The sequence below is a fragment of the Blennius ocellaris genome, assembly GCF_963422515.1.
Source record: "Blennius ocellaris genome assembly, chromosome: 15".
NCBI classification, from domain to species: domain Eukaryota; kingdom Metazoa; phylum Chordata; class Actinopteri; order Blenniiformes; family Blenniidae; genus Blennius; species Blennius ocellaris.
The window spans coordinates 9,211,052-9,355,230 of record NC_137664.1 but is presented as its reverse complement, the minus strand read 5'-3'; the positions used below and the strand labels follow the sequence as shown (position 1 = coordinate 9,355,230).

The 144,179-nt window shown below is 40.4% G+C and overlaps 2 protein-coding genes across 4 annotated transcripts; both read left to right on the top strand.

Annotated features, from left to right (window-relative positions):
- Positions 1-1,529: 1,529 nt before the first annotated feature.
- On the top strand, positions 1,530-44,452 carry LOC308140547 (putative E3 ubiquitin-protein ligase HERC1). Of its 3 annotated transcripts, none has more exons than XM_080510369.1 (80): positions 1,530-1,599; positions 5,739-6,762; positions 8,087-8,182; positions 8,277-8,459; positions 8,692-8,904; positions 9,198-9,296; positions 9,549-9,645; positions 9,760-9,903; positions 10,045-10,172; positions 10,494-10,638; positions 10,717-10,888; positions 11,088-11,222; positions 11,329-11,494; positions 12,016-12,141; positions 12,536-12,760; positions 13,364-13,516; positions 13,770-13,902; positions 14,813-15,016; positions 15,107-15,328; positions 15,882-16,055; positions 16,213-16,327; positions 16,482-16,599; positions 17,123-17,318; positions 17,435-17,735; positions 17,826-17,868; positions 17,973-18,009; positions 18,533-18,798; positions 19,546-19,734; positions 19,820-19,940; positions 20,046-20,286; positions 20,399-20,565; positions 20,694-20,846; positions 20,939-21,036; positions 21,186-21,281; positions 21,801-21,968; positions 22,075-22,314; positions 22,410-22,493; positions 22,810-23,035; positions 23,807-24,092; positions 24,422-25,167; positions 25,672-25,885; positions 26,521-26,690; positions 27,779-27,862; positions 28,755-28,941; positions 29,019-29,146; positions 29,261-29,469; positions 29,560-29,819; positions 29,935-29,987; positions 30,071-30,256; positions 30,895-31,060; positions 31,145-31,394; positions 31,582-31,813; positions 31,898-32,175; positions 32,299-32,426; positions 32,642-32,769; positions 33,610-33,837; positions 34,550-34,677; positions 34,819-35,018; positions 35,459-35,573; positions 35,709-35,840; positions 35,955-36,053; positions 36,408-36,581; positions 36,690-36,974; positions 37,526-37,591; positions 37,676-37,801; positions 37,892-38,030; positions 38,232-38,413; positions 38,639-38,794; positions 39,419-39,541; positions 39,764-39,866; positions 40,174-40,343; positions 40,450-40,588; positions 40,677-40,846; positions 41,001-41,170; positions 41,429-41,594; positions 41,703-41,779; positions 41,866-42,118; positions 42,224-42,376; positions 43,530-43,835; positions 43,943-44,452. In XM_080510369.1, exons 2-80 carry the CDS (start codon positions 5,770-5,772, stop codon positions 44,126-44,128), a joined length of 14,418 nt encoding a protein of 4,805 aa, XP_080366495.1. In that variant the 5' UTR covers positions 1,530-1,599; positions 5,739-5,769; the 3' UTR covers positions 44,129-44,452. The 3 variants fall into 3 exon arrangements, with proteins under 3 accessions (XP_080366495.1, XP_080366496.1, XP_080366494.1); XM_080510370.1 differs by having other exon boundaries at positions 16,482-16,623; positions 24,446-25,167; XM_080510368.1 differs by having other exon boundaries at positions 16,482-16,623.
- Positions 44,453-72,059: 27,607 nt separating this feature from the next.
- hcn1 (hyperpolarization activated cyclic nucleotide-gated potassium channel 1) lies at positions 72,060-140,354 on the top strand (the record flags this gene model as incomplete). The annotated part of the gene is made up of 8 exons (XM_080510125.1): positions 72,060-72,415; positions 77,936-78,359; positions 102,047-102,208; positions 113,838-114,056; positions 120,373-120,519; positions 123,929-124,169; positions 130,544-130,708; positions 139,228-140,354. 8 exons carry the CDS (start codon positions 72,060-72,062, stop codon positions 140,352-140,354), a joined length of 2,841 nt encoding a protein of 946 aa, XP_080366251.1.
- Positions 140,355-144,179: the final 3,825 nt, after the last annotated feature.

Here is a 144,179-nt window from a genome sequence, read left to right as displayed (position 1 = left end):
ATGCTCTGAGCTTGTCTCAACATAAATGCATATGCAGCTTGTTCAATAGTGTGACGGCCTGAATTAACATAACGTAGTGTTGGGTCACCGACATGATTCAGTTGAGTTTGGAATCAGGAATCAGGACATACAGTTTATCATTTATTTAAGATTTTTAGTTCACAAAAGAACAAAAAAACCAAAAACAAAACACAATAAACTGTTCATTACAACTCTATTAATTTGTATTCACTGTCCAAAAAGACTGAATGATGAATTAAAAATGTTATCTAGTTGAACCCCCCTATACACCCCTTTTTATAAGCTTTAGAAATGTTATGTGTGTGCTTTTTGAATATATCCTATTTGCATTATACTGAATACACAACTATATGTTGGATGTAATCATGAACGGTGGTGTTTGTCAGGTGAAAAAACAAGATAGAAGCAGTGAATGAGTTCAGAGAGATGACATAATAATGGGCTGCACGGTGGAGCAGTGGTCAGCGCTCCCACCTCACAGTGATTAGGTCTGGGTTCAAATATTTGCCAGGCCTTTCTGTGTGGGCTTGGGATGAGAGTTTCCTCTGGGTACACCGGTTTCCTCCCACAGTCCAAAAACACACATGTGAGGTTAAATGGTCACCCTGAATTGCCCCTCGGTGTGAATGTGAGTGTGTGTGGTTATCTGTCTCTGTGTTTGTCCTGTGATGGACTTGTGACCTCACCCAAACTTAGCGTGGATTGGCTCCACCACCCTGCATCAACACAGTAGAGTGAACAGAAAGTTATATCAAATATAAATGATGATGATTGACTTGGTCTTTTTTCAGAGGCAGTCTTCTGGATCATCAGTGCAAGCAGAACATTCCAGATCATCCTCCAGAAGCATCGAGTGACACATGCCTGAGCATGGAGCAGTATTGTAAGTCATCGTAGATGCTTCCACCCACTGTCTCAGACTAGATGGGTATGTGATTGTACAGATGTGAAATGCCATATGCCTGAAATTAATTAATTAATGTTCTTCTGCACATCTGCTTCTGCTTCATATGTGGGTGTGGGTGTGTGTGTGTGTGTGTGTGGGTGTGTGTGTGTGTGTGTGTGTGCGTGTGTGTGTGTGTGTGTGCGTGTGTTGTGTTTTATAAATTACCCATCATAGATCACAAATCTGAACATTCCATTATTGTTTATTCCACTGTGAACATCAAAATACTACAAACGATGTGTCCAGTATCAGGATTACATGTATGATGTTTGAAGGAAAGAAAACCAGGTGAAAATTAGTTCAGTATCCAGCGAGTTATGATTGATTAAAGTCTCTTGACACTTCATTGCTGTCAAGTAGATCAGACATGAGCGGAGCGGATGACCGGAGCAAGATGGCAGCGCCATCGCTCGCCAGCGAGAGAAGCTGTGGATGCGGCGTCTCCTCTTTATTATGTCTATGGTGGCAGCCGTGTTGATGATGAGGCTTGCACCGGCCGCACGGTGGCGCTGCCGCGGCGACCCTCCGCTGCTCAGCATCAGCGGTTTAAACCTCGGTCGAAGAAGAAACGGAGCAAGGAGAAGGTTGACATGATATTCTCGTCCGAGGGAGACCTCACCGGGACGGGACAGGTAACGCAAACCATTTATCAGCGGTTGTTTCGTCTACTGTCACGGTATCTCACCATGCCCGACTGTCTCTTTGCGATGTCGCCACACCCGAGTGGAAACGCTCCGGCCCACCGGGGTGTTTTGTGGAGAGCTGTCAGCCCAGCAGCGGAGGGGCTGGGGCGTTTTTGACAGCCATGGAGCAGACTAGCAACTGCACTGCAGCCAGCGTTAGCTCAGCTGTCACCGCAGAGGCAGAATAATCATGTTACCTCCCGGTGCGTGTCTGTGCCTGTGTCTGTGTGATAATCACATTTCATTGTTTATGTTGGGGCAACGGACAGCGACAACGCAAAAGGAGCTAATTGTGCTGTGAGATGCAAACCAATGGCGACTAAACGCTATAAAGTAAAATAAAAGGCACACATGTCGGTTGTGTGCGAACAAATCCATCTCATCTATCTGGCTGCTCGTCTACGTGCATGTTAACTTAATATCAAACATCCGGCTTCAGATCAATATATGCAGATGGGCGCACGTTTTCTTTTCTTTTTTTTTCTTTTCTTTGGTTATTTAAACTATCTCGAGATATTTAAATCGCCCGCATGTATTCTGGTATTTTTATGACTGCACAGATGTACTCCTGTGTTGGTGTTTTATCAACACTCACCCACACAGCCACTGTTCATTGTGGTCATTGTTGTCTTGGCAACAACAGTCCAAACCTCCCTTAATTGCAACTTCCTGTCACAGCCCTGTCAGCCAAGAAAGTGTCCATCCTGTCTCAGGTTCAGCTGTGGGGGTGTTTTCTCACCATGGCTATCTAGAAGCCAAGACCACCTCCTCTAATACCAATCTGAGCATGCATATGACTTTTTAATAAGCACAACGAGTCAACCTTGTAATAAGTACATGGTGTTACTAGTTTCTGATCACAGATTAGAGTGTAGATTAATGACTGTAAATAATCAACTTTGTAAATTGAATATATGTGGAATGTCTCCAGTCTGTTTTTGGACTCTTGTCTAAAGGCATCTTGTCTTGTGTTTGGCTGCTGTTACTGGGTTTTTCTCCCTGGGACAGCTTTCTCCAACAATTACAACACATGTGGTTAATTGGTGACTCCTCTTTGTCCGTAGGTGTGGAAGTGAATTGGTGCAGTTGTGCCTGTGTGACCTGTCCGGCGTTTTATACTGCCTTCACCCACTGTTAGCTTGGATAGGCTTCAGTGTCCTTCCACCCTAAGATGCTTAAATGTCACTTCAGTGGCTCACCCTAAAATATCATTGGATTTCAATGTACCCTCTGGTCATCATACACCAAACTCCAAATGCAATCCAATCAGTTACTAGTCTTGTTGACTGACTTGTTGACCATCCCGGTAATGAATGTTGTCCTCATATGCAGGTGATGTAACAGTATTTTGCAATAGTGACGGGGCTATGGAGTTGTATTGCAATAAAGGCAGCAATGCTTTATGAAACGAAAAAACTCAAACGTGTTTTATATTTTATGCTTTGCTGACAGCGCTGCTTTTGTTTACTACATAATTCCATATGTGTTCATACATAGTTGTGATGCCTTCAGTGAGAATATACAATGTAGATGGTCAACAAAATGAAGAAAAAAAAACATTGAATGAGCAGGTGTGTCCAAACCTTTGGCTGGTAGTGTATGTTCTCTTTGCAAAAATCTCACGGTGTCTCTCTTTGCCAAATACAACAAATCTCCTTTGATGCAATGCATGTTTCTTCTGCAGGGTTCGCGCCGTGCTTTTGCACTCGATGACACAGTGATGTTGAGCAGTGTGTCTGTTAGCCTTCAGATGATCCATGACCACCTTGTTCATGGACTTTAGCTACTTAGACCTGAGTGGCACTCCAGAGGGGTTGAGTGGTGATCGAAGAACATACCTCTGGTATAACTGTCCCTCTTACTCTCGTGGGAGGGAAGACATCCTTAAGCTTGGTTCAACTGAACAGCGGCCTGGATGTTTCGGGCTCTTGCCAGTGTCTTTGTTTGAAATATGACTCTGTTGGTCTGAGACTAAGCTATTTGAAATATTCTGCTGAAAACACTAGCCTACACCTTCAAACTGTATTCATAAATGGGAAGTTTATATATTCATAAATGTAAGGCTTATTAACGTGTTTTTTTACAACTGCGTATTGGTTACTTAATATATCCTTGCAATTGTTATACCATAAAATGTACAGGTGAAGAAAAAAAAAGATGTATATATACAGTATATATATTTAACCAGTACCCAGTCAACAGGAGTCCAGTCATCAACTAATAATGTGCCACATGCTGCCACTACCTGCAGCTGATGTGTCACAGTGAGTGTGCCAGCTGCTGACAAGGTGCAGCAGACTGCCAGACACACTGAGGTTTATGTCCGCTTTCAAAAACCATGCACTACTGCAACAGATTTGAACGTATCAAGGGTCCTTTACATTTTCCGTCATCCTACCAGCTAATCATTGATGTCACTTTTTGATGTACGAATACGTCTCTTTTTTCATAATGAACCATATTTTACTGTGGAGCTTTTGTGTTTCTAGGAATAGCTCATTGGCTCTGATGTAGGGACACTTTGCTCAGTTTTCATCCCTATTTAAGTCAAAGAAGAAGCCGTGTTTTCCACAGGACTTTGTGAGAATGTTCTGGAAGGCTGGATGGTTTCTTTTTGACAAATCACTATTTCAACTTGTCTGATTGTGATGGGTGGTTCACTGTCAGACTTCATGCAGAGCTTTGTGATGACATTCATTAGACTGAGGTATGTTAGAGCAGGGACTCTTTAGGATTAGGATTTAGCACATTTGCTTTAAGGGGATCTGGGATGAAAGTTTTGCATATTTCAAAGTTGAATGTTTGAATCTGGTGCATTTGCTCTTGGTTAAGGATGCTTTTCTGAAGGGAGAGGGAGAAACACAACACTGCTTATGCTTTACTGAAATGCAAAAAGATCATTTAGTTTTGTTAGAAAATACTGAAATATAGTAATTGCGTTGTCATTATTTGCTTTATTATGCTCTGAAGACGACACTGAAAAATGTTGGTGTCTATTGGTAACAGTTTCAATTGTGGTGGTTGTGTCTTACTTTGCCGGTGGTTTCATGTTGGTGACTGTCTGACCGTAGAGCACATTGCTATATCAATGCTAGCTGTTATTTTTGGCTGGGGAGGAAACCATATAGCCTCACAGGCCTCTGGCACGGCCAGAGAGCCTCAGCTCTATGACTGTGCACTACGGTTAAAGTGGCATGCCTGCATATCTGGCAGTCTGTAACTTGTCATGTATCTTTTCAAGCTTTCTGTTATGCACAACCGTGAATCATTCCGTGGATGTTTACAAATGTCGACGCTCCCTTACCATCCTGACATGCAACTTTCATATTTAGAACTTTGAAATCACTGAAAACATCATGTTTATTTGTTAGAGGGATGGCGAGGGATACATTTTCAAAGACACAATTATGTTATACATATGTACCGTAATGAGAATAATGGCCTACATGTTTTGTCTATAAGCGGTACTGACAACTTTGCTAACCATCATTGTGAAGGAAATTCAAGATTTAAAAGATTGTTTGAACAACTCAATAGGACGAATCAATATTTCAAAGCCGCCCCTGCCACGATTTAACTTGATATGGTGAGAAAGTAGGTCTGTGCACATGATGGTATGACACAGCATCACATGATCTACTTTGAGATGGTCGCATAGACTTAATACCGAAACTCATTTGATTATAATCAACATGAGACAACCTTTTCATTCACTCACACTGTATATAACATGATCATCTGCGAGACAAAGTCTCTTCAGTAGTCTAGGTGAGCTGGGTGTTTTGGCCTATTTCAATGATACCCACCGGGCCTGTCGCAACATCCTGGATGAACTGTATGCTGGAGGAGTGCCAGCACACAAGGAGAAACTTGACACCTTCACACTATATTCTCTTGGCAGGAAAACACATTAGAACATTGGATTTCAGCAGCAAATGTTGCATGTAAATTGATGACACAGAAAGAAGTGCCATTTCATTATGTTAATCAAGTGTGAAGTAATGACGTGTGTGAAATTTAGAAGCCTGCCAATCGTCAGCACATGCCTCCTCGTTTCTAACACAATCATCCTTCTCTTTGTTTTGCAGATGTACTGCAGAACATAGATAATGCTCAGATATGGTGCCTTGTCAGACCCATGTGTTGCCGCTGTGGCAGGAGCACTTCAATAGCTCGTGGGCAGCAGAAGACAGCATCCAGACGGCCCGGAGAGATGGTGCTGCTGTGCTCTACGATAAGCTCCTTCACAACAAGGAGGTGGTCACTCTGGCTCAACCCATCCAAGAACTTGTGAGCCCACGCCTCCCAGACTTTGAGTGCGAGTCCAATGCATTAGCAGAGAAGGAAGAGTACCTGTCATCCCTGCTTCAAAGCCAGCGATGGCTGGCTCACCGCATGCTCACGCAGACCTCCTACACCCTGGGCCTCCAACACAGGCTCGTGGTACTGCAGAGGATCTACTACGCACTTCACAGCAAATATCATGATAAATTTCGAGTGCAGCTCCCCTCCCAGTCTACAGACAGCGGGGCTGAATCCGGGCAAATTGAGCCAGCCTCAGAACCTCGCTTGCTGGGCGGGGCATCCAAAATTAAATCAGGTACGGATGTTCTGATAGAAATGGGCGTGAGGACTGGCTTGAGCCTGCTCTTCTCCTTACTGCAGCAGAACTGGAGGTACGCGGCCTCCGTGCATCCGGAGTCTGTTCTTTGCAATGATGTGCTCGCCACGGCGTCCTCCGTGCTGTCTTCACTTCCACCGCTGTCTCTGGCTAACGAGAATAAGATCCCATCGGTGGGGCTGGACTGCCTGGCACAGGTGGCCGAATTCCTGAAGAAGACATCGGTGATCAGTGGGAGTGGCGGAGCTGACCCGACAGGTCGGAGGCTGGCGCTCGAGCTGCTGCTGGGACTGGCCATGCAGAGGGGCTCTCTGAAGTTTCTGCTGGAGTGGGTGGAGGTTGCATTGGCTGCTTCTATGTCCTCCTCCACCTCTATATTGTCTTCCTCCTCCTCCTCCTCCTGCAACACCTCTGCAATGAGTTCTCAGCAGTCCACTGGTGTCGGCTTCGACGTAATCCATCAAACTCTTCTTCAAATGAGGCAATATTCGGTATGCCATTTGGTGTTCATATATGCACTTCTTTCCACTTGGTCAGGAATCAAACAACACTTATAATACAGCTATTTAATACAATATAATTTATATCTTATATATATATATATATATATATATATATATATATATTTTTTTTTTTTTTTTTTAATACAAGACAAGGAGATGCTTTGTTATCCTGCATAGGTTGGTGTGATCCATGTAATCGAAAAAGACAATTGAACTTCAGTTTTTCTTACCGTTATTATGATTTTTGATGAGTTTCGTCCAATTACTGCACCATTATAATGAAAGTTGTCACAAAACTGTCAATTTATTTATTGCATGATAGAAATATCATATAACAAGATCATAAATATATGTAAAAATACCACACCCGTGATTCCAGATCATCATGACCTCTGCATTGATTTAAAGTTTCTCCGAAAGAATAGACTCCATTTTTGGAAGTGCAGTGATTGTCATGTTCCTGACAGTGTGCCAATTGCCTCTGCCTTTATTGTATTTTACATTAATGCATTATTTTGTGCAAGTAGAATTTCCAAATGCAGCAGTGGCTTTTTCATGCACTTGTTTGCATTAGCATTTTTACGTGGTAGCTTGTGCAACCTCTTAATGAACATATTGAGGGAAAATGGCACATCTGCAAAGTAGGGGATTTTTTTCTGCCTCATCAATCCCCGCTCCAGACTGCCCTTTTTACATATGAACAGCTCCATTTGAAGCCTGGAGTGCTGCTTTCTTGTGCAGATAAGGATTAAGATTGAGCCAGTCTTCCTGCCCTCTCCAGATATGCATATTGAGTCATCCGGTAGCAGCCTAATCAGCTTTGCAATATTTTTGTTCAAATGGCAACTGGAGATAGGTATTGCAATCACTCTCAATTTATCCTTGCAGATGGCCACAGCACCATACTCAAAATAATGTAAAATACACATTTCCCCCTGTTAACTACAACCAACATGTAAGCTAAACAAAATGTCTTGGAGGATCACACAACTTGAAATGAAATATAGATTTGTTTCTGGTGATAAGGGAAAGTGGAGCACAGCCTGCTGCTTTCTTGAATAATGAGATTATCTACAAAGGGCAACATTGTTTCCTATTTTTCTGTTTTTGGTTACATTCGCATCTGGATCATGCAGTGACATGACTTCGTTATTGAAATGAATGCTTCCTTCTCTATTACATACCCCTGTTTTAGAAAACAAGGTTATCTAAAATCAACTATTAATGCAGTATAGTGGAGTTATTTGTTAAGTCTAATTCTCTTGGAAAAGTACATTGTGCAGAAGGATAAATATTCTCACTTTCTTTTCAGGGTTTTCGTGGGGATGCTGTAAATACTCAGGTGCTAAAGAAGGATGCAGATGGACTGTGTCGGCTCTCCCAGGCAGCTCTATGCCTATTTGAAGAGGTAAAAAGTGGCTCGGTGATATGATTGCCGACATGATTAAGGACCTCCTGCAGTGACTAATTAAAGGGACCCCGCTCTCTTCTACCTTCAACAGATTTGCAACCTAGCATCCTATTGCCTGTGCTCCTGTAGCACAGACAGAGCTGCTCCCGGTACAGAGAGTGACACGGTCATGGTGTATGTGTGGGGCAGCAACAGCAGCCATCAGCTGGCAGAAGGGACTCTGGAGAAAATCTTGCTGCCAAAACTGACGCAGGGCTTCAGCGATGCCCAGATGGTACGGCCACCCACAAGGGACCGACAAACACTATTCATGGGTGTCATCATTTTTATTTGTACTGTATGTAAATGCACATCATCGTTTATATGTTTGCACTTGATGGTTTTCAGTGTATTTGTCTTATGATTCGGGTACAATTGATCATGAAACGACACCTTTGGCTTCTGAAAGGGAAGTTAATATTTAAACTTCCATTTCACGCCTCATCCCTTCGTCTCGTTTGTTGTAGATCGAAGCAGGCCAGTACTGTACCTTCTCTGTGTCTGCGGATGGTTCAGTGAAAGCCTGTGGAAAAGGCAGCTATGGGCGCCTGGGTCTGGGAGACTCCAACAATCAGTCTATGCCCAAGAAACTTGTGCTGGAGCCACACAGAAACATGAAGAAAGTGTCTTCTTCCAAGGGCTCTGATGGTCACACGTTGGCTATCACCGTAGAGGGAGAGGTGAGAAAATGAATTTACGGCTGCTGCAGATTTATAAAGTTTTTATGCAGTAAATTAGAAATTTGACCTTTTTCTTCCCCACATTATTTTTGCCATGTAATTAACTTCAGCAATTATGCTCCAGGTAGTGTTTTAGGAGCTTTCCCTTAATGCATGTGCTGATTTTTTTTTTTTTTTTTTTTTTTTTTACTAATTGTGACTTCAGAAATCAGTGTGTTAATCAATTTGTATAATCTGATACATTTTTAGAACTTTATTAATCAGAATCTAAATTATTAAAACATTAATTTCAGGTGTTCAGCTGGGGTGATGGAGAATATGGGAAACTTGGCCATGGTAACAGTGCAACGCAGAAATATCCCAAAATCATACAAGGACCTCTGCTGGGCAAAGTGAGTCTGCAAGAAATAGAAACATGGATGAGAAATGTAGCAAAAGTCCTTATTTGCTGTTGATTTTGCATGTGTTTGTCTTACCATTACATTTTGCTCAATTTCATTACTGTCTATTTTCTCATGTGTGTGTTCAATTATTTTTCACCGGAGTTGAATTTTAAATTCCGGATTGTGCTTTGTGAGTGAACAGTTGATTAAATGTTAAATCATACAATGAAATATTTCTTTACTTGTTTTTTATCTCTGCAGGTTATTGTTTGTGTGTCTGCTGGCTACAGACACAGTGCTGCTGTGACCAATGATGGAGAGCTTTATACGTGGGGAGAAGGAGACTTTGGCAGGCTTGGTATGCATCTTATTACTCCAAACGCTTAATCTTGTTTTGACAATTTCAGAGTTTTATTGTGCCTATCACATATTAGCAGCAGACTCCATTGAGTAGCTTTTCTCCCTGCTGCAGGTCACAGTGACAGCCAGAGCCGGAACGTGCCCACACTGGTGAAGGATATCAGCGGTGTGGGGCAGGTGGCCTGTGGCAGCTCCCACACCATCGCTGTAGCTCAGGATGGACGTACCGTGTGGTCCTTTGGAGGAGGGGACAACGGTGGGCTTTAAACATAGCACCTTTATGGAGTTCATAGAAATCGCTGTCTTCACCTAAACGTGAAAGCGCCACAGATTTCTCGCAGCTAAAAATGTGGACAGCGAGTGCGAACTGATACTGTGTTATGACTCATCCTTGCAGGTAAACTAGGTCATGGAGATACCAATCGCGTGTATCGCCCCAAGGTCATAGAGGCTCTGCACGGATTCATCATCAGGAAAGTGTGTGCTGGCAGTCAGTCATCTCTGGCCCTTACATCTTCAGGACAGGTGAGATGTGCAACTTTTAACCTGGACACGTTAAAACAAAAGAATTGCTTGTGATCACATTCAGACAAAATGATTTGCTTATATTTGACCGATCTTCTGATAAGAATACAACAAACAAAAATAACCCCTTTCCAAATATACAACTTTTAACTTGTTCCAATTTACTTTTGGCGAATAGCATAGTAGAGTCACACTGGTTTCATTCTCAAGTCAATGCTGGTTTTATCTGCATAAGTTATTACTAAATGTATATATGAGGCAATAAAAAAAAGACTATTTTTAACACTCTAAAACATTTGTTTTCTTTTGTGATTTCTGAAGGTGTTTGCATGGGGCTGCGGCTCATGTTTAGGATGTGGCTCCTCTGAAACAACCTCTCTGAGGCCAAGGTTCATAGAGGACCTGAGCATCACCAAGATCATCGACATCTCATGTGGAGACAGCCACTGTTTGGCTCTCTCTCATGGTGAGATTACTTTACATTCTCCATTCTTTTACTTGCTGAGTTTTATTCCATAAATGTCTGTCGTTTGTCTATAATCAGAGAATGAAGTGTACGCTTGGGGGAATAACACCATGGGCCAGTGTGGGCAAGGCCACACTTCTACACCTATCACCAAACCCAAGAAGGTTCTGGGCTTAGAGGGAGTCTCTATTCAGCAAATTACTGCTGGCACTTCTCACAGCTTGGCTTGGACTGCAGTTCCAACTGACAGGTAAATCCATCCAATCCATCACAACTGAAACAAAAATAAATGCATTTTATTCCATGGCATTTTATAGTCAAGTCATTAAGCACATCAGTGTAGTGTCTATGTCTTTTTTTTAAATGTTTGAATGACTCGGTATTGTAGAAGTTATATTGCTTTTGTTTTTTAAGTGATCATAATGAAGACACGGTTATTGTTTTTCCAGGCAACTGGTGGCGTGGCACAGGCCTTTTTGTGTCGACTTGGAAGAGAGCACCTTCACCTATCTACGCAACTTCCTTGAAACTTACTGTGACGGCATCAGTAACGACACCCCACCTGCTCCATTCTTATCGAAAAGGCATGAAATTACTTTACTTTAAAGAAAACAAACATCATAATAGTTGGTTAGTAAACTCGTTCCTACTGTCCTCCTCACTCATATGCTCTGTGTGTCTGTTCCCCAGGGACCACCACCACTTTCTTTTGCTGTGCATGAAGCTGCTGTCAATCCACTTGTCCTTGGCCCATGCTGGGGGAACTGGGGCTATGGTGCTGGGCGCTCAGGGCCGGCCCCTGAGAAACCTGCTCTTCAGGCTAATAGACACAAACATGCCAGACTCCATACAACAAGTAAACTACTTTCACGCCTACTGATCTCTTAAGGTCTGGTTAGTTTATTACATGAAGCCTGTACTTTTATTCAGTGTGTTTCACCTGCTGGATGAAAGAGTTTTTCAGTTCTCCTAATTACTGATAGGTATGAACTTTCTGTAGATGGAGGCATAACAAACCGTTGACGGGTTGCTGGGGAATGTAAAACAACTAGTTTGATCTGAACATTTTGTGGGGTTTGAAGGTTGACAGACTAATTGCTTCATTCCAGATAGACAAGGGCAAGATGTCTTGCATTGTGCACGCCTCAGCAGGTCCAAGCTGTTCTGGTGCCACACAATTATAAACATACCAACAAGGAGCTATCAGGATGTTTGGGTTTATCGGATGAAATTGTATATTGTATCTAAATTAAACTGTGAAATCGGTAATTAGAGTTGGTGCAAGTTTGATGTAATTTATTATTCATAGTTGATCCCAGATGTGTTTTGTTTTTTTTCCTTCTTCTATTTTTCTTTTGACATTTCTGTCATATTCAGGCAGTTTTGAACACGCTGTCTATCGGGGCGTCGCTGCTGCTGCCTCCACTCAGGGAAAGAACAGAGCTGCTCCTCTGCCTCCTTCCTCAGGGCCGTCAGAGTTCAAATGTTCTTTCCAAAGGACAGGTAGGTTTTCAGTTCAGCTGCTCTGCTCTTTTGGACTCTTTTCCTCTTTTTGTGCATTTGTCATATAACTGGTTATAAAATGAAGGTTTAGGCAGCTTCTGTATAAAACTTATTTGGCTTTAGCTGCTTGTTTCTTCTTGTTCTATGTGTGTGCTCCAGAGAGCCGGCTTGAAAATGGATGGATAGCCCATTCTAGAAAACGCTGTTTGTTGAAATCACACTGCCAACTTGGGCTGTTGCTAGGCAATATGTACTGAAGACTGCTTGAATGTTGTGAAAACATGTAACTGTGAAAACATTCGTACTTGTCTGCAGAGATGGTTTTGGTTGTCCCAGATTTAAAGGATTTCAACTCAAGTCAGTTGTCTCTTCTTCCTTCTTGTGTCTTCCACAGCGCCTGCAGCTTGATATGGTTCTCAGCAGCCTTCAGGACCAGAGCCATGTAGCTTCCCTTCTAGGTTACAGCAACTTTGGGGACGTGGCGACCCTTGGGCCTCCTCTGACGCCTGCTCCTTCAGTCCGGCCACCCTCTTCATCCAGCTCTGTTGAAACCTATGATCCTCTTCATTTAGCTGAAGTGCTGCTGAGAACTTTGCTGCTCAGCATAGACTTTTACACGGTATGCAACACAAGACTTCTTGTGTGGATGTGTATGTGCAAGACAGTTTTAACTGTAGTATAAGTGTGCTTCGTTTCCATTTATACATTTTTGAAATGCTTGTGGCTTGTAAAGAACAGTTTGCATTGAAAACAATCAATAAACAAGCTCATTATAAAACAATGCATGTCAGAGAGAGCACACTACAATACAAGGAATGCTACACCCTGGACAGGTCATTCCACCACAGGGAAAACCCAAAAAGTCACCTGGGTGCAAACCAGCACATCACCATAGAGCTGCCAACACAATCCATTTTTTGGAAAGTATCATTTGAATTAAAAATATTTAAATTTCTATATTATCCTTTGCAAATGCTGATGTTCTGCTCTGTTTTGAATATCTCTATTGAATCTAAACAGTTTTTACTGTAAAGAACTTTGTCATTTGTTAACAAGTTGATTTGTTCACAATTCCCAACTCCTATACAAGGTGTAAAAATCAGTCTTTATTCGACTTTTTCTATACAATCTTGGACTGTTTTTGTGCAGATACTGACTGTTCATTTAGAATAATGCACTGAACTACTGCTTTGTCTTTCTGTTTTGATGTGTTTTCACACAGGAGCAACAATTTGGGGAATTGGAGAAAAACAGTGACAAGCAGCTGTGTGGCAATAGCCAGGGGCAAAGTGATCCCCCATCCCACGTCCACCAGCTGCTGTCTGGACTTCAGAAACACCTGCTCGCCCATTGCTACATACATTCCAGCCCAGAGGTAATAAAGAGAAAGGGGTAAACAAGAACTTACAAAACATTACGGAATATGGAAATGTTATCTACAACCATGCAGTTAATGTTTTTGTGTGCTTATCCAACAAGACATTTAATACAATGGTTAATAAACATTGAAACACATACTGTATGAATATACATAGATAGAACAAAAGATAATAAAAACAGAGCACAATACTGATTATATTTCCTTTAAGTCGTGTGCTGTTTAAGCTCATTTTGTTCATGTTTTGTAGGATGACAGCAGTGTGACACTTCTTCGTGAGCATCTCGACCTGCTGCTCCCCTGTGCTGCTGAAACACTAAGGAGATCAACTGAACTGTTAAAGGAGAGCTCCCCAGACAAGCAAATCATCAAAAAACTGCACAGTAGGAATCATACCTGTTAATACTTTTGATATATTTGCTCCATATTTGATTCATTTTTTGCCACAGGTGTTGCCTTAACAGAATTATTACTGTGATTATGCTTCTCTCTTCAGTAATATCTATTACCAAATGAAAGGAAAGTGTGTTTTTACTGACATTATCTTTATTGTGGACATCAAAAACAACCGTAAAGAGTCGTCATAACCAGTGTTGTGATGTTTGCCAAGATCAGAATCTTTGGAATCGCTCTTTAACAGTGAGCAATGATTGCCAGCACATTTTTTTCTCCTTTACCATTTCCCAGAATAGGATGAAAACAGGTACAATTGGAAAGCACAGCTTTCGAAATGCTGATGTGTTGTACTGTTTATTTTTTTTATTATTGTTCACGGTAAGAAAGCCTTGTTTGATCCGAAGCGGCTCAGACTCGAAGTCCATTTTAGGGTTGATACTATCAGTATGAGTAGGCTGCATGCACTCTTTTCTTTAATTTATACGTATTTTATTTAAAACATTTTTTAAATACTTAAAGTTTATTTGAAAAAGTATTGTTATTTTGAGTTTTTCCTCTATTCTTAAAAGTATTCTCCTGTGGAAAGTACATGCACACATTTTATAGAAATGGTACATCCAAAAAGGTTCTCTTGGTGTCAAAACAGAGGGTTTTGTTTAATGTTTACAATGAACTCTGATCATCCAGTCCAGTCAATACAATTCATATTTAGTTTACTTATTTGAAAGTCATTGGAGCGGTGCATTTTTATCAATATTTTTTTTTTGCACTGAATATTTTAAATAAAAAAATACATATATGCATGCTCTACTTCTCCTTCTACATCATGTGCTTATATGTGGTCTTATATTGATCCGCCACCCCTCATCCCCACTCTCGTCTCGCCCTTTGTCCCAGTGGTGTTGTACAACTCGGTGGCTGGCAGCTTGCTGTGCCAGGTAATGTACTCCCTGCTGCTGCTGCCCCTGGGTACCGTCCAGCCTCTCCTGAGCCATTTGCTGAACTTGTTGGAGCATCTCAACGATTTCAACAGGTTGCTGCCAGAGACAGTCCTGTTGGAAGAACAGGAACTTGGAATGGAAGCTCAGAAAACATCTTCAGGTCAGTGACACTTATAGTTAACCATGATCCTATTAGCGATAAGTGAGTTATTGCAGCAAAAACAGATGACACATTGGCTTTTCCTCATAGATAAAAGTGATGAAAACACAAGCTTCGGACAGCAGCAGCAGGAGGAAGAGGACAGATGGGTTTGGCTGTTGGACCTGGAACGGTCCGTAGCGTTGGCAGTCGGCCGTTGCCTCAGCGGTATGCTTCAAGGCCCGCCGCCCTCACTCCAGGAAAAAGCATCAGAGATCTGGCTATCAAATATCCTCCTCAGGAATGGTCTTGAAATGGACTCTGAACAGCTGGGTAGGAAAACATACTTCTGGCTCTGCAACTGTCTCATAAATACATACCTACTGAATGCTGTTTATATCCCAAGATTTAATTTAAAAATGATGGAAGTATTAGAGCCTATTTATTTTCAATGAGGTACATCTAAGATTACGATGCCATCATTCTTCTGTACCATTTTATCCCTGTTAAGTGCTTGAGCCCATTCCAGCTACTATGGGTGAAGGCAGAGACCCTGTAGAGGTCGCTAGTCCACCACAGGGCAAACACTGGGGGAGTTGCGCGCAAGCGCATTCCTAGCTCTGGGCAGTTTAGCCCAGAATTGCCAAAATGCCTGTTTTGGGAGGTTTGGAAAGAAACTACAGAGGGTGGAGAAGAAAAGGCCTTGTGTACGTATTGGAAGAACATGCAAACTCTGCACAGAAAGCCAAAGTGTGGCTGTTGATGAAGAAGAAAAAATGCCTTCAGTGACATAAGAAGAAAAGCACAATCTATATACAACTGATAGTCAGTCATGTTCTGTTAATGTACTTCTCAGTTTTAATGTGTTTTTTTTTGCCCCCTGTAGAATCCAGCCTCGCATGGCTGACTGAGTTAGTGCTGCTGGGCAGTACTAATACCAGACTAACAGAGCTGAGTCTGAGTGAAGAAACCAGAATGCTACTGGAGCTGGCACTGGGATCCTCCAGAGGAGTGGCGGGGAGCCTGTGGTGGAAGATGGAGGAGTACGCTCACAGCAGAGGTACTCTGACTCCATGAAGATCTTTTTACATTTGTGAATGTGTGAATGCTTTTCAATTTCTATGTTGTGACTCATTTGTACATCATATATTTATCATAACATCCAACTTTTTTCTTATTTGACTTTGATGTGACTCCATATTGTTTTTTGTTTACAGAATGGGAAAACGGAGACCCTCCGGGTGATATTTTGCTGCAGATTGTATGTCGCTGCAGCCTGGCTGCTCTCCTGAAACACACTGGACTGCAGAATGAGGCCTGCTGGCAGGACAAGTTAGTACTATTGCATGTATTTTGCAAGAGATCCCTCAAAAAAACAACAATATTTGACATTAATTTGAGTATTTGAATCTTTTATAAATGAGTAATTGTTTGTGGTGTTGTACAATGACCACAGTTTTGTTTTTTTTATCTTTTTTTGTGACAGATACGAGCCCTGTGAGATGCTGATCGATGTTTACGAAACAGTTTATAAAATCAGAAGCACTTTATTGGCCCTGAAAAACTCCCCAAGGACGTCACAAGTGCAAGCAGCCACCAAACAGGTGACATTGCTAAAATATTCCATGGTACATTCATTTTCTGCATTTATTTTTTGAAAAGTTGAACAATTATTGTTTAATTTATAAAGGTTAGAAAATAACTGGGATATATTTGTATCTCAAATGAATCTTAGAAGAAAAAGTGACCACCTTTTCCTTTTGGAAAGTTTTTACAGAAATTGGGTTTTTATTGGGTCTAAAAAAAAAACTTTGCTCATGTGCATTTATACATTTTATATTGGTTGCTCAAGCAAACAACTATATGAATTTTTAGTTTATGGTTTTCTTGTTTTTTTTATTTTTTTTCATATGATTTGATGTGTATATTGTGTGATGATAAAAAAGGCATAGAAATGATGTTTGAATGTCTTTGGTTTTCCCTCCTAATGGGAACCCATAACCTTGAAACTTTTATGAGTTCTTAGGTTCCATATAACTCTTTATTAAAGATACATTCCTTTTATAGTGTCAGAATTGTTGAAAAATACAAATTGCATGGTCTGTTTTAAAAAATATTTTATTGCAGCTTTCTGAGTCTCCCCAAAGTCCTGATGTAGAGAGGCAAGAGCCAGGTACCTCTGTGGAGTCGGTTGGAAAGAATCATGAGCAGCAATCTGTAGGTCACTGTAGCCGTGAAGTGCAGGTGCCCCCACCTTCAAATCATAACCAGGAGGAGATCCAAGATGAGGAGAGATTTGGAAACAATCGTATGTACCTGTCAGGTTGGTGGAAATGACGATTTGTTTTGTCCTATTACTCACAGGCAGACGTTTCTAAACAAAAACCCCCAAAAAAGCACAACACTTCTAATTCTCCAGTTTCTGTTCTCTCCATACAGAAGTCCTAGAGTCGTTCATGGCCACCCGTGAAGCCATGCAGGTGCAGCAGAATGTGACTGTATATGAGTCGTTTGGTACCTCCACCCTCCCCAGCAGCATGGAGAGCCCGGTCAGCCCAGAGAGAGAGCCGGATCGCAAGCAACAGAGCGAGAGTGATAGGGAGTCTGAGGAAAGCTTGTCTTTCCCCACTGCCTGTCATGTGGTGGTGTCCCGATGTCTCTTCCTCGTGCTCGGGGTCAGGCCTGCATGGATGGAGCCTAGCGAGCCGGAGAGTGCCCAGTGTGTTAACAATACTGGAAGGTAAGAGTTTGAGTTATCCACTTTGTGTTGATTTGGCTTGTTTCACTTCAGAAAGGTTAACTCCAAATACCTTTGCCATTATGCTTTTAGGAAGACAGAATCCTTCACGATGGCCGTTAATGGTCGAAAAGCAGTGAGTTCTGCACCATGCAAAGCAAAAAATGAAAACAATTTGGTGACACAGTTTTCTGTTGACAATAACATACTATTGTTTTTTTTTTTTTTTTGTGCAATCAGCCCAAGAATTCCTTGGTATCCCCCAAGAACAAAATGGGTACGTGGAAATACGTCTTTCATTATAGACTGCAGCATTCATTGACTTTGCCATGATGAAATGTTGGAATAGATTATATGTAGGAAATTTACTACAAAGAATCTGTTTGAATGTTTGGTTGGACCAAAAAATGTGGTCCAAAAGTATTCTACATATACAGGTGCACATCAGGAAATTTGATGATGTAATTATTATTATTATTATTGATCAATACTCTTAACTTGTAAAAAAGATTCATGAGGTTTTACAATTTTATTGTGATACTTATTGACTCCCAGTCAAAAAACTGTCAAATAATTGGAAGGTTTACACTCTGAAATTGTTTTGGTGGAAATTAACCTTCACGTTGTGTTCCTATTGTCTGAGGTGCACCTGTATGTGGTAAATTTAGTTGGATCACATATTGGCTTGCTGTTTTGAGACCATTTTCTTGTGACGTTTTAGTTAATCCGTTTCATCTTCATGCAAAGATTAAGACAGATTTAAAACACAATACTGACATTTTTCCTTGTGTCTCTTTCAGGCTTACCTTTGTGTTCTTTGGGAATCATGAAAGATGCTTGGGACCGCCTGCGTCAGTGTATCAGCCCAACTGCCACCATGCCTCACTGTGGCAGCAACACTTTGCCCATTATCAACCAGGGGTTTCAGTTTGTCTGTGGAAACCTGATTCACTCGCCCTCTTCCTCCTCCTCCTCCTCATCAACACTCCCAGCTGGACAGAGCTGTGGTCAGGCAGATCCAAAGGCTATTACCTTTGCCATAAAGCAGCAGCAACAGCGGGCTGAGGTAACTGTTACTGTTCTTGTTTTTGCAAGATTACCAGTAAGAAGTGAATCATTACTGCTTGGTTTTCTAATTCGCTGTGAATTAGAACTGTGATCAGCATCACTCCCTCAAGGGATTAAACATCACATTTTCTCCTCTAACCATTTGATTTGTTAATCAATTTCATTTTAAACTATTAAGTATACAGAAACTAAAATGTTCATAAAACAGAAACTGCTACCTGAAATGAGACACGGGTCTAAATATATTTTGCTGGCTGTACAGTATGTAACGCAGTTAGAGTAAGTATGCCATTTAGGGGCATTGAGGAGTCACCATTTAATGTCAAACGCATTTTTTTGGATTGTGGCAAAAAAACAGGAGCCGACTGAGAAAACCCATGCATGCACAGGTACAACATGCAAACTCGAGTCCAATACAGTAAACTGTATTTCTAAAAATATTAATAATCAAAAACACCATAAAAGAGTCCTAACATTTATGGCAGTTAAAATGAGAATGGTTCATTTTATGAGTAAGCACAACCTATAGATTGCATTAAGTTCAAGCTTTTGCACATTATGCCTTTGCGCCTACATGCACCAAAATAGCAGGTTGTGCTTGAAGACACCCACACTGTCTGTGTCCTCAAGATGTACAAGCTTGCACTTGATATGACTCTTGAGCCCTTGAAATGGCGCCTGTGTTGTTATGTGTGCAAATCTCTTTGCCTGAACTCACAACTCAAGCCGTCTGTGTTGCGGTCAGATGCGTCTGGAGGCCCTGTGTGAGATGTCGGCCTTCCTGTCGACGATGGAGGAAAAGAGCGGCGGATCTGCAGTGTCCCCTGCTCTGCTGCAGTCTGTGCAGCTTCAGTTTCTCTCTGGATGCTTTGCTTTGGGAACACAAATCATCAGTGCCCCCTCTGGAGCTGATTATGAAACTCAGCATTACATGGTACATCTCGCTTGATGGTTTGGTGAAAGATAAAAAAGAGAATAGAAAGACATCATATGTTTTTCTCTTTATTTTCTGAATTCAGTGCGGAACACATTCAGCTTCTATTGGCACACAAAAAGAGCTGCAATCTGCAGCTCACACCTTCTACCAGCAGGTGGTGCGTGTCCTCAAACAGAGGGTCCAATTAGAAAAGAAGCATCCAGGTATGTTGACAATCTCTTATATTTGAACAGACTGCTCAGTTTTTCTTTGCTGCCATTTTGATTTTACTTGGCCTGTATTCAAATCATTGCCTCTCTTGTGCTCAGGTTCCTGCCAGCACCTTCTTCTTGCTACAATGTTTGCACTGAATTTCTGTTACCAACCTGTGGATCTGGTGCTGATCATCAAATGTGGCATCCTGGAAATCCTTTCCATGTTGACCAACAACAGCTGTGCGGTGTTGAACCAGGGTTGGTTTACAGCCTCAGTGTCTGGCTGCATGCCACTCGGTGGGGCTGTCAGACTCGCTTGTGCCCGCCTGCTTCAGATATTGACTGTAGCTGCGAGGTGAGAATGAAGACGGCTCAAACAGCTATCAACAAAGTGTGCCGGACCTTGCCGGCTGTAGTTCTTTTGTACTATTACTGCATTTGTATTATTAATTATCCTGTGCTCTCAGCTCCTGTGAGGATTTGCTACCAATGGACGTATCCCATGCTTTAATGGAAGTGATGTGTGAACAGCTCCAGAATATCCTCTACAACTTTCAGCAACAACAACTTGCAGAGAGAGGGACGCCTGACAGAGCGGATATGGACTGCAGCAACAAGAGCACCAATCACAGTGGTATGGCAGACAGACATCTTTTTTTTTCTTTTTTAAATCGAGACATTCTAGTGCAACGTAATCATCCTAAAGCTTCCATGCAGCCATTTGATTACGTTTCCTTGATCTTCTGCTTTTTTTGTTTTTAGGAGCTGAAAGCAGCAAAGTGATTGAATCCCAGCTTGCAGACTTCTTAGTATTTCTGAGGCGTATATTGTCATTAAGAGTCATGAAAAGACTTTCTACTTTTGTAAAATGGATTGATCCCCTCATGGCCATTATTTCACACAAGTGCTCTTTAGGTAAGACATATTAGAACCGGTTCTAAATATCCATATGTGTGCAACTGTTTCAATTCATGCCAACTTGCTACTATTTTTTTCTTGTTTTTCAGGATCTCCACACTTCCAGAACCTTCGCACGAAGCTTTTGGCCTTCCATGTTTTAGAAAGACTGTTACCTGCTTGTTCAGAACCTGTTCAGATTGAACAGGTATTATGTTTTAAAGGTTTACAAAAACCAACCCCCCCCCATCATTTAATACATTTATTCACATTCATGTCTCTTATTATTTGATTTATATTACTTTTTTTTTTTTTATTCCACTGATCTTTTAATTCTTTCTTTTTGTTTTTCTGCAGATTGTTAAGCAGCTATTTCAGCTCTTGTCTACTTATATGTGGGAAGAACCATTAGCAGAGAAGAACTATGAAGAAATGGCTGAAAAAGACACAGGGGTAATCCACTATTCATAGCTTTCTCATGTTGGTTACAGCAAGATTATTATTCTGTATGCCAAATGGTAATGCACATCATACCGTTCATTACAAATGTATATGTTTACTTGAAAAATATCTTTTGTCATTGTTTGTTATTGTGGTTTGAATATAGCAAAGGAAAGCAGTAATCACACAGAAAATGTGTTCATGGACAAATCAAATGTACTCCTGGCAGCAGCACAACTGAAAACAGCAGGGCTACTTTAAGGAACAGATGGGCCTGTTGTCCTTGAGAGTTTGGTGGCGGAATGATAGAAATTTAATTGATGGCAAACCTATCACATCAATAATCAAACTAAATATTATATTGTAATTTCAAATATAAACCTCTTTCAATTAAATAACTGGTAAACCTTTTCATGTTTTTAACAACACTAACACTGGTTTGCTTATTTAGGTTTTTTTTTTTCATTTTTCATTTCGAAGTTTTTAATTGTGTGCATTAACTAATTGTCTTTCCATCACATCATTTTGTAGAAGCGTGGCAGCTACGATGAATGTATTCCGATTGGAGATTTCTCCTTCGACCCACACAAACTGGTCTGTTGTTCGCTAGAAAATGGGAACATCCTCTCTCATGGCTCAGGAGGGAAAGGTTATGGGTTGGCAACCACTGCTATAACTTCTGGCTGTTTCATATGGAAGGTAACTACTAGTATCTGTTTCACATATTGGGGGGGGTTACTATTCAGCTCTTTTTGCTGAGTGAAATATTTTCAGTATTTTAACAAGTCTCCAATTCTCTTCGCAGTTCTACATTACCAAAGAAAACAGAGGCAATGAGGGAACGTGCATTGGTGTTTCACGTTGGCCGGTCAGAGATCACAACCACCACACCACCACTGACATGTGGCTGTACCGGGCTTACAGCGGAAACCTGTACCACGGAGGAGAACTGGTCCGCACACTTCCCTCCTTCACACAGGGTGACACCATCACCTGCATCCTGGACATGGAGGCTCATACTGTATCATTTGCCAAGAATGACAAGGTCTGACCAAACACTTTTTAATAATATATGTTTTTAACTTAAATGGAAATTTTTTTCTTTAACCACAAATACATTTTTTTCTTTTTTTTTCCAAGGACCCAAAGCTGGCATTTGAGGGTGTGGTCGCCTCTGAACTGTACCCCTGTGTCTTGTTTTATAGCAGCAATCCTGGAGAGAAGGTATCACTGTTTATACTGTGTATTCATAGGTCACGTAGAGATATTCTTTCCAAAAAGGCTATCTTGACTTATCACAGGTCAATAGAAAGTCGTTAGTGTCAGTCCTACATTCACTGGTTCAAATTACAAAAGAAGTTCAAGTGTATAAGAATCATGGCATATTCCTATTGCTGACTCAAATACTTGAATACTCTGGCTCAACACACCCAGCATAGAGAGATTATTCATCTAGTAGTCTGTTACATAGACGTTTCCTTTGAAGTGAAAGAAAAGTGGAGTTGAATAAACGCTCTCTCTCTTTATCGATTCCACCAAGGTGGCATTGCGCGATCTTCAGATGAGAGGCATGCCCAGTAGCCTTCTTCCAGGGGAGCCACTCTGCAGCCCTCGGACCACCGTGCTGCTGGAGTCAACAGTGCAGCTCCTGCGAAGGCTTCATCAGTGTGACCAGTGGTCCCCACACATCAACCAGCACATTCACACCCACCTGGATCTCATCGGCCCCCTGCTGAGAGAGGACGACTCGGGAAACTTCAGTCCAGGTCTGGCACAAACTTCAGAAGTGGCCACAGCAGCATGTTGAGCCTTGTCATACATGCAAGGGTAGTAAGCATTGGGTTTACCATTTTAAATTAGAATATTAATTTTCAAAGCTTTTAGAGCAGTTGTCAGCTATGCGTGTGTTACAGAGTGGTTTATCTGCTTCTCTGTCTTATTAAAACTGCGCAGTTGAGGGTTTAATTGACACGTTCCCCTGAATTGTGCTGACATCAGCATTTGATGTCTGTAACGTACCAGGATATTTTTCTGAAAATGCAGCCACAGTTCACTTTAAAACTAGTACTTTGGCACTGTGAGAAACACACAAATGACAAGATAAAACATAGTGGTCAGTTCCTTTAAAACATTGTATTTCTTCCTTTTCATGTCTTGTAAATTGTTTTTACAGAGCTTTTTTCATAATTTCTTTTTTTTTTTTCAGCGATTCTGAAATTGTGTAAATATGGTGTTTCCATTTTGTCATGCTCAGTAATCACTGCATCATGTAAAGATTAACATTGTGTCCTGAACTCTCGTCCACATTAACAGGTTAGAAACTAGCCTTAAGACACTGCTGTGCCAAAAAAGGTTTATAAGTTCTAAATGCTCGTGGTAAAGCCACATCTTACCAGCAATTGTGATACTGACAGTGTAAAACAACATCCACAGTTTCTGACTGGCTTCTTTGTGGTGGTTTATCAGTCTTTTTAATTGTCGTCACCCGGACAAGACTTGCTCGTCATAAAAAATTCACAACAGACTCTTTCCTACAGGCCTTCATGCTGAAAGAGAAGAGAGTGAAAGTGACAAAGACCTGTCTGTTGATGATACAAGAGAACTGCTGGCTCACCGGCGTTCTGTATCAGAAGCCAAACTAGCCGCTCTCTGCACTCAAGTGTGGCCGGTGTTGGCTGTGATTGGAGGAGTCGACAGCGGGATCCGTGCTGGAGGTCTGTGTCGACATAAGCCCAGTGGACGCAGGGCCATTGTGCTCGGGGTCTTGAAAGAAGGAAGTTCTCTGGCCAAGCTTCAATGGGAGGAGGCCGACGTCTCCGTCAGGTATTACAAAAATGTGTTATCATATTTGTACCTTTATTTTTTTTAAAGTGATGATACTCATTAACTACCATTAAACAATTCTTATATTTTTCCTGTCCTGGACATCTCAGCATGTATTTTACTCTAGTTTCTTTCTGTTAGTTTTTATTTCTCTTCCTCTCTTGTAATTTGTCTACAATTTTGCTTTATTTTCATCATTTGCCCCGCTGATTTTTCTTTCTTCTTGCTCTTCCCTCTTCATTCTTAAATCGATTAATCCCTGTTGAATCCGTCCTGGTGTCACTCCATGATGTATCTGTGGGTTCATCCCATCCTTTCCAATAACTAAGCTCCATGAATTCTTGGTCACCCAGCGATACGCCGATCATCTCATTGGAGCCCTGTGACATATCCTGCTGTGATGTCACCCGCCTTGGAGGCCTCAAACCAACGGTGTTATTAGATCTTATTTATTTGATGGGCCTGCTGGAAGAGCAGGGGTGGCTACCAGCCCATCCAACCCCAAGAAGGAATTACTCTGAGGAAAACACAAAAGAGAGTGAAACGCAGTGCTGTTTGGATGAAGGCATATCAGAGGATGGAAGGTGGCTCACAGAAGATGAGAGGAAAAACTCAAAGGAGCGGAAGGTCGAAACGGATCCGTTCCCGTCGCCATCCCCAACCAAGGATGCCACAAAGGCTGCCGATTCTCCTCACGCCTCCAAAGTTGATGCCTTTGCGCTTGAACTGAGAGCTGTTAGAGTCTCATACCTTCTCATCGGAGGTTTGAAATCCCTAACCGTCATCTTTAGTTGCGAGAAGCTGTCGGATTTGCTCCTTGTGCATAGAAATGACCCACCCAATTCAACGAGTCCGGTTTGTAGCCCGAACTCTGACCAGTCGAAACCAAGCAGTAAACAGTGGGATGAAAGTGCCGAGCTGAGATCAGTGCTGCAGTATGTGGTGCAGAGCATGGTGAAGTGGGCAGTCAGACCCTGCCCTATCAAACAAACCGTCTCTCTTGCCGACTTGGAAAGGGCTCAAGTCATGATATACAAAGGAGCCATTAACAAACTGCAGGACAAAGAGCGTAAAGGTAAACGCATGTTTTTACTGGAGTAAAACACTGTCCATCTATCAATTTTTCTGTACAGCTTTATGCATCTTAGGTGAGTGAGGGGTACACCTTCGACAGGTCACCAGCCCACAACATACACACGAATACACAAACAAGCTGTGTCCTGTAACATTTGACTTCTAATAGTAATCTTATTATAATTATAGTTATATTAATGATAGGTAATAGCAGAAGCACATTAAAGGCATAAACGGGTAAAAACATGAACACATGATTACATGTTCAAAGCAATTCTGAACAGGTGGATCTTGAGGAGGGATTTAATATGGTGAAGTTATTATAGTCTCTAATGAGTTTTGTTAGAGGTCCCATAATGTGATTTTTGATTATATTTAATTAAGAAGTCTCATTAGATGGATTCCATCCGGATGGGGGGTGCAAGATGCGTCTGTTCATGGTTACTTGCTATTTGCTTATGGATCAAACATAAAACTTGTCTTAATTGCTACTATTTTCTTACAGAATCAGGCCACCCCTCGTCCTCTCAGCCTATTTCCAAGTCCTCCAGTTCTGTTTCCTTGTACAGTGCGGGGTCAGAAGGCATGGCCATTTTTGGTCAGTCAAACAGAGCCTCTGCCTCATCTTCCAACACCGACTTGGCATCTTCTCTGCCAATAAACCTGCAGGCAGATGCACTGGATAATTTCAATCCTTTCCTTCCCATCAGCCTCCTCCAGTAAGTATGGAATTCGTTCATCGTATATTCTGGGTGGAGTAAATCGCATGGAAACGATAGTCCAGTTGATTTCCAGAATAAAAGTAAACAAAAATGCAAACTATAATTACGTATCATCAGTTTTGATGTCAACACCGATCGCTACAGATTTGTATCTTTTGGCAGCAGCAGTGATTCTGAAGTCCAGGGAATGGGTGAGTTAGGATGTATAAAAAAAATAAGAGTGAGTTATTTTGCCTGCACTGTTTTTAACTGAGGCTCCAGATCTGCCTGCTTGTCCTTCACATTTACCCAGCAAGCTGAAACGATGGCAGCGTTATTTCTGCTCTCTAAAAGCAAACGGCTTCAGCACTCTGCAATAAAACATATTATTGTATTGCATAGCTATCCAGAGAGGACGTGTTGTTGCTTTGACAACCAAATGAATATGACAAATGTTAGACAAACATTATGAGATGATCTTAAATCTCATATCTATGAATACATGATCGATTTACTGCAGTTTTTTGGCAGGTTCGAATAATCAGCTTATTCGAAGAGTACCTTTTATGCTCTGCGATGTTTAATTAGTTTGGCAGTATGGCACTGCTTTAATTGTGTTACTACTGTATATACTGTATCTTCACCTCCTTCAGGCACATGGTGCTAACTCGATTCCCGACACTCACGGGTCTGGTTAGCACGACCCCGGTGCTGCACCCCTGCTTCAGCCTGGCCAGCTCTGCTTCCTGTGACGCCTTCACAGAACAGCAGACTAGCTTCATGGAACCTGGTCCTTGCAGCACACAGGCCAGAAGCAGTCTGGGTAAGAAAAAGTGCAAAGATGTTAATGAAGGAAAATGTGGAGCAGTGGTTTTCAAAGTGTGGGCCCAGCCAGAGAGCAGTAAGAGAGAACACAGCAACATGGATAATTCAGCAGTCGGCCTGTTACTTACATTCGTTTTTTTTTTTTTTTTAATGATTGAAAATTAATTATTTTAAACAAAGTTTAACGGCAACACCAATTGCACCCTATATATACAGTTAAAACAGCTAACTGGCATGAGAAAAGCTTTTGCATTTTGTGTCTACACAACATCAACAATAATGGCTTGTACCATGAGAGTTGGGGTCCTGGATGGTACAATGTGGTTCTCTTTGAGGAAGGATATACTTTTCCACACTTTGAAAACCCTTGATTTAGAGGACTTTGAATCTTTGCTAAGTATATTTGAAGAAAAGAATTTAGTGGTCGTTTTAAACAAACACTTTTGAGGCAGGTGCACATCATTTAACATCTTTCTCCCCGCGTACTGGCTTCTTGCTAAAAGTTGCCATTCACATAAAATCAAAAATGAAGTTAATTACTCAGTTGGAATACAGCATGAAATCAAAAGCATTAAAGTCGATGGAGTGGTAACTCAGTGGGAACTGTCTGTCTTCTGCATGATCTTAAATGTTCAACTGTGGTTCACAGCAGATCTGCTGCTCAAAACCGCATGCTTTTTACTCTGCTACCGGACAATTAAACCTGTTAAAAATGCATGCATACCCTCACATGCTTGAATGGCGCCTTTTTTGTAATTGTCACTTATGTTGTTGTTATTTTTAAAAATGTCAGAAACTTTATGAAAACAAAGGGTTTTTCCTCTGTTGTCATATCTTAAGATACCACTCAGTTAAGAGGCTAGTAAATTTTTTTGCTGTCTATCACAATGTATTTATTGTTGATTGACCAACTTCACCTTATCTTACCTTGTCCACAATGGAGAGGAGCATAAACGGAATAAGCTAAATGAAATGTGACCGTTGGATTAACTGTTCCACCACAGTATGCATTTCAGAGTGGATTTGTGGAACTTGTTTTTGTTTTCTGTTTTTTGTGCACTTTTTCCTTTTCTCCTCAACCACCAGAACGGACACAAATGTTTGTCACCAGTCGATTGCTAGAAATGGGATTCACTATGAGACATATCTTCTGGGCCATGGAGGCAGCAGGTACTGCTTTGTGTAGTGCGTGTGATCCAATTATTATTTTGTTTTGCTTCTCCTGCTTTATATTTTGAACATCTGTCCTTCACTGTGTGTTGCCGGCTTCCCATAGTGTAAGTGGGATTAAAGCAATATGATATTTGCAAATGCATTTTCTGTGAGATAAAAAAAAAGACTACTCTATAGTTTTGAGATCAACATAATGCGCTTAATGATTTAGGTGGATGTAAACTGAGATGTTTCATCTGCACATGTTTTACTGTCTTTAAGCCCTCTGTACTGCAGTGCCTCCTTGGTTTGTATTTGTTTTCAGATGGTTTTCCACACGAATGGGAAAGCTTTTACACAAATTTCCACTGCAGCACATTTTGAAATTGTTTTTTTGCACTTCAGTTCACAAGGCACAATTTCACTGCATGATAAAAGCAATTCTGTCCTGGATATTTTGTACATCTATAGCAAAAATAGCATGTTAAAACTATTTTTATCATGCAAAAATTAGAGCTGTTGAAGCATTTTACATTTTCATTATAAAACAAGAAGATATGATACAAGATGGGGGGGAAGAGACTCAAATATCTTACAGAGGGAAAATTGTGAGATGGGTTTAAATTTCTGCAGTCTATTACATTCCAGTGGAGGATATAGAGGAAAAGAGTAAAACGGGATCCCGCCGTAATCATGTCTTAAGCACCACTTTTTAGGCCACATTTTAAGCCTCTCCTCACGTACCTCATCACAGGTCTGTCGGAGCAGATGTGCCAGCCTGACCTCAGTCCACACACACTATCATGGTCACTCTGTGGTGATGTCTGACATGAACGAGCAATGCAGCGCTCCATGAGCCATCTTTTCTTTTTGAACTCTGACAGTTCAACTTCCCTGTGGTCCCTCCCAGATGTATCAGGTGACTTGGACTCTCAGACCATCGAGGTGTTGGCCAGCTGGATGTTGGAGCACCCCCTGGCTGAGGAGCAGCAGGCAGCTGAGACGCCAAGGCCAGAGGGCGCCGCGGACACCACGTCCCCTGATGGGCCCGAGACCGTGCAGTGCCCCGAGCGCCCCAGCAGCCAAACCAATGACAGGTAAAGGATATCGAGGAAGAAATGGTGATCGTGTCCTTTTAAACCTTCATAAATGTACTCACAAACCGTCTTGACAGCCTGTTGCCTGGGCTTGACTGGATAGAGAGGGAGAACTTCTTGGACGTCCATCTCACCAGAAACAGGCCTCCTCCAGCTCGGCGGCGTCGCTCAGGCCCCACTCAGAGGACGTCTTTTCGAAGAGCCGGTGTGTTGAGTGTCGAAACTAAAATTCGTCATGCAAATCACAACTATGTACAAGTCATTAGGAAAACTGAACAGTAGTACTGTGCATTTTGAAAGTAATATTATTTTTTTCTAGACTTGCCGTCACCAAACCCCCTTCCGCAGCTGTACCATCAGCACACCACTGTTGCTGACTGGCCAGAGCAGGTGGAATTTCACCCTTACTCCACTGAGGAAGAGTCTGAGTTGGGCTACATGGATGACCCGTATCATGAAGAAACGTATGAGGACCTGCTCACCCCATCATTCTTCAGCCTGGAGAGAGACACACTCCAGATAGTGGAGGTAAACATATATTGCACTTATCAAACATAAACCTATTACACTCTCAATGTGTGGTTTTCTCTACTTCTCTATGTATTTCCCTTCTTTCAGGTTGGTGAGGAACACAGTCAGATGGTGAAATGTGAACTATGCGACACCCTCACATTGCAGTTCAACAATCACATAAAGCGGCGACACCCGGGGTGCGGGCAGAGCGCTGCCCGTAAGGGATACGACAGCACTGGGGCCTACGTGGATGTGTGGTTCAAAGGAGAGTGTGGCTCCAACTTCCCCTTCTACCTTCTTTGCCACTCCTGCAGAGAAAAATATCTGGCTGCAAATATGAATGACCCAAATTCCAAATATGAAAGGTATAACATATGTAAGAACTGATGTCACAATGTGAGATATTGCACATGCATCATGTAGGAGAAAAGACTTTCTCTCAATTCTATATAGAATATAAATAATATTATTTCTGTTTAGAATTAAAGGTCTTACGTCCGATTTGATTGGCCAGATGGACAGCACTTCTGATGGTGAGGAAAACGCAATTTCACATTGAAGTAGGATGCAGTTTCGGATTTCGTCTATAATATGAAAGCTACTTGTGTTTGTTCAGATGACTGGGAAATGAGCCATCAAGATGAGTTTGATACAGACAAATTGACTGGCCTAGAGGACTTTGGGCTCCTGTTGAGGCCGCTGGGACTAACGGAAAAGAAGCTGGTCCCAGACCCCATTGCTTTCATTGAGCCAGATCCTCTCGGAGCGCTGGTTTACGCTTCTGCAAAAGCAGCACCGAAAGGTAATCATTTTTAAACTTGGGCAAATCTGATTCACTGTACCAACATGTGTAGAACTGAAATACGAAAATGGTGAAATGCATTTTCATGCATTTACTTTTTGAATACTTTTTGCTCAAGAATGTTTATTTTCTTCCTAAATAAAGTGTTGTATACATTTTAATTAATGTGGGTGTAAAGCTGATTTACCATGTTGCATCGAACGATCCACTCGGATGTTAAGATTTTGTCTCGGCACACCTGCCAATAACAAATTCCTGGCCATATGTAGAGATTTACGTCAGAATTACTCAGAAGCTGAGTGTCCTCTAGTTAATATTGCATTGAATGATTATGTAACTTATTCCTCTGATGATAGTTTAGCACGCTCGTAGCAGACACCCACAGTCCCTCTGTGCTTGTTGGCATCAGTAGTGTCCAACCCTAATTAAACTTGCTGCAACATCATGACTCATCACTCATTTGGCCACTTGAAGCGCTCACACAACCACACGGCATCCCGACTGGTTATGTTCAAATCAGTATTTTGACTTTTGCATGTTTGCACTTGAATAATGAGCCAAGGTTTTTAATTTACCACTTAATGACCATTTGTTGTGTAATTAATGGATTGAATTTTAATATTTATTTTTCTGATCAGGAAATGCCCTTGTTGAGCAGAGGACCACTCTCAGCCTTGGACAGCAAGCGGTCTCACTGAGAGATTCTCATGATAGGTTAAAAGCTTTAAGAAGAGTTACATCCACTGCTCAGATTCTGCTAGCGTACAGCATGGTGATGAGGGCCCTGTCTCAGACTGCCTCAAGGTGAATGTGATGAGAATTTTTGTTAATTTTGTGTTCTATGGTCCTCAAATGGTTTCCAAAGTTTATTTCTCTCTTCTTTTCCAGTGCATCTTTAGGCAGCCAGTCTAACGGGCTGGAGTCCCTCGGTCTGGCAGATATACGTATCCTGGTGCGATTGATGACGTTAGCAGCAGCGGGCAGAGCTCACACCTACATGGACAGTCAGGCAGGTGTGCAGGGACTGGCAGCAGAGCGCCACAACTCCAGCTGCCTCAGTTTCCTTACCTCAGCAATTGGCAATGTGGTGTCCCACAGCCCAACTGCTTACAGACAGCTGGTGGAGATATGCACTCAGGTCAGCTTTCTACAAAGGATTCCTGTCAAACCATTTTTTATTCATGAGAATATCCCTCCATGATCTCATTGCAATAATATATTTTTGTATATAACTTGTTTTTGTATAAAAGAGTTCACTTGTATCGCTCTTCACAGATAATGACACAATCTAACATTTTGCATCTTTTTGATGTCACTGGCTTTAGGACCTAATGGCAGCAGCAACAGGGGTGAACATCGGGGCCATCAGCGATCCTCAGCAGAGAGGGTGTCTCAGCACTGCGCTGACCGTCGCAACACAGGGAGCCCAGCATCTGCAGAGGGACTACATCGACCAGACGCCCCCCGCGTTCCTCGTCACACAGAGTCTAGTGTCCCTGCTCACTGAAAAGAGCGTCCAGTCTCACAGCACAGATAGAGCTGAACATGATGCTCATGGTGAGGGGAGATGAGCTGGATTACACACTCATTTCAAAGCAGCATTATTCACACTTGCTCTAAATATGTGTCTGTATGACCCAGATGTAGGAAGCCAAGGGGTGTCTTCTTCGTCCTTGCCTCCTTCACCTTTACCACATCTGAGTGCGAGAGTGAGCCCCCTGGAGCTCGCGAATGCCTTGGCAGCATGCGTCCTGTCTGCCAGGCTGACCAGTAAACTCCGCCAGTGGGCAGCGCAGCAGCTGGTCCAGGCGCTGGCAGTCTCAGGACGGGACAGTCCTAATCGGACTCAAACGTACAGTGACTTGGCTGGTGACCTGCGCAAATGTCCCCTCAAGAGGCTGGAAGGACATTACAACAAGGTCGGCTTTGGCGGTTGCTTCTTTTTCCTTTCACATTCAGACAGCAAAGTGTTTTTCTTTTCCTCACAATCAGCCATGAGGAGTGTTATAATATAGGTTTTGCAATATTTCTGTTGTGCTCAGGTGGCCAGCTGTCACTGGAGCAGTGATCAGAGTTTGCTGGCGACGTGCTCCCAGGACAAGGTGGTGCAGCTGTGGAGCATCAGCCAGAACACTGTGGAGTTACAGGCCACCTTCTCCTGCATTACCAGGTAATATCTGCTTGGTTTAGTAGCCATTTTATATACTTAGATGAATTTACTTTTTCATGCAAGCTTTGAAAGAATATCCCTTAATAACAGTGTTAATGGAAACATATTAACAACAGTGAATGACAGATTTTTGTGAGCACTGGCTGTGGATTAAACAGCAGTGTCTATATTTTGTTGGTGTGAGGTTTATGTGTTCTTGTGTTGAAACCTTGCAGTAAGACAGACCGATCAAGCAGTGAGAGGACTGGCAGATGTCATCACATGTCTCCTGTGTACTGGAGTACAGGGGGAAACTTTTTAGCTGCTCCTGAGAACAAACACATCAACATCATGAACATCAGAGGTAAACTGATGGACCCATTTTCGTAACTTGTCTTTGTCTTGTGTCAACTATTCATTTATGGACATCTTATTTGAAAATTACTGTTTAAATAGAATATGATTTAAAGAAACTACAATATTTTAGCTCAGAAAATTCACAATTTTCTGAGAAAATTCACAATTAGAGAAACTATAGTGAATGTAGAGTAATTTGTATTGTGATCAAATTACAGTAAACATATTCATGACTGGAAAAACAAGTTCATCTGCTAATAAAAATGACTCCTAAGAATTGTGCAAAACAAGTCGTTGATATTTCTCATTAAAGGAGATAATTAAGTAAAAAAATCGAATGTACATGCAGCAGATTTTTGGGGAAAATTATGATGTAATGACAATAAATCTGGCAGTGACTGGTTCATTAGATTTCACTACCAGTGCAATAGAAAGTATGATCAATTCTTACTTTTTTTTTTATTTCAAAGTGTAGATACTATACAAAAGTGCTCCATGTGAGACTGACACTAAGCAATGAACACAGCTTATGCTGGACTTACATTAACCGTGAAATGCAAGAAAATGTCTATGGGAAGGAAATGACTGTAAATACAGCGTGCTTTACATTGCACTTTTTAATGATTGTGAAGTGATCACACAACACAACATGATGACAACCCCCATTCAACCCCCCCCCCATTATTTTTTTACAAAGTTGTACTAATGAAAGTTTATCACATTAAAGGTTCAGCCCAACATGAAGGTTTACATGATGGAGCATTTGTAAACACTGATAGTTGATAGTACAGTACCTCAAAGTTAAAACAGTCCTCACTCGAATGTGACCTTTTGTCCTTCTCCTCAGGGTCTCTCTGCCACGTGGAGGGCCAGAGTTCCCGGGTCACTGCTCTTTGCTGGGCTCAAACCTTCAGCTTGTGGGTGCTGGATCAGCTTGCTGCCTCAAAGAACAGGCCCACTGAGAGCCTGTTGGTGGGACGTCTGGACGGCTCCCTCTGCTGGCTGCAGATCACCATGCAGGAATTAGATTTGCTTGTAAAGAGCACTGAACTCACCCACTGTCACAGGAAAGAAGGTAAGGAGGATCGCTGTGTACATATTGTTAGAGAGTCAAACTGTTTATTTCTTTAAATGCCTTTGGTGTCCTCAGAGAAGAAGCCATCAAGATACATAAAAGCAATATATTATTAAAAATGTGACTCATTTGGCTTCAGCTTGATTAACCTTTCTCAGTTCTCTTATTTAGATTTATAACAAATCGTCAAAAGATTGAAGCTAATCTGGTCAAGATTACTCATTGGGTTTACAATCCAAAGATTAGAGAATTCTGCTTCACAATGATGGGAAGAGCCATCATTTAAGGATTAAAATGCAACATTTGTCACCAGCCAGTTTTCCCTTTTTCAACATTAATGATACCTTCTGCCTAAATCTTAACGGTCAGAAGATCTACAAAGTCTGAATATGTGTTTAAACAATCATGTCTATTTGACATGTTCCAGATGTTTTTTGGAACAAATTCATTTGAGTTTTTCTATTAATACAAAAACCTTTATATTGTTAAAATACAATTGAATCAACAAGGGATTCATTTACTTAAACTATCCTGCAAGAGTTCATCTACAATATATCTGCAGCTATATACGCAGCTATAACCACACACACACAAATGCAGGCATCCTGAATAAATCCAAGTCATAACAAAGTTAAATTAAGTCAATAATATCTGTTAAAAAAGCTATTGTGGACCTATTGTTTAAGAGAGTCTTCTTCTCCTGTCTTGCCAGCCCCTCAGTGCGTCGCGTGGCACAGTGAAGACAAGCCTTTTGCGGTGGGCTACCCCAGTGGGAAGATCCTTCTAGCCACAACTGAGACTTATGAGAATGAGCAGCCTGTCATGCTTCAGCTTTTCCAGGTTTGCCATCTGCACACTTGGTGACTGCTTTGTATTCACAAGTTTGTTTGTTAAAAGTTCGTATTGTGTTTTGTAAGAAGTGCGAGCTTGGAATAATTCACCTGTTAACACGATTCCCTTTCGTGCTATTTCGCTTTACAGGACAGCGTGACTTCCCTAAAATGGGACCCCACAGGACACTTGCTGCTCTGTTTAGGGAGGTCAGATGTTGTGAAGATACTGGGATGCTCTGGGGGCACCTGGGTGACCCTCCACTCCCTTCTCCATAGCAGCACTGTCAACATCGCTGAATGGTGCCCGCTTGCAGGACGAGCACCTGACCCCCGACTCATGCTGGCTATGTGAGTTAATGAACTTGTTTTTCAACACTTTTACTTCCTTTTTCTGAATATGCAACTTTGGCAAAAACCTGCATGTAGCCTCTTGATGTTCATATCTGGACAATACGCTCATGATAACAGTTTTTGTTGGAGCGTTGCATCCCAAATATAGGGTTATCGTGGAAAGGTCGATTGGTTTGTTGATTATTTCTTCACTCAACAGATAAAATTAAATGTTTCAAGTATTTTTAAGAATTTAGTTGTGATATTTATGTGGCCTCCTATTAAAGAATTAGGAGAAACATCAGCTTGTTGTTTTATTTTATTTTTTTTTACATGTTTTTAAACCAAAACCTACAGAATAAAATAAAAAGATTTGACGTTTTTCATTAAATGTTTAAAAATGACCTTTTCCCTTTGTATTCAGACAGATTCTTAATTTATTCTCCACGTTTCTGCAGGGGCTGTCAGAATGGCTCTGTGCATGTCTGGACATTGCCACAGGGGGGTACCATTGTCTCTTTGCCCAACATTTCCAACAGCTCCCGTGGTCAGGATAAAAGCTCAGAGGTCAAGGTCGGTTTGGATTTATGAGCAGCCTTTGTGCTACTAACATCCTGAAACTTAAATTACACTCATCTCAGACTTTTGTATGCCTCAATTGTCTTACACAAAACTGACTTCAGCCTCTGTTTCTTCATCATTTCACAGCAGGATAGCGCAAAGTGTGTATTTGTACTTCACGGCCACAATACAGCAGTCAAATCCCTTTCATTTTGCTCCAGTGGGCTGGCATTAGTGTCCGGAGGAATAGGGGGACTGCTCAACATCTGGTCCCTGCAGGTCAGTAAATACGATTCAATGCTGCTTTTTCTTGACCTAAATTCTGTGCAGGGAGCATTTGAAGCAGTCTCATTTCCCAACTTTAATCCGCCTGATTTTCTTTGCTTCTTCCAGGACGGTTCAGTGTTACAGACTGTTACAGGTCTAGGCTCTGTGGTGAGCACAACCTGGATCCCAACACTTGGTGTAGCTGCCTGCTTTGGGAGGTCAAAGGTAATTTGAATCATTGATGGCTATAATTTCCATTAAATGCTGAGAAAGGCAGACCAGCAGTACTTTTAAGATAATTAAATCTTCCTTGTATTTCTGCTAGTATTATGTTTGGTGATACTTGACTACAATGTATGTTTTTTTTTGTTACCTGGCTGACATGTTTCGGCTGTGACTGCAGCCTTCCCCAGAGCGTCATGTGTGATGTGTGATGACGTGTCGGTCTTTATCAGGTGACCGGCCTGATAGATCTGTCAGATTCTGTCAGGCCGGCCACGCCCCCCCCCCACTGTACGGTGGTCTCAGATTCCATCCTCCAGAGACCACTATTGACTACAATGTTCATTCTTCTTCCAGGATGTTTTGTTGATCTGCTGCACTCCTGACTGGATCAGTCAAAATCACGTGCTGGCTTCCTGCCGAATGGTCCTCAGGAGCCAGAACGTCTTGGGTCTAAATCGAGCACCTTGTTTGGCTGTCTTCCTGGAGAGGCTGCCCTTGCTGCTGCAGGAGCAGTTCAGCTATGAGCGGGTCATTCATTAATCAACTCTTTAAAAGTTGCATTCAGACAGTTGAGTTTAGCTTTTATAAAACATTTTTTTACTTTTACATAATTTTGAATGTCTCTTCTTCTTGCAGACTCACGTGGCAGCAGGTGACCAGCTTGTCCACAGTGCCTTCCTGCAGAGCCTGGCCTCTTTAACGGTGGGCTTGTCCTTAGAGAAACACCTCTGCTTGTATCCTCGGCCCCTGCATCACGCCTGTCCTGACGCTCACGCTTGCCCGCCGGAGTGGAGCTGGCTTGTTACATACTCCACCACTGTGCGCAGCGCTGAGGCCATAGCCAGTGGTACTGCCTTCCCAGAATCCTTCACTGCATCAGAGTTTCAAGAGGTGGAAGCCATTGAAATCACGAGGGCACTGGTGAGTGATGACAATCCCATTTGTTGACACTGTTTTTAACAGAAGGTCTTCCAGATATACTGGAGTATTTCTAGCCACTCTTATATTTTCATATAATTATGTGTGCCTGCATCTTTAAGAGATGGTGGTTTTTTTTTTGTTTGGTTTTTTTTTTCTTCCACCAGATATTTGTCACATAACTAGTTACGTATGCACATAAGTGTGTAATATGACTTTTGTTAATGATTCAGCAAACAAAAAAAGAAGAAGCAAAAAACAGAAACATTTGCAAATCAGCGTGGATGGGATTTCTGTGAAAAAACACAAAATGGAGAGGGATACGAGCAGGCTGTGAGCAGCAGGCACACACAGAACTTTCTAGTTTTACCTTATAATTCATGAAAGCTAAATTCTCCACATTTGCTTAAAATGTTTTAGTTAATGACATAACATACAACTTTCTTCATGATATCCTGATTTAGTTGCTCTGTATCTGCGCTATATCACAGGAAGATTCATTCATTCATTCATTGAGTCCCAGCTAACTTAAATTGTTGTGCCTTTTTTAATAGGACAACACTAAGTGGAGCTTCAGAATGGACGAGCAGCTCATGTCGTGGGCCACCAGCAGACCAGAGGTATTCAATGGTTTTTCAAGCTGCTTGACTGACTGAGCCTGTTTTGATGACGCTAAATCAACTGCATTTGTTTGTGGTGCTTAGGACTGGCAACAGGGAGGAAAGAGTGAGGTGTACATGTGGGGGAATGGACGTTACGGCCAGCTAGCAGGAATGGGAACAAACCTGATGATGCCCACCGTGGCACCCTCTCTGTTACAGACACAACAGGTAGAAGGGGCTTTACGCACGAGCCAGACTCTGGTCTTCCACATGTTTTCAAATGGCCTCCTTTTCTGTGGGTGTCCTCGTTTCACTCAGGTTGTGTGTGGTCAGAACTGCACCTTTCTACTCCAGTCCAATGGGACCGTCCTCGCTGTCGGAGAAGGACAGTACGGCAGACTGGGCCAGGGGAATTCTGATGATCTTTATGTCCCCACCATAATCTCGGCTTTTCAAGGTACAACATTCATCAAGGGACAAGAGTCCAGGTCTGAGTCGGTCTCCTTTTGTCGGTTAAAACTAAGTTTTCCCTTCGGTGCCCCACAATGTTTCTGTCTACAGCTGAAAGAAAGTTTCACTGCATTAACCTTGGCTAAGGCTTTTGTTTGGTCCTTTCTTTTTATAGTGGTCGTTCTAAGTGACTCTGCTCTGTCTTTAGGATACGTGGTGACGCAGCTGGTCACATCTTGTGGGTCAGATGGACATTCGATGGCCCTCACTGAGACTGGGGAGGTATTCAGCTGGGGAGATGGCGATTTTGGAAAACTGGGCCACGGGAACAGTGAAAGGCAGAGGAGACCAAAACAGATAGAGGCCTTACAAGGAGAGGAAGTCATTCAGGTGGAATGGAACTCTTTTTCAACATAAATTAAAGTACATTTGTGGAATTTTTATAAGCCTTACAAGTTTGGATTGGATGAGATTGCATTCAAATTTTGCGGGTTTTTAGTCATGCATGCATTTGATATTAAAAAAAAAAAAAAATCACTGTACATTCATATACATTTTAATATGTAGATATTAAAGTATCAAGTGTTCTTATAATGTTTTTCTTTGTTTTTCCAGCTTGCTTGTGGCTTCCGGCATTCAGCTGTGGTTACTGCAGATGGGAAATTATTCACCTTTGGCAGTGGTGAATCGGGGCGACTGGGTCAAAGGTCAACGTCCAACAAGATGTTGCCTGAAAGGGTCGCCGCACTTGAGGGATATCATGTTCGACAAGTAAGAAATATGGACAACGATGGATTCAAACCAGAAGTCTCAAACACATGGCCTGCAGGCCTACTCTGGCCCCCAAGACAGTTTAATCTCGCCTGTGGGACGGCCTTGCTGAGTGTAAAAGCCACAAAAAAGACAACAGTATTTCAATCAACCTCACTGCTGCTCATAATGTGGTCTCTGGGGGGGGCACACTTTTTAGAGTAGTATAGAGTAGTAGTGCAAAAGCAGTTGTCATAAAGCCCAACTTAATTATATTTAGCAAAGTAGCATTAGAGCAATGGAGATGAGTTTATATTAATGCACAATTTGAGGCTCTGAAAAGTCACAAACTTTTTCCAATATCGGTCTGAAGGGAAACTGTGTGACAGATTGATTTTTAGACTGCATCTGTTCTTTAAAAATGTCCTTTTGTTCAATGTGCATTTCTTTCCTAATTACAATAAAGGTGAACGTTTTAATAGTGTAGTAGTACTTCTTGGCATTTCAACTGAGGAAAATGTCAGTGTAATTGTTATTTAAAGGAAATTCTTCTCTTTTTCCTGGTGTTGCTGAACTGTTATCAGATTGAATGTATGCATCTTTAACATGGTGGTTTTGACATCGCTGCTGGGTTGCATTTCTCAGGTGTCCTGCGGTCTGAACCACACTTTGGTACTGTCTCTTGACGGCATGGTCGTGTGGGCATTCGGAGATGGAGATTATGGCAAATTGGGAATTGGTTCTTCCACTGCAAAATATTACCCTCAGGTAAGTTGACTTTAACAATAACTCACATTTAGAAATACTGCAAAGACCAAACGGTTTGTTTGTGTAAATTGGCGTCTAATTGCTTCCCTGGAGATACATCTACTATTGCCTCATTGATACCAAGTAGTTTACTTTATTACTTTTACTGAGTCAACGTTTTTGGAGCCGCTACTTTATTATACTGGAGATGAAATATTGTCTTTGGTTTGTTCCTATATTTAGAAAGTGGAGCAACTGTGCAACAAGGGGATAAAGAAGGTCTGTTGTGGAACTCAGTTCTCTGTGGCCTTGGCCGCGGACGGCCATGTTTACACATTTGGACAAGGTACATTTTCATATTGAAAGTTAATTGTGTTTCAAAGTGACATGATATCTGAAATGCACTGCAGTTCTTAAAAACAATTAGAGAAGAAAACCAACAGTTTTCACTTTTTACTTAATTGGAGAATATCAAAACATCCTGAAGAATGGATCAGCAAGATTATAATTCACCACCTCTACCCATTTCTTTCATTCCCACCTTCATGTACAACATAAACACACCTACCACAACCTCAGTTACAAGGAAAGAATCTTAAAATAAAACTAAATCATAAAATAGTCATTTAACGATTCCTGCACTCGTCCCTCAGAGCGTCTGATTGGCCTGCCGGACTCCATGCTGAAGAACAGATCCTGCCCTCAGATGGTGCCGTCCCTGGACGGCCTGTTCATAGAGGACATCGCTGTGGGCTGTGAACATGTGCTCGCCTTGTCAATCACTGGAGATGTCTATGTCTGGGGCTGCAACAGTGAAGGACAGGTAACTCACCAGCGTGCTTTGTGAGGAAGTAGAACCTTGAGTGGTTGTAAGTTTGTTTGAACATCAGAGCTCATTTTAAGAATACTCTGTTTAACATTGTGTGAAGCTTGGCCTCGGACACACCAACCCCGTGAAGGAGCCCATGCTCATCACCTCCCTTCAGGGTAAAAACATCAGACAGATCTCTGCTGGCCGTTGTCACAGTTCAGCATGGACCACCCCTTCTACCTCCATGAAAAACTCAGGTATGGGCATAGAACTGCAGTTCTTTCACAAACTGAAGTCCTCCTTGATCCATGAATAGGTTCACATCTGCTGTACCTTCATCCACAGGTGGCTCTGGAAACTTCCAGATAGGCCTTCCCCAGTCAGTCCCCCCCCAGTACAACACTCTGAAAGACTGCAGCCCCGACGACCTCAGCATGCGCCTCAGGGTACTCTACCACTTCTCTGATCTCATGTATAAATCCTGGAGGCTGCTCAATCTGGATGCCAGGAATTTGGTATGTTCCGTCTCATTTTTTCACCCTTTTATTATCTTAAATATACAATTTTTAATCTAAAATATCTGATTTACTTTCAAGTTTTGTCTGCTCTGTTCCTCAATCCTCTTTTTAAATCATGACTCTGATTTATTCCTTGTATTTCATTTACCAGGTGTCTACCTCACGCTACAGTTCAGGGACCACAGCCATCATTCGGGGCGAGCTCAGAGGCGTTCTGTCACCCAAGGTCAACACTCTGCCTCTTGCACGCACTATCGTCAGAACGATGACCCAAGGCAAAACATATGGGCCACAGATCACTGTGAAGCGGATTTCTACCCGGTAAGGATGCCCATGATATTTGGTCCGTTGGAACGATGTGAATGCCCGCAGGGGGTTGGCCTGCGGGAAAACAGACGTCGCCAAAACAACTTGCTGTGTTTACAAGTAGCCAGACGGGCTGATTGGCAAAATGTCAGAAGTTTTCTTTAGCAGCTCGTTTGTATGGCTTGTGACTAATGCAACTTTTCCTTTGTTTTTTGTTTTCACTAGAGTGTGGTTTTTTTACAACATTGCCCTCCCCTTCATGTACTCCCACAGAGGACGTTCGAGCAAGCCTATCTTCGTGCAAATCGCAAAGCAGGTGGTCGGCCTGAATCCCCTGGAGCTGCGGCTGCCGTCCCGAGCCTGGAAGGTCAAGCTGGTCGGAGAGGGAGCAGACGACGCTGGAGGAGTGTTTGATGATACCATCACTGAGATGTGCCAGGTAGGATGAAAACCACACGGGTCGAAAGAGCATGTGAGATAGGCAGCGATGCAGGCTGGAACAAGCCCTGCCTTGTGTACTCTGACAGGTTATTTGTGTTTGTGTCAGGAGCTGCAGTCTGGTGTGGTGGAGCTTCTGATTCACACTCCCAACAGCTTTGCAGACGTGGGCTGCAACACTGACAGGTGCATACATTTATTTACTCTTGTAGTTAGTCTAACAAAATAATGGTTTCATAATAAATAACCTTTACTTTTGGCATTGTTTCCAGATTCCTGCTGAATCCAGCAGCACGCACAGAGGATCACATGGTCCAGTTGCGGTTCTTGGGTATTCTCATGGCAGTGGCCATTCGCACCAAGAAACCACTGGACTTGCATTTGGCCCCTTGGGTGTGGAAGCAGCTTTGCCTAATGCCTCTGGGGGGGTCTGACCTGGAGGAAGTAGACCTGCTCACGTATCGTACACTACAAGGCATCCTTCACCTGGAAAACAGTGAAATCACAGAGGAGAACTTCCATGTGGTAAGATGCTATTGCAACTGGCTCGCTGCGTAGATAGTCTTTATGAAGTTTACTTTTTTAATTCCTCGACCCATAACCTCATCTTCCTCATATCTGCCCCTGCAGATGATCCCACTGGATTCATTCACAGCCCACAGTGCAGATGGGAGGCTGGTACCTGTGATTCCCGGAGGTCAAAATATCTCCTTAACTTTCACCAACCGGACTGAATACGTGGAGCGAGCTCTGGACTACCGGCTGCATGAGATGGATTCTCAGGTTTGAAGGATTATCTGCTGAAGAATATTTCACAATATTCCATTGTTGCCTTTCTTTATCGCAATCAAGATTTTAAGAATTGGAAGAAAAACAATTCACTTTTTGTTCATTATATTTAGATATGGGGTAATACTGGTGATATCAACATACATACTGAGACTAGAAAAAGACTGGCTCCCTCTGAGTCTGCAACTCACTGCGAACCCATTGCACTCACGGAGTCCTTAATAGCTCATTACACAGGAGTCATTATTTTTCCCCTCATTCCCGAAGCTGCCTTGCCTCTGCATTATGCCAAATGTTGTTTTGTACTGTCAAGGTCAGAAGCAGCACTCACAAAAAGTGACCAGAACACTTCTGAATTACGATGCTGGTTTAAGATTTGACTGTACTATGTGTTATTAAGTGTGGTCTTGAAAACTACAATACTGTGTATTTAAAGCAGCTTAGATTTGTGTTTTTTTTCTTACTTTTAATTTATGAACACTGAAATATAGAGTAATTTTCAGACTATAAGCCACTACTTTTTTCACATGCTTAGAACCCTGTGGCTTAAGCAATGACATTACTAATTTATGAATGTGTATAGTTTAAAGAGCTTCATGCCACCAATATATTAGTGATGCGTTTAGGTGCATCACATAACTCTGACCATTCTTTCTTTTTTTTTTTTTTTTAATCATTCCTAACATACTAAAACAGTCGGATTATCTTCATGAGTCATGTGCACAGTGTAGTAGAGTGACCTCTGCATTAAACCCACCCTGAAGGAGCAGTGAGCCTCCAGGGACCATCCAGCAGTGTACTGACTTTGACCAGAGGCCCGAAGTTGAGGTGATTAGGGTAGAGCATGCCGTGGCCTTCACTTTTTCTACTGAAACACCTTCAGGTCTTTTTTTTTAATTTATATTCAACCAAATCAAACTAGCGAACTCTTTGAAGGCTTTTGAAAATTGTAAACATTAATCAAACAGGTATTATCACAAGTGTGCTAACAGGCTAACTTGAATGTTCCTTTTACGGCACAGCCTTGTGAATCTCAGCCTCCATCCCAGCACCCAGCAGCCTCCACTACCACTCAATCCATTTAGTAGTTTTCACCGTTGTCGCGCCCTCAGAAGTATCAAAGCTGAGGCTGTTCTGTTATGTGCAGGTGGCAGCAGTCAGAGAGGGCATGTCCACCATCATCCCCGTGCCCCTCCTCTCCCTGCTGACGGCGCAGCAGCTGGAGCAGCTGGTGTGCGGCCTGCCGGAGGTCTCGGTTGAGATGCTGAAGAAGCTGGTGCGCTACCGAGACTTCACAGAGAGCCACCAGTTCATTGGCTGGTTCTGGCAGAGTTTGGAGGAGTTCACCAATGAGGAGCGCGTGCTGTTCCTGCGCTTCGTCTCCGGCAGGTCCAGGCTGCCTTCCAACCCAGCTGACATCACACAGAAGTTCCAGATCATCAAAGTGGACAGGGTAAGGTCGTCACAACGACGCAATCCCCCCCCCCCCCCCCCCTTTGTTCACTGCAACACATGCTAACAGTGGAATCATTAACTCTTTCACTCTCCGGTCACTTCTAGCCCATCAATGGTCTCCCCACTGCTCAGACCTGCTTCTTCCTGCTTCGTCTGCCCCCGTACACGAGCCAAGCCATCCTCGCTGAGCGTCTGCGGTACTCCATCCACAACTGCCCCTCCATCGACATGGACAACTACATGCTGACCCACAACACCGATCCAGCAGACAGCTCGGACACGGAGGACTGAGGCAGAGAGCCGCAGACAACAGGGTGATGAATGTATCTTCTCCGATGCCATGCACATTATGCACTGAACACAGATTTTTATCTGCCAAAACCTGTATGGTGGCGTCCTGTTTGTATGTCGGTTCATTTAAAGATGAGTGTTTTGATTTTCCAATCGTGCAAGGTCTTGTAATTATTGCAGTGCTTACTCTGAATCAAGACTACTACAGGGAAGAGAAAAAGATTTTTCAAAACATAGGTGACTAAGCCACACAAAGGAGTTAATGTGCCTGTGCATTTGAAAATATGTAATAATTTATGAGCTATCCCACATACTGTAGGCAGTATTGTTGTAAAATAAAGAGTGTTTAAATAAGGAATTTCAGGTATTGTTTGTGAATTATTTGCATCTTAATGCTGATATTGTATTATGATACTAAACTGCTCAAACACACCAAGTCAATTTATAAGAAGTCAGAAAAAGTTGTATAGCATCGAATGCAACATTGCATATATGGGTTGCTTTATATGGAAAATGCAATAAAAAAACAAATAATAAGAAAAAAAAAGCTGTTGAAAATAACCAGACAAAAGACAATATCCAGAAAAAAAACAAAATAAAAATGAATTAAAAAAAATGGACACACAGGATACACTGAATGCAATATGTTACGAGGCAACAGACTAAAAGCCGTGCAAAAAACAAATTAAATTTAGTTCTATGTGTTTTTTTTTAATTTCAATTAAAATGCTTTGATGAACACAACACTTCAGAACAGTTACAGAGCAGAACAATGGTCACCAGCCTTCACAAGAATTGATGAGTTTATACCTATATTTAGAAAAGAAATGTACTTGTGAAAGATCTTTTCTGACTTTGTAAATTTGTTTAGAAAGCAAATGCAAAAACAATCAGCTTTGAAGGGGCAACAAGTAATAATTTCATGCATGACGTAAAATCATCAGCAGAATGGAATAAAACAACTGTCATGATTTCGTGTCAAAGATTTTGATGTGCCTCCGGGGGACCTACCAAAGTCGGGAACTTGCCCCCAACAATTTAGTCTTGCAATACAAATTTGTACCACAAGATGGTGCATTGAGTCACCGATTGAGCCTACAGTAGGAATAGTTCACACAATAACGGCTGACACTCTAGAATGCTTACCCACTCCACTCAAAGGCTCATCAACTCAAACACACAAGCAGTGTTACTTATCGCCAAAACATCATTGGTGCAGCAGCAATAGCTGGCGACCTTATTGCTAGCATAGTAGTATTAGCATCAAAGCCATATATGAGGAGGAGTTTGTAAAAACCTCTATGCTGAAGATTACATGGGTCATGCACACTGGCAGGTTCCAGAAAATGTCAGTTTCCTTGTAACATATTTTGTTAAAAAGTACCGTAAATGTGAACAACTTTAGGTTGTTTTTTTTTCATTAAAGCAAAATGAAAACTTAGGAGTTGTTAGTATTTACATACCATGATTTCATTTTACTGTTGAAGCACCTTTTGATGTCCCTCAACTAAAATGAGTTTGACAAATAAGAAACGATGCAAAAAGCAACAACTTTACCGATTTCACAAAAAGAGATCTTAATTCAATTCCCCGTAGTCGGATGTTGTCCTGAGTCAGCACAGCTGGTGCGTCTGCAATTTGTCTGTGCTAGTGAGAGGTACGTCTGCTGTGACCTTATTACCCATCTGTTTCCCCGTGTGCTGTGTGGCCAATGAGGCACAATTCAGCCTGCAGTCAGCAGCCCTGCAGCTGACAGTGTAGCGGGGTTGGGGGGGTTGCTTCATGAGAAGCCTCACTGGGTATATTTATAACATCCATCCATTAAACAAACAGGTACGCAAAGTTGGAAAGGCCAAGGCAGAGGGAAAAAAAAAAAAATGTATGTGAAAAAAAATTGTTTATAGCGTTGTTGTTATTGCTTTGCTTCCAGTCGACTGGGTGTCTTTTGCTCTGAAGCAGGTGTGAATTCAGGAATATTTAGTTAAATCCTGTTTGCAGATGCATGGAGACATGGGGGTCACTCGGGGAGAGATGGTAACATTATCACGGGTTAAGCTGAAATGTCAGTCCACCCACACAAATACAACCAAAGATAATATAATAAAAAAAAAAAAGATCCTGGCTGGATTTACAGGCTCAGACTAAAGTTGTCAAAATGTGATTTAGATGTCTCTCCCATAAAGAGATTATCTGAACCTGAGAGGTACTTTGAACGGGCACAAAAAGAACCATGTCATAATTCACTCACTTGTTACAACTGGAGTTTTCAAAGTGTGCGGCGAGAGCCTGGAGGGGGTGGAGGGTGTCACGGCCTTGATTTTCTCTTAATTCTTAACAAGAAACCGTAATCAGAAGAAATGAGAGTAGGGTGAAACTATTAATTATCTGATTAAATGAACATATTTAAAAACCTCATTATGTTAAGTGAATTTAAGAGAAATTGAAATAATAAAATGTGGAAGTTTCTGACTCTCCACACTCAAGAAAAATAAACAATGCCATTCAAAACCTTTCTCAACCTTCCTTGTGATCTGTATGGCCTTTCTATTAAAAAAGAAAAAAAAACATCTGATCTCAATTTTATTTTCAGTGTTTGTGATGTATGAGCTAAAATTATGAAAGAAACTTAGATTTATGGGAAAAATCACTTGATAAGATGATCTTAAATGAAAACCATCTCATTTACAAGAGAAGCATGATTATTTTTACTACTCATAGAATCCAGCCATTCATCCAGATGACCTAAACAATCACATTCACGGCTACAAGCAAGTCATTATCAAGAAACCAGTTTGGAATGATTCAAGCTTTGGTAATCTGGTGCAATATTCTGCTGCGAGGAGCCATCAGGAGATAAATACACTGTGATCAGTGACAAACCCTCCAGGAGGCTGTGGCGTTTGTATGATCCTCAGCTGCTATTAAATAATGCCCTTTATTCTACCAGCAACAGCCTGAACTGTTGGTACAAGACGGGATGCATCTTTCATGTTGTTTGTGTCACATCCCGACCATCTGAGTATCGCCGCATGAATCAAAACTCATTAGACCTGACAGTTTTTTTTTTTGTTTGTTTTTTTTTCTCATCTTCTGTCGTCCACTTTTGGTCAGCTAATTAAAAATGCGCATTAATGAGCCGCTGAGCAGGTGCAACAGTAACACTGGGGCTGACTAATGTTCACCACATCAACAGGAATGATTTTATTTACAGGAACTTACCGTGCGGATTTGTAGAGAGAGACTCATTTGTTGTATGTTTCATCACTAAACCTGATGTTAATTAAAAAAAAAAACCCCAAGAATATTCAGTTATAGCATGATTTATTCTTATTGATATTGAGCAGGAATCGGGCATCGACTTGATGAATTTGAGGGAATCAATGTTGATCTTCAGGGGGAGCATTCTAGCTCTTTTCATTAGGAGTTCCAGGTTTTGAGATACATTATTGTGACATTTTCAAAGCTTTGCCCTGTTGACACCATGAAGAATGCAGCACTTCCTAATCCCACAGGAGGGCAGTGTGATTGTTGCACTCACCACTGTCCAGAGATCATCATCAGCACACACACACAAACAAAGACCCACCACAGCTGATGATGCATATCACTGCCCACCACTCTTGTTTCGCTCTGTCAGCTTGCTGTATCAGTTCAAACGGATGACAACACACTGGGCGATAAATAGCACGTTCAAATTACCTAAATAGTGCGTCGTTATTAAACATGTCGGTGGACTGAGGTGCTCTATTTATGAGCCTAAATTAAATGGCTTTTCCTCCAGCCACAAGTGCAGCTGGCCTCGGTTTGCATCACAATATTATTTAAAGAGAAAGAAGTGCTTGCGTGTCAACACTCTAACTAGGCCACCTACGCTCGTTTCAGCCCAGGTGCATTTACCAAAAGAAAAAAAAAAAAGAAAAACCCACTGTCTGTGCTCAGTTTCAAAGGAAACTGTGGAGATCTCCTAATCAGTCTGTGTTTTCACATCCATCAGAAGTGACAGAAATGTGGATTTTAGAGGCGAGGAGTGCAGGACATGACCTGCATCAAAGGGAGTTTTCCTTTGAGAGAGGTGCAGAGGGTGAACGCGTTACTCCGAGACATGAGAGGAACTGTTTGCTGTGTTAGAAATGAAACATTGGAGTCAGTGGCAGTCATCATGACCTGGAAATATTTTCTATCAAGTTATCACACTCATCTCTAGTTCATGAATGAATGTATTTTCCAAAAGAAGTAACATTTGGTAACTTTATGTTCTCATCATGTTCTGAAAAAGTGTGAAAAATTGTGCTTGAATATCTGCCCACTAAACACAAAATTGATCCAAGACATATCTGTTTCTGAAAAAAAAACAAAAAAACACCAAGTAAGTACTTCATCTTTAAATAACACATTGTATAGCAGAACAGTTGTACTCAATAATGTACAGGCATCTTTAAGGTGGATTAAATCCCATCGCAAGAAATAGTGGATTTGTGTGACTTCAGTAAGCTTTTTGGGCCATTATGTAAGAGAGATTTGATTGTATCATTTGCATGTGTCTTTAAACTGGCTTGGAAGTTATGAAGTAGAAAACTATTTTTACACAACAACAAAAAGTTCCTGTTTTCAATGTATACATTTTTAGTGTGTGTCCTGTAAATGGGTCAAGTTATAAGAGAAGCTCTGGTTTATCTTCTTCTTTGCCTCTCTATGTCTCTAAATTTGAAGAACTTGGTATTAAGTGTATCAGTAACTTCTATCAAACCTAAAGTGATAAGCGTCAAACACAAACAAGCATCAAATTAAAAATCTATGTTCATATCCTGGCTGTTACCTGATCTAAAGTCCTCTGAGGATACACTTATTTTCTTTAATCCGACATTGTGAATTATCAACTTTCTAGTCAGATTATTCAGTTTTTCATTATTTTCTGTTAAAAAAAAAGAAAATTGTATTGAGGAACTAAAGCATGTGTTGATATTAGAAACACATTCCTGTTCTTCTTCTACTTCCCTACTGCTTTATTAACATATCACACCATGGTTATAACATCCCATACATCATCGCTAGTAAACAATGGAAATAGAAAATATACGTACCTTCCACAAAATTCCTCAGTAAAGGTCACACAGGAATGAAGCAAAATGATGTCCAGTGTGACGAACTGAACTAAAAGCTGTATAGTTGTAGCGTCAGTGTTACTGCGGCTGTGTTTTGCACTTGACTTGTTATTCTGTTTATAGTGATAAATAATTGTCCTGGCCCTGCAGACTGAGGTCTCTCCATCCTGAATCCTGACAGTGTGACCTACATATTCTCACTGAGGTAAAACCTGACTGACTGGTCACCTGATCCCCTACCTGCACACACCCTTCCCCTCCTCCTCCCTACCTGCACCCCCCCCCCCCACCACCACCACCACCACCACCACCCCCACTCCACTCCAGCAAAATCAGGGAAATTCATTTGATGTAAACAGTGACTGGATGAGAGCTGCTGTGAAAACAAGGGCACTTGGGTGTGGGTCAGTGGGTGTCTGAGGTAACGCGGTGATGTGATGTGTGCCTGGGCTGCTGAGGGCTTCTTTAAGTATGCCGCCTGGCACCTTGTCTTCTCCTGTTACAGGACAGGACAGCCACTGTGTGACCCATGTACCTCGCAGACACTTAAGACTCTGGTACAGTTTCAGGCAGTGATGTGATACGGACGTGTTCACCTGCTTGCCAACTGACCGACAGGCTGACGTGATACTGTCCGTGCCAAATAGGTGAGTGAAGAACATGGTGAAAGGTGTTTCCTCTGATTCATGCTTTCTTAAGTGCAGAATTGTATGAATTATCACAATTTACAGTGAGACTGCTCAGTAGTTCCACTTTATTTTTGCCAAATGTATCTGATATATGGTCCTTTTCTGGCAGGTTTAGTTGTTACTACGCCATTCGCTCTTTAAGTTAAGCTGCTTGGCTACAGGTGCAGTGAGCAGCACTGCCAACCCATTTGGCTCTCACACGACACATGCATTACTTTACTCCAGCAATAGTTTTTATCTCGGTGTTACATTTCCTAAATAAACCATATTGTTTTGGATTGTTGCTGGGAAACCCAATGCAACAGAAACTTCACAACTTGTGAATGCTTTCAAAGCATGATCATTTATTGCCTATTGTCCTACAGCCGCGGTGTGTTCATGCAGCTTCAAATATGGGTTTGAGACCGTCTATACAACAACAATGAACAGCCAGCAAGGTAACGATGATAATTACCAATACAATGGTAATGATTCCATTGTATTGGTGTACTATCTATGTTGGAGTAATGTTTTTAATATAAGGATCTTTTATACTTTTGTACTCAGAATTTAATGATGTAACAATGTTAAGAAAGGTACTGTTATCATTCTAATAATAATAATAATAATAATAATAATAATAATAATAATAATAATAATAATAATAATAATAATAATAATAATAATAATAATAGTAGTTGTGGTAACTTTGTGGTAATTTTTACTTGGTTCAGTAAATAATGCATTAATTGTTAACATTAACAAGACGTTTCTTGTAATGGGTCAAATTTAGCTTGTATCTGTTGAAGTTGAGTTTTTACGTCTAAATTAAGGAAAGTGGTGTTTTAAGACATTCTTGACAATGCTAAACTTCACAAGTCATAAACATACATATTTACGATGCTGGTGGAGATCATTTGGGACGTAGAGAGAATTTAAGCAGCAGACGGTGGAAACCTGAAAGACTGATTAATATTGTAACAGCGTCTGCAGGAGCAACACAATCTCTTCATACTAGAGGATCTTCGTTCACTGGATCAAAGAAGCTTCTAAATCACATGTATCAGATATGCCTGTTTAATTCACAGAGTTAGATAAGTAGACTGGTTTCTAATTATATACTTGGTTCAGTGTCTTACCACCTTACTACTTACTAAAAATGATTATTTGACTATGGATGTTGTATAATAAAACTGTTATCAACTGTAATTCAAATCCATAAAACTGGACTAATCTAACAGGAAATATGAAATAGCATTGCTGTTACCAGGTCATTATAATTGTTATTTCATACAGACTGTGTATTAAACTAGATGCATGGGTGATTATATATGTTACTTTGGCAGTCTGTGGCCCTCCCTGTGTGTTGCATCTATTGCATAGTTGCACATAAACATGATCATCATTTCGTTACCATGCATCACAAGAATCACAGTTTTTTGCCTCTATTTTTTATCCAACTACACTTAAAAGCATCAGCTCCCTCACAGCAGCATTTGCAGCGTTGCTCAATACCATTACTTCTGCAACAATCTAATTTCCCCATATGGGTCACCAGACAAATAATCTCATCTGAAGAGTGATGTTCCTGTATCCCACCACTTTGGCTCTGGTAGCACTGAGGCAGCGCAACAACACCAGATGTCAATTCAGACGGATTTAGAATTAACTTTGAGCCATTAAAACTAACTTGATTTCTGAATTACAGTTTTACCCAGAATTGTTTGTTTCGAAGTCAAAGTGGACAAAAAAAAATATGAGCCACTGTAGAAACAGCAGGCAATGGTGATATACGCATAGTACATAAAATAAGGGGGATGTATTTTGGGATTTCATCGTTGTAAGTGAGGCATTCTGGGAATATTTGTATTCGTCACACTGCACTAACCAGTTTTCACCACACACCTTGAAAAACACACCCTCATATCAGTATGAGTGAGCAGTCCTTCCACATCCTCGTCTCCATCACAACAGGGAGAGCTGCCAATCAGCAACGTTTGCTGTCTCGCCATTTTCTAAAAAGAGTGAATGAAATCCCACATGTAACTGACACCGAATACCCTCCGAGGCTCAGTGTATCCTCTTTCATTTAAATCCATGTTATGATACGTCATCTCTTTTGAACGTCTATGGAGCCGGAACTGGTTGTCTAATATCTCTGGCTTACAAACGACTGCACAGCAGCATGTCCGTCCATCCTTTTGGCTTGCAGACAGCTCATCGTGGAAGGCTGGGGCTTTGCCTCCTGTGGCTAGCAGTGGGCAGCCGCTCAGCGTCCTACAACTAAAGCTGGCTGGCCGCTTCCAGAGGTTGGAAGCCAAAAACTAAACAACAGAGCTTTCATTTTCAATGAGTTCTTACGCAACAACATCTGGGAAAGAGACTTTGGTGGTGGTGGTGGTGGTGGGGGGGGGGCAGGAATGTCTTTCACACCCCTCCCCTCGCTTTCTATTTGCTAATGATGTTAAAATCGGGAATCATTTTGTATTCTCAGTAATCAGGAACATCTGGCGGGTGCCATCTGGCCGTGTTGTCTGATGGGCTTGACCAGGATTATTAGTCAACAAAGAGACATATAAATGAACAAGCTTTTAAATTATGCTATTTTTCCCAGGTACATGTAAAAATGTCAAAATACAGTAGATGAAACTATAGTGGAACACTTTTTGTACTTTAGTTGCAAATATAATTCCCTTTATTGCCAAATTTGTGTCAAAAAACAAGTTTTTAATTAACTGATGTCCAACTATTATATTGCTCAGAAATCCTCAAACGTATATTTTCTAGGGCAACACAGCCTCGTGAATCTCCTCCACAATCACATACAAGTATCCGCACAGTGCAGGGCCGGGACGGAGAGATGATGACGCACGGAAAAAGGAACCTAGTTACAGTCCCAGCGGGCCTAAAGATACCAAACAAAGTAGGGCTGTGTGATACAACATGGACCTGGCACCTGGATTAATGCGCACACAGCACAGACCTGCAAACAGCATGTTACACACTAACAGGCAGGCATTAACACATGATACACTCTGTAAATCAGCCCTCTCCAGCCACCAGACTGTGTCTGCAGGGTCATAATCACACAGGGCCGAAATAGCCTTGTGTCAAAATATGTAGCCATTTATATTCCTTTATAATCTACACCACCACATTTCCTTCCCTCTTATCTCTGGATACGCTGCAAGAGACTCCTGCAGCTCTAAACACATTTATTATCAGCAGTCTCTTCAACATGCTACAACAAATACTTCAGCAAAGAGGGGGAAAGAAAGTCAGGGAAAAAAAGATGAAGAGAAAATTGCAATTTATTTTTTCTAAACATAGAAATTATTAAATAAAAATGTAAATGCTATAAACATAATGTCAGGAAAGGTTCCATACAGAGGGTGAGAAAAGATTAACAACCCCTTCTCCCCCAGACTCTGACGTACTTCAAATTACAACCTTAAAACATGTTAGATGCGCCAATAATTCCTGGCACAAATTTACTGCTGCAGCTACTTAAAGTCGAAACAGTATACCTGGAACACTTTGAATTCCATAACAAGATGTATTCTCCCGGCTACTAAAAGAAATCCTTTGTCTTGTCTCCAAATCCTCTGTCTGCGAAATGTATTGAGCTTTATAGTTCAATATGAATCTGAAAGAAAATCTCATGTGCATGATAATACTACCTCAGGCAAATAAAAGGGCCTTGATGAAGTGAGCGTTGCTGGGTGGATTAAAGAACGGGAAATCAGAAGAACAGAAAGGTGTAATAATGGCCAAGAGATGTACAGCAATTCAACAAACTGATGTTTTCCCACATATCAAGTCCAACGAGTGTTTGCAGAGGGTGCAGAGTGCTGCAATGCTGATTACCAGTCAGACACAACCTTGGCTGATGTATTGTATTACATTGGGTTGGTTTTTTTTGTTGCTGTTTTTTTAGAATATCCAGGTGGGGATCAAATGCTGATTACATGTTCAGGTCAGAGCTAAATAATTCCACTTTATTACTCCGGATAGTCTCGACATTGCTGAAATCCTTAACTGTATATCTGTGACAATACAATTTATCAACCTGACCTACATAAAAGTCTTTGTATACAGTTGTGCTGACATCAAAGCTGTGAAGATTATATTTTGAGCAGAGCCTGTGATTCATCTTCACCTACTTGGTTAACTGCAATATTAATCACCCAGTGAACTGTGCCTGGTGTATAATCTGAAAGGTAGCCCATTCACTCTGTGCCTGTGACGCTCATGTTTATATTCTGCAAGATCGGAAAAAACACGTATGAGATTCTCAGTTGTATATTTCAGTTTGCAGCGTATGTTACTGGAAGTGGGCAGGCTGCAGTTACATGATCTGGACTATTTGCTCCCGTGAGGCCATGTGGCAGGTAGACTTCTGAAATTGGATTTACAAACATTTAGATGATAATAATCAACACATTCAAAGCATTTCTTTGTTACAGATAATAAATCCAATGATTTATTTTTTCTCGGCTCAGACGAAATGCCCTTTCTTTGCACTTGAGGCGTCGGTGATCAAGTCTTATCCTGCAGGGTGAGTGTTTTGGGCACTGTTCTAGTGTTACATGCTAAGTGTCAGATGTGCGGGGTGCACTTGTAAAGAAATCCCGGCTCACACAGAGAAGTGGCACAGCGATACTGGAGAGAATCTGCTCACCTTTCACCTCCCAAAGAGAAAAAAAAAAAAAAAAAATCACAGACGATTCAACCTCAGAGGTACACAACACTCTGAGAGACATATAAGGGGAAGTGAGAGAGATGTTGAAAGACAACAGATTCTCCAATTCACAAAGACGTCCCACATCATGAAGACCCTGGAGAGACTCCTCCAGGAGCAGCGCTGGACCTTGGTCGAGCCTCAACTGGACCCCCTCCAGTTCACCTAACAGTCAAGACAGAGGACGCCATCATCTTCCTGCTCAACCGCATCTACGCCCACCTGGACAGAGCAGCTAGCACTGTGAGAGTCATGCTCTGTGACTGTGACTCTGTTACCCCCCTCCCCCCCCGCCCGCAATGTCCTGTATTGTTGATATTGTTGATCTTAATAAGGTTATAACCTGTGGTTCACAATTGTCTAACTGGTATGCTTTGAGAGAGGTTGTAGGATGTACACATTTTGTTTAAAAGGCATTATTGTGATCAATGCTGAACAAAAGGTGTAGCAGATCTGGATCTATCTGATCCGAAAACATGGAATCATCACAAAACTTTTTTTTGGCCAAATTCTTGCAACTTCAAACCTGAAGAAGAAAAAAGAGAGAAAACAGCACAGCTGACCTCCTGGCATGAGGATGCTGGCAGAGAGAAGAGGGGGTGGACGGGTTGGACCAGCTGTTCATCACGTGCCCCACTGACTACAGTATTAGTATTATGATGAAGTTAAATTTCTTGAGTCTTTGTAAATTACTTTCCTCTTGACCACACAGATGAGCTGTAAGAAAGCGAACACAGCAGTGAGAGAAGGCAGTCGGAGAAATGAGCAGCAAATAACTGTCGTGGCGTAAGGCGTGTATGTGTGTCCTGTTGCGTGTGATGTTAATTCATGCATAAAGTATGCATGGATGTGTGCATGTGAGTATGCAGCTATGTGTCAGGCTGACATAACACGCTCTTCAATTAAGGCGATGCTCGGGCTTATCAATCATGATATAGCTCATTCCCTGCGTGGCGGGCGCTCAGTCACATGTCCCACACAGCTGTTGTTTACTTTTGCTTCTGCTGCTTGCTGCACTCCACGAAACATTATGGGGCGTTTACGGTGAGCTTTCATCATTGGTTTATACCATGACACCGTGTCTCAGGATCTGAAGGTATAGCTGTGAATGCATATCGTGAAGGAAACTCAGGCCTAAGCTTCTAAATGAATAAACACCTACCACCAAGTGTGTGATGCTTGCCTGATTAGTGACACCTCAGTCTGACTTTCTGTTGATCAACCTTGAGCACTGAGAAACAAGCACGCCGAAGACGAAGGAACACTTTGGCCTAATGTCCATGAAGGTGAAAAGTTAGGAGCAATCTATCAGTGCCTGTATGTTCTGGCTCTGAAACCTCATTTTCTTGAAAGCCTTCGCATGGTTACAACATCCGTCAGTGGCTGGATGCTGCCGGCTTCCCGCAACCACTGACTCTGATATACAGCGACAGTTTGTAACCACTCAGCTGGAGCCTTTCTGTATTAATTGATAGCTTTCTGTCAGTGGGGTTACAGCTGCAGAGCCAAAGGTTTTTTTTTTTTTTTTTCACATTTGATACATGATTGTGTGATGTAAGTAGGGGTACTGACTCTGACTCATCTGAAGTGTGACCCGACAGTACAGATTTATAACATAAGAGCAATGGATCATAGAAGGAAAAAAGGGACATCCACTATCCTAGATATTACTGTACATCCGCAACAACACAGATTGCAAGCAGGTGTGAGTATGTTTATACAGTTTTTTTGAATGATTTTATTTATTATTTAGCTATTATTTATTTTATTATTTTAGTGTTTAAAAGTTAACTACGCAATGAATAAAGTTCCGAGCAATGCCCACGTGTGTCTGACGTCCCTGCATAGAGGAACAGACACGTATCTAACATCTGACCAGTTGCACGTCCACATAACAGGCCCTCATTAGTGAGCTTCAGTCTCGGCTCCACCTCTCAAACCAGACGGATTAATTATCGAAATGGCAGTTGCTTTATAGCTGGGGAAAGATTAGAGCAATTTCCATAACACATCTAATGTCGACAGCATAGAATGACAGCTTTGGTTGTCATGCAAGAAAAACAATTGCATGCATAGCCGAGATGCACTGATCAAAGTTTGGAATGAACAAAACATCCAATGAGCCAAAAAGAAAAGCCCACTTCATTCATAATAGTTTTTTTGTTGTTGTTTTATTTTGCCCACAAAGAAGCATAATTATCTAATTTCTTGGAATGACACTGAAACGAGACTAAAGTTGATGCATCATATTGAAACTTTAGCTTGTAGTTTTGTGTACGCACCCCCTGAGAAACAGTATGTGACCTTTTTGCCTCTCCAGCTATTCTATCTTCACCAGCCATTTGTTTCGGTTGGCGTCCCGCCACTGTGTGCTGTCCAGGTAGTGTATAATCAGCTTGAATGAGTTGGAGGGCCTAGAGTTACTGCTCACAGTAGTGGATGGCAGATACCAATATTTATACTGTGCCTGCCCTCTTAACTGGCTCTGTAGCAGAAGCATTTCTCAAAGCAGCTTGGGTTGATGTTTATCAGAGCGGTGGAATAATTCTTTAGAGTAAGACTTTAATAAATCTCTTTCGGAACAGATGCTTTTCCGATCGGCTGTCATGATGAACCATTCACATGGCGCATAATGGCATGGATTGTTTCTCTTCTGTTTCTCTAACATCGGCAGAAACAATGGATGATTATATGTCGGAGATGATAAATGCTACACACAATCTAAGTAGGAAATAAAGTAAGAAGTAATGCAGTGTACTGGACACATTTAGATTACTCAAATAGATTTAATAATGTTCTCTGGCATGTTGACATCAATGCTGGTGATAATTTGTTGACAATAATTTACATATACAAATACAATGCCCAACAAAGTCAGGACAGTGTGTACAATTCAAGCGAAAGTTATCATTTGCAATTCTGATGAACTCATTTTTGATTCACAACACGTGTCCAGACTCTGCCCTTTGAGGGCCGGCATCAGGTTTTAGGTCTCTCCTGGTTGCAACACACCTGATTGCAATGAGGATCTCATTACTTTTTTTTTTTTTTTTTTAAATAGATGCTTGATGATGACATTAGATTCTGATGTTCTGATGCTGAAGCAGGGAGATCAGAGTGAGAAAATCCTCATATCAGATTTTAAAAGTATACACAGAAATAGTGAAGACATTTTACAAATGTATGGAACAATGTTAATGTTTTTGGTAAAGGCATCGTTGAATTGTTCGTGGAATCTAATATATTCAGTTTCAGTTTTAAGCCTTTTATGTTATTGCCATTTCCAGTAAAGGTCAAAGTCTTGATTTGAAAAGTTAATTGATTCACTAATGATGCAGATACGGTGAGGAAGAAGTGGGAGAGAAAAGGTTTACATAATTATTCACTAAATGTGGCACCAAGGTGTGGCTACAATATTTATCTGATACTGATTTTACCTTTTTATTCTATGCTGAATTAATTTTTTAAGCTAATATTTTTTGGTGTCCTGGTCTTCATCAGTTATTCATATTCATATTCAAATGACCCTCAATCACCTTCTCTCAACAGTTTTGCTTCATCATTTGTTTTCAGGTTTTCAATTAATCAAGAAAATATAGAAAGAATACTCAACTTGACAGACGATTGAACTCTGTTTCAGGAAAACACAGACAGGTAAGACATTTGGCACTGAATTACTTTCAATGCTAATATTCAGTCTGCTTCAGTATGTTCAAAGAAAGAAAGAGCAAGATTCTGAGAGGAACTGTACAATTCTATTTTCACAAAGGGCAAGACCTAAATATCCAATGTTTGTGATCCTCAGGCCCTTTAGGCAGCACTGCATTGATAAGATATTGTTTTTGTACTGAAAATCACTGCAAGGTTGCTAAAGATCATTGTCACTGTACACACTTCTCTCTGCTGTACTCAAATGCAACCCAAATGAAAAAAGCTAATCTGAATATAATCACAAAAACACTTGAAACCCATTTAAAACTGACTGATTGAAAAACTGGCGTGGTCAAAACAACTGAAACTTGATTTCTTTTATTTAAAAAAAGAAAGCTGACTGTAAAGATTGCTAGTACTGAGTTCAATATCCACCATCTCATATAGGAAAGCATGAGATCTGCTCTGAGCCACACAAAGTCTCTTTCAGGGAAATCTGCATATTCCATCAAGATAATGGTCGACCACATACTGTGTTCATCACAACTGTATGCTTCCAGAACATTGGAGCCCAGGTGATGCCCTTCGTTTTGTTTTTTTAATAACATTTCACTCATTACCAAGGATTTTTGAAATTGGAGTTGTGCATGGAACAGCAAAACAATCAAAATCTAAGGCATTAACATAAAACATTGTGCAATAAAAATCAGACTCTTTATAGTGTTGTGCAGCTTTGCATGTGGCCAGAGTATTTTTGTATTATTTTGCAATGAATTAATCTGTAAAAATTTATTTATACCGGTACTGGTTTTTTTTTTTACACTTTACACAGCTTAAATAATATGTCAACACCATTTTAACTGCCTGCTACGATGCCTCTAAATGTTTGCATAGTAAATAAATAATTGAAACAATGCATTTTTTTTCTTAAGGTTCTAAATCATTCAGAAGAACTTGGTGAGTTTACTCTCAAGTGTGAGCCAATCTGACACAAAGCTGTCCTGAACTACGACTGAAGTTGATATAAATAAGACGATCGTTTTTAAACACCCATTAATCGAAATCGTAATAGTAAATAATGAGGCCTGTAATGACCCCATGTATCTACCCTTATTAAACTGATTAAAATGAAAACAAATGAGTCGAGTGTGTTAAAGCATCAATATTTTAGAGGAATAAACAGAGGGAAGATAATAGACACAAGACTAATAACGGTGTGTCCTCCCTCCACCGCATCTGGGGAAATAAATGAGTTGCTGGAGAAGAAACAGAAGAAGAGAAGAAGAGGTTCAGCACCTCCAGCTAATACTTCCAGCTAAAGGAGTTCTGCTGAAGTGGTGTTGCTTAAATGTTGGGTCTACTGATGTCAAGCCTGATGAGCTAAGTGAGTCATTAGCGATAGATTCATTAGCTTGGAATCGAACTGGGGCACCTTGCCATTGTGGGATGCTTAATAATTCATGAGGGTGAGCTCAAAGGACTTTAACCTGGATTTAAGGCTTTGTTACAGGATTCTTTTTTTTTTTTTTTATCCTTTTAATGATTGTTGAAGATACAGACATGCGATGTAACCCAGGCATATTGTGTCCTGATTAATGAAAATAACATTTTAAAATGGCTTTAAACTGTTTGTTTACATTGTTTTTCCATCATTTCCCACCTCACCCTGGAGTTACATTGTCCATGAATCAGAACCTTTTACATGGTTGACTATCTCCATAAAAAGAATCCAACTTTTTCGCAGTATTTTAAACTTTGTGGCCACCCTGACAAAGAGATAAATTCATCATACACAAACATGTCATTAACAAATCATATAAACGACTTGCGAAACAACATGTTTAATCAGAGCTGGTCATTTAAAACTGACACCACACAAATTAAAAACCTGATTCCTAGCGGTCAATTAAACATTAAGGGATCCTGATAGCATAACTGTGACCAGGAGCTTCTTATCTCACTTTCAAGTGGCAGAGGACTCAATGAATATTGCATCGGTTTAGACGACTGTGGCAATCCAAGACCTGTCCATGCACCAGTGTACGAGAGCTGTGAAGAGGAAGGAATAATCGTGTTACATTGCTTAAATGGTGTTCCGCTACAAATAAATACTGTTGTCGAAAGATACTCAAGCTCAGTCAATATATTTCCAAAAGTAAGGTACTCCTCAAAATACTGGAATAGAAATCGGCTATAAGAAGAAATTTTACATTTACTAAGTCAACATCTTAAGCTTCAAATTCCTTGATGAGTCCTGGTGTATGTACATGAGGGGGATATTCTGTATTCCAGTTTATTTCATCGTATTTTGTTTTAGCTGAAAATGTGGCAATTTTTCTGTATTCCTCTTTCCAAAACTCATAGTTAAGAATAAAAAAAAAAAAAAAAAGGATTTCATTAAATGATCTGTTTGGTTGCTAAAGCTAAATACACATAATGAAGTACTCTCTCCTCAGAGTGAGATTAGGTGTGGTTTGAATCCATGCTCAGACGTCTTCTCACAGCCAGAATACATGGGAATGAGTGTTTATTGTCACCTGTCTCTCTGTGTAACCCATGTGACTGCCTCCAGTCCTCTGCAGCTTTGATTTGGATGAAGTGATCATCACTTGTATTTATTTAAAATTATGTATAATGGAATTTTTAATCAACCTCCATCCGTGCTTTAAATGACCATGCTGGTGTTTTCTAGACTTCAGTAACTATCATGTGCGGGAAACAATGTAAAGTATTGTAGAAGCATTTGAAGACATTTGCTCTGCTGCTCATTTGACAAGATCACAGAGCGCAAGGACATAATTAAAACCTCCCGGCCCGGAAAAAGGAAGAGTCTGATGCTCTGAGAAGTTGTAAAAACCACAGATCAGTCATGTGATGACAGGCTGGCTGCTCCTATTACGACTCCTTTGAAACTGTGCGGCTGCATCTCCGTGCATCAGGAGAGTTCTTGACTTAATATTTGATATTTAGTAAATGTCCAACAAGTGATCATGCAAAATGTAATAAAAAGCTGATGCTATGTCCTTTAGCCTCATCAGCAGCAAAACATACACTCTTTAAAAGAAGGTGTCTTGTAAGCAGTTTTTTAGCCCAGACAAACACAAATCCCCGCATCTTCATGAGGATTTACCCCAAACCGGAGCATTTGATTGGTGGAGCTTATTAGAGTCAGTCTGGGATTAAATGCAGCCTGATAGACAGGACAAGAAAGTTTAGCGATTAATGGAAACGACTAAGCAATGACCTTGACTTCTTCTTAACCTTACTCTCAAACTGGAAACCTTTACCTGGAGATCGCACAGTCTTAAGACGTGTTTTTTATTTTCATCCAGACGGAGATGGACCAAGCTGATTTTCTATTACAATTCTGATCACACAAGAAAATTTGACATGGTGCATGCTTATTTTAATCCCTCCTCTTGTTTCCCTTAACTGAGGATACGAAATATATAATTAACCTTGTACACTGACTTCCTTGGCAATGTCACTGTATGTGGTAACTGAGATTTAATCCGAGGCAAAACACCACGAATCCTTAAAGATTTTGACAAAACGAGGACCATATAGCAAACTGAATGATATTTAGGGGTTTTAGGAGGACATGTAAAGAGGTAATGAATGACGTTTGGGCAGAAGAGGAAGGATGAGGCCAAGGAGCAGGTGACATCACAGGTTACGTATTATTGCTCTGCATCCAGCAGAGTCACCCTTCACTTCATTTCCCCCTGACTTGGACTAGGAACACGTCGTATCCTATTACCCTAAAACATTGCAAACTCATCTTAAGTAATTCCCTCCTCTTGTTCGCAGCCCCAGAAGCAGACGGGCGAAAGCATACAGTACGAGCATGGACAGACAGACTCATCTGTCTGCAGCTGCCTGTTGTGTGCCCCGTCAGGTTGCTGGAATACTCGATCGCTGTGGATTACTGTGGGATTTTTCCGGCAATGTCTAAAAATCTGAGGCTTTCAACGTTTAGGCGATTTGATTTTTCAGGGCCATAATTAACATGTAGATTCCTCTCTTACTAAGCCAGCCATGACGCAGCCATTGTTCTATTCAGGGGGTTTTGACTAGTGCATAAGCCAGCAGACAAGTTGATACGCTAAGTTTGGAAATCAAAAGTACATAACTTATTCTTTTTAAATATTTATTGAAATACAGTTAAAACTTTTCACCTTTAAAAAAAATACACATTTCAAGAAATGTATCGACAAAAAAATGCTATATATGAAGAAAAAAACAGTATATAGGTTGAAAAGTAGTTTTCTCGCTGATTGTCCACAGAATAGGGTCCACTGCACGCTACAGGTGCAGTACAGAGAAGCAAAATAAAATAAAAAATAAAAAAACAGGGACAATAATCAATACCCACAACTCAATTTGACATCTGTTTACCAACAATAACAAGTCATTCTTGAAAGTTCAGATACCAAGATGATTAAAGTGGGACTACAAAGAGAAATGTGAATGTTTCTCAGGAGTTTCTTCCTTGAGCCCCCTCAGTTCTAAACTGCACTCGGTTCTGGTTGGTTACATAATACTGACACTATTAAAGCAATTTTTTTCTCCTTTTGGTTCTATAATTGCCTGACAAAATTGTTTCCAAAGATTCAGGGAGGTGAAAAACACTCTGTTCCCTGCAGGTTTCATCTTGATTCTTGGAAGAGAAACACTAAAGTGTGCTGGTACGAGTCCAAGCAATTATCGGTGCATTAAGCCGAGGCACTTTGTCGACACATCTGCCTTGAGAAAACCTACGTGCAGGTCAGGAAAGGCAATGTTTGGAAATGTGTTTGGGATTACTTTTAAGATGGAACACGTCTGGCATTATCTTTTACGTGCAAGTTGAATTGTCTTTTTCCTTTTTCAACAAAAACAAAAATATGAAATGATGTCGCGCTTACTGCTGATTCTGGACTGAACCCTGAATATCGCAGCTTTGTGTGCTGATCTTCAAGCCCTATCCAAAACCTGATGCTGTAAAAACTGGGGGGGGGGGGGGGTAATTTCTCCCATATTTACAACATTGTTCTTTCCTTTATGCTAAACAAGTTTGCTAATGCCTCTTTAAAATGTTCCTGGTCAGTCACAAGTTAAACCCCGTGTGACATCATTCGACTCCAAAGTCCACAGTGAGGGTCATTTAAATACAATAGAGTATCACTGAGCCACACCATGGACTGCTTTTTGAGATAAACATAAGAAAAATTTGACCATTGACATCCATATCGGCACTCCCCACCATTTCGTCACACTCGCCAGCCTGGTCAAGGCTATTTGCTAGGCGATGCCTCCTATCAGGACAAATAAGAATATAGATAGTTTTATTTAATGCAATATGTTTCACAGGTTTGAAATCCAACTGCAAAATATACAGGTATGTAAAAAAAGATTTCTGTTATTTCTTTGGGCCAAATCTGCTGATATTTCATAAATCCTCTCTGCCAGTGTTTCAGTTCAGGCTGATGGCAGTGAAAGCTGTCACATCTCAGTCTTCATGGTTTCTGCAGCTTTCAGCTTACAAGTGTTCACAAATTCATCACAGTTTGCCTACATAATGCATCCCTGAGCTCCGATCTGTAGCAACCAGTAATGTAATAATGGACAATAATTGGATAATTTTGGCCATTGTAAATGTAATACAGCCAATGACATCATAACTTGCTTATAATTAATTATGATCTATCATATCATTTATCATAATGAATAATAAAATAATGTTTTAATAATAACAACAATAAAAACACTTTTTTTTTTAAACACTTTTTACATAATTGAGTCCAGTAGAGCAAAAAGTTAATTCAATTTTTCCTGTTATTTTTTACACTATGAAAGGTAAACATGTCTGAAGACCGGATTAGACCCTCTGGTTGTATGTTTGACACCCCTGGGGTATCTGGAAGATGGAGAGATGGACAGAATAACCAGTCTTCTTTATTAAAATCCATATATAAGTGTTATGTTATTGATTATTTTGACAGTATTCCCATAAACCAATTCTCTTAAAGCTTCAATTCACATGATGAATTATAGTGAGATCCGAATGTGAAAGCTGTATGCCCTGGATGTCTGACGTGGTTTGTACTTTGGTGAACAAATGTCATAAAACGTCAAGTTATCACTGATTATTTGCATTTTGAAAAACGTTGTTAGTTTTTCTCAGCATGATCATTTTTTTGTATTAATTGAAGTTTATATGAGTCTAAATGCTAATTTAAGAAGATTCTGTTCCTAAAAATCAATAATCAATCCTTGGTCGTTCAATGGTGCTGTAACCAGTTATCTTATAGTCAAGAGCAGAGCAGCTTCTTTACTGAGAGTCAACTTTGTCAGTTGTTACAGAGGATATTTTGAAAGGCAGGTAATTCAAGATTTGTGCAACATGTTGTCAGTCTGACGGTATATAATTAACATTTATATTACATAATGATGCTGAAAATATTAACATTTGAGCCATTTTAAACAAGAATTTGCAGAAGTCCACAAGAAATTGAAAACCCCTCTTTAGTAATCAACCCAGTAAACATACAATTAGTCCCTTTAACTTTATTTCTTTCAGTTGCACATATATGCACACACACCCATAAGCATACACGTGCACGCTGATAAACACTTCACTCAACCAGCCTGGAGTGGCTCACCCTTCCATGACTGTTCTAAAAGACGCCACCCATCAAGGGATCAACGGACGTCAGTAAATCCATTACTAAAAATACTTGCCAATCCTTTCGGATTACTACGCTTAGCAAGTGGACACTGTGTATGCCACAAATCTGGAATTAGGCAGAGAAAGTCTGTCAATGGTGCATCAACACCTGATCCACTGTCTAGGCATATGCAGTCACGGGGCAAAGGTTTCTGGAACTGTGTCACTCCAAACCACCGTCACCATATGTTATCCTGAACTGTGTCCACTTTCTTAAGAAAGGTCACATTTTATTAAAGTAGAGGAGCAATGCTACTTAGAACATAATGTGAGCTCAAAGGCTTTATCCAGCATGTACTATTCTAGCAGCAATGCAGTATAAATGAACTTTTATACTTTTATACAGTTATAACAGTTTGAAAAAAGTCCTGCGAGATGAAAAATGCAGGATGCAGAAGAAATGAGACGATCATATTTAATACAGTAGTTGAGTTTTGTTTTTTTTGTTTTTGTTTTTTTAGTATTACAATGTTGAAATCATTAAAACAGACAGAATTACACATGTCTGGGTCCCTCGTGGAGCAAACATCAGTGGTCCTCATTATTTCTGCTCTGAAGCAGTGACCAACACTGTGAGTGGCTTTGAGTACAGTAACATGATGGAATTGGATAAAACATGTTAGAATTAGTATTCAAAAAAAAAAAAAAAAAAAAGTCCCTCAAGCTGATCAGGTTCAGGTATAGGCAACTGTGAAAGTGTGAAAGTGCTGGGTGGCTTCCAGGTTTGGCAGGCAGCCCAGTGTGAGACTCAGACCAACTGTTACCTACAGTAGCTTAATCAACACTGCATGGCACTAATGACCTGCTGAAAAATATTTCATACTGGAAATGTAAATGTTTTGATCACACAACATTCTGGGAAGAAACTGAGGTAGTCGGGAGAATTCTTACGCAAATTCTTTGGTGAAAAGTTTTCTGGCAATAATCTGAGAAATAATACTTGGATTGTTCATATTTTTGTGAAATCAGCTTCTAATTTTGATTAATATCAAAGTGTTATTTGGACCTTGAAAACTCAGATCTGGCAAACAAACAGTACATCAACCAAGAGGGAAACAAACTGAAATTCAGGTAGTACAATTTATGTTCATACAGCATTTTTACATATTTGCTTTATAGTTGTTAGTTATGCTTTCAACATGTCAAGCAATTGTTGCACTTGTTTTTCCATAGAAAGTTAGAAATGGTATTAAAATATTGAAGTGGTGAAATAGAGAGTGTTGTGATTTATGGCTATATTATATATATTATATATATATTATATATTATATATATATGATTTAAGCACAAAAAAAAAAAAAGTACTTATGTGCAAAGCAACAGCTTAACCAAAATGGCAAGTTGAGTCAGAGCTGCTTCTGAGAACTTTGTGAAATCTCCTGCTTTAATAGTGAGGAAACTCCAAAGTTTCAAAGCATTCAGGTTTATTTTCCTTTGTGGGAAGTGGAGACTTTCCCACCTCAGCAATCTCACTGATTTCTTAATTTGTTGATATGCATTATGAAATGCATTACTGTAAAAAGTGTAGTATACATGTATCAGATCTTCACTGAATAAAGATGATCACAAAAACTTAGTTTTCTCTGTTGGAAAATATTAAATGCAACTTTAACCGGAAAATGTGTTTATTTTTTTGTTTTGTTTTTCACTTCAAGATAATTACAGCTATACATTACTATGAACCCCCACATAACAAATTCTGCAATCATACAGCCACATTGAGGTCATGGGTCCCTTTGATTAGAAACAGTAAATGAAAATAATGAATAGTTGCAGCTCGTGGGTCGGGAATCTGCTACTCCACCACGTCTCCACCACACAACTCCGGCCTCTTAAAGGGGCATTTCACAGGACCTCATTAGATCCAAGATACATGAAACCTCTTTCTTTATGTGGTGTTGATAAGCGGTAGATAATCATCATTTCATTACATGAGCTTAAAGGTTAAGTGCAGCTGTAGCCTAGGAGCTGCTTAATCTGTAAAGGTTAAACAAGAGCTCAGCTATGTGGATGTAATTATGATATGGGTGATGCCAGCTGTCACATTAACCTCACTGACATATAACAGCTTTATTTATTGGAATGATTCATTAAATTCCCCCCACCCCTTTCAGCTGTGACATACATTACGTCACCTTAATGAAACGTTATATTTTCCATGACATTTACCAACACTCCTCACACTGGAATAAGTGTTATAATCTGGTAGTTAACAATAACTAAGCAACAACATTTTGTTACAGGTCATCACAACAGTGTTCCCGTGTCAATTCCCATGTAATTGGGTTGCTCATTTTAAAACGTACAATTCTATACCATGTCATTTATTTTTTTTCATAATCATCTTGTTGACTGTGCTTCGTAATACTCTCATTTGTTCGCACCAGTCAGTTTGCTGATTAAATCAACCTTGGCCTCTGCTGGTTCTTGTCCAAGGCCTCAGCCTCATCCCTGAGGTCCATGATACCCTGATAGACTCAGCTGGACACAGACCAAAGCTTGCAATCCTATTACAACGGTACCATCTTCCCAGCCCCAATCATGGTTTAATTAAAGTAGTCAGTCCTGGGACGTATGAGTCCAAAGAGGACAAGTGAATTAGTCGTCACGCCCGGCACAGGAGGTGGAAGATTTCTTTTTTTGTTTTTTTTGTTTTAAATTTGCATCAGTTATTGAGCTCGGTCTCTTAAATGTTTCTGTGATTTACGAGTTCTCTGACTAAAATTTACAATGAATACAAGATCAAATACAGCAGCTACAATATCACCTATTCATCAATGCCCAAACATGTCATTACGGTCTTTCTAAATCTCTCCAGAAATGGTTGTGAGCCATAAAAATGCAGGAGAGTGTGGCTTTACATTGAATGACTTGCAGAAAATGAAAAGGGTCCAAGGGGGCATTGTAACACAATGCAGCCATCCTGGAGCAGGCTGATGCTATTTGTGGCATAAGCAATAGCTGGCAGTGCAGGGGTATGTAATGCCTCATGTCCAGATGAGGTATTGACCGTAAGCAGAGATGACTGGGTGTAATCTTAGACACACAATGCAATTTCAGAAAGGCCAATGAGACCATCAGAAAAATTGGGAACATATTTTACCTCACAGGAAACAGGATATTAGCTGATAGTGCAGCATTTTCGGGATATTTTGTATTATATCATGAAGCAGGATCAAATCCTCCAGAAATTATCCCAAATCTGCAGCTTATAGCACAACGTAGGGAACATTAAACTGTTTATCTAAAGCAAATAAGTGAAAATGGTGATCTCAGTATTTTTTTTTCTATTGCAAATGTGTAAAGAAAACTTTAAACAATGACCGAGCAAGGTCCTTTTTGACCTTTTCCACGTCTGGCACTTTTGTTAACTCACTGTTGCTTCATTGGCGGAATTACGGCACAGATTTAGATGCGATGAATTAACGATGAGATTTGGCCAAGCCGATTTACCCCATATGAATGTGTTCTTCTGTGACACATGTTCTCTGCCGGGTAAAGTTATTTGTGTTTCATGTATACTCTGACACGTGAACGGGCCATCTGGGACTTGCACTTGTTCAATATCAGTATTACTTTAAGCCATAAATCTTATGCAACATCCCCCCCCCCCCCCCCCCCCCCCCCCTTCCAGTACCCCTCCCTGCCCTATTAACAGAGAAACTGAAGTTACACAAGCGTTGTGTAGGGGAAACAGTTGGCCTGCCAACTAATCCAACCCAACACAAACCCAGCTGAGAGAGAAAAAGCACCAAAAAAAATAAATAAAAAATTAAGGGATGTCTGTTTCAATTACGATAACATTTGGATCTTTACATAATAATCCACAAGCAAACATGCAAAATATCTGAGCTAATGTCCTCTCCAGTGGTGTACACAGCCAGCTGCAGTTTTGTGGAGCCATGAAAGGACTCACTGCGTGGGTTCACCGTGGGTATGTAATACCACATTGTGGAGGAAGCTGCAAACTCTGCTCAATGGTGCTTTTTGAGTGTGAAGAAATGTTTGAAGACATCCTTCTTTTTTTTTTTTTTATATATTTTCTTTCATGCAAATTTTATAGAAGGCCATTCTCAATGGTCTACTGCAGTTATACATACAAAAAAACATCAAGTAGTGCTCCATTTGAAATTAAAAGGTGAAATTATGTTTAATGTAGAACATATCACTTGAAATAAAATAACAATATTACAGAAGAAAACGTCCACCCCCAAATGTTACCTGTTTTTAGGGTAAAATGTGAAAGTTTCATTATTTTTCTGATCCCAACAAAAGTGAATCAGTGCATCAGTTATGACTTACTAAAGTCTTGAAAACATTAAATTGTGCCGTTCCACTGTGAATAAAATGAATTATAACGAAACATACAATAGTAAGACAAGCACATACTGATATATCTGTGTACATTGTTTTGAAGAGATGCCTCACTCTCTCACTCCCTCTTTCACTTCCTCTCTTACTCCCTCCACTGTAATTTCTGTCTGAAATCAAACCCACATCTCATTATCAGTGTCTGCAGTTGCCAACATGAGTTGAAGAGTCACAACTCAGAAATGTCCTGATTACAGAGACTCCCTCGTGATGAAGTGCAGGGTGAATGTGAAATAAAGAGGGAAGTGGAACAGAACAAGATGCTGAATGTCATTCAGACTACAATGAAAGGACCTCTGGTGTAGAAGAGGACCCTAATGATTCAAAAGCTCAAAGAAAGATAATGACATCAAAAGTGGCAGTGCAGCAGTGAAACCGGGAGATGTTGAGATTGTGTTAGAAGTGCCTGTCATTACTCTCCCCATGCTTTGCCAATTGTGAAGCTACATAAGTTAAACCTGGCCTTAAAGAAGCGTATAACTACATAAAACAGTCTGAGTCCATCATATGAAGTCAAGCTTTTTAGACTATATATATCTGACAGGGAGGTGTCGGCGTAAGCTTTTCTCTGCAGCGACCGTGAGTCAATGCTAAAGAAACTCCTGGGGATCTCAGCGGGTTTGTCCGTGCTGCTCGTCCACAGCAGATGGGTTTGTGTGACATGCTGTACTCGGATGATGCCATCATGGGGAAAGAGGCTCCTCCCGTCAGAGACACTATGTAGGGCTACAATTTCTGATGAGGTTTCATTAGCTGTTGCTTCAACACTTCTTTTTTTTTAACCCTTTGATGAAATGTGTATTTGTGCATCACACATTTGTATGGCTGATATTCCCTGAAACAAACAAACAAACAAACAAACAAACAGATAAATAAATAAATAAATAATTCAAAAGCATTCCACATTTTACTGTATTTAGGTTGTTTTTTGTTTGTTTATTACATCATGTTTTATAAAATAACATCTATTTCCATTTGATTTCAATTAGTCAACAGATTGTTGAGACACACATTGAAATATTTAGAAATTATGAATTTTAGCACTACAACAATATTTCCTTTTTTGTTCGTTTTTTTCTTTTTTTTTACATTAGTGACTAAGGGTGGTTCCTATTTGTATATGCCATGAAAAGTATGTGAAGAAGTGATAACTGTACATAACATATATGAATAAAGAAAACCCTCCAACCCTAACCCTAAATAAACTATATTTCTCATTGCAGTGCTTTAAAATATTTCCACAGTAGTATTGTCACTTTCTAATCAGCACACTGTGCCCTGCAAAAACAAGGAATTAACATGAATACTGATGCGTTGTGTAATTGTCATGAACTTATAAAGGTTCGTTTTAAAGAAGCTGTAAGTGACCAGTATCATAATTACCTTGTTCTATAAATTGCGACTTGAATGATCTTTTCATTTCCATTCGGCCCATTTCCATTGTTATGAAACAAACTGGCTTTGACTGTAATGGTTTGAGAAATCAGAGATTGAAGAAGAGGTCTGCAGCCTTTATGTGAGGGTCAAGGTGGAGCCTCTGCTCAGAAACACCAATATTCATTTTTTTTTTTTTTTACACTTTAATAAATTTAGAATTTAAATAACCACTCCCTGCCACTTCATTCTGGCCAGTGTCATGTATGTTTACAACATTTCCATTTTGTTAAACATATAATGTGGAATATTTAGTCACGCAGCAATGAGCAGCTGATTCTAATTGTAAAAGTCTAGTTAAACATGTTTCCTGATTATTTATTTCTTTTTAATTCACCCAAGTTGATTGTAGCTACATAGAGGAGTAGTTGGTCAGAATGTACATGTCAGAAAGCAGTCTGCAGACATTACCTCATTAAATCTGGTCTAAGGAGCTCCGGGCAGATAATTATATTTGGAGAATACAACCTCCTGCGATGCATGTCAATGCCCGGGATGCTCTGCAAACAAGTGGCTTGAAACTAAAGCGCAGTACAGTGAAGCACAATCCCACTAAATGTTGGATCATCATCTGCGACACCTTTAAAGGTGTGATTTCCACAAGATGTTCAACTAGTTTTCTCATATGACCAGTGGCACAAAAAAAAATGTGATCGCACCGAGTTTACAATCTGTTTCACCGTGTTGCCTTTTTTTATTCTAACTCCTCAGCAGGAAGGCGAGCCGCTGCCAGCCGAGCCGCAGGAAGCGCACATGCTGTATCAATTGAAAGAAAGAGCAGCAACAAAAGAAACGTCTTGATTAACATCCATTCGATCCGCTACTATAATATTGGCTTTCTCCTGCCATGTGTGAAACTGATGACAGAGTGGGAGAGATGAGACGGGGGAAGGTGTGTGCGGGGAGGGTGGAGGGGGGTGATATCATGAGCCACATTATGTAAATAAGGTGCAGGAGCATGTGCCAGTTAAACCGCAGTGCCGTGCGGAGTGAGACGAGGCGCAGGCTCTGGACGGCAGAAGCCGGGGCCGTCGGTAGATGGCGGTAACCCAAGAAACCTGATCCACCGGGCTCTCGGGCACTCTGTCTCAGTTTGCAGCACTCGCGTTGAAGGCAGAGGAGCTGAACAGTTTGAAGGACATCAAAAGAAGCACGGAGCGCACACGGCGGGTCCTCTCGAGTTTTTGCGCGCAGCCCTCCCGAGCAGGAGACAGAACGCTTTGTCTCAGAGGAAGACGGGAAGACTAAGAACACCATGGAAGACAAATCGAATTCGTTCTCCAGCAACAAGGAGGAGAAGGCGGATGGGAATAATGTTTTTCAGAGACAAGACTCGATACAGAAAAATAACACGGGGAGCCAGAACATGAAGGACCATGGCAACTCAGTGGGCTTCAAGGGGGAACGGGAAGAGGCCATGGTCGGTTTTGACGATCTGGATGGGGCGGCCAGGCAACATGGTTTTATGCAGAGGCAATTTGGGGCCATGATGCAGCCCGGAGTCAATAAGTTCTCCTTGCGTATGTTCGGCAGTCAGAAAGCCGTGGAGAAAGAGCAAGAGAGGGTTCAAACGGCTGGATACTGGATCATTCACCCATATAGCGATTTTAGGTAAGGGCTGAAATAGACACCTGCTCCAACACCCTCCTCCCTCTCTTTTCATCCACCCCTCCCGTCACCCTGGGGTCTGCAAGATATACCCTACACTTTCACACAGAACGCTCTGTCATCGGCACACACGCACAGACACACAGAGACACACGCACACACAACCTGCCCCAAAGCGCATGTAATCTACCTCTGTCTTTAGGCAATCAAGCTTTCGCCGGCTGAAGGAGTCTTCTCTCTCTCAAAATGTGCTCATCCAGCGTGCGTCTCATTGCAGCATTTCTGTTATCACGTTGGCGAGGCACGCATTAAGGCTAAAGGTGTATGAGAGAGATGTCCTTGGAAAAAGGATGGTGAATGTCATGATTTAGAGACACACATACACACGCGCGCACACACACCAGCCTGAGGCTTTCTGCCCAGCAGCAGTGTCCGCTCCTCATTGCGACATATTCCGCCCGTGCAGGGGTGCGACAGTACCTGGACACAACGTGACAATGCCATTGCACCATCACGGTTGTAAACATTTCATTGTAGGCGGCGGGGAGGAGACGGGCCTGCGTACAAAAAAAAAAAAAAAAAATGCACAGAATGCGGTAAAATCATGCAGAGAAACGATAAAGGAGAAAATGGCCGTGTTTTTCAATGGATTAATGTAAAATTATTTCAAAATATGATCACAGAGTTATAGGCACTTTGAGGGGTAGCTATATGAGGGATGCACTGGGTTTATTTGTTTTTTTTGTTTTGTTTTTTTTAAGCAGGAAATGTGAAGGAATGTGTTTGTTTCACGTGAGCTGCAAAAGTGCATGACACCCTTCCTTTCCTGATAATGACCAAAATGATAAAATTACATGATGGTTTTTATATTTCGTTTTGCTTGTAAATCTCACAAGCTGCAGAGTGAGCCTGCAAGGTGATGCTGCCTTGCAAAGAGAGCCCTATATTATAGGCAGGAGTTGTAGAGACAATAAGTCATTCTTGACTCTGGATTGGCTGCTTCTAATTTGGTCTGACACAGTGGTAAACAAATGAGTTCAGGTGCTGGCAGGACTGGTTGCTCAACCAGCAGCATGTTTACAGTTCACCAACTCACCAATTAGGCATCTCATCTGGCCTTGTCTCTGCACCAGTGTCCCCTGGCACAGCTTGATGGTGACAATCATCCATGTTTTCCGCCGGAGCTACATGTAACGTGCCAGGGCACGTTGCTCCCACTGCCTCTATCACCGGAGCTGTCCATGGTGCTGAACCCAGTGCAGGCCTGAGGATGCAGCACTCCATTTCTCCAGGCTTCCTCCTGCTGCTGATTTCAGAGCTGCGGGAGCCTGCAAGCTGATTTCTCAGACAGAAAACTGGTTCCCTGCAAGGCACAAGTCTTAACCTGTGCAGCTCTGCTTTGCTTATATTGAGGTTATAACGCTGTATGAGGCTGTTATCTATATTAAGTCCATCTGTGTGGAGCTACCCGAGTCTCACTCACACACGAAGGCATAGACATATCTGCATGATCATGTGTGCGCACAGATGTACGATGATGGTGGACAAGGATTAGCACAACACAACAGTCAATGAGCTTAGCAGAGTCTGAAAACAATTATGTAAGAAGATTGACCCCTTCTAAAAGATGGCCAAAGGGGAAGACCTGAACAATTCAGTGAAATGCATCCCTTTTGTTTCCTGGTTATTAGATCATGTAAAAATAATTAGTTTTAATACCTGCATTGGGCATATTTAGCATATTTTATATATTTTGTAACTGAATAGATGCTCTGTGATCAAATTCATTAAGGAAGCTCCAGACAGGGAATATACAACATGTGTGCTTGCTCAAGCAGTATGGGCCCTTTTGTTTTTGGGAGTATTGCAAACATATTTCACTGTACAGGCTAGTGTATTCCCCTTAAGGTTTAATTCTCCTGACATTTTGCAAAGGGCATTTTATTTCCCCCCCATAAAAAAGTTATTGTCCTCTAGCTGGTGTTAAGACATGACCCTCCTATGCCGTCGTGATTGCCTACTGGCTTGAATGTGCAGCTGTGAGGTTATATATCCTGGGCCGTAAGCTAACTGTCATGCTGGCGCATAAACGATGGAGGATGCAATGATACTCTCTTTAGGCCTCCCGCTGTTGTTTAAAAGTAAAGTTTGTTCCTGTCCTGCGTCTATCGTCTGTGTTATGTACTTGTTGCTCTGAATGTCTTCATCAGTGAAGATGTAATTGTTTTATTATACATTTGCTTTCACAATAACTTTGGCATACCATGGCAGGATCTTTTGTGATCGACAAGAGAAAGGCACAAACACATTACATAGTCTTTCTAATGAAAAGTTTTACGTAAGTGCAGTCTGTGAATGACACCACTATTCACACAGGCTTTATATTGCTTTGTGGGAGTGTTTGAAACTCAATATCCAACATATTCTTTGTACACAGTGGCTGCTTAAGGATTGATGGCAGGTTAGTAATATTCATTATTCATAGATTTTTAGAGAGGCCTCATCCATGGCCTCACACACCTCTGGTTTTACAAAGAAGAGGCCTTTGTCATGGTCGAAAAGACTCTCAGTGATGTTTTCTGTCAGAGTCTGTTTTGAAGAGGTTGTCTACGCAGACAGAGAGTTGCCTTCTTAGTCATTTCAAAGCAACATCTCATTATAGTTAAAATGCCATGTCGCCGTTTTTGCACACCATAAAATTGTATTGCCATTTAAACATGTCACTGATGCATAACGTTATGGACATTTGGGTTTCTAATAGTCTCTCTTGATCTTTGATAATCAATCCCTTTTTATTTTCACCATTACAATATTCAATTTCCCACTTTCGACATTCAGCTGTGCAGTATTGTAATACATTGTTTCCTCAGTGGAAGTTGAAAGATGTTATATTCCAGTTTGTTTGTTTTTTCATGGGACCCCCACACTCATTTGAACAAATTTGAATAAACATTTGGGTTTCTCTCAGTGATCATATGTATCTGTCGCTGATGATATTGTCATCTCTTTTTTTGACCTGGAGTGTTTGTTTTCACTTTATTTACACCGACGTGTCCCCTCTTGTCGCCTGGTGTACCATGCTCATTGGATAGGGCCGAGTTGTGCTGAGTAAGATTGTGTGGGGTTCCCTCTGTTGCTTGGCAGGAGTGTTCTGGCATTGATTATGATGGATCACTTGTTGTAGGGAGAAAACCTACAAGGCAAAATGTGTTGGCTTGATTTGAAGCAAGATCATTCCCACAGCGATTCCCCAAACTCCACTTGAGGTCTGCAACTTGTCTGTTATTAGCCTTGAGTTCCTGCGTGGAAACATGCACTTTGGCCAAGGAAGTGTTAATGGAGAATTTACCGATCTTTAATCAATGACAACGGCAGCTTTTTGCCAACTAAAGCTTAACAGAGTATGAAACATGATGGCCTAGATCACAGCTCATCTGAATTTGAATACACAACAAGGGCAGAACCAGCGAGTGTGCATGGGAGTGAACTTTATGCCGGTGGAACTGATTATAGAGACACTGCTGATGGAGCTGTTGATGCAAAAACTGGAGTTCACCTTGTGACCTCCAGAAACAAAATGCAAGTATTGGAGCTGCATTGCATGCTCTTCACTCAATCTCCGGCAGAGCGAAGGCTCAATAAAGAAATGAGCAAACATTATATACAGTGAAAGCAAATCTAATGTTGCTTTCAAATTCTAAATGCTATTCTCACATTTTGCACAAAGATTTCTTGTGCTGTTCAAAGTGGTCAGTACATCCGTATTGGCACAACACATCGTTATATTATAAGTATTTTGTGTTTGTGCATTTTGAACTCCCACTACCTTAACCTAATCTTTTATTCATTAGATAAGTGGGTGTCGTTTTGGTCATGTACAGTATAAAAACCACCTACTTGAATCCTGATAGAAATATGTTGGAGATGTGGGCTGTCAGATATGGAAGCTTCTTCCCAGAACAGATATTTGTGTTGTATTATTGTCTTTGGAAAACGTTTACATCGTGCAAAAACAAACTAACTAACTAACAAACAAACAAACTAACAAACAAACATCGGTTTCTTGCATGGTGTAAGGATTTTTTAGAAGGAATAAGAACATTACTCTTTGCTTTTCTAATAATTACTGCAATGTCAACTAAAAACTGAATTTTAAGAGGTTATTTGCACTTCACTCCAAACGTATTCTTTTTATGCCATTTGTATTATTCTATTCATACATCCAATTTGTTGCAGTTCCTGTCCCCTTTAGATTAGAAAAAGTATTTTCTGTGTATCTCAGGCAATTAGAGATTATTCATAATGTATTCATGTTCTTATTAAACATTTACATGGTAAACAGGAGAGTTCATGGCACACGCACATGACTGTATGCACATTATTGCATGTGGAAATGTCATCTCCAGACAGTAATGCAGCTGAGGAAAGTGCTTTTCAAGCCAAGTTGTGAGGATTATGGAGGTTCGTTGTCTTCGCTGAGGTGAACTAAAAATGCTGGTGTTTGGTGCTCATACTCATTATCATTGTTGTGTAAGTATGCTGCCATTATGCGGACTTGAAAGGGATGAAAGCATCACGAACCTCCCAAGTGCATCATGCGCTGTGCTTAAGCGTCCACTTCACAGGCCCCGGTTCAATGCCTGCAGGTGTAAAAATACCTTTGGTGAATATTACAAACAGCCTAGAAGATCGCTGTTTCGTTGAGGTGAGGACAATTATCGGACACATGATCTGTGGATATTTATAAAGCCAAGGCCTTGGCTTAATTTATTCAAACAGATCCATTACTGGGTGGCCAGTCTGCCAGCCAGACAGGCAGCCTGCCAGCCAGCCAGTCCATTTCCACCTTCAACAACAACCACGGACGGGCAGCAAGGTGGAGCAGCGGCAGGCAGTCAGGCAGCAGGGATGGCGTCAGTGGAGAGTTTTTAGAATGAGATAGGATTCCTGAAAGCATCTATTTTCATTCATGGTTGCTTGGCCTTTACTGAGGACCAGGACACTTTGTTAGAAGGGGAAGAGTGCTGATGAATCACCTCTGGCTCTGTTCACCACATAACAGTGGATAGGGACTTTAACACAGCCAGGATAGATAAGAATCTCTTTCTAAATGGGTCTGAATTCATACATTCATTTTATTTATGACGCATTAATTGACATCGTCAAGTATTGGGGGAATTTGATTTGAAACCTCTCAACAATGATTGGATAGTTGCAGTAAGTGAGCCATGATATGGCACCGAGAAGATAATTCTTCTCTTTTCGACTGTGTTATTGTCTTAATGTTGAAAATGTGTGGCCGTAACAGACATATCATGCATAAACATTACTTTAGTTTCTTTCCTGTCTCAGATGAAGTGCAAAAACTTGCAATCTTTCGTATATCTATGTTGTGATATTATCTTATTGCAACCAAATATGTCCGAAAATATAAGCTGAACGGCAAACCTGTTTAACTGACCTCATCTAGCTTAAACGTGTTTTCACATACTGCATTGCTGACTTGTGTGTGTTGCTCTGCAGGTTCTACTGGGACTTGATAATGCTCATCATGATGATGGGGAATCTAATCATCATTCCTGTGGGAATAACCTTCTTCTCAGAGCAGACTACTACCACCTGGCTGGTCTTCAATGTGGCTTCGGACACCATCTTCCTGGTGGACTTGGTCATGAACTTCAGAACGGGGATTGTCAATGAGGAGAGCTCCGAGATCATCCTCGATCCCAAGGTCATCAAGATGAATTACCTGAAGAGCTGGTTCGTCGTGGACTTCCTCTCCTCCATTCCAGTGGATTATATCTTTTTAATAGTGGAGAAAGGCTTTGACTCTGAGGTTTATAAAACAGCCCGAGCTCTGCGAATCGTCCGCTTCACCAAGATCCTCAGTCTTCTGCGTCTGTTAAGATTGTCCCGACTCATCAGATACATACATCAATGGGAAGAGGTGTGTATATGTTTTCTCTGTCCACATACGTCACCAGAAAAAAAAAGGTACTGATATGAGACCAGCCTGGAAGAGTTACATCACATAATTTGTTTATTTTTTTCCAGTGCTGTGTGCTGACGCTCACTCTGGCTGGGTGCTTTTCTCAGCAGCGTGGTAACAACCTTGAAAGGTTATTGCGCACATGTAATTGTGTCCGCATAAATCTAATAGGTGCTGTCATTCATCGCCGCTCAGAAACCTTAACTGTGGATAACAAGTGGTAATATCAGTTTCAGCTCATTGATGGGTGAAATTGATTCCAAATCAGAAATCAAAAGTGACTACCTGAATTGTCAGTGGGTTTCTATCAAGATGATTCATGTACTCAGGCAATAATACATGTAGTGTGGCTAATTTTTCCATCGAGAGGACAAAAGTTTATGTTTACAACAAGAAAATTAAATTGAAGGCTAAATGTTAGATGACATTTGTGGGTTGTGTGTAAATACCACAGTTATGCCCCACTGGACCCAACTGAGAGTGATAGATGATTACCTCCGACTGAGTCAGACTGTTTGACCAAGCTCAAGTGTTCGCCCTCTCCTGTTAATGACTTTGTTACACTATCTGATCGAAAGGTTTTGCACGACTGAACCATTTCAGCTGCAGGATACATTCTACATATTACCGGAGACAAGTTGACACTACTTCACTTCAGCTTAGTGTAAATGTAAATAGCTAAAAAGGAACGCTGTCATTTTTAATGAACCCATTGACTCTTATCCCAAACGTCCTTGCGCTGCAGCTCCCTGTCCCTCCCTCGCTGTTATCGCTGCTGTTATCCCTCGCTGTTTACTACACTGACTGAAGCAAATTATGTTGGTGTCAGGACACAGCCTGAGCTCAGATTCTTCAGAGTGTACATCCTGCATGCTACAACAGTGTATTAACAGCAGTATGAGATGGGGGAAAAAAAAAAAAGGCAATACGCCTCACACATAAGTGATTTGGGCAACCAATTGGTATCCTCAGTGTTATTGTGCAAACATCAGCTTATGTAAACATATCAATAGCAATAGTCATGAACCGTATTGAGTCAGAACTTGGTACAATTGAGCTTGTCCGATTCCCAGCCCCCCACGTCATGGATCAGTGAGCATTTATGGAGCAGGAAAAGATCATCTTTGTGCATAAGTACCGATGACTTTCACAGTGTTTATGGAGGCTTATTTATTTTCCCGGCTGTGTGTATTTCAAACTAATTTTGTATGACTCTCTGCATAATGTGCTATATTAAAAACAAAGGCATTATTTACGCTTCAGCTAAACATTGTTCAAGGTTTTCCAGATAGAGTTTTGGATTCGGTATTCACACACACACACACACACACACACACACACACACACACACACACACACACACACACACACACACACACACACACACACACACACACACACACACACACACACACACACACACACACTGAATGTGAGCACTGTATGTATGGTTTTTGCCCGATGTTATCTCAGTGTGTGCACTAGTGTGTGTGGGCTGATCATGCAATTCAGATAGAGCAGTTATATTATATTACTTTCGAGTTTCCAGCGCTTTATGCCGTGGGAGGATGAGACAGTATGGACCAGGTTAGACCCACAAGTAGGCGGTTAATGAAAATTTTCAGTCTGTGTGCAGGCAAGCAGTGCAGTGCATTGCAGAGTATAGGGATGTGTCATAATGCTGGATGCAACAGCAGAGCTTACAGCCCTGAACTACTCTCAGTTCATCTCTCTCACGTCATTCCTCTTTGCCTCCAATCTTCTCTCTGCTTATCAAACTCCAGCATCTTTGTCCTCTTTGCACCCCCCCCCCCCCCTTCACGCTTGCTTTTTTTCTTACCCTCTCACTCTCGCTATGTCACTCTTCTTGGAGCAGTCATTCTTCCTTTAGATGTTGTTGTGTGCAATGTCAGCATGCCCAAAAACACAGAATGTGCAGAATACAAATTGAATCTTGTTATTTTTAGTGTTGCCACGTTAAATAGACACACTGAATAATAACACAACAGCGAATCAGATGCGTCCACAATAAATGTGAGGAAAGAAAAGGCACTCGGTGGAAAAATTCCAAGCTGTCGTAACATGTTAGGTGTAGGATGCAGGATTAAAGCTTTAATGGAGGGACAAATGTAGTCTCCTGCATCATAATGGGTCTCGAGCGGTGAACCGTCATTACATCAGCCCTGGGATGGACTGAGTTAGTTATACAGGCAGTCACTTTCTGTAGTAAGTCATCTTCCAGCCTGTGTGTCCATCCGTCATTCCTTCATCTGTTGTGTGCTCCCTGCCCCCATCTTCACTTTCTCACCATCCCGTCCCTCCATCTGTGAGGAAAAGGGACTGTGATTTCATCAGTGCCGGCTGGACAACTGTGCAGATTTGAGGTTTTGTCATCACTCAAAATTTGACAAAGTCATCATCAAAATTAAAAATAACTTAAAAAAAAAATGTATACCAGGGTTTGATTTATTGATAATTTAAGACTTTTAAACTTTGAGATCAGTGTATATAGGCATGCCTGATGACATTTACATATAGTAAAATCTGTTCAACATGATTAGAAAGAGATAAATTACACATCTTTCACAATCTCTCACATATATAATTTTGTTTACATTTCATACATTTTTTTTGTCAGATTTCTTTAAAACATATTGTCATGCCATAATTATTAGCATTAAATATGACATTATAGAAGCATTATATGTATTTTGAAGAAACACAAACAAAGATGGTCATTTAGCCTGATTACAGGCTGAATATTCCTGCAAACTTTTCTCTTACTCTCTCAGGAGCAAACATGTCTTGATTAAAAACTTTCCTTTGTTAAAAGGTGCTCATACACTACAGGAATCCATCAGAGCAGACCTGAGCTTTGTGCTTTGGGCTACATGTGGTCAATGACAAATTATAAATCTAATGGAAATGTGTGTACATGACACATGTAGCTGATTTGCTTTGATTTTAAAGGGTGAAGCCTAATTTTCATAGTGCTTATCATGGTGTGGCTTTAAGATTTGAATCTTTCAAATTTGAATGTGCATTATCCTACAAAACATCAGACATGAATACAAAGACGTGACAAATGCAGATCAGGATCATTAACTTGTAACATACTAATTTTAATAAGAGACACATTCATTGAGTAGAGCTCATAGCTCCTTCCTTTACAGTTTCCTTGTGTTCATTTCTGCCCACCCTGAATGAGTCCTTCATTTTCTAGTTAAGCATCATTTAAAATCTGATAAGTCATTATATGGAGTCTGAAACTGTTGTCACATTTCATAATTTTTTAATATGACATACAGTTTCAGACATACAAATATATGTTTTAATCAAATCAATAGTGTGTAACGAGTTCTTTTTAATATTTCTTCCCAATAATGAGTATTCAACAATCCCAGTGACTGCAGATTTATCCTTTTTCTGTACCTCCCATAAGCTCTCATCTGCCCCCCCAGGGGGAAGCCCGCCTCACATTTTGAGAGCTAATGTATTTGAGGCAGTGGTGCCAGGAAATGTGCACTGACTATGGTCAAATTAAAACAGCTGAATTGCTTCAGTCTTACTTCCCACAGAGGAACTGACGCATCAAATTCAAGCACCTCGCTTAATTGTCACTCATTAGAAAGGAAAAGTAGATGACTCCATTTGCCTGTGCCAGTTGGTTAGCAAGAAATATGTTATGCAGTAAACACAGAGATTTATGGCATTGAGTGAAATATGTGGCATTGCGGTGTGTAGTTGAGCAATTGTGCACGCTGCAGCACCAGCTTGATGTTTATGCTCCAGGATGACACTGTTTGTACGGGTGGTTATCTGTGAGTTTGTTCAATTGTTCATTCATGTGTTTGTTCACCCATAATTATAGCAATATGCAGTGCTTAGGGAAATTGCAGCATACAGTGTGAAGGTCATGCAGAGAGGTAAACATGGCCTGTGCTCAAACACCACAATTTCAATAAGCACAGACCAAACCGTGGCCCGGTTTACTCATCTGAAAGCACATGACTGGGTTTCATGCTCTGTGTTGTCACCCGACTTCCGAGTATGCGTGTTGCACCAGTTAATGTTTTCATGATAACAATTAATCAAATGAAAATACTTTCACCTTTTTTTTTTAACCTCTTTTTATTCACATTCATGGCATTTCCAGTCTCAAAAAGAGGCATGCCAGTCCCTGTCATGCTACTGCACACACCCAGCACTGCAGCAGACAGGCACAGATAGCATCTCATTGGTGAAGTGAGGCATTCATCCTTTTGTTCACTCATACACCCATGTGGAAAATCTCATGTGATTTTTATTTTTTATGCACTTCTATTATAAAGCGGTGTTTTCCAACTTGGGCTCTTGACCAGCGTTTGACTTTATGGCAGTGTTTTCTGACAAGTCAGAGATACAAAAAGGGATCTCCAGCCTTTCTTACAGGCTCTGGCAGCTCTGGGGACTCTGGGGGAACAAAGGTTGTTACCCAGGGACATGAAAACTGTTAAGATATGTAGATGCATATGCAAATTTGTAATATTTTATTTTTCTAAACTTAAAAGTTTCAGTTTTGGACTCAGTATGCGTCGTAAACTTTTCTGGCTCACAGTTCTGCAAAACTGGTTCCAGTCCAAGGTGGTGGCTGACATTTTTGAGTCATGAATCCAGCTGCTGGCAACATGTTGGCCATTTTTGGATCTGTGAAATCTGTTGGCACAAAGTAAGCATTTTGCTTTTGTTGTTTTATTGAAAAGTTTTGGAAGGCACCAAAGAGAAGCTTCACACTTTGAAATAAGGAGTGAGTTCAGACTCAGTGGAGTATTTATGTGTTCTTCATGTGTTGGTGGAAGCTACAGACTGAAGCTGGGAGGAGGGGGAAAAACTTGATTATGTGTCAGCATTGAGTTTATAGATCTCCTGTTGCCCATAAGTAGTTTAATTTATCCAGCTCAATATTCACTGTAATGAAAAAAAAAAAAAAAAAAGGCTTGTCATTTGTTCTGACCTCCCACCTATTGTGGTCCTCCAGTGAAACATAGGTAAGAGCTGAGTATTTAACAATTCACGAAAATAATGAGAACAGTTTCAGGGGCATTTTGTGCCCTTTCATATTTAATTTCAGAGGCATTTTTCGATCTTTCAAGGGCATTTATGCCCCCTTGCTCCTATTCATTTCTAACCCAGCTTCCCTTATGTTTCTCTTATCATTCTACGCCCGCACAGATTTAGACTTAATTATTCCAACGACCTCAGAGTCATAATACAATTTTTTTTTCTCTCAACCTGTGCTTTTACTTTTGTATTTACTTTTGTACTATCTTAGGTTGTGGATCACAACAATAACCTGGAATGTTCATTCACAGCCTCACTCAGGAAGGAATCTTCTTTAATGTATTTAATAAAAAATGTGCAAATGTAGACTAAGGGGGAGAACATTGTTAAACAGCTGTAGAAAATCCCCAGAGCTCCCGGTACCACATCTGGCTCATCACAGGCACCAGGCCTCTCGCCAGATTCCAGCCCGAACAGGAGGGCTCAGGTTGGGCTTGTGGCAGCACACCAGTTCCCCTGGGACAGCTCTACCCTTTCTGAGGCCCGAGGCAGAGTTTGTCTTTTACTGCACCAGAGGTCGAATCTGTATCACATAAATTAAAGTCATATATCAAATTCAATTCTGAATTTTAATTTTACAAACCACTGTAAATATGAGCTAACAATCCATTTAAGGTATATTCCCCATGACCAGAAACCAACAGTGCGCATGCTTGGCACAGAACAGAAGACTATACCAGAAGCTTTTGTAACATTTGTGTTCATTCTAAAGACAAAGAACACAAAGAATTGTTCTCTGCTGTAGATCATCACTAATATTACAGCCAGGTTTAAGTATTTTATTTTGATTTATTTGTATAGGATGATTCTAGATTCCTTATCAGTCTTTTTCTCTTCAGTGTTATAATCAATTCTTGCCTCATAAGACATCTGTTAGGATCTAATTACTGTCCCGAGCTGTGATGCTGCTCCGGAAATTTGGATGAATACATTTGTATAACATTTTGCTAACTAATTCAGCACAATATCGCTGGCGAGCTAACTTTAGTTTTCTCTGTTTATTGAAATTATTTTTTTTAATAAAGCTTGTAGCTTTGCAGGGCTCAGGAAAATTTGTCTGGTGCACATATCAACCATTAAATTGGAGGAAAATGCTTTTTGTTATTGATATTTTTGTAATACTATGGGAGATAATCAATGCATATGTGTTTGTGTGTTTCCTATAACAGCACCAACATGCTCTGTGACACATTATACCCTTAGAGCATAATAATTAGACATTTTATGATAAGTACTTCATAATACATACAATGCATGTTGACACTGATACCACTGTGTAACAATGCATGTTGCCCAAGATCACGTTTCAGAGGTGAGTGTATTCTGATACAGCTGTAACACAGTAATTATTTAGCACAAACATACTACAGTTGCAAGACATGTGGTGATATTACCAATTCCTCCCTGTTCTCCTTTCAACCTCTTCCAACTTAATCTAATTATTTCCTCTTTTCTTGTACTCTGAAGCGCTCAACATCTGAAGTGACAAAAATATACAGTAAAGTGCGTCATTGATGGTTTTTTTTGTTCTTACTCTTTCATCCCTCCTCTTTCACTTTCTTCTGATGCATGTGAAAGGAGGCTCCTGGTGATGAAACTGTGTCATCATGTCATCACCAGAGTCGTGCTCGCAGCTTAAAGACGCCCCGAAGCGTCCTTTCTCTGACTCCTCTGCCAATCATGTGTACAGAATACGTTCCTGATTGGGTGGGGGTGGTAAGATCCCTTAATCAGTGATGTTGATTTATTTTATCATAACTAGCTTGCAGTGAAGACTGAGATAAGCTCTGTGTGTAGCATGCACTGAGCAGATGCTTGTAGGAAGTGGGTGCTATGGAGAGTTACTGTATGTGCATCTCCACTTTGTGTTGGAGCCACGGAGTTGCAGTGCAAGTGTGACTGGAGATGCACACTTATAGAGGGGATGTCCTTTTTACTCCCTTACAGTCACCTGGATGTTGTTAGTGAATGACTTCATATGTAAACACAGCTGATGTCGGCTCCATGCTGTTCTGTCTTTTACAAGTGACAGCTGACTACAGAACATGATTCAAGTGATCTGTTTAATTAGAGGATGCCTGTAGGGATGTGTCCTCCGGAGAGAAGGTGCATGATTCACAGTCAAGTAAAGTGATCCGAAAAGGGGAACATGTGAGCCCACTGACCCGGGTATCCAGTTCACTGTGTGGGAGCAGACAAGATGGTGGCTTTAACCACATTACCACATTACACTGGATAACCAATGAAATCTCTTCCGTCGTGAGGCTCAGTATGTCAAGAAACAAAACATAATCATCAATTTGTCTTGAGTTTTTTGGGGTGCCAAATTAAAGCAGCTCACTTATACTTTTTAGATGTATGTTAAGGCATTGTGTTTTATTAGTTTAACAAGTGTCTCACACAAAATAGTATTTTGTAGCTGAATGAAGGACATCCTGCAGATATTACTGTTAGCAGATTTCATTGACAACAAAAGGCACAACTCATCTTCTACTAGTTAGAATTTTTCATCTTGAAAGATCCACTGATTCCCCAAATATTGCCTGCATCTGTAGTAAAAGCAATACACGAGCACTTGTACCTTCAGTATGTTTCTTTTTGACATTATTTCTTTTCAAATATTAAAACTTTGCCTAGGAAAAGGCTTTCCCCTGACCACCAGATTTTTTCCCCCACCCCTTGAAGCTTTATGGCGCCCCCCACGGGAAGTCCACACACTTAAAAAACTAAAAATGAAGCATTTCTATTTAAAGTACAAGCCAAACAATTGAACATGGATACCACTAAATTGTAAATGACAGAAAAATGTGATTCCTTTTCTTATTGATTTTTGATCAAGGGATATTGAAGTTGCTTTTTGGGGGTGAATAAGTATATAGTCATACTCTAATTGACAAATTGGTCACTTTAGAACAACTCTCACGGTATTTAAACCTTTTCAAATAATTTATAGTAATGCTTTCATACTTGTAAACATAATAAGTAGACAAAGTAAAGTCATTCTGATGTGAGATAGGAATCATCATGTGTACTCCAATTTGCCTCTTCAGCAGCATATACTTAAGTGCCAAAGGAGATTAGTGGGCCTCTGTTTACAGACGCTTTTAGAGTTGGTTCACCTGTCCCAGAATAGGCAGTGCCAATGCTCTGTGCCTTGAGGCTACTGCCCCGGTCTCATGTAAGGACACAGGTGCATAATCACTCACACACAGACACAAACGCTCGGGAGGTGTGCTGAATCATGAAGTGCTGAATCATGTGTGAGGTTGAAAGCGAGAGCAGAACGAAAGAGAGGAAACAAAGGGAGGAAGACAGTGTGGGTGTTTCAGTTTGCCATTTCATCTGTGCATCAACAGTAACGTTGTTGAATGATCTTTTTTCTTTTCTAGATTGAGCTTCGTGCTGTACCTCAAATTTGTAATGCGGGAGTGACTATATGGGCAATTTTATAGTATTGGTTGTGGTTTTGTTGACACACGATCTTTTTAACCTGCACTTTCATTTTATCAGCAATAGCAGCAACACCTTAAGCATGAATAAGAATCTATAAGAAAAAACATACAATTCATTATTCACAGTCAGGAGCAAATGGCATTTATAGGAGGATAATTAAAAAGAGCCTGGCCTCATTAGCATGTTCTCTCAAATGGCATTTAGTTGTAGGACACACATACAGTAGCGTGTAGCGGGAACGTGAAGAGCTGCAGGACTCTGTTCTGTGAAAGAGGCGTGCTGGAGCAGAGCCGCTGGTTGATGACTCTACACAACTGCTTCCTGTTATGTGATGCGATTTGATGTGGTTTGATGTGATGGGATGTGAGAGGCTGCGGATTGTTGTTGGACTGTGTCATGACTGTGTGTGAGTGTGTGTGTGTGTGTGTGTGTGTGTGTGTGTGTGTGTGTGTGTGTGTGTGTGTGTGTGTGTGTGTGTGTGTGTGTGTGTGTGTGTGTGTGTGTGTGTGTGTGTGTGTGTGCATCGAGATAGTTCTTACCCCGTAGCCTTGACGTGTTAAGTTGCAGCTTGGCAGCACAATGGAACATTTATATCACCAACAATATATTCTCATGTCCAGATGACTGTTGGGAATCAGAATCACATCTTGGGTTGAGTTTCAATTAGTTTGTTTTTTTTTTTACTTTTTTCACTTCTGAGCGGATGTGTCAGCTCAATTTGCTGTTCCACAAAGCACCCACTGCAACGACTAAACAATGGGTTGTTTATTTAATGTTCCAAAAAGAAGAAAGACAGGCCTATAGAGCAGTGGAAAGCAATGTAGATAGATAGAACTAGCAGATGGCGGTAGTGCAACTTTATGGATGCAAACTGTCGTTAAACCCAAAAGAAGAAGAAGGACAGGGTGCATAGTTGTTGTTTTTTTTTTTTGTTTGTTTTTTTAGAGTGTGCAATTATTCTCTTTCACTTCAGGGTATGTTGAGGACACTGAAGGGACAACAAGACGTTTGCACTATTCCAGATAAATTCCATGCCTGCAGATGCGCATGTTATTTATCAAATGGTGGCAGCAGCCTGCAAGCAGCTCGTATATCACGAGTGACAAAAAAAGAGGAGGCAGAAGTCAGGTTGACTGTGTTGCTCCAATCACAAGAAGGTGAAGGTCTGAATGGGTGTTTCTGCACCCCGAGGAGAAGCTGGAAATGTTGCAGCTGTGACAAACTTGATGTCCCGGTGATTGACCACCACTTTTTGTCAAGTATCTTCAATGTAGTCAGGTGAGGATTCTAAGGCATCAATCACACTGTTTATATTCTCATTGGCAGCCCAGATCAAGACTAATCTCTCTGCTTTGTGGCTTTTAAAAAGCTACTTTCACAGTATCTCTCTGTCATTGTCATTGAACAAAGTTTCTAGAATTCTGTTGGATTCTAATATTATGTTTCTAATCCTGTTTTGTAATTCCTTCATGAGTTATTTGGGAACCATGGAGCAACTCTGTTTGTGTCTGCAGAGTCATTGATTTATTACCATTTGAGTGTTTCGTTGACTTTAATGGAGTTAATTGTACATCCTCTTATGAATGAAGTCATATTTTTGCTGCCCTTAGTTATATATATATATATATATATATATATATATATATATATATATATATATATATATATATATAAACTCATATTACAATTATTCTCTGTGGTCGTACTGCAGAATTCTCAAAGGGAACTATAATGAGTGGCCTATGGACGCAAAGCTCTGTCAACAGCAACATAATTCCAATATAATAAAAAAGCAAAGTTGCTGTGATCTTTGTACATATGTTTGGTTTTGAATCTTACAGCTTGAATGAAACATTTCAAACATCACACAAAATTAATAAATGTAGCAAGAAATAATGTTGTGTGTAAATCCTAGCATTGTCCTGATAATACTGACTAATAACCATATTTGGATAAACATGGTGCAGATGCCAATGAAGCATGTGTATAAGCAATTTTTTTTATTTTTTTGCCCAGTGTTACTAAGCACTTGGCTACAGAACCGTGAATTCACTGCTCCCTCCTCTTCACTTTTGCATTTTTCATCAGTCTCCAGGCTGCACCGTGGTGTTCGCGCATGCTAGGTTGCATTTGGTTCAGCAAGTCTTTTAAGCATCAGCTTATTTTTGGAAAACAGCCAACAGATTATCATCTCATATAAGCAATGTCGATGTTCGCATTGTTTATTCAGATTCGAGTTTTTGATAAGATATCTTGCAAAGCCATTTTTAAGTCTAAATCAGATTTGTCTCTTTGGATTAGGGCTCTATTATTGGAGGATGTTTGTATTATTTTGGTGGTCCATGGTATCAACAGATTGAGGAGCCCCACTTTGTACAAAGCACTGCAAATCATTGGAAGTGAAGCAGGCCTTTGTTGTCTCGTGTGTGGGAGTCACAGCATGAGGGAGGTTAAAGAGATATGTCACATGTTTTTATATGTAAGAGTCTGCTTTTTACATGTTTGACATTTTATGAGGAAGGAGTTGTTTTCTTTCCTGTTGAAGACACCATGACTGTCGAGGTTATTGACTTTGGAGTGAAAAAAAAAGAAGAATCAGGCTTTAGAGTGCAATGGGCAAGTCATAACACGAACATAGTTACTTGAGTAGACTTATCAGTTACCTCTACCTGAGTATGTATTTTTATTGCTACTTTGTATTTTCACTTTCCATATCTGATCACACATATATCTATGTACTTTAAACAGATGTGTTACTCATTTCACCCTCTATCATGAATATTCAAAGAAACAGGGAAATGATCAAAGCAGCCAATACTTATCTATACTCAAAATGCATAAATGGAAGTAATCCTGAACGTGCAAGTTACATCAGCAATGGTTGAATACCAACACTTTATGTTGCGATTTCAAATAGAAAAAGTTCTTCTGAAATACAGGTTCTGAATGGAATTCATAATATTTAGGTAGGTTATTGCATTTATTCTTTTAAAAGGTAAGCGTCTGACTCAAAACTGTCATAATGGCATATCTATGCTGAATAACAATAGCACAAAACAAAAGGTACGATGTGCTTACATGGGCACATATGAGTGCATATGGGTCTCCTGACCACTATCATAATCACCAAAAGTATTTTCCTTTTGCCAAGTCTGAATATTAGTATCGGTTTAGCTGAGCTCAGGATTTAGCACTGTAATATTGCCTAATGTATAGTAGCTTTATTGCGACTTACAACTCTTTCCTTCAGTGCTGCAGCTGGCACTTCAACTTGGGCAAAACACACATCTTCTTGTCTCTCTCTGTTCATCTTCCTTCATTCACCTACTCTCTCCCTCACACACGCACACTCGCGGCTTCCACATAAACAAGTGGAGTTGCACAAAACAGCCTAATGGACTCCTCCAGTCCAATTTTGTCAAGCAAACAAAAATGAAGGACAATGCTTTTCTCCCTCTCATGTCGCCTGAGCTCTTGTCGTATCTGTTTTAAGGCACGACTCCCTGACGATGAACATAATGTGCCTTGGATTGTGCTCTTGCTCAGCTCACTAAGGGAAACTCACTCTTGGCCCACGGGGTGGAAAATCCCAGACTCCACTGCCTGGAAGAACAAGTTTTTCTCTTCGTTCCCTGCAGATTTAACCCATTTTCCTTTGCCAAGTCACTCAGTGCTCCTTCTGTTGGTAGTTCGTGTTGCTAACTGCTATAGAGAGTGTTAATTGCTTGACCATATGGTTTAGAGACGAGAGTTAATTGTCAGACCCATGATGTTAAAGTAGATACGAGTTTATAGCTTTAAAACGCACTGTGGCAGAGCTGAGCTCTATTTCGGTCTTCAATTTATCAGTGAATAAATGGATGCCAGTCGAGAAATGTTTCCACAACACATCCAAGTCACAGTTAAATTAGAATGTTTTAGCTGAATCACCACACTTTTACAAAAAGATTTGGGAGGATTTTTAATAGGGTCAGATGTTGATTGGGATTTTGCCATTTAATGAAAAGAAATAATTCATTTTAAAGGTGAGTTCTTATTTTGTTAAATAAAATGTGTTACATTTAGCCAAATCTATAAGATCATAAGCAATTTAAATGCTATAAAAAAAAACAAATCACTTTGATGTGAAGCCATTATTCACCACGCAAGCAAACTTAACTTTCATTTTTTTATTGATGAGATGTACTGAACTGAAGTGATACAAGATAGCTGGCGTTGCCGTTGTACGCTCTGCTATCATGTGACTTGCACACATCATTATGGACATGATCTTAGGTTTCTGCAAGTCTGCTTTTAACAGCACTGGCTTTACAGGTGATTCCGTATCGTACTGTCACTGCAAGCTGATGTATGACATTTCAAATGCTGTATACTCCTCCACAGGGAGTACCTCTATAGATCTCTCTCTCCGACTCACTGTTTCCCCCTCTATTACTGTCACTGTCAGTCTGTCTTGCAGTTCAGCCTTTCATTTGATTTAAGATACAAGCCGATGTGTCTGCACAGTAAAGACAGAAGGGCATGGAGAAAGAGAGAAAGGATCTGAAGAAAAGGATGGTATATCCAGGCAGGAGAATGAATTTAATGCTCTGTAAGAAAATAAAGAGTTTCAATTATATGTATCTGCCGTAAAAAGATAAAGGAAAATACATTTTATGCTGCACAGATGACTGAATTTTTTTCCCTCTACTTTCAATTCATAGCTGTAAACGATACATGCAGTGCCCTCCAACCACTGCCATCTCCTGTTATTGAGCCCGGGGGTGTAACTGTTTCAGCAGCTCCACAGCAGTCAAACTAAATGTACATCTGTCTTTCTCCCAACAACTGCTGCTTAGTTTTCCCCATATTATTTGTTTTCAAACTTATGTCAGTGTCCATTATTTAACAACATTTCTTTCTCTAATTTTGATTATCCTTCCCGAGCTTATTTTTTTAATAAATAAAAGTAGTCAGTAACAATGGCTTTGATCTTTTGTCCATCCCCGTGGGATATCCCCCCGCGTAGACAAGTTTCCCTCTGCTCGGTGCACGGTACAGTAAGCAGACAGATGACAGTTATAGTCTTGGGAGGGGGCTAAAGAGATAAGTGTGGAGATTAGGCTAATCTCAGTTATTTTTGTTGGCTGGGATGTTGGTGGTGGTTACTATGTGAGTGTGTGTGTGTGTGCGCGCGTGTGTGTGTGCGCGCGTGCGTGTGTGTGTGCGTGCGTGTGTGTGTGCGTGCGTGTGTGGTATGCAGGGGTATGTGCTGGGGTCAATCGGAAGGTGGACATCGCGTCCTTCTTGCAGGATACCAACTTGCATTTATTTCTGTCACTGATTCCATTCATTGTTATAATTCATCATTAAGAGAAATGGAGAAAAACTCCTGTTTAATGTTGAGTCATGCAATAATTTGTTGAGCCAAAGAAAACCAAAACAATTATTTGATTACCCCCCCCCAAATTGTTTTTAAAGTTAATATATTGTAAGCTTATTTGAGATCAATTTTGAATAACTATTAAATAAGATGAAGTGTAAAGCCTTAGGGGCCGCAAGGTGGTGCAGTAATTTAGCTCACATTAATCCCACACTATAAAACCACTGCAGCAATGAAGGATGTCCAGTCTTGATGTTGAATAGATGGGACCATAAAGGGTTTGAAAAAAAAGATCACTGAAATGGTTACGGGATGATTAATATTGTTGCAGCTAATGGTCTGTCAATCATCTAATTGAATAATTGACCGATCACTGCAGGCCTAGCTGGCATCGACTGCTTGTGCACGTGGCACTTAACGATCCTGTGGTTATTTAGAGGAGCACCACCGTTTGTGGCAGACATTCTGTAATGATGCCTTGTGCTAATTAATTAATTAGTAACTACTGAAGCATTTAGGCTCCTTCATCTTTCACTTCCACAGAGTTAATGTTGTGGTGGACGAATTTAGTGGAGCACCCTTCGTCCGTCTGTCACAATGACAGCTGTTGCCATCGACAGAAATCTGCTTGTTTACACGAATCTCAATTCAGGCATTTCTCTGGTATGGTATAGTATTACACCACAATGTGTGCATTATTATGGATGGCCATGTGTGACCACAGTGTTGATAGGATTACGTAGCTTATCAGCTGTAGTCATGATGCTGCAGCTAACACAGGAAGCGGTATGTGAGACCAGATAATATGCTGTATTTCCATTGTGACTCAAACAACTGATTATAAAATCACACCACCTTTGTTGGCATGTATGTTGTGTTGTTCTACTATTAGAGACAGCAGAAGTTGAGTTTGAGCCTCAGAGGTCACAGTGAACAAATGATCAGCTTTGTGAGGGAATTAATCTGAAATCATACCACAGGGCCATTGGCGAGGGCGTGTCTTGGCTGTGCCCTGTAGTAGGAAGGGTCCATCTTGCTGATGTTTACTTGAGCACAGCAGGTCACCATGTGCAATCCATTCAAATCCCTCCTGCTCTCACATGGGCACTAATCTTCCCCGACTGCCTTCTTAGCGCAGCCACGACTTGGACTAAAACACCCCTCCTTCCTCCTTCGTCGTCTTCACTCCTCTATGACCTGTGCAAAAAACTCATCTGCCTGTTGCCTGTCTCTTTCTTTCGTTCTTTCTTTCGTTCTTTCGTTCTTTCTTTCTTTCTTTCTTTCTTTCTTTCTTGGAGCTGCATTTAAGTCAATTGCTAAAAGCACAGGGCTTCTAATGTTTCTCATGGAAATGTTCTGTAACAACACATGTTCCATATATATAAAATGGAGATGTGAGACAACACATAATGACAGGGTGAAAACAACAAATTTCTATTTTCCACAGTGTGAAGTATGACGCATGAAAGAGGTCACTTGTAGGTCAAACCTGTGTTCATAACCCGTTTCTGCTGCCCCAAGTGGCCAAAAAGCCCATTTCGTGCAGGCTGTTTTAAATCACAGAGTGCCTGGTTATATTAAGAGATTATTTTCAAAAAAATACCTCTTCACAAAGAGAATATATTAAGAGACATGTATTGTTCATTTATGCCAACTCCTCATGAATTTCATATGCAATTTTTAAATTTTTAAATCATTTACATGATGAATTTTTACATGCTCAACTCATTTGTGTCTGTTTGATAGTTTTCTGTCTTCAGTCCTTTTCAGCCCTTCATTGTAGAACAACTGACTGGGGTGCTGATGAGTTTTCCTGCATACTGTTGGCAAAGTCTCCAAAAGAAGAAGAAAACAAAAAAGAATTCCCATGGCAAAATAGCTATTTCATTGGATACTCTCATGCTTGTGAATGCTAGGTCCACACCTGCTGTGTTTATTTTCTCCACAGTTTTCTCAATGCCCTGTACTACACATGCGCAGGTGTTGCTGTTTGGACTATAAGTACTGCTCTTGTTGGGAGAGTTCTATGTACATGATTTATTAGGGCTGAGCTGATGTTATTTTGTTACCACTGCTCAGGTTACAGGTACAAATCAATAGAACATTCTTCCATAAATACACTTACTTGTTCTTCTCGTGCACTCAGCCTTCCCCACACAGATGGGCTTTTATAAAGCTTCTCAATAATTTTTTGGGGGGGAAAAAAAACGTGCATAAATTAATGACATACATTGTAATTGCATGTATTAATCCCTAAGATAATGTTGTATGATTACACTACAAATAAAGCTTAGCACACTGTTTTGGGTAAAATATGTCCAAGCACTAATAGAAGAAGTCCAGGATTTTTATGTAACGTTTCAAATTATGCTGAAAGCCAATAGGCGCGCAGTATTTCCCAACAATCCACCAATGAAGTACTTGCAGAAAACATCATAAATGTGATCCCTGTGGCTTTATGAGCCCCCCCTGCCCCAAAGGATGCCGACTCTGCCAATGCAGCTCTGAATAGTAGAGCGCAGATTAAGGCAGAACAGAAGTGTTGAGGTTATCACGCTCGCAAGACCAAAATAGACGCAGAGCGGGTGAGACAGCGGGCAAAGCAGCGAGGCTTGCGGTACAGTGAGATGTGCTTAGTGCAAGAACAAGAGAATAATGCTGACGGACACAGAAGTGATGGGAAAAAGAGTAGATGAACGGCAGCGGTCTTGTGGGAAAGAGCTGCTTGGGCAGAAAGAGTATTTTTCACTCATGATTGACACATTACCGAGGGATTCGTTTTCCAGTTAAGTGAATCCAACGATTGGTGGAAGTACACTGGAGGAGGGCCACTAGTTCCTCATGTGTCTGTCAACACCACGAACTCGGCTTGTTTCATTTTATTCAGAGTTTATACACATCTGCAGGTGATGCGTTCAAACCTTCAGCTGATTGTATTTGATGCTCAGTAATTTGCATCTGCTAAGGTCACGAGGACACATTCAAACATAGGTAAATTAAATGTGCCACAGGATTTGTATCAAAGTCAATGCAGAGAAAAAAAAGTATTTGCGACTTCAGAATAAAAATAAATACATACATACAATGTTGGATAATCAGATTAATAGATGAATTGGAGTTGAACTAAAACGTGATGGCGGGTAAGTGTGTATTTCAGTCTCAAATGTCGGCCTTCTGCATATATCGCTACAATTCTGCAGTTCACAGCTCATTTGTGTCTGGACATGATTTATGTGACTTGTCAGATAAGGGAGAAATACAAAACACATTCGATTCTCTGTGAGAACCTCTGCAGACTGGGAGCGTGGCAGGATTTTGTGTGGGATAAGTCCGCATGTTAGAAGTGCTTTGTTTTTCTGACAACTAAATCAATATCCGGAAGGATAACTGAGGATGTGATTGTGTTTTGTAATCTTTTGTCTATTGTCTTCCCACTGATAGTTCAGAGATGAGCCGCGTGCAGTCGTGCAAAATGATTGGAAAGTGTATATAAACGCAGCACTGTGGGGTTTTTTTCTTTTACTTTATTGAGATGTTTTTTTTTATCAATATGTTTTCTTTATTTATATTTCAGTAAGAATACTTTCATTCTTTACTTAAGCAGCAGGAGTTGAAGCAGAGTGGCAGAGTACTGTTGCAACAATTACTTAATAAAAGCAGGATTAGCTTATCAAGGATCTGATTACTCTTCCATAGAGAGCCATGCTTTGCTGGCCATACACAGTGCATGCGTTGAAGAGATAGTGCCGCCTTCTTTAAGGTGTTATTTTATTAATAGATCACTGCTTGTTTTCTGCACATTTAAAGATCCCATTGATCAGTACCTACCTTTTAATTAAGTCTATGACTGCAAATTGCTGTTGGGCCTCGTTACCTAAATGTACTGTGTCTCTGCTCAAGGTTCAGAGCTGTTACTGCAGACTATATTATCACACTTTTTACAGGACTTTGACATGATGTAGCAGTCTTCTTCTTTCCTCTTCTTGTGCAGTCTAGTCTATTCTCGTCTGTATTATAAACAGATCGCAGACTGATTAGCTTCTCAGAGCATACAGTGTGTTGCCTGAAGCTCTGAAATAATGCCAACCCCATTTATGTTTATTTATTGCTGAACTATACTTACATCAACATGATTACACAGTACGCATTATAGTCACATGAATTAGCATTACTTCCAGTAGGCTGCTCATCTTTGAAGGTGAGTATAGCTTTGGAAATATAATTTTGTGTTGAGTATAGCACATTTAGGCTTCTGTGCAGTTGCCTTTGATAGCTAAAAAACTTTTTCTTTAGTGTTTAGTAGAAGGGAGACATCAGAGGAAAACCCCAGATTTGCCCTGTCCCGGGGAATTCTCATTACATGATAATATGATTTTTCAAATCCAAGTTCAACTGTAATTTTGTGATTAAGGAAAACCAGCAGAGATCCAAAAGGAGATTTACAAGACGATGTTAAGCAGGAGAATTCCAGATTTTCCTGGAAGCAGTTTCGTCATCCCTCAATGTAATAGCCAGTGGTGGATTTAATCCCCTCAAATTAGTCCCATGCTAATCCTCACTAACCTCAAACAGAGGTCACTCATGTCCAATTTGAAGATGTATAAAGAACACTTTGTAATTGCGTGTTCAAGACCCACAGCTTGATGATGAGTAATTCTCTAGCATGCTCTTTTCTCCACACATCCAATTCAAAATGTCAGCCTAAAGTATACATCAACCTGACAGACTGCAGTCACGTAAAGCTTTCAGAAGTTCATATGAAACACATGTTGGGTCACATGTATGATTGTCATTGATGCATGCAAGCTTTCTATTATGTAAAATGTTTATTAATTTAAAAAAAACAAACATTAAGTCAACTTCTGGTGCTGTTCTCTTCTCGGAAAATCTTTTTTTATGTAAGCATTTAATACTTGACAGGTTGGTATTTTGTCTGTGTACACGCTCATAGATTTAAACAAATGCACAAAGGCCAGATGTGAATATGTGGCTTGCTGATGGGATGTAGCCAGTGTGCGACTTTGTGTCACTATCATATCACATCTTGGCTGTTTGTCTCTGCTGTATTAGTGGATTATGCTGACCTATGCCCCGGTCCGCAGTCAAATTTAAGCTTGATGCACTTAATTCTGAGCTTATATTTTGCCAATGCCAGCTGAGAGCATTGGCAGTGCTTTTGACTCTCTTTCAGCTACCTTCAGCTACCTTCTGGTCTCGCAGTTTATGAAAAGTTTATGGTGGCAGTACATAAAGTCAGATCTTTAAAGAGGACAGTTGAATTGGTTTATTGACTAGATGATATCTTACTTCGATGCAATGTCTCCGTCATGGTCTTTCTTTTTCATTTGTGATCAAAGGGTGGAAAAGAAGTTGATATGTTGTGGCACGGAGCATTTTAAACTACAGAGATGGACACAAACACCAGGTCACAGTTACAGAATCAAATCAATACTTTGACATAAGAATAGCTCGGTTCAGACCACTGTGCCGCACAAATATAGCCTTGGATGACAGCACGTAGTTTAAGCTGGATGGATCCTGCAGCTTTGATCATGCAGAGATGTGATCACAGTGTGAGAGATTTGTTCTGTAAATCTGATGCAGAATACGTCTCCAACTCACTTCTGAAGTGCAGCAGATGAGAGTCATGGATCAAATCTATGAAAGCTCCCGTCCATCCATTCATGCTGTTCAGATTCTCAGTGGACGAGAGTTAATCCCTGCTGACTGGTGGAAGGCAGGTTACACAATATGAATATCACCAGTCCGTCACAGAGGAAACAGACAGACAACCACACAAACATACATTGACGCATGTGGGTAATTTTATAGTCACCAAATTACCCGGAGTATTCTGTGAAAAACATTCAAACTCTACACAGAAAGGCCCGTTGCCCAACCAAGACCCTTTCGCTATGAGGCGAGAGTACTTAACACTGCACCTAATTTAAAGCATTTATATCTTAATCAAGTGCTGTGTGTTTTGTTATGTCACAGTCTGTAAAAAAACCCAACTAAAAAACATTGCAGCAGTTGAATCAATGTACAGAAAATCAGCATTGACAAAGTTATTGACATTTTCTAACTCTCCAGCTGGAAAATCAGGTAAAATCTTTACCGTGAGTGTGGAGCACATTTCATCAAACCCTGATTACAACAGGATGACCATCTGACTTGATAACTGACCAAGTTTACAAGATGCAATGACTTGATGACAGATTTAGTAAAAACAGTGTTTTCTGTGTTGTGGTGAATCCACTGACAGAACATGCTGAAGGAGACATGATAGCAGCAGAGATATTTGTTGATCTCTTCTCTTCATTAACATGGTGCACAAACAGACTGCTGTCAATTCGATAAATACTCAGCAATGAGCTTAATATTCGTATATTTTGCACATCATATAAAATGTCAAGTCAAAGAGTTTCACTTCTATCAAAACCCTGTGCAATCTTGATACATTTAGGGTTAATCCTCTTTCTGTGTGTTTCTTTAATATTTGTTTGAGCTAATCATTATCACAAGAGGTCAGATGCACTTAATTACTGGATCTTGCATAGTCATATTGTACAAATGCACTGTAATCCATGTCATTACAGCTAATTAGAGATATAACTGTATGAAAAATGTAAATCATGGTATCATGATATCATGATGGTCATGAAGAACATGGCCTTGGTTGTCAGGGAATTTGTCACAATGTTACATTACAAATAGATTGAGTACCTTGTTCGATTAGACAATGACCATTTACCCCATATGCAGTATATAGAGTCACTTTAAACACACACACACACACACACACACACACACACACACACACACACACACACACACACACACACACACACACACACACACACACACCCACACGCACGCACGCACGCACGCACACACACACACACACACACACACACACACACACACACCCAAGCACACGTTTTATTACACGAGCAATAAAATTAAGTGAAATTAAAAATTAAACAGGGAAACAAACACAAGCCTAAAATAGAATAAGTCAGGAAAAGGTGATAAAATGGTGATTGATGAAGAAAACAGCTGATAAAATATACATTAATTTACTAAGAATAAAAAAATGTAAGGAGGGGGATGTCTGTAAGTCTTTTTTTATATTTAAAGATGTAATCCATAGTTTTAACCAATAGACTGTGTACTGTATTGCACATCAACAGTTTAGTCCTTTCATCATTCTGTAATTGAAAGAAAGTGATCTTGTTTTTTGTTTAATAATTTGTGCCACAGTGGTTTTCCCGGATACCTGAGTGAGCGGTGATCTACACCTGGAGCTTTATTTAGTCAGAACACTATTAATAAACCACTACCTTGGGGCTTTGAGCTGCCACTAGTAGACTTTTCTAAGCCATGCTCCAGAGATCTAAACCCAAACAAACCCCCCATTGTGTTAATGAGTTTCTACATCTCTCGTATCTGGCCTCCATGACTCAGCGTGACCCAGAGGTCACAGAGGCCTTCCAGCAAGACGGTCCCTGGAAATTTGTGAAACCTTTCTGCAACCTTTACTTAAACCACCTTTTCACCTGATTTGTCCTGAAAACAAAACAAAAAAAAAAGAAACTGTGACCTTATTTTTCAATCTTTCTACTGTTTTTTTTTTTTTTTGGATATCTTTAAGTTGAAGTGAGAAAGTGCAGCCGAACGACTGCAGAATATTTGCAATTCAAAGTGGGTCCAAGGTGCTGCTTCCTGTTTGCAATCACGCAGGATTGTGTACCTTTACTTACCATTGTATCTTCCTATCTTTGTTTGCCTTTGGCCTTTGTCTGTTGATCTGTCATGTTATGTCATCCGACTGTGATGAATGTAAATATACACTCACACGTCGTGAAGGAAAAAGTGAGCGTTATACTAAATTAGGAGTAGAGACGTAGGCAGCCGAAGATACTGGGTGCCGTCCTGTAAGCCCAGTGGCTAATTTTAGTGTTTGAGGGCAGTGCACTGTATCTCCCTGCGGATGAGACGAACCCCAGAGGGATCTGAGCATGAGCTCGGGCTCTTGTTCTCGCCTCTGTTCTGCTTGTGGACACTGTCCTTTGTGCAAAAAAGGTTACGGGCTGGTCACAATGGACTGGGGTGGGCAGAGGAGGATTTCAAAGAGCTTTTAAAACACCTGGGGTTGGTTGGGATTTTAACATTGCATACAAATGGCTCAGAATTGTGGCTGTGTAAATCCAGCTGGATTGGCCTTCAAAAGTGACAACAAGCTGAAAAATCGAAGAAAAAACTATTTTCAGGATATCCAAGTCCAATTCATAGGAACAGGAAGCACAATTAAAAAAAAACAAAAAAAAAAACCTAAAGCAAGAAGTGAGATTAATGAGACTGACATAGAATAATTCATCTTGTTTATTTTAATAAACCATCACCAGGATAATTAGAGCATTATTTCATTATTTGTACGTATATTCTCTCCTATTACCGGTCTTACATATATTCATAGATTCTTATTTTTTTAAAGGTTGCAAGTATTACTTATTTTTTCCCCTGCTCTTTATCATTACAGAAACAAACGTTGGGCTCTTATTTCTATAAAAATGTCTCACTTTTTTCTAAAAAAACGTATCATTTATATTGGTGAACCAATTAAACTGCAATCACACTTGTGATGAGTATGTCGGGTAATTTGCGATTAATGTAAAGTCGTTAACCTAAAATAGATAGTAATTACCTGTGAATTTAAATATCTCAATTCAACAATCTGGGAAATGGGGCGGATTTATAGTGCAAAACGGACCAATCACCAGTTGTGTTTCCCCGCATTTAACTTTTTTTAAGGAGAGGAATGGAGCTCCAGCGTGGGAGAGATTAAGGAATAAGTAACCTGGAAATAAGTAATGGGTTTCATATGCTAATGAGAAGCGCTAAATTAGTGCCACAACCAACCAGGCGTGAGTCAATTCTCTCCAGCCAGATCGGATGTAAATGAAACCGCATCTCGCTGCACATATGCTTACTCACCCCGCTGATGACTTTCTATTCTGAAACGTTCGTCCTCTGAATTAAAGAGCCTCACCAGGTGTAACAATTGTCCAAGCACATGGAGTAGAACACACACACACACACACACACACACACACACACACACACACACACACACACACACACACACACACACACACACACACACACACACACACACACGTATCACCTAATTATTCTCGAGGTCCCACCCCCATTCATCCCACTCACTCTGCTTTACCTATGCTGAGCTGCATGTATGTGTTTCTTTCACTGTCAGTTTGTTTTGCAAAGCAGCCATGTTGAATTATGCACAACTCAACATCTGTGCGTGCGGACACACACACACACACACACACACACACACACACACACACACACACACACACACACACACACACACACACACACACACACACTGTAGCCACAAAATTCTTTGGTGGCCCCAAACAGGCTCACCATGCCCTCAACTTCAAAGGCGACTTTGTACTTTTGCAAATGTTTTAAGTGTCTTTTTTTTAAACTTTTTTTTTGTCTTTTTGTTGCTTTGAAATACCAATGCATTTGATATTTTAGATGTACTGAAGATCTAAAGTCGGAGGACCGTCAGTGTCGGGCTATCGTTTTGTTAAAATTGAACATGAATTTGGTGCAGTACCGTAGTCTGAGTGAACATGGAGAAAGTCTCACTGAATTCTCCCTCTTTTTCTCCTTCTGTGTTTCTCTCTGGCAGATTTTCCATATGACCTATGACCTGGCTAGTGCTGTGGTAAGAATATTTAATTTGATAGGGATGATGCTGCTCCTGTGTCACTGGGATGGCTGTCTACAGTATCTGGTGCCTCTCCTCCAAGACTTCCCCCCTGACTGCTGGGTGTCGCTAAACGGTATGGTTGTAAGTATTGCGCTTTTTTTCTTATTTGTTTGTTATTTTTGGAGTCACAATTGTTTATCTAATGCGACCTTCCAGTTGGAACATTTGCTGGGCTCAAAAATTCCTCGCTTGTTGCTACAAACTAGGAAACATTCGCTTGTCAAACTTCCCATTGAGCCCATATGCAGTTTACAGTGATTCAAGCGGCAGATTTACCACAACGAGACATGGCGAGATCTGGAAGCAATGGATGGTACATCTCAGAAGTTTGTTAGTTCTATCCGTGCAACTGTTAAGTTTGGCTGATTTTTAATTTGGTGGATTAAATTTGTTGTAGCTAAATTAACAAGCAACAAGTCACAAAATAAAACAGTTTGAAAAGTAGGTTTCAGCTTGTAGTTAATGCAGATGTAGAGAAATATACATTGCAGCATAAGAATGAAGCCATTTAAAAGTAAATATATTAAAGACCAATTAGATTAGTCTTGACCTTCAGTGTGGGTATCAACGTTTGCAGCAGGAAGGACAACTAGTGTAAAAAGTACTGGTGGTGACACTAAAAAACAAGTAGCGAAAGGGAAACCTCAAAAGTATTTCACCCCGATGAAAGCTGTATTAATATGCAGAGGTTGAAATAGTACACATATTCTTCACCTAAGTCAAGGTACAAACGAAGTCAAAGTGTCTAAAGTACTGCTTCAATTAGTTCACTCAAGAAAAAGTTAGTTTACATTACTAGAGGCTCTCAAAGTAAAAGAAATTGCCCCGTGAAAGTAATTTTCTCCAGCTGCTTCTCCTCAAACATTTCTAAGGACACTTATGGGGCCTGAGCTTTCTGCCATGCCGCTCCTGGTTCTCCTTGTCACGAACGTGACATCCGATATATGCCTTCTATCCGCGGTCAAGTCTCCGTCTTGTCCTTCTTCCATCAGCTGCACACTGATGAATACACCAGAGGATCATGTTTTCCAAGTGTTATTGTTGACCATGGAAAGACATGCAATGGGACAAGAAAACACTTAGGAATACTTAAAAAGGAAGACAAACTGAAGCGGGGTGCTTGGTACGTTGACCGTGATCGACACGCAGTGCGGGTGGAAAACAGAAACGTGTCTCAGGCTAACATACAGGCTGTTGCAATTTTATGAAGTAATTCATTGTTGTGCTCCACGATTATTGTTGAACAAGCTGTGTGGTTGATCATGTGATGTCACACGGAAACAATGCAGAAGTATTTCTACAGGGCGTCTATGCCTAATGTTTACAAATTTTCTCGGTGTCACACAGGTTGAATCCACATGTATTATTGATAGAGGATGCCTTGTTTGCAATTTATGACTTTAAAAAGACACTAACTGTAAATTAGTTTAGGAAAACAGCCCACATTTGTGTTATCAATGTTGTTTGAATCCAAAAATATTCTATTTAATTATATTTTTGTAAGTTGATCATTTTGATCTGGTAGTCTTAAAGTAGGTGTTGTACTAAAATGACAAAGAGAAACTTGAGAGATGCCATAAAAAGAAATAAATAGTCGAGGAAAGTACAGCTACTTTGGATATCTATTCCAGAAAATGTGCCTTTGTTTTCAGTATCAGTACTATTTTCCCTTTCTACATGTGTAATTTATGCACAGCTCCATTTTTTTTCTTTTTTGTGGTTATCACTTTGTAAATTGCAGAACTTGCTGAAATACTACAAATCAAGCACAGTAACAGTTTCGTCCGCTGCCACCCAGCGTGAAGCTGACTGTGATGCTGTGACAGCTCTTCTCTGTGAGCTATCATTAGAACACGATTATTAATCACAATAGGAAAAAAAAGCACTAAAATCTGAGTCTGTTGCGTAAAAAATGAGATTCAGCTTGTTGGCGAGCGGCTGTATCTACAGTGAGCTCCACCGTGGTATAAATATGCAGAAACTGTGAATTCATGTAGATTATTAAAACAGTGATGCTGTTAAACTGCTTATTTTTAATTACAGCATTTAAACACTCCATGTGGCAATTTCCTCTACGCCAGCTCACAGTATTCACAAAAAAATATATGGGAAGACATTTAATGTGATTGTTATTGGGGGACAGATCAGACAGAAGCAGTTACATTGGCACACACACATTCTGTTCATTCTCAAATGTTCCACGTGTCTGGTTTAGCTTTTCTTTAGCGAGATTTAATGTTCACAACAAAAACTGAAGTACATTTGTTTTCCAATTTGCGTTTGAGTCGGTTACATTGGTTTGTGTTTGCATATTAACACCGGGCAGCACATAAGTTGCTCTATCCAGGTTCAGCCATTACATTATGACCAGAGATAGGTTAACGGAATGAAACTGGTATGAAACTGGGACCTTGTAGTAATTGATGTGTCCACAAAAGAATGAATGAGTGGAAGAATTTGCGTTTGACAATAACTAAAAACTCACAAAGACATCAGATGTCTGGAGGAGTCTACAGTATGCTTTCACAGTTTGTGGCAGTTTTAGCAGCATAACATTGCTGATTATTGATTTTTTTTGCTGTGAAAAAGGAACATTTAAGACATTGTGAGTTCTCCTATTCAATTTCAGTAAATAAGTGAATGTTTTTTGCATTGTATTGTAGGGCAACTGTGGTGTTCCCTATGAACACAGCTTCTGCTTGTTGGTTTTTTCCATCTACCTCAGGTTATATATATATTTTTTTAGATATGTTTTACTGTATTTGTATTCCTCCCTTTCTTTTTCTTAATTCAGGGTCAAGCGGACTGTGGTTGCTCCTCTCGTAGTGATGTGATAGTGTGGAAGTGTGTGCAAGCCTCCCGGGGTCACACGGATAGTAAATACTTGCCTGGAGAAGTCTTCGACATGGCCGTCTCCCTCTCTGCAACAAACATCCCTGAACTCCGCATGAACACTGACTGCTCAGAGGCATCAGGCCCGAAGTGCAAATGTCAGCCTTCTTCATCATCACAACTTCGCATTCCACTCTTATTTTTGCTTGGAGGCAATGAGTTGCCTGAGTGAGTTCAATACCAGCGAACATGTGTTATTCATCCAAAACAGACATTATCCATCTCTGTTTGCGCCTCACAAATTTGCATCATTTAATTCATCACATACCATCATAGTTTACGTTTACTAACTGGTTAGCGATCTGCGCAAAATTAGACCAACCCAGATTTTTTGAATCTGACTTTGATCACCGTCACTCATCCATATTTACTTGCAGCTAATGAAACTAAATTATGAACCGCTCCTTGTATTTGTACTGCACGACTGCTGCTCTTGTTTACAGTGAATCGGAAACATTTCCTTTCTTGTATGCAAATCAATATGAAAGGGAAGTGGTGTAAAAGGTTAATTTGCAGCCCCCTGTGTGGCACGATCATTTCCACCGTGGAAAGCTTGAGCCATGGCTGCACACTGCAAACAAAGGCTGAAATGTGCGCTGTTGATGACGATGACTCATCTAAACTCTCGTTAAAATGACAATTAAACAGATCCCTTATAGAAACAACAATACTGAGATGTCTCTGATGTCCTCACAGAGGAATCATGTTTCCATAGATGTGTCCTGACTGCGACTGCTTGTCTGTATGTGCAGGCTAACAGGGGCTGTCAGCACAGGACACTAAATGGACCATTTTGAATCTCACCTGTCACGTCTCTTTTACTGTTAAATAAGAATCGCCACGCTGGACATTCTCAGAGATTTTATGAACATGCAGGTTATGCTTGAGAGAAGCAGTCGGCTAAAACTCTCGATGCTACTTTCATGTGCCATGTTGTGCATCATTATTTCATTAGATAAACAAAATGTATTATCAATCAGGTCTCTTTAAATTCATTAATGAGTAGCAGGTGTTTGAACCAAAGGAGTGTTGGTAGTTGTGTACAGCATCCTCTTTAAAAAAAAAAAAAAAGTAAAAATTCTCTTAACTGGACTTAAGATCATACATGTGTTTTGATGAGGTCTCACTGTTTGGCTTACAGGTAAAATGAGTGAAGAAAACACTAAAAATGGATTCTTGAAATTCACTGGTCATTGATGATTGTGACCATATTGGGGGAGAAACTGTTTAATTTGTGTTATTTCTTCATACTATAGACAGGTGAACAGACATGAGTCCAGTAGAGCTGTTTGCACCAGTATGCACAGTGATGTGGAGAAGTAGCAACACCCAAAGTCAGACATATTTGAACTATCAAATGCCTGATCCTTCCAGAATAAGTGTACATGTGTACTTTACTAAAATATAGAATGGTTCATATTTTAAGGTTTTCTTACTTTTGGTTTGATGGCATTACATCTCATAGATATCTGTATGAATCTAATTGAAAAAAATATCTTTCTAACATTATTTAGTTGATCTAACCATGAAGATAAATGTAAATCATACACAAGCTTGATGTTAATTTCAAGTGGCACTTGTGTTATAATGTCACATGAATGGAAAGCCAGGGTTTTGCTTGGGATCAGATGTCTGATGGGTGAAAAATGTCAACAAAGGTCATCTTCCTTGGGGTGTTCTTACTTTTTGATATCAGCCAACGGAGCCATCTCTGAAACGGAGCAGACATTCAGAACAATGGAAGTGCATCATTATTACAGTAATTATTTTCATGCAAATTTCCTGTGGTTTTTGTGCTAATTTCTCCCTGTTTTCGTGATGACTCACAGCATTCATCAAACTAAAATATGCAGACGCTCGTTTTCACAAAATGCTAAATAATGACTGCAAATAATACAGTTCCTTCAAGTTCTATACAGGAGACATATTGGAAGTAGAAAAAAAATGCATAAGTGACTAAAAGCATAAGGCACTGTAGAGGATTAGTTCAGACCAGCGAGCATAGTGTTACTGACTATGATGTGCTAGAATGAGCAATTTTGGGAGTCCTCCCTGTGGATCTCTGCAGTGTTCGAGGCCTGTGTGCTCACTCCGGTCTGGCAAATCCAAAGTGATAAGCCCAACCCACATGTGGGATCCCTCTTCTCACACCATCACAATGCATTAGCATTCATAAGCTCACACACGCACACGCACATAAAAGAAATCTTGATAAGATATAATTTCTTGTGCTTGCTGAATTGTATAAATACACTGCGCGTTCCTCTGACCCGTCGGAAAAGAGGTGGTCAGTGGAATGTTGCCTTTTGCATGTTGCACGATGGAGTTGTGTCCACTCTAAGAGTGATGGCTTTAAATTTGGATTGCGCCACATTTTTGTTCCGCTGTTGTCTCTGTACTTTGTGTCTCCAGCTGTGAGGAGAAGAGTGAGGCCAACGAGGACTGCAGATACTGCTGAGTGGTGCAGTACAGGGTGTAGGGCTGTTATCTTCTTGACTAATGGCCTGAGAGTAGCTTCTTACTCTTTAGAGGCTGCATTTACTTAATCACTGGACGAGATAATGCTGCTATCACTGTGTTGGCTCAGGTCAGTGAGTGATTGGCTGCTGCATTTGTCTACATGTAGCACATGAAGACATGTGTTTAGGAGCATGTGTGTTTTAATGAATGTGTGATTGCTGTTCTCAGCCAGGATCACATTAGGAGAGAGGCAACTGAGCAGGATCCTGCCGAGTATTTATGTCACAGAGATGATTAGAGGCGAACAGATACTGTAGGTAGACACACTCTATAACAGAAAAAAAGACCAGACTCGCCATTGTCTTCCTTTAGCATCAGTCACCCTTCCTTGCTTCTTTTATCCTTGGCCCACCCACTACATTTCCATTTATTTCATCCCAGCCCCCCTGAATGAGTCACTTCCAAGAGCAGGGCTCAGGCCAGAGTTTATGAATTAATCAGACTTTTTGTCTGTCCTTTTTCACATGGCACTTCCCTCAACAGGAATGCACTGCTGTCAGTACAATGTAATGCTTCCTCTGTAATTCTTTTGTGGTTTTCTTGGTTTGTTGTTTGGTGCAGAGTAGCCTTCCTTCGGTTAATTAAAACTATTGTGTGTTATGTTTAAGCCGGGTCTTGTGTGATAGTAGGAGGGTTTAATCTCTCTATCGTCGGTTTTCAGAGGTTTTTGCAGGACACTTGAAAAAGAGATTTTCCGCTGAACCTTTCAGAGATGAGCTGAGGCTTGTACTTGGTGCTTTAGTAATTTTAAGAACTGCGAAGGGATCAAGCTTTCATTTACAGCCCTAAAACTTATTGCTTTATCTATGTAAAGTTGTTGTGGATATTCATGAGGCACAAGACTGCATAGGATAACCACACCAACAACAAGAGCTAATAATAACCAGTCAAGAGACGATAATAAGGAATGATTCAAATAAACAAAATAGCAGTTGTCTGGGAGGGAGTGGGGGGTTGTTAATTTTCTGTTTTTTGTATTTTGCTAAATGTAAATTTAGTGGTGTCCTTTAAACGTTTAAAAGGAGTGTGCATGCTCAAGTGCATGTTTTCTGTTTGAGGAAGCCACACACACACAGTTTATATCTGTTTTTATGTTTGTTTTTAAACACCAAAGAGTTGCTATGCCAATTTTTTTGTTAGTACAGCTGATGATAAAGGAACTAAATTGAACTAAAACATTGGTACTTCTAATGCTGCTTGCTTTAATCTTATGAGGAGAAAACAGTAAAAACCACGTGTCCTTGCTTGGGACTGCTGTAGATGGTAAGCATGAACACACACAGAGGTAAGGCCTCCTCTTGCCAGCTTTCAGTTTAGTGGCCATGCATGCCTGCAAACCCCCAACTTCCTCACTTGTGTTCAAACACTGCTGTGCCTTCTGTGCACTCCCAGGAAGAACAGCTTGTAGTTTGATTATGTAATTGGAAAAAAATGAATATTGTGCATCACTTTTTTTTTTTCCCATGCAGGGACAGCTTGTCGGGTTTTAGAGATTTATATGACTGAGTAATTAAAGTCATCAGTTAATGTGGATGTTTTGCTCATTCAGCTACTTTCTTTCTAGATATGACTATAGGTACAGAAGGAGAGGATTCAGTGAAAAACATAAATGTAAATTAAAAAAAAAAAAACTTCTTGGGGCTGAATATGAAATCTAGCACTGACTCAATAATAAAATATAATTCGTACATGCCAAATCTCACATTTAATTTATGCTGCAAAGAAACAAGTAAAGCGAATGAATCATCTGAATACACATGAGAAATAAGTCAGATTTGAGAGATTACGAGTACGAGTGTTGTTGAGAGGTCGTGTTTCATTTTTTTGTGCTTTTTTTAGAGAGGTGCTTTGCATCCTGTTCGTCTCATAGTTCGTCAGTACCAACAACAACCACCGCCTCTGGGTGACACTCAACACTGGTGAATCATCCACCATAGCCTTCTCGGTCACATAACCAGTCACATCTTGAGTGAGGGAGCTGTCAGAGACACGATTTTTCGACTAACACTTCGAAAATGATGGAGAGTTGTTAGCTGTACAGGCGTTCTCTCAAACACATGGCTCACTCAAATTAGACAAACTTTTAAAATTGCTGTTATTTTCACACTAGTGTGGAATGGGACTTGTTTTAATTTGAATTGTAATGAATTGTGTGAGTTATGATTTGCTCTGCTGGGGAGCTGCTGAAAGATGGATATTTAGCCTCTGATGTGACTTATTTTACCTCATCCATTGCTTAATTATATTTGTGGACGGGAGAAAAAAGCTGGATAAATTGAATACATCTGCGTGCGTTAACCACATGTATTAAAATCCAGGGGATTGTAGGCAACAGAGAAACTATACTGGAACCGGGAACTTTATGGGAGAAATGCGTCAATCCAGCAATGACTCACTCTGCTCACAGAAAGCTTTCACGACATGTAACAACCCTAACAACCAGGCAGTATTCCAGACTGCCTGGTTGTCAGGCTCTCATCACTTTTTTGTCCACTTTAATTCACATTTCTACCTGTGCTGTGATTGCTACTATAAACAGACACAATGCATGTCCAGGCAGTGCTTAGAATTAGTGCTGGCTGTAATCATTTTACATTGTCCAAGTATTGTGAGTCACATACTGTAGCAGCGGCTAACATCCAAATCCAGGATAACAGTAAAGTAAAGAATGGAAGTGTAACAAACTCACTTCAGCTCTGCTTTTTCTTCCATATCTCACATTTTTGTTTATTGCAGACTTCTGATAATGTGCATGAATATTATTACAGCAATGCTAATTCATAAACAATGATTATCTCCCTGCCACATGAAGCTGCTGCTTTTAAAAGTTTTGCGAAATATAATAATTGCATTTCAAGTGGTGTTAAACTGCAGAAACATTGTATTGCTCAGAAGAAATCATGGATCCGTTCCTGCTGCAATTTTGCCCCCTGCTCACATATCTCATAGTAATCCTCTACAACAGGCTGTGTCAGCAGCATTGCTTTGTAGTCATATTGTCATATAAAACCTCTCCTGCTATGCTATAGGAGTCACAGAGATTTAAGAAAACAGCTGGAATTCTTTTAGAAAATCTGGTTTGATGTAAATTTAATGTAAAGTCTGTAATCCTAAAACCCAGGAATATGGATAGATGTTTAAACAGAAAGATATTTTTTTCTTTCCCGACACTTGAAGAAGACACATGTGAGTTTGCCATCATTACTATACCTGCAAGTGAAGCCACGAGATAAAGTCAGTGATACGCTCAGTGCCACTTCTGCGTGTTAGATTTATATGTGCAGTTTTCGCAGAATGTTCCAACACTGAGCATCGAAGGAATACATGGATACCACATGAATTGCCTCATCTGTTTCTGCTAAGTTACAACTATAAAATCAATGTCCAGTTTGATAAAAGCAAGATATTTTTCATAGTACTGCATCAATCACTCACCATATCCAAACTACATTGATGCATTTACAGTTTAACTGTACCACTTTGCACAGACATTTGGATTTCTGATATTCTTTAGCAATTCATTCTGAAATCTGCATCAAAATCTTCCCCCAGTGTAGCTCCTGCCTCACATGTTCTAAATATAAACAAACATCAGATTATGAAATGACATCTGAACACTGAAACACACTCTGATGTAGATCTCCGAGCCGTTTTTTGACCCACACCGCGATGCCCCGCAGGCATTTCCTGCTGGATCAGTTTATCTGTGTGCACCAAACACGTGCAGAGGCAAATGGCACAAGGTGAGGTGAGTCACTCCAGTTTATGTGATAACATCTGGCAAAACTAGATTTCTCTGCTCCCTCATGCTTTGAAAAATGTCAACACAAACACTGTGTGGTGTTGCTCAGTAAACAGCCGCCCACCTCCTCAGTCACACGCATGTGAAATGACATGTAAAGCTCCTGATCTCACACATGGTGTTTCATCATTTCTGTTACATGCAGTAGATTGTCTGCGTGTAAATAGATAGTATGCCACAGCTGCATGAATTGAACAGTGGCTTTTTGATATTTTAGACAATGTTTATGGTAATGACAACTGTGATGTTTACCATAGAGGTTGTTGGCTCTCTACACTTCTCTTTTTTAATCGGAACTTGCTATCTCTTTGTACTGGACTTCATTTGTCCATTAAACTGGCAAGTGTAATCATTACAAATCTTCTAATCAGTCTCTGGAACAAACAGCTAATCAGGATGGAGATGTGAATTGATGAGTCATCCAAGGCAAATGATTAGCTGTAAATTTACTCATTTAGTAAATGCCAGCTGATGAACAGCATGGAGTCATGCAGAACGGGAAATGGCATGACAAAATGAGATACAACGGACATGACGGGATTGGCTCTGTAATCACGTGGAACTATGCCCGCCGATGGAAAAGACAGAGATTAACTGTATTTTCTGGAGGTTTCATATATCTTTCATGGGCTATTCTGTTGTGGGTGTGAGAGGTATTCTGGAGGGAGTACTTCCTCAGAACTTCTTCTTTGCAGAAGGTGGAGCCAGTGGAGGAGTCAGCAACTTGGCTTTGGTGACGGGACTCGTACTGCGGAGCTGTCGCATTTGTCTCCAGTTAGGAGCTTACCGGGATTCACAGATAGAGCCTCAATGGCCTCTCTCCGTTTCTGACTACAGTTTTTGTACATCCCTTGGGAAAAGACACACTTTCATATTTGACATATACTGTATTAATGAGGAGCCTAAATCCTGCGGCTCTGACTCTCAGACATGGCTACAGCTGAGACCAATATAAGTCGCCTAAAAATGTAGAAAATCTGAAATGCAACTGGAAAAGCCTTTTGTATTGAGATGTTATCTGGTAAAAGTAAAAGCATTTTGTTGTTGGTTTATATTCCAGGTTTAGTGCCATTACAAAAAGCCTGATTTGTTTACTTTACTCAAACCAACCGTATAGTTTGAGAAATTTGTTTAAAATTTTTTTACAGCTATTTCATTTGTGTGAGGCATTAACTTTTTTTCTAGTTTGGACAAATGAAAGACTTAAAAAAATCTGTGGGAAGTGACTCTTAATGACATTTCTAATGGACATGCCTTCAATAAAATGTGAAAAAGAAAATGCCTTAAAGCCAAGATGTGAAATTAATTCATTAGAAATTTCAACTTGTGAAGCCCTTCAAATACTCGTGATACTCACTCAATCCTTTGGGCTGTGTCACTCGAAATGGATGGTACAGATATTAAAGTACAAGTAAGAGAAACAAGGGTTCAAAAGGAAGGTTCAAATGCTTACATTTCAAATCCTTGCTTGCCTTGCTGTGACTATTTCAGAGTTTCAGATGTTGCACCACAATAAGATGAGCACCCTGGGGTCAGTCTAAGAAAGATATAGCGCCTGTTCATCCCCTGAGGTTTTGTGTAGGATGTTTTCTTTAGATCCAATATCGACCACAAGCAGGATGAACCCTGTAAATCTGCAGAAAGAATTCATAAATCTGACTTGACCACCAGGGGTAGTGGAAAAAAAAGTCATTTAATGTATGAATGCCCCCGGGCATGTCTTGTCATAATCTATTTATGTTGCATAATACATCAGTTTTGGAAAAAAGTAATGTTGAATGTGATCCTGTTCAGAGGTGAACTTAGGTTCGCTGCTGTTTGGCTCTGTCTTCTTATTTCCCAGTCGGCATCGACCGATCAGATTCTCTTCAAACAACTGTGCTTGAATAATGATGAGTCAACATCAAAATGTCTGCTCATAAACCCTGCTGGACGCATAACTGAGCCTCCAAACTTGAGTTATTGCTGTGTATATGAAATCAAACAGGATAATCTTACTCTGCTAAGAGAACACAAACTATTCACGATTAAAGGAACGGCTCTCACCCCCTGAAACCAGTCACTTAGAGAGCAACAGTGTACCACAGAGAGCGCTGTGCTCTTCTCACTGATAAAAGATGCTCTGGGCTTAATGGGAAACGATGACTTCTGTAAATATCGCAAGTGTCTGTTGTTTCTTTTTGTCCATTTGAGCAAACTGCAAATGTGAACTGCTTTGGTTACCAGAGAAATGAATGGAGCAGGTCCAGGCAGATGGAGAGCAGAGAGGGAAAGAAAAAAGGTAGAAAGTTCAGTCACTCAGTGAGAGCATTAGGCTCTGAGGCATGACGAGGACGCCGGCTGAATGTTTGGTTGAGGTTCAGTGATCCATCAAAGGAAAGCCTGTCTTTCCATCCTGCCTGCTGGAGAGCCTTCCCTCCACACCTTGCCTTGCAGTAACTCCCCCCCAACCCCTCTCTGTCTCTCCCTTTCCTTTCTCCTGTTCCGCCTCTACAGAACGTTTCTTGGGGTAAGCAGTACTCGTACGCCCTCTTCAAAGCCATGAGCCACATGCTGTGCATCGGGTACGGCGCCAGGGCACCCGTCAGCATGTCTGACCTGTGGATCACTATGCTGAGCATGATCGTAGGCGCCACGTGCTACGCTATGTTTGTGGGCCACGCGACAGCTCTAATCCAGTCGCTGGACTCCTCACGCAGACAGTACCAAGAAAAGGTAAGACTCTCAAAGTGGGACAAGTAAAAATATTTAACAATGAACTTGAGCTGTTGATATTTTTTGTGATATATTTAGTCACCCCTTCACAAAAGAAAAATCCAAGGTATGATGTACAAATTATTAATGGATTGTTGTTTCAAAGTGAGTAATGCTAATTAGCAGTGGGACGTATTCATTTCAAGGGTTTGTTCTTTCTCACTGTACAAAGTCCTGCTCATTGAAGCTAGCCTTAAATAAATTAGGTCCTCTCTCAGAGGCTCTGTGGACCTGTGGGTTGAACTCTCACAGATCAGAGTATCCGGAGCGATGACTAGGAAAGAGGATTTTCTCTCCCCCCTCGCCCCCCTCCCTGAGGAAGCTCACCAAAGGTTGACGAGGTTGATGTCACGACCAGCCACCTTATTGTCTGCATGCTGTTTTATTCTTTCCTTTCATTTCAGTCACTCTTACATCATTACATGTTTTTTTTATTTTTTTCACATGAAGGATGATTATCCAGTATTTCAAACGAGCCACCATCTGTAATCCCGCTGAGGGGCCTGGACAATTCCCAGAACACCCGGCTATGCTTTGTGTTGGCACGCAAGAAGCCGAGTTAAACTCCCAAACTTTGCCCGTGATCATGCGGCAGAATTTGACGTACACGCACATTATAAAGCAGGAGATTAGAGTCCTCTGTGATATATCTGAATGCACCACGAAACATGTTTGTGATTAAAATGAGGAGCTGACCTTTAACTTATGTGGTAACAAAAATGATGTAAGCTTGGACACACAGATTTAAAAAGAGCACATATAGAATATTCAGATATAAATGGTTGGTTAAATGAGTAGTATTTCACATTTTGCCAGGACAATGAGTCTAGGCCGATTACTGGGAATTATTAATGACCGTTTCCTCTTGTTTACACCCACAACCTTCGTTACAGCTTAAACATTTGCCAGATTTTGCCATACTTAGATAAAGATTAAACATGTATAAGTTATGTAACATTGTTTACAATTTTGAGGAAGGCTTTCATTTGTTGTGTAACATTCTAAAGCTGCCACAATGCAAACATGTGCAATTGTATCAGTGTTATTCAGTATTGCAAGAGATAGTCAAGACAATACTATTGTTGCTTTTTTTCCTGGCTCATGCAATACAGACACACCTAAATGTAGTGGGTTAGGGTTTTTAAAAAACATTTTTAAAACCACTGGGTATTTTGGATCTAGATATTTTTGTATTTGGAAAGATGAGCACAGAGAAGAATATAACTGTTTTACTTTTGATATATTTTTCTGAAATATTTGTTCTTGTTTAATCACCAGAAAGCAATATTTCTAGAAACCTCATGTAAAACAAATAAAAACAAATCCTCACAGTTGACAAAGTGGAACCAGTGAATGTTGAGCTTGTTTGTCAGAAAGATGATTGAAATGATAATTCTGTGATTAATCAGTCAACGGATGAATTGTTTGATCTCAACAGCAAATGAAATCTGGCAACGAAAAAAAAGGAAGGTGAATTGCAAAACCATCGTGTTTATTGAGGCATATACACACACACATACATGCACAAAAAAAGCAACACTAGTCTGATACACGAAGTACAAATTATTTATCCTGCATGGGGGAGGTTGTTGTTGTAATTCTTATCGGAGCAGAGTCACCTTGGCTATAACGGGACATGCTAAAATACCAGTTCATTAATTTACACCTTGTTTATGGAAGCATTTAGCTGTTTTCAATTTATGCATGATGGCCTGACCTTGCCGGCTGCTTTCATTGTCAATCCCATGTCGAGAAAACAGCCTTTGCTGCAGAACTGTTTAGCAAAGCTCTTTAAACTTTTCATTGTGACTGTTATGGATGCGTCCAGACACACAAACAAAGCTCAGCTTACCAAACTGTGGTAGTATCTGCATCAATACTCTCCAGAAGGTTGAATGTTTTCTTATCCAAAGTGTAATTACATGATTGGTCATAAACAGTCAGATGTGTAACAGTTAATGACAGCAGGTCGCCCACAGCAAACAAGTGAGCCGTTCGAAGTCACCGTTTGAAACCGCGACATGCCTCTAGTCCTAGTGTGTGATGTACATCTGCTCCACGGCAAATATGCTTAATCTACATCCCATTTTATCCTCTCAATATCCCTGCGGGCATTAAACTGACAGCTCTGAGGCCTGTGAATGCCATGTTCATGGTAACAGAGCCCCAGTGTGCAGCCAAGTTCAGGCCGGGCTGATTTGCTGCATGGCTGTGCATATCAGTGGCTCAGGCTGAGGAGCAGCAGGGATGGCTTCAGGGTGCTGGGCCTCCAGTCATTACATCTATCACTGCCACAGCTGGAGGGGCAGAGAGGGCTCTGGATATGAGGTTACAATTATCTATGAGCAGAGGATGTTTTGACAAGGTGTTGATGAGGAAAAGGAAATTGAATTATGTGATTGAAAAAGAACTCAAACTTTAATTGGCTGGTATAACATCTGGGAATAAAACATCTGCTTCCCTCTCACCCAATCCCACTTCTTCTATTGTTACACCAACTATCTCCATACATCCATTAATCTTCTTTGAAGTTTTCCTCTTCTCCTCCTGCCTGGTTTCCCCAGCTCCAACATCCTTTGTCCAATATAGTCACAGTCTCTCCTTAGTAGCCATCCCAGCCAGGACTCTCTGGCTTTACTTCTAAGATGCTCAACCTTAGCTGTGATTCTAATCTTTTCATATTTAATCCAGTCCATCCTAGTCAATCCTAGTAATCCCAGTAGAAATTATACCATCTTCCTCTCTACCACCGAGAGAAAATTAAATACTTAAAGAGAGAAATAATAAAAGACTGACCGTGTGTCATTCAGGAACTGACATGTTCAAACTGTTTACACTTTTCACATCCAGGTCTGGATTCTAGTATAAATATAATTTAACCACTGTTCCGCCTTGAAATGCTGTGTTGATAGAGCCACGGTGAAAAAGTTGAATTCATAATGAAAAGGGATTCACTAACTGTCCCCTCACCTGGGGACCCATGAAAACATTGAGGTTTGGGTGCATCCAAATGTGAAGACTTGCTGCTTTTTTCGTATTTTCGACATTTGCGATACATGAGCTTTCAAATTTAAAGGAATGGTTTAAGACTTTGCACAATATGCTTTTTTGACAGAAGATTAGGGGATTAGGCAACAGTCAGCAGCTGCTAGTTTAGTGCTGAAAAACACAGTGAATCAGCAAACCTGGCTCGACTGTTTGAACTCTCTTCTAAAATGGTTCATAAACTTAACTCCCCTGATGTGCCACTGAGATTTATGATACATTTTCTCCTGATTTAATTTTCCTACACACTTATGGGATAGAAATGCGATTGCATTTGAATCCACCGTCCTCTGGATGACACGTGTGTGTAGCAAATCAATTTCTGCTGTATCAAAATCCATTTGAGGTCATATGAAGAACATAAACATTTCTATCCTGTCACTCTAATTGTTATCCCTTTTTAAATCGTCCTTCTTATCGCAGGACGCTCGGATAAAATAGGAGTCTTATTTGATTACACAGAGTATGTATACTGTAGGTAAACACATAATTCTATGGGAATATTTAATTTTGCAGACAAGGATGTACTCCAATGCTGAACTATATCAACTAAATGACCCCAATAGGACATCAACAAGAAGAGAAGTGGGTTAATTTTGAATCCACTCTGAACCGTTTCTTAAATAGAGAAAGGAAAATGCCGAAGGCAAAAAATAAGCATATGATGCTGTTGCAGTGATAAAAATTGCTCCATTAAAATATAACTCAATAATTTGCCAACAGAAGTACAAATTAGGGGTTGTGTTTAAATGCAATGGAGTCATTTTGTTGCTGTAAAAGCTTGACATGAAATTTAGGCCACAAAATGCCACCTTTGCGTCACTTGGTGCCCCAGCTTGACCACCTGGGCTAAAAAGGCCTGCGAGAGAGAGGCTGCAGACACTCTTCAACTTCTACTGTGTGAACTCGAAATAAATCAATTTCCCGCAAACAAAACCCTCGGTCCCTTATCACCTTCCCGCAGCTGGGAGAGGAATCAATGAAGGAGCCATTGTGACTCCAGTGTCTTTTTCTCTCGCTGACAAATTCTCTTTTTTTGTGGGTCTGCTTGCATCATGCTGGTCAAAGAGCCGGCTACTGGGACCGGGCCTGCCCACCTCACAGCTGCTGCTGGCTCTCACCCCCTCGCTCTACTATGATTACCAGAGGCGGCGAGAGACTCGGCTTGTTTTCAGGTGTCAGAACAGAGAACAGAATGGGAAGATTGTTTTCACCACCCTGCCTGTGGAAACACTGAGAATAAAAGAAACAGATCAAAGTAAAGCAAACATTTCTCTGTTTCTGTAGTTCAACGTGTTCATCTTCATTGGTTACCGGCTGCATTGCATGAAAATCTTCCATAAAGCAATGCCTGTTCAGTAAAACTATTCACCACCTGCATAGTTTGCTGCTGAGGAAATACAATGTTTCTCTTAACACCATAATATAAGAATTAGTTTTTTGAAGCAGAAAACTATTGTATAAAAAAATGTAAGGATGTCATCATAGATTTTTGCCACAACCATTCAATTTATTCATCACGAGCGCTGCCACATTCATGCAAGGTTCTTTAGAAATGTCTTAAAGTTCTCTAAATGCCTTTGATTTTCCAAATGAAATGTATTATCATCATAATAATCATTATCATTTTATCATCAGCGCAGGAAATAGATGTTATATTATATTCAGGCAGAGGTTTTTAACTTTATTTTGATTTCAAGATGTGATAACCAGGCAATTAAAGGGGAAAAGACAATTGAAGTCAGACAATCCATTTGAACTCAACTAACGTTTTTTAAATACATTCATCTTCTATAGCACTTTAGCAAAATCAGGGTTGCCGTGGGCTGAACTTCAGCTGATTCTAGGCAAAGGCACAGTACTGGACAGTTTGCCCGTATATCAAGCGAGAGAGAGAGAGAGAATCACATTCACCTTTAGGCAATTAAGAGTCACCAATTAACAAACCCAGATTTTTTTGATTGTGGGAGTAAACCGGAGTACCAGGAGAAAACCACAGAGACAACATGGAAACTGCACACAAACGTCCCCAAGCCCCGTTACTCCACTTTGTGAGGTTAAAAATAATAATGATAATCCTCATTTATGTAGCAGTTCTCTAATGCAAATGGAAAATCAAAGTGCTTTTATGTAAAATGTGAAAGAAAACCATTAAAAAGGTTTTTCAAAGGCCAATATTAAATACCTATGGAATACAAATCTGTGAATAAAAATTAAGAGAGCATTATAACTAGTGAGTTTAATGCTAAAACCAATGGCAAGAAAATAAATGTTTCATTCTTAAAAATACCTTTCTTCTCTTGTTTGTACTGAAAGACCCAAGCATGAAAAAACAAAAGGCTGCTTTGTCAAATCATTTATGATTCAGCTGTACTCTACTCCAGTTTCCAAAAACAAGCATTTATTTCAGGTTACTTTGTGGCTCTAATTTTCCATAAAAGTGAATGTGAGTGTGTCTGACTGTCTATCTCTGTGTTTGACCTGTGATGGAGTGGTGACCTGTACCCAGCCGTCAGCCGGGATCAGCTCCAGCCCTCAATGACCCATGAATTTGATAAAGTGGTAGGAGAAGGGATAAAGTTCTTGATCTTTTGTAAAATACTTTAAAATGACTGTGCTGCTGTACAAGCAAATCTGCTTCTCTGTGAATCCGTTCCATCCCGACACGACCCCAGGTTATATAAAGCAAGGACACAAGATGAATGAATCAATTATGTATTCATATTACTTAAATCCTTGAAATAAAATGAGCACAACAAAATCTTACATGGACATTATGAAAATAATTACCACCTCACTTATGCAATCTGTTTGTGTTCATCGTCTATCTCTTCAGGTTATCAGGTATAACTTGCTAGTTCCTGTTAGATCATAGCTCAGTTGCCCATTAGGGCTTGCTTTCGTGCATGGGTGAGATAATCAGAACTGCTACCTTGGCCTGACATACCCCCGGGCCTGTACTTGTTCCTACTTCCCTTCACCACCTGCCTCCCTCGCTCTTCCTCTCCCTCGCACAGAACCAGGACATGGCCCTGTGACTGTGTGAGAACACGGCTTGTCCTCAATACAGACGCAAATACGCACTCTCCACAGTTTTGTGTGTGTTTTGCTGTTTATCAAAGGTGTACATTCCCTCTGCACTTTATTGTGAGATTGCGTGAAAAGAAAACCAAAAAAATGGACATGTCCTGGTTTGAACTGATCCATTTACTTTCTCTTCCTCCCTCTCTAGTACAAACAAGTGGAGCAATACATGTCCTTCCACAAGCTTCCAGCAGACATGCGGCAGAAAATCCACGACTATTATGAACACCGCTACCAAGGCAAGATCTTCGATGAGGACAACATCCTGAGTGAACTGAACGACCCGCTCAAAGAGGTGAGACATGGTCTTCTTTTGGACCCACAACTTCATTTCAACATCTTTCAGAAGCTTTGTCTAAGTAATGTAAACATATTCAGACTCCCCAGTTGAGGGCTTTGATTTTATTTTTGGAACAAAAGAGAAATAACGTTAAAAAGTGCCTGACAGGTACGTGCCGCATAGTTTTAGTTTTTGAAGTATTTATTCCTTGAAGGCGAGCAGCAACTCTTCGTTTGGCAATGCTGAAAGCGTAGTAGCTGAAACTGAAAAATCAGCACCTGCCAACACATCCTTCAAGGTCGAGCAAATGGATTCTCCTCAACATCCTGGGTGAACCGGAGACAGCGTGCAACAAGATGTGAAAATATTCAGTGATCACCTGTGCCTCACTTTTGACCTTTGATAAATAATAAGAGCCCCCACTGATGTGGAACAGTTAAGAATGTCATCTGCGATATTCACAAGTTTAAAAGGTACAAAGCAACACGGCAAGTGTACCTTTCACACACAGTGAGGAAGTTTAGTGTGAAGTAAGAGACCAAGTTCTGAGTTCTTGGCTGACCTCCTGGTATCAGCGCATTACACGGATAATTATGCACAGGGATATTGAGAGTGTGGAGGAATAAAAAGCAAAGCAAGCGTAGAAATCACGACCATCTCTCATGTAGCCCCATTAAGTCACCTTGCACAGTGGAGTGCTGCGGTGCGTGGAGCCGCTGCACGCTCCCACACCCGCACAAAAGAAGGTACAGGGATTTAAATCTACTAAACTTATAAGACAGAAAATCCTACAGGCTTACTTCTGTGTGTGTGTGTGTGTGTGTGTGTGTGTGTGTGTGTGTGTGTGTGTGTGTGTGTGTGTGTGTGTGTGTGTGTGTGTGTGTGTGTAGTGAGCAAAATCAGGAATCTGCAGCCAGTGTCGCACGACAAAACCTATTCCCATGACAGTTTCAGGTAGAAACAAACTGAGTCACTGTCGTAAAAAACAAGACCTTAAAAAAGCTCACTTGGCCATTTTTGAGAAATGGCTTGAAGGTGTGTCAGCCATGTTTCATCAGTCTCTTGTTCCCAAACAATAAGCAGGTTCAATCACAGAACATAGAATAACAGGACCATAAAGAATGGAGCTTGTTTGAAAAATGTATTGTTTATTTGTAGAATAACGTGTAAAAAAACCCAGCTACATGCCATATCCACTCAAGATTTACTCGCTGCCTTGCTTTCATTCTTAAGTTACAATGTCTCAGGTGTTCTGCTCTTCTGAAATCCCTCCTTTAAAAAATAACAGCACTACAAAGGAACCTGCTTACTCCAACCTCAGTTCAAATAACATTAGTCTAAAAGCAATGGGACACTATAAAAAAAAAAAGAAAACATAATAAATTTTAATTAAATCAATTAGACACAGCTAAATTTGTCAGGCGCAACTAATGGTGCTTCCTCTATTGTCACAGAGGGGTATATTTTATCCACTGTGATTATTGCTCTGCGAGCCTGCTCTGCTTCTGTTGTAAAGTGGTCATAAGTTTTGTTTTTAGAGATAAAGGCAGGGGATTGAGAGCTTTTTTTTCCTTCCGTCAGGAATCAGTTAATGCAGCCGTAAAGCTGACTAACGTCAGTAGAGACCAGATGTATTTCGGGCAGACAGACTCAAAGTAAGATACCTGAGTCAGGCTGATTGCCCCTGAGTGCCGGCTCCTTCTAAAACAGAACATGCTCACAGGTCAATTTGGGATCAGAATCAGCTCCACTTTGCAGCTCTCAGGCAAGCTAAGAATCCAAAATCAGGTAAAGTACTCTTAAAACTGATTCTGGTCTGTCATTTATTATGAGTCTTGCATAAGTTTATCAAACAGAGATGCCAGAATGTTGCTTTAGTAGTTAGAACAACATGGGCTTCGGTGTGGGATGGGGACACGGCGAAATTTACTTTTTTTTAATTATTATTTTTGAAATTGTAGTATTCAGATCCTTGTATACGTCTAAAAAGAATCTTCCCAGGAGCCCCCTGCAGGTCTATATTCCTTTTGATACACAGAAATCACCTTGTAGCCTTGCAGTGAATTTGAACTTGTTTAGGACAGGTGATCCATCACAATGAACCGTTCAGTGTTGTTATGCAGCTGTTTGGAGGGAGTGCTTAAAAAAACTTAACCTTTGCCGTTGCATTCAAGGACTCGGCAATGTCAAGCAATTGATTTGTAGCTGGTAAAAAGCATTTCATTAATCAGCTTTTGCAATGGATTGCTTTGTGGTACAAAGAACACCAGAAGATGTGAACACCTTGAAAAGTTGTTTCTTATAGCAGCAGGGAAAATACTGCAATCCGCACATGCATACAGTTTTAGTGCTTTTTAATGGATTGCTTTTTTTTGAGCAAGTTTAAATTTTTTGTAAGTGTGAGTGGGAGTGAAAAGGAGACAAATTTATTTTCAGAATCTTATGATAAACAGGCCCTCTGAATTTAGTCAAACAGTGCTGCCCCCGGTGGCCAAATTACAAACAGCATTTACAGCATTTTATTTAGCTTGTGTTGTTGTTGACACCCCAGCTCTAAACTGACTTTCAGACTGCAGTAACTGAGGACAATATTGTAAAATACATGTTGGCAGTGAATGAGGTGAAATATGCAAACAGCAGACTCTTTATGTCCGAGTAGCCAGACAGTTGTTCCATTCTGTCTGTTCTCTCCCCTCCCTCCCCTTTCCTTACCTCTGTCTCCCAGCCTCTTATTCTCTGCCAACAAATCTTTAAATAGGCATAGCCAAAGATTGTTTCCCTAAGAGGAATCCTGGCTGGGCATGAAAACTGCTTACTACCTAATTCATTAGTTCTGGTGCATGATTAAGGTCAGAGCCCCCCGTGGCATTAGCTGACACCAGCATCTGAGGTTGAGCTCCTTGCATCGCCTTCGTTGCAAGCTTGCACGCGTCACAGAGATTGCTTGTCTTTCTTTTAATGTCCTGTTGTCACTGGAGGAGAGCTATCCCTCATGTGGGGTCAAAAACACACCACTGCAAATGCCAAGTGCCCCGACTCTCCATCTGCACAGCAACAGAGATGTATGGGTAAACAGACAACAAGCTCCTAATCTCCTGCTGGGTCCGAGGGGACAGGATGAGACCGGAGAAATGGCCTGCAGCCGGCACCAGAGGGCAAACTCATCAGGATCTGACCTGTCTGCCAAAAAGTTTCTTCTCGGGAGAGATGGGAAGTGCTTTAGAAGTATTAGGGATAAAGAAGCTATATGCATCCAATTTTGGATGCATATAGCATCAAGTTTGCAGCTCTCAAGTTTGCAGCAGCAGAAATGGAAGGTTTATGGTTTTCTCCAACCTCACTGATGCTCATTTTTCAGTTTTCAGGTGGAAGTAAGTGAAATATTTTGGAACAATCTTAAGACTGTTTCTTTTCCCTTCAACAGGAAATCGTGAACTTCAACTGCCGTAAGCTTGTGGCCACCATGCCCCTGTTTGCTAATGCAGACCCCAACTTCGTGACGGGGATGCTGAGCAAGTTGAAGTTTGAGGTTTTTCAACCCAATGACTACATCATCCGAGAGGGAACAGTTGGAAAGAAGATGTACTTTATTCAGCATGGCGTTGCAAGTGTGATCACCAAGTTCAACAAGGAGATGAAGCTGACTGATGGATCCTACTTTGGAGGTAAGAACAACAATATAGAGATTGGAAATAAAATTTTTGTTTTAAGGTAGATTTCCATAATTTTATAGTTTCAACATTAAAATGAAAACATGAATTATATATGTTACTATGTAGTACTGGCATACTACCACAAAAAGGCTCCTCGCAGTCATATGAACATCCTCTATGATCATACATTTATGAAGTTTGACATGAGACAAGCCCAAGGCTTTGTGTTTGAAGCTGTTTGAAGTTAAGTTATTGTAAATGTAGATTCTCATTAACCAGTGTTGGACGTTAGTCAGCTTCCGTGGTTACATAACCACTCATCTGGTTGCTGGAGTGGGCCAAGGCGTGGATCAGGCATCCCTTAGGACAAACAGAAGTCCCTCCCCCACCCTCACCCTCATCACACACAAATGCACATGCATGAACTCTTCTCTCCCTCCATACGTTCCTGCTATGCTTGGCACAGACTGAACGCAGCCACTATGGACGTTTCTTTTGAGTCATATGACAAGCGATTCTCTCGTTCTGTTCTCTGCTGTGCTTTTGCTCGCTGTCTTCCTCTCTTGTTCTCAGCATAGGTCCCATTCTCTTTCAGAAACATTACAGATATTATTAATTTTTAAAATGTCAAATGTAATTTCATTGCACGTTGTTTATTCCGACAAAATCTGCAGGCAGACATTGTCGTGTCTGTGTGATAGCAAAGCAAAGTTTCCTATTTTAGAGGTTCTTGCATATTTTATCTCCTGAGTTCATCCCCACTATGGAAGGAGGCTGAGGAGTCTAAGAATACCTTCACTTTGATGTGTCTGTTGCATGCAGCTCATGTCTCACAGGCGAGCTGAGGAAGGCAGTGAATCCAAAAAGAAATGAGTCGTCTCTTTTCCTGCCTGTTCAGGATCGCTGTCGTACATCGTCTCATCATGCCACTCCGTTTGCAAAGCTATCTGCCTTAAATATCCACAGGAGGAAGGCATCCTAAATTCAGTGTGGAGTTTTACAAGGGATTGCAGCAGTTATAAGGCAGCTACACTTTCTGTTTGTTGAGGCATCATCTGGGGTACTGTGGCAGAGAGCGGGTTGAAATTTCAACCAAATAAGCTTTGAGATTGAAAACATTATTATGTCCACATAAAGGATAAAAAGTTACGCCTGATCAAAATAAACAAAGGAACAGTTAGTGATACCACATTTTGGTAGGCCTATTTTTTAATCACATTTTTTTCCTATCAGCTGTTTAAGATCATCACTAAGAATATTAAGGACATATAATTAAAGTTTTGAGAAACAATATTAGTTAAAAATGCTTCATTTCCATAGTTAATAAACCTGCATTCTGTATTTTTCATTCAATAAATTCAATGTATCTTCATCATCTAGCTACATTTTGTATAGTTTTAAATACAAAAAAGGTCAGGAATGTAGCCAGCTTTTAAAAATAAAGAAACAGGCAACATATACAAAGCATCGGAAAAGTAAATACTTTTAAAAGGAAGAGATCTATTTCACAATCAGGCTTGGAAGTCAGTGGTCAGCTGATTTGACAGCAGGGATGTTCTCAGCGTGAGGAGTCGCCTGCTTCGACTAGTCGATATTTCTGACTCTCAAAGAAGTAAAAAACAACTAACAATAAACAGATTCCAAAAATATAGCACTGACGGATACGACAATTTACTGCACATCTTTAATGAGTAAAGATACCCCCTGTAGAAAAGTTAAAAAAAGTATGCATAAACATACATGAGGAGTGAAAGAGAGGTGAGCAGTGGGAATGCACTTAATGCATTAAAAAGCTCCACCAGCAGCCTCAACTTAAAACAGTATAACTCAGAGGTATAAAGGAATCATATTGAAATAATGGGTAAATTACTTGGGTCAAATCCTCAATGTTTAACTACCTGTTACCCAGTAAACAGAACCCTGGAGGGAATATTTATGAAGCTAGAAAATGTTTTCTAATGTGTTAAGGAATTTCAGATGGTCATTTCCAACTATTAAAGCATCACTTAATTACATGATGTGTGTGGGTGCTGTATTTGTCCCCAACAAATAAAGGGTGCCCTGCTTGTTTTTATTTTGCTGCTTCCCACCACCTGCTGTTGCCTTCTGCCCTGCTGGTATTTTTACCAATTTGTACGGCATTAGTAGATGAGCCCTGAGTTGGGAGCAGCTGGCTGTGCCAGGCACCTCACTCTTCCCCTTTTCTCTCATATGATTCACGCTCGCTTCACAACCAGGCCGACCCGTGGCTCGAATAAAGAATCAGTGAGGGAGACTGAGACAGTAACAGAGCGAGGGAGAGGGAAACAATACCAAACAGTGCCAGGGGAAACTATTAGCATAGTAATGAACAGGACATCCAGGAGGACAGTAGGTCACAAAGCACCCCCAGTCATGGTCAATGGCACACCTGCATACTAAGATGGTATCATAGCAATCAACCCTGGACCTGAGTGCAAAAGATTACACATCAGTATCTCACAGTTCTGCAGTGAAGGCATGGTGAGGCGGAGAGTCTTACAGAGTTTATTGTGGGAGGACAATGACAATCCCTATTGGGCTTCAATGTCTTAGTCATGTGGACTCCCTCTCCTCAGTCCCAGTTTCCTACAGACTGTATGAGGGGGGAGCCTGGGGGGAGATGGTTGCCATGAGAGTACGTGACACATGAAGTGATGGCAAATTATCCACAATGCCCCGGGGGTCAACAGTGATGCTTTGTGACAAGGCAACAGACACGTGTCAAAAGGCATCACAGGAGGTGTTAACAGGCCTTTGACTTCCACACAACATGTGGACACCAAGACTCTCCAGGTGACACGGACCATATTTCAAGAGAGTTTAAAATATCTGTCTGGTTCAAGCTCTTGCATCATACACGTACATAGAATATTGAATATCGTAATTACAGCAGGGTTTTCAAAATGTTAGGGGAGAATCGGGATCTATAGGCAAAAAGAAGCACAACTATTGTTTGACTAGTTTGATGTTTTTGATATGAAGTATGTGGCCTTTAACCGTTTTGGTTTTGCACTGAAGCTCATTTTCTTATCGAAATTGATGAAATGAGGATTAATAGAATGATATTTCTACCCTGCGCTTAATCCTTTTTATCACTGTTTATCATGGACACATGGAGTAAAAACTGTGTTGCAAAAAGGCTGCCCGCGGATCCCGAGGTTGATTCTTCTGCTCCTCCCACCCTCCGAAACTCTCTGGTGCCCCCCAGAGGAGACCCACAACACACATTTAATACTTCTGGTTAAATACGCTGATGGTTTTACCAAGTTAATCTTAAAATACTACCAACTGTTCTGTCATGACAGATCATATGACATTAAACTTACCGTATAAATTGTTGTCACAGTCATACAATTTGTCAGAATTTTAACGAATATAACACTAGGAAATGGTGTCATTGATGAAGATCTAGAGGTTATAGCACTGTCTCCTCAAGGAAGAATAAGGTCTGTGCTCATCTTGTCCTTTCTGTGGAGTTTGTATGTTCCTTTGGTCCACACATTGTCTTTCTCCAAGTATCCCAGCGTCCTACACAGTTTGAAAAGAATTCTGTTGCCCATGTACTGACTGTGGGTTTTTGCACTGGAGATTGTCGGCAGCCTTTGTGATTCTATTTGTATAGAAAGTGGATGGATGGAATAAAGTCCTTTGTCCATCTGACTTCAGTAACCACAGAAAAGGCTTCTCACCAACATTTAGGCCTGCAATTTCTTGCAAGTAAAGTGAAAGAAGATGGAGTCGAGATGAACATTTTCACGCATGATGGATGTACCGTACATATAGAATGGTTGACGTAAATCCTGTCTACGGTTCCATATTTTTCTTTTCTCCCATGTGGTGTTTTCATGTACTCAAACAGTGATAAATAGCATTCAGTGCAGCCTGATGGATTGAATAGGGTGCAGCATTAATGAATATGTGATACTTGAGAAAAACCCAATTCAATGGGTATATCTGAATAGGGTTTTTGGCTACATGCCTGAATGAAAGTCTGCTGTGAGCACGGATTCAATGAATATTCATGCTTTATTCAGTAGCTGAGTAAATACTGCATGAATTTTTTTTTTTTTAAGCTTTTACGGGTTTGGAAAGAAGCAGTTGCAAACAAGGTGAAAAACATGACAGGAGAGCTTTTAAGGGAATTTACAATCATCTTAATTTAGCCCATATTTGTGGTGTTATTGAGAATTAATTTGTTTAACTAGTTTTCTTGAAATGTTCCCATTGGTAATTCAGTTACTAATTGGAAAGACTACAAAGGAAAACTTAAGTAAAAGAAGTTAAATTTGTAATTTGTGGTGAACTTGTACACGTGGTTAGTAAAGCAACTGAACAATTATTGTTCTCTTCTGAAAAAGTCCTCCATTCTAACATGAAAACAACAACAAAATAACCTAAACCAAACCCAAAAGACAGTTGGGACTAAATTCTATATCAAACAAATAAAAAAAGGAAATAGGTTAAGCTCAGGGAACTCTTGCAAAGATTTTTCATGTTTAACTACTTGACATGCTCATAATACCTCAGAATAATAAACGTGTCCAGTGTGTACCCTGCCTTCGCCCATTAGTATTGGAAAAAGCAGTGTGGATAAAGATATAGATAAAGAATATCAGATCATCACAGTCTGTCACATTTTACACAATGTCCAACTTCATTGGAATTATTTTTCAGTTCAAAGAGATGACTGCTCCTTTTCAGACTAAAAGTTAACTAACCAGAAGAAGGGGTAATGGCTAGCTGAGATGTCTGCGAAGGTTAAACAGCACATCTCATCACTGAAAATCTTACACCATGTTTCAACTGTACACCATCAATCCAAATGTAGCACCATGGCAGGGAGGACTTAAGGAGGATCAATTATTTTCAACACGCCCACTCAACCTTTCTAGACTTGCTATTCCATCTCAAGTAACACATTTACCTCTGTACATGCAAGTGCATTGGTAGCACAGCATGTTTTTATTAACGTCGCTCTTACCCCCCCTCGTCTATGAAATTATATGTAGCACGACATGGGTTTTTCCGTCACTTCCTTTGCCACTTCATGTGTTTTCTTGTGTTGACAGAGGTACAACTTGAAGGGAGCTTTTCCATTATACACTAACACCTTATTCACACCCACAGTTTGAGAGTGTTGCTCGCACATCTCGCACGCTCTGCGCTCTATTTTCATGACAGCTCACGGCAGAGCCAAGAAAGATCACACCATAACAAGTTAACATTTAACGATTTAATGAAGGAAGAAGTTGTGCTGCAGACTGGACAGAAGTGCAAATGTAGGTGGAGGTTGAGCTGCTTCAGGAGATGAAAACAAGAAGAAACGGAGGAGGGATCAAACGATCAATGAACAGTGGGGGATGTTTGCAGAGAATTGTACTTTTTCTGCCGGCATGGGATCAGATGCCGTGAATGCTCGATGTTGTCACATATCGCCTGCAAGCCACACATTTTCAGTTTGTTGCTGCCAGCTGAATAAGATGCAGGGAACCTCGGTTGGTGCTTGTATTGTTTTTATAACTCTGCTTATATGGAGCTGTTTCAGAACTGGAGAGCCAAACGTTTACAGATGACACAGATGTCTCTTTCACTTGCGCAGCATCATTGATGCCAAGAGTACTCCTACACTGATAGTAATAAGTGCAAACCTAATAACATTTTAATTTTGAAGGAGTTATATTTGGACTATTCTGGGTTTTTAACTTTGTGTGTTCTCCTTATCTTTAATTGTTACTGTGTCGAAGAGGCTTTAATGTTTGATGATTTGATGCTTAAAGTTAAAGGTCCCAGTTTCACACGTTAGCTTTAGAATGAGTATTTCTTTTCAGTTTCACGCACTTTTAATTACACAGATTGAACATGAACGAGAAAGATGTTGCGTTCCATGTAATTATCAGATTTAAAGGGGCCTGCAGGGTTCATTTTGATGCATGCTTTATGCTATTGTTCACTTCCCTTCCTGTCATGTCAGAATCATGTAGCGATGCTGTGAAATCTCTTCCCTGTTTAGTTATACGTTACATTAGAGAAGTGCGTTGATGCTGTGATGCCTGACAGCTTCTTTTTCTTTAAAGCACAACTAGCTCCTGTATTGAATTATGGGCTTATTAGCTCTTTACAGGATGATGAATTATCTCGGTATAATGCAAATGACAGGCCCGCTGATGGGCTTCTCATTTTATTTACATTCACATTAGCCTCCTGTGCTCAAGGTTCATCTATATGATAATATGTACTGTAATTACTGGGATGATTTCCCCTATGACCCCCCACTTCTCTCTGTAATCTACTGTTGCTGTTTGTTCATGTGTCCATTTAAAAAAATATATTTTTCCCTTTGTGTCTCTCTCTTTTCTTCCACACAGAGATCTGTCTGCTCACCAAGGGCAGACGGACGGCGAGCGTGCGCGCAGACACCTACTGTCGACTTTTCTCCCTCTCCGTTGACCACTTTAATGAGGTTCTAGAGGAGTACCCCATGATGCGACGTGCTTTCGAAACTGTCGCCATCGACCGATTGGACCGCATCGGTAAGGCCTTCCAACATCTGTCTGTCCTGTCTGATTGGTCGACTCTTGCCTGTCATCGTGCCTTGTCTTTATCAGTATGTGTTTGCCTTCTTTCTTCATAAAAGCATTGTGTCTGCCATCTTGTGCTGCATGACCTGTATGCTATCTTCTTTTTTTTATTTTTTTCTTCAACGTTTGTCTCTTTGTCTTAAAAATGTGTATAGAAATTTGTGTTGTGACCAGCATTAATCCTTCTAAAGAACCAAAGTTGCGTTTTGTGGTTGGATTAACTGGAAGGCAGTGCATGTCGCTGTCCGGGAGGGAGTCAGGTCACCCCCACGTTGGTTTGGTGTTGACCCCCCCACTGGATGTCAGCGAGTGGATGGAAGCAAACCTCACATGCATGTGTGTCTGGCCCTCTTTCCACTCATCTGCACTCCTGGGTATGAGCAGCACCCCGCAACGTATCAGAGTTCTCAAAATCATCCAGGCACAAACCCCTTAAAAAAAAAATACAAAATTAAATAAACAAACACTAAGTGACAGGGCCAGGTGACAGGAAAGCTTTAAAATCCTCTCATGCACAAGGTGCAGCTTTTCTGGCGAGGGGTCTGTGTAGTTTCATTCAGTGTTTCCCATGTCATCAAAAAGTGCTATGTTTACTGTCTGATAAGGAAATGTTTGTTACATGAATGTAACAGTTTGTTGTTGATCAATAAAGCCAATCTGATACATATTGACTTGTCACTGATTAAAAAAAGGGGCACATGTATGTAACACAAACAGGGCATCAATTGGCTCCTCTGACCCTATTCGTACATATTATCTCACTTCTTTTTGCACACATCTTCTGTTTTAATAGATTTCTGCGATGTTTGTTTACCAACAACCTTTTTTACTTGATAAATATAGAGTAAAAGTGCCGTCTGTCCAGAGGATGTGGTATCACAGTGCGACCCAGCCCAGACTTGGGTACTATTATTAGTTGCTCCAAGAGTATTTTGCATATTACAATGACATCTTTAATCTATGTCTCTCTATCTAAATTAATTCTAAACATCTCAAGGGCAACTTTGTAAAGCTCATTAGATCTGTTACAATTTCTTATGTAACATTATAGGATTATTTGAGCTTGGCTTGAAATAATGCAATGATGTTTTTTTTGTTTTTTTTAAGATGCATCATTTATTAAGATAATTTTCCACAAGCACAAAGCTTACATCGATTTTTGTTTGATCAAGTGTCGCCTTTTTATATATTCTCTTACTCATTTGTGTCCTGGGTGGAAGCTCTCCAAATCTATTACATCTTTTACCTGATTGGCGATTGGCTATTCGATCTGTTTGAAACAACATATTTTCCTTCCATGGTCTATAACACAGAAACAGAAAAGGCTACAATGACATTTACCGTGAAAATGTTATTTCACAGGAAGAAGGAGATCTCATCTGGTTTTATATACAATGATATATATTAGTCATATTATTTTCCAATATGACTGTTACACTGACAACTCAAACAGCTCCTTAAAACTAATTTCACTCCATAAATATGAATGCAGCTTCTTGTCTACCGGTACTTACTATTTAAGCTTTTCAGTGGATAGATCTATGAAAGAGGCCATGACATTTCGCTCAATTGTTTCCATATTATGTTAATAAGAAATCAAGATAAGCATATCAAGCTAATGTTGAATTTGCATAATAACAATGAGCCAGTTTTGTGTCATATCAGTGGCTCAGCTTGCAGTCTGTATCTACATTCCTGTCAGTTTTTGTGTTTTTTTTGTTTTGTTTTGTTTTGTTTTTTTTGTCGTGGCTTTGTATTTGTGTATTAGTTTGCCTGAGACAGGCGCGTCAATATTTGCAAATTGCTTTGTAACCCAAATGTTGACTCAACGCTGAAACGCTGTAGTGTCCAAATCAATCAGGATCCAACAAGTATGTGTTACCACTGAGACATTTTCTCCTCACGTTTACGTTCATATGCAGCTTTATCTCGTGTGGAGGTGGAGCAGCATTGCTGCTTGGAAATGCTTTAATTAGATCAAAATGTTTGCATCTTCTTCAAATGAATCACCTCTACGAAACAAAATTTGCCTCTTGTGGTAAATGCAAGTTAGTGAAATTGCAGTTGATATAATAGACCCCATGAAATGAAAAGCACATTTACCCGACTTTCTAAGGGTTTATTTAGAAGCAATAAGTGAAAATTAATTGTCAAAACATTTTCACATAGTATAACATCATGGAATTCCTCCTATTTATTTTAATGTAAATGATGATTCTACCTGCACTCGGTAGTTTTTAAGCTTCTATATCACTTTGCTACGACAAACTGCCAAATTAAATGACGTGGTTTTAATTTTCAAGCTGTTCTAAAAACTAAAACAACTTTTTTTTCCTGGCGTAATAGTGTCATGGCCATCAACAATGGCTATAACCCCCTCCCAAATCACTCTCAATAGTTTCTGTGCCCCATCAAGTGCAACAAATGAGCATTCAGCATGCCAGTCTGGTCTTCATTGATGTTGGGGTCCTGTTCCAGTAACTTCTGTACTTCTTTTTCATCCTGCTCAACACGCGGGGATGAAACGATTGCTGGACTGGGAGTAGATCTCGTAGTTATTTGGTCAAGAATTCTCAGTTGTCTTGCACGACTGTTGCACGACATTTGTGTGTCTGCTTGATCGTTGCAACTGCAACCACAATTTGATCTTGCGAGTGTCGAGCGTGTGTCGTGCCACATGCATGTGAACACAAACGTTACAAGGATGTTTCACAAACTGGTAAAAGTTCTTCCCAACACATTCTAGGCGTTTGTGTGACATCCTTGCAACTTTTGTGCAATGTACCCGAAGTACCAATTCACTGTGATTGTAAGGAAAAACAGCCTCTAACTCTTGTATTTTCCTGAATTTTAATGCCTCCAAATAGTTTCCAGTTGTCGCAGCACAGTGACACAGCAGCTTTACTAATTCTGCACTGCATAGAAATGCATTATGCAGGTTTGCATTGTGTTTCCACTGCACCGGCAGCAGCACTGGCTTCAGAGAATCGTCTTGAAAAGACGGAAATGTGGGATATTATGACTGAGACATTGTTTCATGGGGTCTTGAAGGAAATAGTACTTTGTAAATTTTTTGAAAAAAAAAAAAGAATTGGCCACGCTTCAATTTTGAAATACATTGAAACAAGACACAAACCCTCATCTCTCACCTTTATGTCTTCCTACATTGTGTATTGCAGGGGTCTCTATCTCTGGTCCTGGAAAGCCCCTGTCCCGCATGTTTTAGACTCTTCCTGCTTCAACGCACCAGAATATAGCAATTAGTCATCACCCAGATCCTGGGAAAGACAAGTGAGCAGGTCCTCATTGCATTCAGACGTGTTGCAGCAGGGAAAGACTTTAAACCAGCAGGAGAGGAGCTCTCCAGGATCAGGGTTGGAGACTGCTGGTGTATTGTAAAACCATTAAATATCTGGAACTCAGTTGCATATGAACGTAATTGTGTTTATATACTAACGGGTGGGCGAGAACACTAAATTAAAACAATCCAAACAGACTTTATATACCATTTAGTCTTTTTGTTTCACTGTGCCCTTCACAACATACTATATGCCCTTTAACCTCAACAGTCCTGATCTGCATTGGCCCTTTTTATGAGAACTATCAGCCAAGTTGGCTTTTCACTGTAAATAAGTTTCATAAAACAAAAGCTGCCCACTCTGATTGAGTGATTCACATTTGATCCGTCCTTTCAGGCTAACCATGAAGGGGGTTTTGTCTCATACGAGGGAAGATACTTTGTCATGATCCGTGCTGGTTGTATCGTTTTCTCTCTATATATATATATGAACTGCATTTGGTTACATGCTTGTCTTGCTAAAAAAAAAAAAAAAAAAAAAGGAAAGAAAAAAAAAAGTAACCATGCTTTGAAACCAATAACATGTTGCACATTTGACATTATCTTTTATCTATCTAAAAATTATTTGACCAGGAGTCCGTCTTGAGACGAGCTCATCTCGTTTTCAAGAGTGTCCTGGCCGACGAGTAGGCATCAGGTAAACACTTTATTCCAATTCCAGTATTCGAACAGGGGCAAAGTGAGGCTTGCTAAGTGGATCCGGTCTCAAATTCATCCTCCAAGAGTTTGACCTCTTGCAGAAGGTTACATTAACTGTTTAAATCCTGCATCAGTGACACATACCTCAAGTCACCCACACAAGTCCTGCAGATATTTTGGTGGACTCAAAATGTAAAAAAAATTTAAAAAAATAAAGCCAACAACAAAAAAACAGAGACAATCAAGGAAACAAAGAGATCTCATTCAGTGTTACATGCCATCTTTATTTTTGAACAGATTTCTTTTCTCCGAATAATCAACTGGATTATGAACACATACTCAGTCTTATCAATGTGACATTTTTCTTTAATCTTTGAATCCTCTGTTCAAAGTGTATTCACAAATGAAATCATGTCTGCAGATTAGTAAAAGCCTTTACTAATGCAATGCCACATACCGTTTTTGTACCATGCCAAGGTTTCATTTCATTATTTATTCATGTTTTCACCAAAGAGAGGGTTTGTTTCTGATTGTCTTACTTGGAACAACAATTCTGTCTTATTTATAAAAAACGAAAGTGTTGTATACATCATTATTCATACAATCGTCAGTCTTGACATTTGGCTTAAACTTTGACTAAGACTATTTGCGTTGCCTGTTTTAAGACACAAGGAAAAAAAATCCCACTAGTTATTTTATCACACATTTTACCTTCTGTAATAATGTGCTAATCACAATCTAAAAGGAACGCCTGTATAAAATAGTTAAGAATTTGTTATTATTCAGGTTATGCGTGAAGTCAGACTGAAGGACATGTAACGTCTCTGTGAAGCCATGAATGCATCTGAACTTGTGTCTCAAAAGTTGTGTTTTGTTCTTTTTCTAAATGTAGTCTTCATTTTATATATGATGTTTGTTACGTTATAATGTTATATCTTTGTTTTTTTTATGTTGCTGTCCTTGTTGATTTTCTTTCAGACAGTTTTATAGTGCTTGTGTTTAGATCTGGATAAGGAATGAAGATTCATCACATATTTAGTATTTGTAAATTTTATTTTTAAATTCACATATTTTGGTGGTCAAAGTGAATGTTTCTTACAATTTTTTTTGATCATGTTTTTGTTGTTATTCTTGTTTTAAATACAATTGTTTTTACAGCTTTCGTATTCAACTTTTAAGTTAGACTTAGTATGAGTATATATAAAAATAGAATATTCAAAACTCTTAGAGCGCTGTGAAAGAAAAAAATAACTTCAATGCTTACCTTGTTGATTATTGGAATAGTAATTATTATTTACACAGTCCACACAGTTTACTGATTCTTTTTGTCTCAGTCTATAATGGGTCATGACTGTAGAGATTTGCTGTGTGGAACAAGTGCCAAGCCATGCTGCTTTCCAGTTGCCTCTGAGATCAGGAATCCCAACTTTGGATAACGTCACTTCCTTGGAAAAACAACCCTAGGACCTTTTTTTATGCCAATGGTTCTCTAAGTGAGGGAGAAAATCCAAGAAGTGGCTCACAGCAGGGATCATGTAAACAATGCTACAACCAACATGATCGCTACAGTAAAATTCCATTCAGGTTTTTTTGCTTGTGTTTATAAAGGTATTTTTGTACAGAGAGGCCAATTTTGAAAACAAACTTCGAAAGTAATGAATGATGATCATTAAAATATTACAATGTGAAAACTGTTAGTCATGAATGATGCACTATTTAACTATATCTGATCTTTTTCGTTTTAAATTTGAAGTTTGGATCAAGCATTTAGTGAGAAATGGAGTGGAGTTTGAATGTATAAATGAGGGTGCCTTGGAAATATTGGTATTTCTGGGGAGAGGGGGAGGCCCTAATATAATATATAAAATACAATTACTTAAGATTTGTGAAATTATCTCGTGAATGTACCTGATGAAAAATCTTGAGAAATATTTTTTTTTAATAGAATTAAGATTATAATGTAAAATTAAGGACGAGAAATAGGAAAAGAACAAGACAAATCATCTACCGTGTTTAAGAAATAACATTTTTAAATCTTGGCAAGTGCAAAATAATTTGCAGTGCAAAGTTTGGGAGCAACTGCTTTAAGCTGACGCTGCAAAGCATATCACCATCTTCAACATTAAAATCAGACTCCTCAAAGCCGTGCCTAGTTTCCCTTCAGGATATGAACTGGTTCAAGATCCAACAGGCAGCTGGAAAGCAGAGCTGTGCAGTAACACTGCCTTGACACACTTAAGAAAAACAATTTATTATTAGGATTTAGGTTGACAATTCAGAGAAAATTCAATCAACTTTTATAAATGTAACATTACCATTACCACCCACCAATAGCGGTGGTCTTATAGTTCTTACATGCTCTCAATGCCGTGCCACCTCTCCAATTTAAACAGCGTGGCTCCGAACCTCTCTTTATCATGATTGGCCTGCTTTAAAGTTTCTTGTTTTGAACGTGTACCTCTAAATTATATCTGCGCACCGTAGACCTCCGCAGCTCCTTCAGTGAATATTTGTACTGGCAATCAGAACACAGTGTGGAAAAAAGAAAATGCAATTTCTCTGCAAGCTGGCGTGAAATAATACATGTCTCAAAATAACTTAGATGTAAATGCATAGCTCACAAAGACTAATATATTCTTTGATAAGTGCGCATACATAAGTAAGTGCTCTGCGTTCAAACATACAGTGATGTACACACTACAGGCAGCGCAGTGCTTCCTGCTGGGGCCATTTTCCTTGTAGAATTGACAATTTGACATTTGTCAATACTTAATGACTGTTGCCTTGAAATCTTGTCAAAATCCTTGTGTCTAACTACTGTGTTGGTGTATTTGGATGTTGCCTTAAATCCAACAGATACTCTGATCTTGATTGGCCCAGTTTGAAAATATAATCAACCTCTGTTGTCCTTCCAATCTACAGAGTTTAACGCTGTCACCTTTAAAAATGCAATGAGAGCAGCCTTGTAAGTTACCAGTAGTCTCATAGTCGGTATGTGGTGCTTGTTTTAGCCCTTAACTACCCGACCCTGTAGTGAGCGTCACAGTCAAAGTGAACAGCATCGGACATAGACCAAAATGCTGCACAAAAACCACTTCAATCCATCTTCGGCTGCTCCAGCAACAAAAGTCCTGTCTTACATAGCTCAACGCGTGGCTTACTGGCAGCCTTGAGAGCAGAAAGCCATCCAGCAAATGCTGCTATATGGTAAACTTGGTGAAGAAATCTTCTGCCCTCAAGGACGGAGCTTAATGATTGATTGACTGCAGCTAAAGCCTTCAGCACACTAAAAGTCCACTCTGTCTTCTTTACCGACAACGCTTCACAGCCTGTCGATGCACAAGGTCAACAGTAATTACAGGAAACACACCCTTTAAGGACAATTGGACATAGTCATTCAAAGTAAACATGTTAAATAGAGCTTTATTATTCCCAACATCGTCTGATGTGGTGATTCTTTCAACAAGAGACCAGTTTCAAGACATGTTTCAAGCCTTTTGTAGCACTTAGCATTTTACCACAGTTTTGCTCCAGAGCTCCCAAAGTCACAACAGTGGCTGGAGTTTAAAAAGCCATCTGTCAAAGCTTCATTATCACGGTCTATGAATTGTGACGGACTGGGACAATTTTCCTGTGGGCCCAAAATGCCCTTTATCACAGAAAACAAGAGTCCTTTTAGAAACAACTTGTTTCCGTTATTGGAAGAATTCTGTCTCGCATTTTATTCCAAACAAAAATGCTTAACAAGTATTATTTTTCTTTTTAATTCCCAGAAAAGGTTAGTATATTAAAAATAAGGGGCATTCTGTGGTAAAATTTGGTGATATTGACCGTTTGCATGTTTACCACCTGTATCTAGTTGTGTGATGGTACAGTAGTTTGTTACATGTATGTTTATATTGAACTTGGTGCAACAGAGACAGGTTATTCTAAATATCCTTGTGATGTGTATTAGCTGATTTAAATCCATGTTGGCTTCAAATGTTCTTGTAGAGCTTAGACCTTTTCGTCTTATGTTGTAAAAAAAAAAAGAAAATACTGTCCAGTACTGTGATGTGTGGGTTCAACTCATCAGTATTCCTCTGTGTTTCACCATCCACGTCAGCACCTCTCATAGTCAACGCTATCACGTCACACTTTCAGTAATCTTTGTCTCCTTATGTGCCCTTCACTCCTCTCAAACTGTATATCTCCCATAGTCATTCCCATTCAATGTCCTTCACACCTTTTATTCAGTATTACAGTTATTAGTGGACATGAAAGGATGCAGCTTGTATCATTGAAATTAAAGTAAAGTATTTAGAAATGTATTAAAGATGATGTGTTTCATATGGGGCAGGAGAAAATGTGGTGACATTTTGTTAAAACATACAAGCTGCATCTTTCTAGTTTTGAGTCCTGCTCTTTTTCCTGTGGTGTAACCAAAGTCTGCCATGACTGTATGTGTTCACCTCTTCTGACTGCGTCCCAACAGGGAAGAAGAACTCCTTGCTGCTGCAGAAGTTCCAGAAGGACCTGAACGCCGGCGTTTTCAACACGCAGGAGAACGAGATATTGAAGCAGATTATCCGTCAGGACAGGGAGATGGTGATGATGGTGGACCGCAAGCAGTCAGTCACCGGGATGAACTCAACTCCCATGTCAGGAAACTCAATCATTAACTCGCCTGCCCAGCCACCATTCTCCACTGCCTTTGGTACCAATCAGCTGCAACAGTCCTCCGTCCCCATGACCTACAGTGCTTCAGCTATCGCCAACGCCTCTGCTGCCCGCATGCTGCCGGCTGCTGCCGCCGCCGCCGCTGCAGCGCAGGGGATGTACTCGGCTGCCAGCATGTCCCATGGCAACCTCAATTCCTCCTCGACCAACCCACAGACCCCGCTGCAGCAGCAGGGCGCAATCATGTCGCCTTGCTCCTTCACGGCTGCCATGTGCAGCCCGCCCGTGCAAACCCCTTTAGCTAACCGGAGCTTCCAGTACGGCTCACCTACAGCCTCCCAGCTGTCGCTCATCCAGCAGCCCATTGCCCAGCCGTCTCTCGCCACACAGCAACAGCTTGCTCAGCAGCCTGCTGGGGCAACTGCAGCTGCAGCCTCTGCAGCGCAGCAGCAGCCGCAGCAGCCATCACCTCAGCAGCAGCAGCCGCAGGTCTCTTCACCTCAGCGGGGAGACATCCACAAGAGCACGCAGGCTCTCCAGTCGGGCAGCTTGAGTAGAGATGTCCGACACTTATCGGCCTCCCAACCGTCACTGCCACATGACACGTCTCTGGGGCCCAGAGCACATCCAACTTCAGGAGACTCTCTGGCCTCCATCGTGCCACCAACAGCAGCAGCGGCGATCCAGGGAATGAGTCTACAGAGCGGCCTCCGCACTACAGTGCCCCAGCGGGTCAATTTATTCCGCCAGATGTCATCGGGAGCCTTGCCCCCAGTGCGTTCGGCTGCAGCGGCAGCAGTGGCAGCGGCAGCAGTGGCAGCAGCATCATCATCATCATCATCCTCAACCCAGCACAGGGAATCCCCTGGATCGAGGAGAGATTCTGTCCTGAGCAGTACAGAGACTGAACAAGACAAAATGCGTTTTGCATCAAATTTATGATCCCATTTTTATCTTCTTTTTTTTTTTTTAACTCAAATGTTTCACTTCATTTTTGAAAATGGAGCTCAAACTAAGAGGTAAAAATGAGGAACTTCAGCATTTTTATTTTGTTTCTCTCTGATTATCTTCTAAAGTAACCTCATAGAAATCCTGTATATATAAGCCCTTGTATTATATTTTAGACAATTTTGTCTCCCTAAACTTAAGAATGTATATTATACAGATTATACAGATACATCTCACATCTCTTTTCTTTGAATATATATATATGAGAATAAATGATACGTGTGTGTGTGTGTGTGTGTGTGTGTGTGTGTGTGTGTGTGTGTGTGTGTGTGTGTGTGTGTGTGTGTGTGTGTGTGTGTGTGTGTGTGTGTGTGTGTGTGTGTGTGTGTGTGTGTGTGTGTGTGCATGTGACCACGTGTGTAAAAATCCAACTACAATATTGGCAATGGCAATTTAAAGCTGTAGTATAAACGAGTCTTCCTTTCTGAGAAATATAAAGAATATATATAATGTATGATGGGTTTTTTTTATTTTGTTCTTTTAATTTTACATTTTGTTTTATTTGTTGTTTTTTTTAAACTGGGATGCTTTGTTGAATCTGATAATAATGTTTTTCTTTTCTTTTTTTCTTTTTTCGTACCTGTGGAAGAGAAGCATTATTTTCTCCTATTAAGCAGCTTTAGGCACCACTGTGGAACAACAAATGCAAGCAACTCTGACCAATAATCTCAAAAAGCACACACTCATAAAAAACAATCTCACAATTTACAGTCTCAATTACTGAAACCTCATTTCAGAAATCAAAATATACTGTAACTAAGTATTATGTTGCTCTCTGCAATGAAAATACAAGCCGCTGAGCCACTATATCCCCACAGAGGCTCATATACAAACCATGACAGTGTTATGGGTCCAAAGGGAATAGATAATACAAATGCTGCTTTCTTTGTTTATTTAAGGAAAATGGAGTGTGGAGACAGATATGGATGGATGCTATTGTTTTTTTTCTATTTCTGATTTCAGATGGCTGAGATGTTGCGTATTGTTGCTTAAAAATTCTGTGTATATTTATAATATTTATAAACTAAAGATTATCACCATTATGCAATAGACCGTGACATAAAGATTACCTATATGTGTGCTGTAAATAGTTTTGTAGATCTAGTATTTACAGATACTGTGTGGTGCATTCTCTATCATAACAATGTCTTACTTCTATCAGGAACCTGGATATCATCTATATGCGACAAAGGTTTAGTGACAAATACATATGTTTCAGAAGAGATAAACAAACCTTAATGCAATGCAGAGAAATGTCTGATCGAAGGACATTCATAGTCCTTTCTTTCTTTCGTTCTTTCTTTCTTTCTTTCTTTCTTTCTTTCTTTCTTTCTTTCTTTACCTTCAACAAATATTTGAATTTCATTTTTGAAAGCATAATACATTTTCCTATCACTTCATTCCCCAAACGTTCTTTCACTTGCCGAATGATTTCCACAAAATGTATTGCCTATGAAATCAGGCATTTATCATTATGCCTTCTTTTTCTAACTAAACACATATTAAAATCAACCTCCTTCAGCTGTTCTGTAAACGGTCATATCACAATTACTGTCGCCGAAGAACCTGGCACAACAGTCCCAATACTCACTCTTTAAATTCCAGGTATCCTGTCACTCGTGTGCAGCAGAAGATTTTTACTCAGAGGTGTTTTTGTGTTGCTGCTGCTGCTGCTGCTGCTGCTGCTGCTGCAAGCAAGACAAGAAAACTGCTGGTTTGCATTAAGGTTTCTGTCTCATGTAAATCCATCATGTGGGCTTAGATACTCTAAACTGACATTGAGACAGAGGTAAGGTCAAGGCAGAATATTGTGATTCTGTTTCAAATAAATTAATAAATGAAGACTTGTGTAATTTTATATTTATGAATTAAAAGAAATAATTCAACAAAAATAAGCCAGCCTTTCTGGTGAATTGGTCATTTCTCCTGCATATACAGTAGACTGCACATTGTGCTCAAGGCCTTCCTGCAGTCTACTGAAACAGATGTGACCAACTATTGTGCTCATGCAGAACATCTATGTGGAGTCACAGTTTTCACGGAACCAAATATCAGTGAGTTCAAAGTGTCTGAGCCCTGAAAGGTACCATTTTTTTTAAAGACGACGAGTCCTTCGCTGCAGATTGTGTCGATGGTGTACCAATACAGTCAATCCACCAATGTCATGGAAGCATGCGCTGTCACAAATACTTACAAAAAAAAAAAAAAAAAAAAAAAAAAAAGATACTATCTCAAAAATGTTGACGTTTAATGTAATGTTAGATTATGTTTTGTTCATTGTCTGTCTGCCTAGATGTTATCTGTGTGTGAGCAGAAGCATTGACTCTTCACATGGACATTCAGAAGTATTTGTGCCTAAACTATAGCCATGTTCCATCCTTTGTTATGAGTGTGAGCTTGGTGCGTACGGTGAGAGCGTTGGGGGGGTGGGGGTGAGGAAGGGGGCCACTTCTTCACACAACTGCGCATTCATTCTTACTATACTCTATGTGTTCTATGTCTCAGTGTTTTTAGACAAGAAAGGAGTAAAGCAATGGTGACGGCCAAATGTCTCAAGTTTATCCAATTGGTAACTTTACTTGCAAACGTGAACTTCTAGAGGCAGGTTTTTATTTTCTAACACTCTCAGTCAAGCTATATAGAATATTTAATGCGGTTGTGTACAGTTAAAAAAAAAAAAGTGCAATCTTTAGACTTGCAGTAATATATCGCTCAGTGAGACATTGTACAAATCTGGAGCACCTTTATACCTTTCTTTGTAGCTAGCCACTGATGCTTGGGTTGAATATTGATGTGTGGAAGGAAACTGGCCAAAGCAAAACATTCTAAGTCATTGTCTTTGTTTTAAATTGCACTTTCTGATTTACTAATAATAAAGAAAAAGGTATAGATTCTTTCAGCTAGGTTAGAAGTTGAATGAACTAGTAAGGGAGCAATATCTCCAAGACTCGGCGCTGCCCTGATCCTGTTTGAGGTTGTAAATGAGGGGGGAGATGTTCTATTTACAACGAGGAGCGCTTAATCGTGAATATGCCATAGTGTATAGGAACTAGTACACAGTCGAGATGGATAGCAGCACTGTTGGTTTGTGCTGTTTTTGATACTTGCCTTTGGAGGGAGAGCTTCCCAACTATGTGCTTTTTTCACTATACCAATCGCAACTAACATACTGGAATGGGCATTAATGATGATGTATAACACAAACTAATGAGCTTACATATTAGCAGTATAGAGACTCTCAACAAACCAGCACATATATTTGTATATTTCTTTTTTTTTCTTTGTTGTTTTTGTTGGTTTGAGAAAAAAAAAAGAGATGCAAAAAGAACTGATAATGCCCAGAGAAGACGAGCCAAATGCTTATTTGGTTTTGAAGACTACAGGTTTCATATGTTTACCGATGATATGCGAAGTGGAAAGAGGGGCAGAAGCGATGATGAGCTGCTCGGTCCTCTTAAAGTCCACTCACAAGGTCATTGTTCAGCTCATTCATGTAATCCAAGGCTTAGAGAAAATGAACTGTCAGTTGGTAACTTAATACGGATGAAAGAAAGATAAATGTAAACTTTCTTACAACAATATGCAGACAAACAGTGTTTGTCAAAAAATCTTTTTGATTTTTTTTTTGTTTATTTTGTTTGTAAATAATAAACCTTGAAAATATAGAAAATAAACGACATATTGTCATTTAAAATGTGTGGGTGTCGGTGTGTTTCAATCATTTGCAGTTTGAGGGCGACAATGTCCCAGTAATGCCGG

Bases quoted from the DNA above. Each gene is read 5' to 3' on its own strand.
- LOC308140547 (XM_080510368.1), top strand. From the start codon at position 5,770: ATGGTGCCTTGTCAGACCCATGTGTTGCCGCTGTGGCAGGAGCACTTC. The intron at 10,173-10,493 runs GTGAGATGTGCA...TGATTTCTGAAG, and splicing joins CCCTTACATCTTCAGGACAG to GTGTTTGCATGGGGCTGCGG. The intron at 20,847-20,938 runs GTAAGACATATT...CTTGTTTTTCAG, and splicing joins TTCACACAAGTGCTCTTTAG to GATCTCCACACTTCCAGAAC.